Source organism: Diplotaxodon limnothrissa, linkage group LG18 (assembly GCF_057381915.1).
Source record: "Diplotaxodon limnothrissa isolate DT_005_m linkage group LG18, D_limnothrissa_male_GT1.1, whole genome shotgun sequence".
Classification (NCBI taxonomy): domain Eukaryota; kingdom Metazoa; phylum Chordata; class Actinopteri; order Cichliformes; family Cichlidae; genus Diplotaxodon; species Diplotaxodon limnothrissa.
Window position 1 is genome coordinate 2,946,737 of NC_140613.1, and position 126,087 is coordinate 3,072,823.

General features: G+C 43.1%; 1 protein-coding gene across 1 annotated transcript; it reads left to right on the top strand.

Moving 5' to 3' along the window:
- Window positions 1-9,712: 9,712 nt before the first annotated feature.
- Window positions 9,713-111,294, top strand: kcnq3 (potassium voltage-gated channel, KQT-like subfamily, member 3). Its single transcript, XM_085376935.1, has 15 exons — window positions 9,713-10,026; window positions 92,528-92,618; window positions 93,440-93,566; window positions 94,807-94,979; window positions 95,399-95,572; window positions 96,273-96,383; window positions 97,193-97,288; window positions 97,417-97,511; window positions 97,903-97,929; window positions 102,911-103,110; window positions 103,216-103,321; window positions 109,169-109,300; window positions 109,390-109,485; window positions 109,627-109,714; window positions 110,617-111,294. Exons 1-15 carry the CDS (start codon window positions 9,713-9,715, stop codon window positions 111,292-111,294), a joined length of 2,508 nt encoding a protein of 835 aa, XP_085233061.1.
- The last annotated feature ends 14,793 nt before the right edge of the window (window positions 111,295-126,087 follow it).

Here is a 126,087-nt window from a genome sequence, read left to right on the forward strand (position 1 = left end):
CTTTTAAACGATGCTCAGCTGCTTCTAAGAAGGCCAAGAAAATATCTCCACAACTTTACAGCACCAGCCTGAGCCGCTGGTCCTACACCGCAGAGATGATGAAGTTACTAACAATCCCAGTTCTTCTGAAAATAACCTAAATAAATTTATACCAAAGATAAATCTGCTGGCAGCTGACAGTCATTTTTATCTAGCACAGATTTTCCCAATATGTGTATTAACCTCCAAACTGCAGTTCCTGTGATCTCCACTTGAGGCAGTGAGTCAGACCCTCAGAGTTAAATTGTCCAACTTTACAGCAGAAATAAACGTTTTTTGGTCTTTGTATCTCATCTCAGCGCCGTAATTTAAAACAACAACAGTCATCATTGTCCACATAAAGCTAAATAAAGTGACTCTGCTCAGTTTCCCGACCGCCCCCTCCTCTCTTTGTCTGTGCAGCTGAAGAGTCTGCCACATCATGCAGATATGACACAGCAGCCTGTAACACCTTTAATTATTCAGCGGCTGGATTTCTGACAAACGCCTTGCTCAGAGTCGCTGTGGGTGGCCCGAGGTCTGCGAAGGCCCAAGCATATGATCCACATCATCTTCATCACACCAGTCAGTGAGCCCTCGCGTCCTGTGGAGGGGGACCGCTCCATCAGGGTGGAAATACTTCATCAGTGAGGACAGAGGCCATCACTCAGGACGCCCTGCCAGCAAAAAACCCTCTCACTGCACAGGTCACCCATTCAAGGTTTTTCCTTTAATTTGTCACCGCTCCACAGACACAGACTGTGAACGTACATACAGTTTTCCTTATTTATGACAGAAGTCTCAAGAAGAGTGGGATTGACCTGACTTCCTCTGTTGATAAAAAGCCTTCAGGTCTGGCATGAACCAACGAGCAGTTTGAAACGGTGACGTGGCTTTTCAGTTTTCATCCATCGCTGCTCCATCGCTGTAAGAGGTGTTTTCATGGAGGACGGGGGAGGAAAGAACAGGTCCATTCTGGAGGTCTCTGTGGGCCCGAACACTGGTCGGCTCCACCTCAGTGCCTGCAGCTCTCAGACATGAAAGCTGAGGGGAGGGTGCAGAATAAAACAGAAAAATCGTCTGCTGCACCTGACAGGTGATGAGTCCAAGACCCCGGAGGACGGCGGAGACGTGGAGCCGCACGAGGACGTTTCATATCAGGTTTATCGTGAAATGCAAGCTGCTCATCTGGAAACAGCAACAGCCTCAGCGTGTTTCTGGCTTCAGCTCAACGTTACGGAGGATAATTTTGACTGTAAACAGGCAGATATTCACCCGGCTGTGACTCATTACAGTGTTACTGTTCAGAAACCCTGATTAAACACGGCTGCCAAAGTCTGAGCTTCAGTTTCCACAGTTAAACTTTTATTTTAGTCTGTTCGCGATTCATTAGCAGGTGTCTGTCTGTGCCAACTGTACTCTTTATGCCCAAGCTAGTGTTAGCTGATAACTCCGCCCACCCGTCCAGATATGGTCAGTGTGTCACCACTGACTGCCGACTTCCTGTCATGCATTAAAATTGTGCGGCCTCATCTTGTGTGTTCAGATTCAGGTTTGTGGACACAAACTGAGATTTTCTGCTTCTAAAGCACAACAAAAGTCCACATTTGGAGGCTGGAGAAGACAGTTTTCCTGGTTTCTATGGTGACGTGTCTCTACTGGATATCAAAGGATCTGAAAATATGACATTTGTCTGCTGTTAAGATACTTTTCTTAGAAACTTCGCTGACTGACGTGAAACGGTGACAGTAAAATTACTGCTGCCTGAGATCCGTGCATTATGTTCACCTCAGCATCGCATATGTGTCACACACATGATACATGTTTGCTTTCAGCTTGAAGTTTATTTCTTGCGGAGCAGTAACTCTTGATTCCGTCTCTGAGTGTGTTTAAATGTTGAAATGTACAGTACTGATGGTTGGTACAGGTTTGGACATGCTTTATCTTTCACTATTTCCTGTATTTGATAAGAAGAGTGAAAACTCACAGCAAGAAAACATCAATGACAAGAAGAGGCAGAGCTGAAGGTGCTCAGTCGCATCAGAGGGACAGCTCAGGTGGAGAGGTGAGGCTGATATGTTTGGACATGTGCAGAGGAGGGAGAGCAGAGGCTGCTGGACAAAGGATGATGAAGATGGAGTTTCAGTGCAGGAGGAGAAGAGGAAGATGTCAGAGTTTTTATTAAACTTGTCTCAGATAATCAGAAGCATTCATCTCAGACTTTCAACCAATGCAGTACACGCTGATAGAAATATCTAAAGTGACTTTTACAGTAACAGTTTTTATTATTACATCTATTAAACATTATGAAGTCCTCCTCTACATAATGTGTAACACTACAGAAAATATTTTTATTTTAAATCCTGAAATCTGCAGGATCTGCAAATTGTTTCTTTAACTGCAGCAGGTGTGGAGTTTATTTGTTGGGGACTTTTATTGTGAAATGCGGGAACAGGAAGAAGGCTTTTTCACATGAGTGCAGAAAAATCTGAATTTCTAATCTAATTCCAACAATCTGATGTAGCAACAGCCACAACGCTCACATCTGGACCACAGAAATTAAACTGTGACATCACTGCAGCTATGTCCATCTTCTACATACAGTCTGTGTGTGGCCATGTTTAAAGCGACATATCTGCGTTTTATTTTACTTTAAACGATGTGTCCAAACATTCATGCTGCAGGGCACTTCAGGTTCCCACCATGCTGCTGCATCATCACATAACTCCAGCTGTCAGCCGCCTGCAGGACGGATGGTCTCTGCTCGGGGACGGCGTGCTATTCTGAGCCTGTAAAATTACATGGATGACAAATCTTCTTCCATTCACGGACACAAGTATTGATCGGAGCCTTCGTCCATCACCAGACACCTCACACCCACAAACTGACACTTGCAGGGAGCTTTGAAATGTTCAGCCAAGCGTCGTCAATCTGCTCCTGCCTAAATACCTGGCTGTGACCAGGAGGTCACAGGTTTGAATCCCGCAGGCAGGAGAGGCTTCTGAAAAGGCCTCGCAGTTTCCTGAAGAAGATTAGGGCAAAGAGGCTGTAACTCACTTCACTGGAGGATTTAATGGAGTTGAAAGCTAAAAAAAGGAAAGACCATCAGGAAAATCCATTTTCTTCTAAGCTTTATGGTCTGATTCCCATCTGTCCACCCGGAGCTGGGAAGCAGCGGACCGTCCTGTACAGCAGCAGACAGCTGGAGTCAAATTATTGCTTTTTCAATTAGAGACTCGTTCGGCCGTTTTTCATACAGATAATTAGTCAAATCCGACGACCGTTACCAATTAAGCAGAAATACTAAAGGCCACCAAGACGTGCAATCAATCTATTTTAAGATTGCTCTGTTCTTCTGGGTAAATCCTGTTAGCCTTTGTGTGGTCAAACACAGGACTCCTTCCTGGAAAGAGCGGCTCTGACTTTGTCTCATTGTTCTTCCTTGCACATCCACATTTCCACTGCAGATATTTCCAGGATCCAGGCCTCGGTCGTGTGTCTGCGTTAGTGTACTGCTGCAGTAAATGAGAGAAATCTCTCAGCACGACTCTCTGGGCCTCAAATTTAAGAAATGACAGAAAAGTTTTGTTCATTCAGAGAAGATGTCCTTTATACTGTCAAAACAGCAGGTAGAAAAACAAATCGTTTAATCGCGTAGTTGTTATTTAAAATAGTATGAGGACGAGGTCTGTGTCTGTAGGAAAAGTTGTAAAAATGTAGGAAATTGCAGTTAAAAGTCCAAAATTTCTGCCCTCCTTCAAATTTCCTAACACTGTCCATCCTGATTGGATGCTTTGCCGGGCTGATTCTGGCTCCCGGGCCTCATGTTTGACACCCCTGGTTTTCCCAGGCCACAAAGATGTTTTTTTGTTTCTTGTTAGTTTTCTTGTGTCAGTGTTGTATTTTAGTTTCTCCTGTTTTTACTTTGAAGGTTAGGAGTAGCTCTTTATCCCAGATGCAGTCCTTTCATTGCTGGATTGTCTGTTTTGCGTTTCCACCACTGACAATAAATAAATGAATAAAATAATATTTGCCAGGCGTAGCCAAGTTTTAATCTCAGAGAACTTGACATTTCTAATGACTTTTTCAACTTCAAGTTATTTTCTCAGAATTTTCAGCTGGACGTCAAAATTCTGGGATAACCTGAAATGTATGGCTGAAAGTTGTTTTCAGCCATCTGTAAATTCACTCGTCCTTGTCTTCATCACTTCATCCAGTCTTCCTGCTTCCACCTTATGCAGTTTTGTGTTTCTTTCCATCCTTTCTTGTGCAGTCCAGGCCGTGCTCATCAGCGTTTAAATAAACCTCAGTCCTCGTTTTGTAGTTTTGCATGTAGTTAATGGTAACAGTGTTAGTTAGGGGGGAGGAGTCGGACTACAGAGATGAGGTCAACAGACTGACTGAGTGGTGTTCAGTTAACAACCTCCAACTGAACACCACGAAAACTAAAGAACTTATCTTGGACTTCAGGAAGGGCAGAGCAGACCCGGCCCCACTTTACATTCACGGGAGCTGTGTGGAGAGGGTACACTCCATGAGGTTTCTGGGCGTGCAGATATCTGATGACCTCTCCTGGACTGCAAATACTACAGCGGTGGTTAAAAAGGCCCAGCAGCGTCTCCACTTTCTGAGAGTGCTCAGGAGGAACAACCTGGAGGAGAGGCTGCTGGTGACATTTTACAGAGCCACCATAGAGAGCATCCTAACGTACGGCATAACAACATGGTATGCAGGGTGCTCAGCTGCAGACAGGAAAGTACTGCAGAGGGTCATCAACACAGCCCAGAAGATCACTGGCTGCTCTCTGCCCAGCCTGGAGGTCACTGCAAACTCTCGGTACCTCAGCAGAGCTGGCAATATCATCAAGGACCACTCTCACCCCAGCAACCAACTGTTTGAACTATTACCGTCAGGCCGACGGTACAGGTCACATAAAACCAGGACAAACAGATTCAGGGATAGCTTCTTTCCCAGAGCTATCACCGTAGTAAATAAGCACAAAAACAATTGAACCTATTCCATACCGTCACTGTCATTATATTATGCTGCTATTCATACTGTCATTATATTAATGCTGCTATCCTGTATATATTGTACATACTATTGTTTGAGTACTTACGATTGTTTTTTTTGTACTTTTTATATTTTACATTTATATTTATTATTGAAACTTGCACCAAGGGAGTGGCACTCCAATTTCGTTGTACTCTGTACAATGACAATAAAGGCTATTCTATTCTATTCTATTCTATTCTATTCTAGTGTGAGTCTGTGAAAGTAAACGTGGCTCCTGGATTAGTGGTGCCTTCACACATGTACATGTTGACCTGAACAACAAAGTGACGTCTGAGGTATCAAAGTGTCCTCTTGTTATCACCTCTTCTCACTTATTATGTCCTCAGGCCAAACCTGCAACTTTATATATTTTAGAAGTGGATCCATGTGGGACCAGAATCATTAATATTCAACACTGACGCCTGCTTCTGCTTTCAGAGGAACTTCTCAGCTTTTCTGCAAAGAAATGTAAAAATCTGAGAGGAGTCAGCAGATTCACGGTGTCGGTAATGTGCAGAGAATCTCAGAGTAGACAGCGGGAGACGGCGGAGGCTGAGCTGCAGAGCCGATGACACATATGGACGTTCACGCGTTCCTTCAAACACCTGAAGCCTCCTGAACACCTGAAAATCTTTCTAAATCGACCTTTGTGATAAAATGAGCTCACAGTGTTACGATGTGCTGCCCCGCACTGTGGAGAGTATTTTCTGTCTTCACTCAATTAAAGTTCACTGAATTAAATGTAAAGTGAAAGTAGCACTCGGCTGGTAAATGAAAAAGACAAATAAACAAACGATACGCGTTCTCACACAGGAAGGTGACTAAGCTCATAAAACAAGAGCACTCTGCTCATGCGTTCTGGTTAGTTAAGGATTTAGGACAGGAAGCCTTGTGAAGATTAAAAATGTTCACTCGTCTGCTCACTGTGAGAAACTAGTCCCTACCTTTGTTTCATCCACTTTTGCTTATTGCTAAAGCTTTTATTTTGGGATCAGGCTCTGCTGTAGCTTCACTTAAACTCTGGAACTGTCTGCTCCTTCAAATTAGGACGTCACCAACATCTTTAAACCTCGCGTAAAGACACAGCTGCTCTGTTTTATTCCATTCAGCTGTGCCGCACTTGTGCTGTTTTTATATGTGCTTATGAATAACCTGACCTGACACGACTTCCCTGGATGGCGCCTGGTTTAAAAACAGAAGAGAAACTTCTATGTGTGCAGAAGAAGCAGCTGGTTGTGGGGGCTGAAGGCGATGCTCTCAGGAAGCTGCTGCTACAAACTCTCTGCAGCTGCTGACTTCATGCTTCAAATTACAATGGCAGATGCTGTAAAGCAGCAAATGGTGCCGTAACATATCGCAGACTCACAGAAAGGTGTTTTATTATGATAGAATCTGCCGCCGTGCGGCCTTGTGAACACTCTGTGGTCAATAGCGTCTCCTCCCACACATTGCTGGTTCTCTGTTTAAGATCCAGCACACATTTCAAAAGGTTTGAGAATCAATCATCAGGAAGCTTTACTAACAGGAGGTTAGGGCATTTAAGGTGAGAAGTGTAACGGTCAAGGAGAGGGATCCAAATCAGGAGAGATGGAAGCAGAGGAAAATCCAGAAGGCAGGAGTCATCCACACCTGGGCAGCCAGCGAAGGCAGAAACGTAGTCAAACCAAGAAAGTCCAACACAAGCCGAGAACACAGAAGAAGAACAGGAGCGGCGGCTCCAACGCTAAACAACTACACTGAGAGCGAGTGTGTGAACTGAGACAGGTGGAACAGGAACAAATCAGAAGGTAAAACAGATTTCAAAATAAAACAGGAAGTGTTCCTGGTGACTTATTACGTTCTTCGGTAACGAATCACGCTGCGTAGCTGCACGGCATCGTGCATTGTGAACGATGAGCGTTAAACTCCAAACAGATAGTGGAGAAGAAAAACACTTAAATAAAAATGATGTTAAATATGAAAATATCAACACTACAATAGATGTTCACATATTTTTAAAATACGGCAAATTAACATTGAAAAATCTTTGTGTAGCGCATTGTTGTACATTACAAATAATACACACTGTTCTACAGTTCATAACAACTATTTTAATAAAATGATAAAACAACAACTCCAAGCATTTCACTTGCCTGGGACACCTCATCCAGCAGGCCACCACCTCCACTGCCTCCTTTCAATGTGGAGCAGTAGTGGCTGCAGTCTGAGCCCTTCCGAGGAGCTGGACTCCTCACTCTGAGGAGCCCATCCACCCTTCACAGGAAGCTAATTTCTGCCACTTACATTTAATCTTGCTCTTTTGCCTTTTAAAATACAGAGCAGTGACAGGTTTAACAAAAAGATGCTCCCTACATGTTTCTACAGCAATGTCGGAGCTGCAGCTCCATCTGGTGGCAGATGGTTACATAGCATTTAGGACACAACAACTTTGGCATTTGGGCATCAGTTTAAATATTAATTTGATTGCATGACTAATACATCAGGTACTGACCAGGGACAAAAGGATGATTAGTTTCTAGTCGAGTAGTTGTGCACATCACTAGAAACTCAACATCACAACAGGAGAAAAGAAGGAAGACGGAGATGAGAGATAATGAGGGAAGAGGAAGTGGGCGGGACCTAAACACAGCTGAACGTTATTAAGATAAACACAACGCAGGCTGCCAAAATAACACAGGAAATAAGACAGCCTACCTAACACAGAGGAACAGAATGGAAACACAACAATGTCTAAGAACAGCAAACTAACAAATCAAAGATCACCTGAAATGTAAGAGCTGGATAATAAAACACCGGCTGTCTCACTTTTTTATGTTCTGTTCTTCCATTGTTGACATTTTTGTTGTACGCATAATGTTTCCCAGTGGTTCTTGTTTACATTTGTCTTAAAACCACTGAGTGTTTTCTCAGTGGGATCGCTTTGATGGAAAAGGGGCGAATTTGATCGGTCTTACCTCCCTCTGTGCTCTTTCTGCATTAGTTCATCAGCTTGTGGCTTTTAGCGTCTCTGTGAGATTGTTTTAGGTCTTTGTGGTTATTTGGCATCAGCAGGTTGTTTTTGCTTCACTTTGAAGACTTTTTAGTTTTCAAGGTTTAAACTGATTTGCTGTGTTTTTTGCTTCGGTGGTTAATTTGAATCTTTTTTTGTAGTTATTTTTGTCTCCTTGCGGATTTTTGTTTTCTATGGACTCGGTTTTGTGGGGTTTGTTGCTTCTCTCTGCTTGTTTTCTGCGTCCTTTCTTTCTTTTATCTGAGCTTTTTGACTTTCAAACAACAAATATTGGCAGGCAGAGCCTCTGACCCCTCCTGGCCTCTGCACTGAAACGCAGAAAACAACAGCTGACATGCTATCGCAGCCATACAGGAAAATTTAAAGACACTTCATTCTGATTTTATTGAAATTTTACAAAAAGTCCAACTTTTAGAAAACGTAAACCCATCAAGCAAAGGTCAGTGGTGAGATTTGCGCTTTAAATGATGTTTCTAAAGAATCTGAAGTCCGCTCCGTGTGTCCGTTGTTTTTTAACCCTTTAAGGAGCGGAAGCTTCGTCTTTATGTAACTCTGTTTTTCTGTTTTGCCTCTGAAATAAAGAGCCCGTTTCCCTGCACATGCATGTGCACACAGGCGCGTGCACTTCTACATGACTGAGCGGATTGTCGTGCGCGCGTCTGCCTGCATCTACCTGTCTTTACAAGCAGAGCGCGTTTTCCTCCTGAATACGCGAAGGTGGACGCTTTCTTGAGCGCGTGCACGTATGCATGCCTGGATGTGTGAGTGCGCGCGCTCGGGGCGTTTGCGTTGCTGCTGCTGAAAGCCTCCCTCTCTCTCCCTCTCTCTCATCTTCCTCCCTGCTGCTTCTCCTCCGCTTCAGTTTCAGTATCGACCTCCTTCGCGCAGCATCTCTGCTCTTCATCCTCCGTCTCCATCCTCCTCCTCCTCCCCCTCTTCTTCCTCCTCCGCCTCAGCACCGCTTCCTCTGCAGGTGGATGGAGGCTGGGAGCCCCGGAGACAGAAGCCATGGCCGGGATGCGCTGCCGGTAGGGCTCGGTGGTGTTAGCGCTCTCTGATTCCGTGTGTGTGTGTGTGTGTGTGTGTGTGTGTCGCCAGGTCTTTGTCTATCCCGTGTGTGTGTGTTTATGGGGGAGTGCTGGCTCTTTGGGAAGTGGGCAATTGTTGCTCTATTTTACAGATTATTGATTGATGGGATCGCCCGGTGTGATCAGGTGTGTTTTCGCCTCGTGTCGCGTTACACGGAGACTGCGTTACACGGAGACTGTGTTCCCGGGAAAAGGAGCTGTTTTTGCGCATTAGTGGGTTTATATCCCACTCCGCGTCGGCCTCACCTCTCCGTGTGTTCTCGTGGTGATCAGCGCGTGCATGTTATGCGCGGTTTTTACGCACATTGTCCTCGCGCTGCTGTACCAGATGCCGATGCTCTCCTGTAGTAACGCTCCGTTTCTGTCTCCTCTCCCTCCATCACTCCTCCTTTCCTCCCGTTCTCCAGTCACACTGCTGAGCACCTCCCTTCGCGCCGGGGACCACATCCTTAAATGACCCGCGGCTGAGGAGAGGGGGGTGTCTCCGGATCCAGCGCCCGGATCATGGCATGCTGCCCACACCGGGCATCCAGCACTGACCATGGGGCTCCGGTCCAGGACCGTCGTTAGCGGCTCGGACGAGCAGAAGAAGCCCTCCGGCGCTCCGCCCGGGGACTTACTGGACCAAAGCACCACAGGAGCGGACAAGGATGGCGCCCTGCTGTTGGTGGCTCCGGGCCGGGATGACTACAAGCGGAACTCCCAGGGCATCGGCATTGGGCTGCTGGCCAAGACCCCCCTGAACTACGCCCGGCCGGCCAAGAGGAATAACATCCGCAAGAGGAAGATCCAGAACCTGATCTACGACGCGCTGGAGAGGCCGAGAGGATGGGCGCTGCTCTACCACGCGTTCGTGTGAGTATCTGAATGATGAGAGAGGAGAGAGATCCTCTCCTCGGCTCTCCGTTCGCACTTTGTTTCAGCAGTTTTCAGGCCTTAATGAAGCTGGTGAGGCTGTAACTTAATATTGCTGCTGGAAATGAAAAGCTTCCTCTTGTATGTCGCTGTAGCTGCTGGTTATGTAAGCGCTCAGCAGGCTTCAGCTGCTGGATCGTTTCTCTGGTGTGTGTGTGTGTGTGTGTGTGTGTGTGAGAGAGAGAGAGAGGGCGAGAGAGGTTTCACCTGTGCAGGTATTCTGTGTGGTGGATGGGTTTAAATGTGGATTCCAAACCTCTGAAACCACTTAAACCCACAAGAGTTACATAAGTGGAGCTCCAGCAGGTGGCTGATGGTGCTGAAGTGTGTTACCAAACTCTGAGCTCGCTGTGAGCGGGGGACTCGTTCAGTGATGGTCCGAGTGACCGTCAGCATCTTTGTTTCCCGTGCAGTGTTGGACTTTTCTGCTCAACTTACAATCACATAATCACGATTATTCAATTCAGTTTTAAAATTCAAATCACAATAAAACAGAAAAAAACTGCATAAATGAATAAATGAGACCAGAGTGAATGTGGACAAAAGTAAAGGAGCTCTTCTTTACTTTTCTTGAGCCCTGCTAATTTTAAAATTTTGATTTGTGATGGAAATATTTTTATTTATGTAAAAACACAAAAACCAGGCAGCAGGTGAGTCATAGTGCGTGCTGCTGAGCAGGTGTCTGTGCTGAAAAGACGGCCGACAGTCGGGCACGTCCGTGACCGATTCCTGTCCAGAGAAAAGATCCCAGCGTGCACAGAGGCCTCAGCATTAGGGATGGGTACCGGTATCGGTTCTGACATAAACGGTAGTAACCAGACCGAAAAGCAGCGCACATTTCGGTGCTTTTTTTAAAAGTATGGTTATTTATGTAAGGTGAACTAGCAAACATCGTAGTTACATGCGGCTGTCCTCTTGTTTGATGTCAGATACTCCCTTCACCCTGGCTTAAAAGGCTAAAATGACCAAAGAAAAAGTGGAAAACAGCTAAACATGAGAAGTTTTTGGACAAAGTTTGTGTTTTTCCCTTGTTTAAGCACTGCTTCCAGCCAAGAGTGATGCCATAAACCCCCTATAGCTGCAGAGAAGACTAACATTGTTATCTTTTTACAGAAAACAGTTAAACATGAGAAGTTTTAGGACAGTTTGTGTTTTCCATTGTTTAAGCACCGATTCGAGCACCGTTTAAGCACCGGCACCGTTTCAAAAGTACCGGTTTGGCACCGGTATCGGATAAAACCTAAACGATACCCATCCCTACTCAGCATCCTGCGGCTGACGGCTGCTTCTGAGGCGGCGGCTCGTTTGTTTAACCGTGATCTGAAGAACGACCAGAACACAAAAAAAATCACCTGTTTGTTTGAAGACATGGACACAGATTTCTTTTTCATAACAGTCAGATTTGAAGTTAATATCTTTCAGGAGGTACGCTTCACATCTGCAGCCAGATGTGCAGACTCTTCAGAGGGGATGTGTCACCGTGGCAACTAAGAAAACGTGAAAACCACTGTAAATCAACTGTCTCTGGGATCTTTCTCTAAACCTGAGCAACTAGTTTAATTTTCTAACCATAACCAACTGGTTTTATTGCCCAAACATAACCAAACCATTACTGTTAATGATGATTAATAGCGGATCAATCAATAACCTAAATCTGTCCCAGGGGGGAGTTGAATTGAGGTCTCTGGTGTGAGTGGCGAGATGATTCCCTCCACTGCTGAAGCCCTGAAGTGCAGATTCCCAGTTTTATATCCAGCGTGTCTTCAAAGACGTTGCTGTGGAGAGGCAGCAGGCAGCACCTGCATGAACTCTGTCCTGTTCTCGTCCTCCTGGTTTAAGAGGCGTCTTTGGTTTTAAAGCACTTCCTGTAGTTTTGAAATCACTCCGATGTGACGAATCTGATTGTTTGACTCAAAGTCGTGCTGGGACACGACTTTGAGTCAAGAATCTACTACATTAAAAAACATCCACATAGACCCTTTCATGTTATTCCTGCTGAGTCAATGTGACAAAGGCGTAACTTACCTGCTGCAGGTGTGGGGGTCAGAGGTCAGAGTTCTGTGTGACATCACGCTGATCAGGGAATAACCCGATTAAATGTGGACGCGCTGACTTGATCGCGTCCTGGATCGGACAGGTGTAAATGTGTTTCTGCATCTTGGGTCTGTCGCAAACATATTTTTGTGTTTTGAGGTCAAAAAGGTATTTTACCGTCATTTAGCTGCGATTGAAACCTGAAACGTCGCCTCAAATCTTGTTTGGTCTGCAAACATTTCCAGAAAAACTGTTGGATCTCCTTCTTTTTGTCCTCCTGCACACGGTGTGAGGAATGCTGCTGACTGAGATCACAATAGTGCGTGATGGTCATTTAAACTCCAAACTCAAAGGCAACTCAGAAGACGAATTCCTGAATTTAATTTATGCCTAAAACTACATTAACAAGCTTGTGAAACGCGATGTTTGGGACGATGTTTATCACCAGCCTTGCAGTACTGCCTCTGTTTCACTTCACTGCAGGTTGTCTGCGTGGTCACGTCTTCAGGCTTTTATGTTGCCAGTTTTATATGATTACAGGTGTTTACTTTTCAAATTTGGATCACTTTGGGCGAAAAACGACCACCCTGCTTCCTAACCAGTAACAAAGTGATCTTTGTTGTGTTTCGATCACATGGCTGTGCTCATCCGGGTTAATCTCACCACTGTAATGGGAAAGCTGAAAGAAGGCTGGTGTAAGAGTCTTGCTTGCTCTTCATTCGTAAGTGCAGCTCTGTTTGAATCTCATTGTACTGCAGTCGGTACCTTCATAAGAAGGAATTTGTATTTTCAAAGCTGAGGTCTTAAACTCGTCTTTATGAGCCTGTGAAACATCAGAAAATGTGTTTTATTCATTGAACCGGATTAATAATCTGTTTACAGTCAAGAAGCAAACCGATGGTTTAGTTTGTTGTTAAATCCAATCAGCAGCAGACGACTGAGGCGGTTACTTTAGCTTTTCAGGTAAATGTTGCCACACTTGGACCTGCAGATGCTTCCTGGGAAATCTCCAGATTCCAGAACAGCAGGAAGCTTCTACATGAATAACCTAATGCTGAGTTGTGGCTGTTTTCAGGTTGCGTAACAGCGTCCACGAGCTGTAAAAAGGGCCTGTTGTTAGTTTGGGTGAAGGTTTCACCTCTGCAGTAAAAATCTGCCGGGCAGTAATGAATCCAGGCGAAGCTGACTGTAATAAATATTCTTTTTATTTTTGCTCCTTGTTTGGACACACTTCAGCTCTCGGGTCTCACGGATGCTGACAGAGCTGCCAGAACGACAGAGGATCGCAGCTCCAGGAAAACACCTTTTGTTTGTTCTCACAATTCACCGTTGTTCCAAACGAGAGCTTTTATTTAGCAGCCAGAGGTACAAACTCAACATCTGCAGCCACAAACAACAAGATAGCACCGGCTGGTTTCTTCTTCCTATTGTTTATTGGGCCAAGATTACCTGATGGATCAGTGAAGAAATGACTTTCTCTTATTTATTCTCGTAGCTGATGCGAATAAAAAAAAAAATTCTTCCAAATGTTAATATTTGGGGCTAAAATATTCACTAGAAGTCCAGGTTGCCCTAATTTAATAATATGAAACATTATTTTATTCCTGCTGACTTTCTATTACATATAATCCTTCGTTAAAAGATCTTAACCCTCTGGTGTGCTCAGACAGATGGTCCTGCCTGAGAGTCTGAACTCAGGGGGGAAACCCGTCCTCCTGACTCCAGTTTATTTTTGCTACTATGTGATAAAACAAGCCCAAGAGACTGACTCGTGGCGAATCTCGTGCTCCACTGGCAGGACGCGTGCTTTCTCAGCAACACGACATATGCATCTCCCAATATGGCCGCTCCATATGGGCGGCTGGTGTCAGAGCAGGAAGTGACGTGTGAAAAAGGAAAGAAGGGGAGCTCTGGTGTTGGGGGTGGTGTGACAGGAAGTGGCGAATACAGAAACGGTGGACTGAAACATGCGCGTCCAAACTGACACGTGACTTTACATAAATGTGAAGACTCATCAAAGGGGCAGTTTACTCCATTTAAATACACATAAAACTCTGTTTGACCATTTGAAATTTCAGGAGTTATAATAATCCAGGTGTTTTGGATTATTGTACAAAGTAAACAACAATCAGATGTCTCTCCAGTGACTCGGTCATCTTGCAGAGAGGCTCCGCCTCCTCCCTCCTGGTCCGTAGCTCCGGGGCCTCGGCGAGTTCAGCCTGCGGGCAGGTGAACCGTGTCCTCACCTGCTGCAGACGGTTGGATCAAAACACTCACTGCAAGCCTGAGATTTCCATGTGAAGTTACGTGTGTTGGAAACCAACACGTTGTCCTGCTGTCACAAACATGGACTACATCACCATGACGATAAAGCCACCAATGAAAATGGCTCCCAGCAGCCTTTTCTTCCTTTAACCAGCTGCTTGAGGACATTCAGGAACCTTGAACGTTTGTAACTGTGGGACTGGCTCTGCATGTTGGAGTTGTTGATGTCTATAAGTTCAAATGAAGCTCATAAATTAGAAAGCGAGGAAACTTTGCCTGCAGCGAGTCGCAGATGAAGGAAAAATTGGTTTCAGTTCAGGTCGCCAGATCGATTTCGTTCGATTTCACGTGCTCTGTTTACCGTGTCGAACTTTGATGAAACAAAACTTGTTTTCATGTTTTTAATCAGCCGACTGATCCTTGACTCTGGTGGCCTTCAGCCCTGCAGACAGGCCGATGTCATGGAGGGTATCCAGAGTAACTGTGGTGAAACTAAACCAAAACTCTCTGTGTAACGAGATACCAATAGAACTACATTAGAATAGGATTCTGTTAGATATTCTGCTGTATTTGGGGGAAACTGTCTTCTTTCATCCAATCAACAGAAAAGGAAAAAAGGAATTTACCTGGCATGACATTAAAACCTAAATTTTATTCAGTGCTGGAAAAATGTCTCACTCACGTCATTTAAAAAACACGTAAACATGTTCTCTGTAACAGTCGGCCATTTTTGATGTTCACTGGTCTCTGTTGTTAGTTGATGTTGGGAATGTGGCAGCGTAATAGATGGCGTGTAAGACGGATTCAGCTTCTGAAAAAGGATCTGAAAAGTGAAGCTGATGAGTTAAATGCATTAAACCTGAGTGATGTTTAAAGGCCACCAGGGGGCGACAGCTCTGATTGCAGAAAGACTTGTGTTCCTGCAGAAGGTAAAACAGCCGTGAGCCCCTCTGTAAACACCTTCCTGAGGAGTTTATGGTCTTAATCCCTCATTTCGGGTCATATTTAGTCATTCTGGCTGGTTAGCCAATCAGCATGTGGCTTCATAATCAGCTTCTCCCCTCACTCATCATACCCGGACTTCCAAACGCTAAGATGGCGATTTTGAAACACTCGTTTTTACAGACCGATAGGTGATGTCACTGCGGGTGCATCTATGGGGCGGATACGAATGGCGACGAGGCGACCAGCACAATCATTTAATGTGAATGTGTCACAGATGTCGACCAGCTGCTGGTTTAAAGCTCTGCTGCAGCTCACTGGGTGTTAAGTGTCTTGCTCAAGGGCACTTCAGCTGTTCGGGCTGACAGCAGGGGAAGCATTACTCACACACTTCACCCACAGATTCTGATGCATAGGCAACACTTCAACGTGACACATGTATGGGGAAGTGGGACGAGGATTAAAGAGCAGAAGCAGATGGATGGACTGCGATAAAGAAAGAGGGGAAAAACGCAGACACGAAGAGGAGGATCCGCTGTCGGAAAACCACAAAAACACTCAGAATTCTACCTGCTTGGGACGTTGCGTTTAGTCGTGTCCTGGAAAAACTTGTTGTGGCAGGTCTGTTAACAGAAAAACAAACATTTATTCATTCAGATTATTCATTTTTATGTGATACTGCAACACATTCAGGTTTAACACTTTATGCACGACTGTAGCCGTTGGTGTCTAATGTTGTTGTCTAAGCTTCGCTCATGTAAACACTGCAGTCTGACGTCACCACTCGATTACCTGCAGAACTTTCCAAGCTTGATGGAAAATGGTGCCTTTGTCCTTCCATGTAAAGAGTTTCCTGTCTCCTACAAACAGTCTGAGTAATGTTAACATGCAGAACCGTGCAAAGGTTTTAGACTCAGACCAACCCGAGAAGCATCAGGTTCTCCAAAATAACCAAGTCTGAAAACAAGTCAAAATAAAGATGGAAAATAATCTCAACCAAGTCTGGTACCTATTCCAAAACAAGTCCTTTAACCAAGACTGAGAATAAGACTAAAAAAGAAACTCTAAACAAGACCCAGCTAAGGTGGAGTCCAAGTATAAACAAGGTCTGAACTTAAGTTCAATTCAATTTTATTTATATAGCGCCAAATCACAACAAAAGTCGCCTCAAGGCGCTTCATAGATACAGAGAAAAACCCAACAATCTATGAGCAAGCACTTTGGCGACAGTGGGAAGGAAAAACTCTCTTTTAACAGGAAGAAACCTCCAGCAGAACCAGGCTCAGGGAGGGGCGGGGCCATCTGCTGTGATTGGTTGGGGTGAGAGAAGGAAGACAGGATAAAGACATGCTGTGGAAGAGAGACAGAGGTTAATAACAGATATGATTCAATGCAGAGAGGTCTGTTAATACATAGTGAGTGAGAAAGGTGACTGGAAAGGAAAAACTCAATGCATCATGGGAATCCCCCGGCAGCCTACGTCTATTGCAGCATAACTAAGGGAGGATTCAGGGTCACCTGGTCCAGCCCTAACTATATGCTTTAGCAAAAAAGTTCAAAACAGGTCTAAGACAAGTTTGAAACCAATCTAAAATAATCTGGAAACAAAGTTTATCCTAAGTTTAATCCAAGGATGAAAGTAGTCTGAACCAAGGTTCAACTCAAGTTTAATCTAGTTTGAAAGTTTGAAAGCAGATTTGAAACATTTAAATCCAAAACATCTGAAACCAGTGTGAAATAAGTCTAAACTGAGCTTGAAACCAGACTTGAACCAGAACAAAGCCGGACGTGTGGCATGTTTGGGAGGAAGCTTCAAACCAGCTCAGCACTCTAACCTGTTTGTAGAGCACTGAGGAGAACTGGGGCAGTTGTCCGGACAAATATTGATCCGATTTCAGTTATTGATGAGTGAAGCTAATCGTGGCTCATCTCTTCTCTGGACTCAACTAAAGTTTAAATGCTGAACGTGACTCAGGTCCTTGTTTCTGCCTCTGGAGGCGACACTGTGAGCAAAGGTTGCAGTATCGGACCACAGCTACCATCACAGAGCTGAAGTGATGTAATACCCAAATTTTGGTTTCCATAACAACGCAGTGGAGAGAGTCAAATCAGATCCAGAGTGGAGGCTGCGAGCCCGGGCGAGCGAGCATGTGTGAAAGCAGAGAAAGAGAGCGAGGGAAACGCGAGATGTTTGACATCAGCAGTTTTGGTGGCAGGTCGGTGGTGATCTTTGGCCTCGGCCTGGCATCCAGACAAGCCTGACAAGAGGGCTCCGTCCCACAATGCACTGCTGTATGCATCTTTCTGTTTGATGCCATGCTCTCTCTCTCTCACTCTTTCTTCGCTTCTCCTGGATTTTGATGTTGTTTTCTTTTACTAGAAAAGCAACGACAGCAGCCGTGTCTGTGGGTGGAAATCATCTCCTTCAGATGAAAACCTTGTGCTGTCAGTGTTTGTGATTTTCATGCTTTCATATCGCTCGAAGGATCACACGCTGCTCTGCAGGTGGAGGCCATCTTGCAGCCCTCCTCCTCTAAACTCTGTCAAAACCGTGTAAATGAAACATCCTGAAACGAGCAGCTGATCCGACTGCTGCAGTTTAGACCAGGATGATGGACGCAAAGGATTTTTCACATGTTAGGAGAACTTGTGGGCTGCTTTTCTGCTCCAGCTCATCCAAAACCATCTCGTCTGTGTTTCCGTCACCTGATGCTGAGCCGTTTCCCTGCTTTTCGGTCGAACAGCTCTCACAAAGCTGAAAACCACTCAGTGTCACATTAAACCCAGATGAGATGTTGTGTACTTGTGTTTCATCATTTTCTCATACGGATGTTTTCAAACTGACTCAAACCTGAAACTAGGCTCCGAATCAAGTCTGAACAAAGTTTAGAAAGAAGTTTGAACCCCGGGGAGCTTGAAAAACCTTTAATTTGAATAAAATACTATGTGACCTGAAAGGAATACACAGAGCTTAAAACGTAGATGGTTAAATGGACGATACATTCTCCAGCTCGGCTTTCTGATTTGTGTCAGACTGAAACAAAAGGAAGATGACGAGTTTCCAATTCCATCTTAATCTTCCCTGATTTTTGCTGAACGTGCAAAAAGCTATTTTTACCCTGGCAGGAAACTGCTGTGCATAATTATCTGAAACCTCAGCAAATTACTGTCTGAATCCAGGCTGAACGAGATTAATGTCACACTTTATTGGCACATTTGTCTCTCCCGGTGCAGCCGCCGTCCTCGGTCCTTCGTCAGAGTGAAACCTCATGTTTGAGTAAAGACATCCACAGGCAGAGATGTTTGAGTAGTTTTGTCACTGCACAATGAGTGAAACGTCCTTGTAGAAGGAATAAATGCATCACTTCTCATCATTTATCTTCTTAAAATGCTGTTGGTTGGGACCAGATCAGGTTTAATTAGTAGTGCTGTAGTTTTAGTGCTTTTATTTTGGTCGCAGATCAATTTCCTGTGCAGGAAAGCTGTGACCCGGGTAAGACTCGAAGGCCGATTAGAAAAATCTTCAGCAGAGCAAAATCAGCAAATTTCCGTCAATCTGCTCAACCAACAGGAGGTCGTAATGAAGTCCACAGTGTGTATTTACAGTAAACAGCAAGCGTGATTGGCTGTAAAGACGTCACATGACACGAGCTGCGTAAACACAGATGGAAGATTCATACCATCCGGCATACTTTTATTAATATTTATATAGATAAATTCAACCTGCTGGAAACACAGGAAGTTGCAAACTGCGAGAACAGACCAACACGCCACGAACAACTCGAACAAAAGACACGCCCTCGCTGTTAGCTTCCTCCATCCTGTGATACGGTGCACTGCTGCTGACGGGTGGTGTCGTTATCATAGCTTGGCCTGTTGTCACTGACCACATTTATTTGTGTATTTTCATGTTAATTCATTTGTCTTCAGAGAAGTATAACAGGACTGAATACTTGGCTGCCGGGTCCGTGGTGTCCGCGTCCACAACACGGTCAAATCCAGGCTTCAGGGAGCAGCTGAAAGTAGCCTGATGCATCAGTTTTTACAGTCGTGCTGGTTTCCTCCTCTCAGTGTGAGTGCACCTCCCTTTACTGCTCCTCACATGAGTCTGGGTGGAGCTATCAAGAAGTAGATGAAGGTGGTGGAGTAAATGCTGCAGTTCCTGCAGTAAAAGCTTCCATTAGAGGGCGACAGAGAGCAACAGTTTGCAGACACTCAGAGAAAAGCTGTTGTTGTGGCTAACATGCATGGTGACGTAAACCAGCGGTCCCCAACCCCCGGGCCTCGGACCGGTACCGGTCCGTGAGTCGTTTGGTACCGGGCCGCCAGAGTTGAGGCTCAGGTGTGAAATGTATGGTTTTTATCGGTTTTCAGCGTTATTTTGTTATCGTTTTTATCGTTTACTCTGTTTTCCTGGGTCTTTTCACGTGTGTTATGAATAAATCTTCTTTTTTTCGGTACCAGTACTAGTTTTATTTTGTTGTATTTATCCGCGACACCTTAAAGGCCGGTCCGTGAAAATATTGTCGGGCATAAACCGGTCCGTGGCGCAAAAAAGGTTGGGGACCGCTGACGTAAACGACACATCCTACATCTGATCAGCCGATACGACCGAAATCTGATCCTGCTTGTTGAGTCAGGATAGACCGATGTTGTGGGATCGCTGCGTATCAATTCCCGGTCTGTTCCTCACAGTCAGGACGCTGGGAAAACGTTGGATTAATGCATTCCTACGTCAGTCACCAGAAACTACCTGAACAGGTTTAAGAAAAGATGGCGGCTTGAGTTTAAATACGCATCTTTTACACGACGTCACTGATCCATGATGTCAAACAGCATCTGTTCTCTTTAATTCTCTTACTTTCTTCGAATCAGTGACGGGTGTTTTCGTCGAGTACGTGCGACCTTTTAACGGTTGGTGTGGACCCGTGGGTTAAACCGCCCGATCAGACGCTTGCAGGCTGAAGCAAGTGGAGTCAGAGACTGTGCAGATAATTAGTCGTGACGAGCGCTCATTAGCAATCAGTAACTCCAAACAGCAGTCACAGCAGACTCCACGGGGTGAGAGTGATTCAGTCATGGCAGACACATCAGGCGAGCTTCTTTTTAAAGCTCGTCTGCAGTTTTGGTGCTTGTTTGGAGTGAGAGGCTCGGCGCTGTGATCTGAGTGGATTTATGGTCTTTTCAGCATCAGGATTCGATAAAGTGTCAGCTGGCAGTTTGAGCCCACAGATGCACAAAAGCTGGTTCCTTTATGGAGGCCGCGGCGCCTCTCGTCCTGTGACCCGTTTAAACCAACCTCGCTTCCTGCGTGCAGTCAGTCGCAGCTGTGACGCTTCAGCGAGAACACGTCAGTGGCTGAAAGAGTGCAGCCGCTCTTCAGGTGTATCAGGTTGATTCTTCGTGCTCTTACACATGTTGATGACTTTTACCTCGAGCACCGAACACTCGCCGTTTTTACTGATGTTTTCATGCAGGTGGACGAAGCTGACGTGAGAAACGGTGCAGCGATGTATAAATAGGCCCTGCCAGTGACGTATGTAACAGATTGCAGTTTACACACTTACACATGCGGTCCATTTCCAGATTTATTTATTAAACTGCGCTCCTCAGAAAGGTCTGAATTTCCAGAGTTTCTGTGGGAGCAGCCACATCAGTCCAGATGTTCCTGAGAAAACATCTGGACTTTGGAGATTCCTTTTAAGAAGTATTTAAAAATCAGACTTTGAACTATTTTCCCAGCCACCTGCGGGAAGCATATCTGCTGTGTGAGTCTTTGTTTGACCAGGAAGTGAAACTTTTGAGGTGAAGAATCTCTTTCATGAGGCACCTGCACGCAGGAGTTCTCCTGAGTTTGGGGAAATCATGCAAACTGCACACAGAGGGACCCTGCGTGGGTTCAAACCCTCTGACTGTGAGACCACAGTGCCAACACTTTGGCCTGAATCACTCAATCCGCTCAGTCGCTGCTTCCTTCTGGAAGCCCCAGATCCTGCTGCCGTCCTCGCTGAGGTCCAAACAGTAGTTTTGGGGGTTAGTGTCAGGACGTCTTTAACTCACAATTTCTGTAGATTAAAATCATTTTATTTTTATATTTTGTTTTGTTTCCGTATTGAATTCAAACCTTCATATCCATTAAAATAAGGTTGTTTTGGGTGTAATGATGGAAGCAGGGAGGTGGGGGGAGAATCATTTCCAAAAATCATCTCCATCAGTCTTACAGGGACATAATGACCCGACCAGGCTCGACGTCTTTGAAGACAAGTCGATGGGTTTTGATTGGGAGATGGTGGCGTGCACTTGCTGCTGACAGAGACGACGACTCGGATTGTTTCTGCTCCTCTTCGTTCATTTCCACTGAAGAGTCTGATCTTCACCGGTTTGACAGACGTCTTCCATCAAACCAGCTGTGCGTGTCTAATGCATCACTTCCTGCGAATCAAGAAGAGGTTTTAGCGGCAAACAGGAAATGACTTCCACAGAAGTCCATTTATTTGCCTCCAGATTTTAAGATTGACTGCTATTGATCTGGATCTAAGAGGCTAAAAGCATCTTCACATCTCACGACTCAAATTATTTATGTTTCACTTGTGTTTTAATGGCAGACTGAACATGTTGTTGCTTTCAGAGCAGCGTCATTTCATGGGAAATCGCACATTTCCTCCAGATCGGAAATTTTACTTTTCTCTCTTTACTTTTTTTCCCAGCGTTTCTGAGGCTGCTCAGAACAAGTTAGAGCTTGTGGCCGGGCTCATCGTCCGGCCCTGATGCCTTCTGGGTCATTTAAACACCTGTAAATGTAGCTCATGAAATGGAGAAACAGCACTGATGTTCCTCACAGTTTGGACATATGACGCGGATCAAACAACTCTAAGTTCTCCAGATGTTTCTCCAGGACGGGTTGATCTGTTTGCAGTTTCGTTGACAGCTCGTGGAATAATATGAAGGATTGTTTTAACACTCAGGTTTGGTGACACATGTTCAGGTTCAGTCAAGCTGCAGTTTGAAGAACGTCTTCAGGGCCTGGAAGAGTTTGATCAGTGTGCCGTGGACTCAAAGCGTGGGTGAAAAGGAGACTTTAGCTTGTTTGGAGCAGCCGCCCATCCCGCGTGCTGATACGACCCAAAGTGCACAGTGACATTGTGTGCTTTTGCTAAGAAAACTATGAAACACTATTGGCTGCTACTGTGACTTGAAATTATGACTGACCCCGGGCTTCTTTGAGAGGCTGGAACATGAAAAGGTCACATTTTGCATGGCGCCATTAAACACACTGAAGTTATTGTATAAAAACATGAGCTGATTGTGAGGGTTTGGCCGATTTGGCAGGATGAACGGCCGCGTTTGTTCTGCTCGTTTAGGTCACTGTTCAGGCCTAATGAGCGATTCATGTTTCACACTCTCATAGTAAAGTGTTAACATGTAAAGTTTGAAGTTTGCGTGGGGACTGCGAGATGTTCACTGACAGTTAATAAAGTAGGATTTTCACGATTTACATCCAAACATAAACAAGACCTCAGTGTCTTAATTCATGTATTGGATTCCCTCTGTGGAGGCTGTTTGTGTTCAGGGTTTCCTAATGGACTCTGTGGTTGTGGTCATCTAGTGGAATGATATTCATGTCAGACAGATGTTGAAGCAGAGCGCCGTGCAGCCGGGAGATGAAATGTAAGATCGAGGCTCTCTAAACTCCAAATGTAATCAAACATCGAGGCTGAAAAGTGCAAAAAATGTCAAGAAATGTTATTTTTAGATGATTTCATTTTTGTTGCTACCATGTGGCCAAAAATAATCATTATATTAATATTTATGTCTCTTTTCTTTTACAAGAGCTCAGGACAGATACAGAATTTTTAATATGTGGAGAAGGAAACGACATTACATAACAAACTCACAGCCCAACACCTCTGAAACGGGACGTGAGTGGGAACATGAAAGGTCTGCTCCTACCTGCGCTCGTGTCCTGTCATTATGATGTCACGAAGAAGAATCGTCCTTCACTGTTTCTCTGAGATCATTTGTTTCATCGTCAGTTTGTTTCTCTGCAAAACAAAGAATATCAGCGAGCCGAGCTGGAGGGTTTTGAGCCTTTGTGCCAGAAACGCGACTGAACTATTGATTAAGCGATCGATCGCTTCAGTTCTGGGTGGATGTTACCTGGATGTAGCTCGTTTGTCTGAAAACATCAAAGAGGAAGGAGAAGGATCACTGATCAGCTGGTGTAGATCACATGACTGCTTTAAACTGAGGATTCGCCACCAGTTTCATGTAAATCTGAATCTTTATTATCTAACATGTCCTGATGAGTGGACAGTTAATGGGCAGCTGTGGGGAAAAAAACACTTCCACCTACAGGAAACATGTTTCCCGGTGGAGAATCAGGAGGTGGTCACGAACATAATGAAGCCTTCAGGTGTTGTTTAACCCCTCTTTGGCCCTGGGACCATTTTTGGTCCCTTTAGTTTTTCAGTTACAAGCCATTTGCACTGTGTTGAATGGAATATAGCCAAATTCTCTAAAAAAAAGTTTGGCATAATTTCATTTCAAAATTCAAGTCTGACTTCCTTAAGGTGCTAACACAGCAGGAAGGCTCTGGAGTGAATGTCAGGGTTCACTTTGTGCCACATAGCTCACTACATGCTGCTTTTTACTCTTTAAGAACACAACAAAGGAAAAAACAGTAACTTTTGAAGGAGGAACGCATCAGAGCATGCTCAGATGCATCAGAGCTGCGTTCCTCTGAGTCTATAAGACGGTATGTTTGAGCGGAATTTGTTCAGATGGCGCCTCTGAGAAAATGAATAAGAAAATAAAGAAATCTGTAAATCTTACAGTGTCAGCGAGTGCACGACTGCAGAGCTTTAATCTCTGTTTCAAGATCATTTAGATACAAAGGCCAACAGGATTCTGATTAAACAGGATTTAACATGGATTATATTTTGATTTAATCTGTTAATAAACCCAAAGAGAATGAAAACGCTCTGTTATGGTCCCTAAACGACGCCAAGCAAACTAACACGGCTGCAGTTCAACAAACTTAATAATAATAATTATGATTACTCACAAAGAACAATCACGAATAGATGCAGCAGAAGAAGAAGACGAAGAAGACAAAGACGACCAGGAAGCAGGCACACAAAGGGCCGACGGAGCCCCGAGACGTTTGCTGCTGTGGCCCATAAATCATGGAAGGAGTGCGCCTCAATATTTCATCACTTTAAAGATTAGTGCCAGAGGCAGCTTTGATTATTCTTTTTTTTTAATCTCCTTTATTTTTCTTTGGTTTTAAAATTTTATTTCAGTTTGTTTCTGTTGTTTCTTTTTGTTGCATGTGTGTTTTTCTGTTTCATTGCCGTCTTTTACATGGAAGCACTTGGTTGCTGTTTTTATGATGTTCATGACCTAAACCCCCAACTCGACTCATGGTTCATGCACAGAAAGTCGGTGCTGATGAAGACTAGGGCTTTGCAGAGGGCTCGGCTCCATCAGCACGGTGACTGCACCTTCCTCATGAAGCTGCCGCCGTGCGAGCAGGTTAACCTGATCCTGAGATCTCTGACTGCACGTGCACACGGCTTTGTGTTTGGACAGAACTCTGTGGGGATGTATGCTTTCACCGTTTCAGGTGATGGTACCATCTGCCAAGAGGGCAAAGGTGAACGGGCAGCAGGTGTCCATCTTTAGGGAGCCCCGAACAGCCGAGAACTTATGACATCACCCACCTTGCTCTGTTCACAGCAAGGCCATCGGCATCAGCCGCTGATGCTCAACGAGGGCGAAGGGTTTGTCTGTGAAGCTTTAAGGTGTCTATGAATGTCTAAGGCATGGGAGGCACACAGCGCAGGTTTCTGTGCACCATCAGAGGTCCGGTGGAGGCCTCCGATGGACCTCCATCGGGCCGCTGCAGATGAAACCCCTCGTCGTGCTCCGACGGGTGAAGCTGGTCTGACCCGAGCGGGGCTCAGATTCTGCCTCTGATGTCACGTTTGCGTCACGTCACAACAATGGCTCCTCTCATCGGTGACTCAGCGTCCGGACCATTTCCGATCCACATTAGTTCGACCGATTCCACGTTTCCGTGACGATACTGTGGAGATTCAGCTTGTTGTCTTCCTCTTGAGCACAATTACACCAAACACTGGAGCAAATTGAGTTTTCCTGCTGTTATCAGTGCTTGGACATTTCTCTGCAGCCCCTCGTTGGAGGCTCTCGCTCTGCCACGCTTTATTATTTCCCCTTGCTCTCTCTTCATCCCTCGGACCCAGACGGCGGTAATGTTTGTGGTGCCCGGCGGCTCCAGCGTCCCCCGAGGCTGTTTGCTTTGGGCTGCAGCCGCTTAAGAACGATACCTTCAGGTTTCATTTACGTCAGGCTGTGCAGCAGAACGCTTTAATCTTCAGGTTTGAGCTGGAATCAAGTTTTTCAGATCAAGGTGTATGAAGTCAGCACGTCTGTGCTCTCTGACTATCTGCAGCAGTGTTTCTGTAGATCTGCTTAAAGGCTTTCAGGATCCTGCACAATCACATGTTTTTGCTGTGACGTTCCAAAGTGATTTATTTTCATGTTGTTCACATCTTCTGATGATTTCTTGTCCAAAGCTTAACAAATATCCAAACAAACCACTGCTGTGTTTGATGAGGAGACATGTGACACTCCACCCCACAGTCTGTCCTGAAGCCTTTTACTGGATTTAAACTCAATTTGTTTCTCACCATTTTGCGTCCCTTTGTAGTCATTTTCTCTCTCTTTGTGGTCCCTTTGGATCTTGCATATCTTTTCAGTAACGTTACATAATTTGAGAGTCGGTTCTCATCTGTTTGTGATCATTTTGCATCCCTTTTGTCTTCTTGTGGTCACCTTGTGCCTCTATGGGGCTCTTGTGCCAAATGATGGATACCAAATGAATCTTGCATGTCTTTTCAGACATTATTTGACATTCATTTTTCATCCATTTGGTTATTTTTTTTTTGATGAATAGAAATCATGTAGGAGTCCAACAGCCTCTTATTGGAGCCCTGTTGTCATTGTGAGCCTTTCCGTGCTCATTTTGAATCAGTTCTTTTGCATTTATTAGTTTGTCTGCCCTTTTTAATCATTTGACAGTTGTATATTCATGTCCCTGTGTTGCATCTTAATGCTGTTTTGTTTACATTTTTCAGCCCTGTGGCTTTCTCATGTCTCTCTCAAGTCATTTTGCATCCCACTGCACTCATTGTGTATCCCTTTGCATGCAAAATGCATCCAGCATCTCTGTCTTTCACAGCCTCTGAAACGAGACTCATTAAGCATGTTTTCTTTCCCGCTGTGCTCATTTTGTCTCACTTTGTGGTAATTTGATGCCTTTTTGAGTTATTTTTCATCTCTGTTGACATTTTTGCTTCTCCTTTCAGTCCCCTTAAATCTGATGACATGATCTCACAGCTTCTTATGATCATTTTCAGTCATCTCTTTGAGCTTTCTGTGCCTCTTCAGTTATTTTGAGGTAATTTCCTGTCGTGTAACGATGATTTTGGTTTACATTTGTGGCAGTGAAACAGTCCGTTTGCTGTTGGAGGAGTCTCCTGCTCTCTGAGGCCACGTCGGTGCCAAAGGTGACCAGATACATGCGGAGGCGTTTCACGTTTACGATCCCTCGGAGTGATTCAGTGCAGCAGCTCAGCTGCAGTTTAGCAGGTGGCTAACGAGGGTTTCTCTCCTCATTTGTCTCCGTGGTGACGGGTGTAGTTTACAGCTTCAGCAGTGGATGCTGGGTAATGGTAATAATGATTTCACCGGGTGTAATTTAGATGAAGCATCACTCGTGGTTTTATTGTTCACTGGTTTGACTCGTGCGGAGAATTTTTAGGTGATGTGTGATTAAAACACGGCGATGTCGGGGAAACGCGCAGCTCCATGAATCTTCTTAATGTGATCATCGAGTGAACGCATGACTGTGGTTGTGCGTGTGTTTATTAACAGATGGTGACCTCACAGTGAGCAGCATCAGAGACCAATGGGAGCGTTAAACTCCACAAGTTTGCTCAGTTTATCTTTTTGGGGGTGAAAATGATCAAACTGTGGCAGCAGTGAACGAGCACGGTGGATATTTAGCTGCTGTCTGGTGTGTCGGGTACATGCGGAGCTCACAGTCAGACGGGTCAGACTGCAGCTGAGGTTCAGTGGGAATCTTTCATGGCTGCGTTGGATTTTATTCATCTTTAATGCATCAGAAGGAGAAGGAGCGCTGCGAACTCTCTCGTGCTCATTCTGCCAAAACCAGACGCTCCTCCCTGGTTGGTTTCCAGAAAAATTCATTTTGTCACAACACATAAATAAAAAGCTGCTTCAGACATTCGTGCCCGTTTCTGTTCATCTCATGTAAAAGTCCAGCGTGTCTGAACGGTGCCTCTGGGAACCACCGCCCCCTCACAGCAGCCCCGAGACTAAAGCACTTCTGCCCCCTTTTTTACTTGTTTCGTGTCTCTTCAGCTGTTTTGGATTGTTTGACCAAGATTGTGTTTATTTTGGACATTTTGCATCCCTGCGTAGTAATTCTGTCAATTTTTGGTCATTTTGCATGTCTGTGAACTGTTGCTGTCTCATTTCAGTCACTCTGGTTAATTTGTGTTTCTTTGTAGTCGTATTTCGTTTTTCTGTGGTCATTTTCTGCCTTTTATGATCTCTGTGGATACTTATCATCTCTTAGGTCCATTTAACATAAATTTGGGTGATTTTTGCATCTGTTTCTGTTTTTTTTTTTTTTTTTTAAGATAATTTTTTCCTCTCAATGTTTTTAATGATGTCTCTCTTTGTCTATCTCTGCTGTGATTGGATGAGAGCTGGGTACCCGTCAGACAAGTCACCCGTCTTTCTCAGGAAAGTTTTTCATTTCGTTTTTCTTCGCAGCTCTTTTCAATAACCACGTCTCATTTTGTGGTTATTACACGTCGTTTTCATCTCTGTGGGCTTTGCTTTGCATCCCTTTGAGCTCACGTTGAGTTTTTCTTTGTCACTTTGGGGTAATTCCTTATCTGTGGTGGTTTTGTTGGGTTATCTTGAGTTTTGGGCTGTTCTGGAGAGTCTTTCAGTGTGTTTGTCGTTGTTACTCTTGAGTCTTAGTTCTGATGAATATCTTTGACTGGGTTTTGTCATCTTTTCGGTTTTATCATTATTCTGCTGTTCATGTTTTGGGATTTATTCGTGTCTCTTTGCATGCTGTTGCTAAGTCGTTGTCATTATATTAGGTGCCGTTGTGTTACTTCCTGTTTTGATTCGTCCTTTGTGTCTCGTGCGATGTCCTTGGTTTTACTTCCTTTGTCTCATGATGAATGATCAGTTTCACCTGTACCCTGGTTTCTGCAGCGGTCTCTCCTGTGTGTCCGTTCCAGTTTAAGTTTAAGAAGCTAAAACATCAGTGTTAGTTTCTGAATTAAACCTCTGATGCGTCTCTGAGTCCTGCGTCTCACTTAAACTGTGACATTTTTAGACTGATCTGAGTTTTCACGTCTTTTTGGTAATTTTGTCATCCTCTTGATTTTTTTTTTTGTTGTGTGGCTTACATTGAGAAGTGTTTTGTTCATTAATCACAGGATTTGTGAAGACATTGAACTCCACGCTGATATTCAGACGTTTAATTGTTTCAAATGCAGAAGAAGAAACAACGGTTTCAGTTTATCACTGCAGCTGCTGGCGGGTTAATCTGATATCTCTCACACACACACACACACACACACACACAGGGATCGATGGCTGCAGGCAGAGCGGTCGGACCCTGAGGAGGATGATCTTACCGGGAGGAGAAAGCATAGTCGGACTCTGTAAAGGGAAACCCCCCTCTCCAATCCCACAATCCCTTTCTGCAGTGCTGCTGCTGAATACCAGACCTCCATGAACCCCTGCGCGCACGTGTGTGTGTGTGAGACGGTGCTCTCACACACACACACGTTAACACCCTGCAGTAAAGCCGGGGGGTCGTGGTGAGGGAGTCATTAGTGTCTGTAATTTCAGTCCTGCCTGAATCTGCCATGTCAGTGATTTTCACAGACTACCTGAGTCCGCCGGCCTCGTCGGCGTCCTGTAACATGACGGGAACAGTAACCTGCCCCACCCACACGCTGACATTTCTGTGTGTTTGATGGCTGCTGTAGCAGTTTGTCCCGTGGATCCTTTTTACAAACGGCACTTGAAGCAGTTTTAACTTCAAAGTGAGAACATCAGAATCGCTTCAGAGGTTTTTTCTTTGTTAGTCTAAAAACAAAGATGATGACAGGGCAAACCGCTGTAGGATCGAAGAGTTCAGGGGACGTTCGCCATGCTCGTTAATTTGCTCCATGATTTACAGCCGAGTAAAACGAACAGTCGCCAACACGTGAGTCTGAAACTGACCCGGATTTTTTTTTTTCTCACCACATGAGACAAGCTGGTCATTTAAATCCATATTAAACCGGAAAAAACCCGTGTTAGTTGCCATCTACTGCAGGTCAGAGGTCAACGAGGCTTCTAAAGGGTCCAGAACTGAGGCTGTAATCACAGAGTCGGAGTCAGGAAGTGAGAGAGGTTTGGACCTCGAATGTTTGATAAATTCAGAGTTTCTTCATTTCTGACTGTCCAGAAGTCTAAGAAACGTCGGTGGCATCCAAACGCAGCCACACAGCTGTTTGTGACCTTTAATCTATTGATTTGTGCGTCTGGATACAAATTCTGTTTTGTTGTTCTTGTCCCTGAACATGAATTTTCATCAGCCTAGTCTCTCTGATCTGTACTAATTCACGTCCACGTCCACAAAATCAATATATTTCACTTTTAAAGGGCAAAAAATAAAAAGTCAAATTTGGGTCTTGGAGCCAGTCGTTTCGCCATGTCAGAGTCTGAGTGACATCTTTGCCTGTTGCTTTTTAAAGTTGCTGGTTTGAACAGTTTTATTACATCAAACTTCAAGGAGCTTGTCTATAAATGCAAACAAACCTCCATGAAGCCTCACGCTGCAGAAGCTGCCTGAGAATCTGCATGTTTTTAGGGTTTCTGGAGAATCGCAGTAATTAACTGTACATCCACAGGATCTGCTAACAGGTAATTCAGCTGCATTTAATGTCACAGTATGTAAAATGTAAATGGAAAAAAAAAACAGGCTTCAAAACACTGGTTTTGCTGGTCGCGTTTCCTTCGTCCTGCATTTTCACCACCGCACAAATCTGTCCCCAAGAACTTCATTTGATTTAGATTGCAATTAAAACAGCAGGTAATTCCAGCTGTAATTGTTACTGGAGGGGTGAGAAAGAGTCTGATAAAGGGTGATGTATGCTGTGGACTGGATTACAATCACTCCACCTGCCCTGGAGAAATAAACAGCCAATAAAACGGAGCAATAATGCTCTCTGCAGTGTCCTGATACTGCAAATAAACGGTTCTGCTTGCCGTCATGGCTTTTTTAGCTCAGTTATTTTTACACCTTTATATGTCTTCAAGTCAAAACACCTAAGGTATGGCACCATCGCAGGCTTCCTCCTGTCCTCCCCAGTAATCCAGATTAAATGTCAATCTTCAATTTCCTGCAGCTGGTTGCAAACGTGTGTTTGGTAAACTGCACACCTGCCTCAGCGCGAGATAAACTGCACAAGCTGGAGACAATTACCGATCCTCTCCTCCAGCCCGGCTCCCTTTAAAGCTGAGGGATGAGTCAGAGCCTCTGCAGATCTGAACCAGCGAGAGCCGAGCTCTCTGCTGCTCCCTGTGTGGTTGTTGGACAGATTTAGCCTGCAGAGTGGAGTCATCAACTGTGTGTGTGTGTGTGTGTGTGCGTGCGCGGCACGTGAACGCTCGGACAAATCATCTCAAACATCAGCACCACGGTGAAGGCTCAGATTCACACTCGGAGAAATCTGCTGCGTCGCTTTACAGCAGGGTGCAGGCAGGGGGCGCTGTCATTGACACGCAGAGGTGCGTGTTTGGCTCTTTAGAGAAAGGCAGGAAAAGTTCATAAGAACACTTTTTCCATGTTTTGTTTTCTTCTGTTGGGAAGTGTTAAGCTGGGCGTAGCTACAAGCGTTAGCTGGAAACTGACACACAAACACGTCAATGATTAAAAGCTGACGAGATAAACTAGAATCTAGACTTAGATTAAGTCTATTAGCAACAACAACTACTCATAATCAGCTGAATAATCACTGTCCCTCGAGGTCCTCTGAAAACACTGAATCATTTTAAAAACCTGCAATGACAAAAAGTGACACAGAATAGATTTAACAGCTCTAAACTGGGTGGAAATCCACCAGATTTTCTTGGATAAATGAAGGTTGACATAAATAAAAATGTTGGGTGTATGTGAGCAGGATGAAGGAGGCACAGCCTCAAACCCGCCACCGCCGCTCTGGTGTGTTTATGGAGAAAGTGGGTCAGGACGACCTCGGGCGCCGCTGACTTCGGGGTACATGATGCAAATGCTGTTTGAGGTGGAGAAGCACCTGAAACACAAAGGCAGCAGCCCACCAAGAAGGATCGGTGTGAGAGGAAAGTGACAGACAGTTGGTTGTTTTTTCCTTTTGAACACCTGATTATTCAGCAGGAAGCGTCAGAAAGACAGAAATAGCAGTTCAGTCAGTGGGTTTGTTGCCATGCGAAGAAAAACCGACAGGATGCTGCAAATCGGAACAAATGCATGAATAAATAAAGTTGGCACATTGTTTTCATAATATCTGGCGTTATAGTAACTCCTTCTTTATTTCTAAACTAAAGCAGATTTTCCTGCAGCAGTAATCACATGACCTGTGGTCAAAGGTCGCGTAAACCAAGAGAGGCTCTCAGAAATACACATTTGACTGCAGTGTTCAGAGGTCGGGGGGGTTTGATGTAGTCAGACTGCTCGTGATTTTAATGCATTTATAGGTTTATTGGAAGTCTCAGTTAAATCTGCTGCTGACTGCCTGCGTGTCCCAAACCCGTCTGTTAGGTTTCAACTCTGAGTGTTACTGCTGCAGGTACATGGCTGCCATCAGGATTTCCCTTCACTGGAATAAAGACCCAGTTAATATTTTCTGCCTCCTTGGCCACCTCCAATGTTGCTGAAATGTTGGGGTCAGTGTTGAGATGTGAAAATCAGTTCTATATAAATAAAGTTAATGTTTCCTGGCTTCACGCTGCAGCACAGGGAGATGATCCGAGACTCTAAAGCCTCTAAAAGTGCCACAGAGCGGGCCGCTGGATGTGTTATGGCAGTAAAACTCTAACTTATTAGCTCATTAAACTCAGTGCACCGTAACTCTGGATTAGATCATCGCACTGAGCGCACTCCTGAGTCTTTTCTGTTTCTGACTCACGATTTGGTGTCATTACTCTGCAGGTTGGTTTAAGAGCCAATCAGAGAGCCACGACGGGCTCCATGCTAACCCCGCTTTCACCACCCTCTGTCCTGATGACTGACGGCACCTCAGTTCACCTGTGTGTGTGTGTGTGTGTGTGTGTGTGTGTGTGTGTGTGTGTGTGTGGTGGTTTGTAGTGGTTACAGGTCTAATTCTGGGCTGACAGATGGGAGGGATGCGATGCAGCCACCAATTTTAGCATTTTTATGCACTCACTGGTGCAAAAATCCTTCACTCTTATTTTGAAAGTTTAGCTGCTACTAACCTCGTCCTGGGGGGGAGCAGGTCTCTATTGTTGGGGGTGACTCTTTGAAATCCGGCTCTCTCCGGCAAACGTGGTTGAAGCTGTGTTGTTATCTCTCGGCTGCAAAATGGTTGCAGTTCAGGAAACTGGAAGCACAGATTGTTTCCACAGCTGAGCCTCGATCAGAGCACCTGCTACAAATTAAGATGGCAAATCCCTGTCTCTGATTGACAACTGATTTGGTTACTAAGTTGTTGGGAACAGATGGACACACAAAGTACACTTTATAGAAACCCCGCCCATCCATCCATCCAGCGGTCTAAGCAGAGAAACTCAAACCTCCCTCTCCGGGCCCCCTGCTCCATCTCATCCGGGAAGACGGTGTTCCCAAAGCCAGCCAAGAGATACAACTGCTCCAGCATGTTCAGGTTCATGTCCTGCTCCTGGTAGGATTTGCCCAGGAGCCATCCCAGCTAGATGCCTGTACCACCTCAGCTTGCTCCACAGCCCTAGTTTAGAAATACAAACAACACTTTAAGCCATTTATCTTTATCTACATGTAAGCATGGCCTCATTTTTACAGGACGGGTAATGAGCTGCTCTTCTTTAACTTTATACATTTATCTATAAAGTGTCAGCCAGCAGAGCCGCGCGGATGGAGACGTCGCTGGTGATTAAATGTGTAATCAAACGTCTCCAAAGTGAAAGGAGGAGGTAAAGGTTGGAGAATGCGCGACCCAAATCTTCACCCAGTCATTGTTTTTGTCTCTGACTGTAAGCTACGTCTCCTCAGTGTGGCTGATTCGTGTCTCCATGACATGAGTAATCCCGTTCGAGCTTCCTGTCAGTGTTGGAGCTGTTGTGCCGTTTACCGCCCTCCCCCTCCGTCTGATCCATTTTGGAAAGTGACAGCGTGCGGTTTGATCCAGACGGTGTTTAGCCAGGCTGCCGCTCCCAGACTTGCTTTGAAAGCTTCCTCTGCAGACCTCCAGGCGAAAATGATTGCCTCTTCTTTCCCCAGAGTTTGTGGTGCATGAGGCTGATTGGAGCCATTTCTTAACTTTAATGCCGCATTAAGACGTTTTTATGTAGAAGCGCACCTGCCTCCTCCGCCTGAATCACCCAGTGTGTCTCGTTTCAATGCTGCACACATTTCATTTTCGTTCCTGTTTTTAAGCCCCAAACGAAAGGAAACAAATCAACACTTTGGAGTTTCATGTTGGAGTAATCAGCAGAGCTCGGTGTCTAATGCAGCAGCCACCAACATGTTTAAGAGCTTTGCCGTGGCCAGTTTGGAGGTGTTTTTATTAAACGCCCCCTTCACAAACCTGTTTAAGTGTCTACACGATAAATCTGCCTGCTACGGTTAGCTTCAGTTGCGTTTTTCTAAATGTTGCACACTTGAATTAAAATTAAACCAGTGTGGCTTTGTGAGTTCGCCTTTACTGCATCTGCAAATATATACATGGACATAGCACAGCGTTACACACTTTTGCAGTCTCACATAACGCTTATAGGCGCACTGCCTTATGGGTAGTGGCTGGCTTCTTTACTCCCGCTAGAGCTGCTCATTTTAGGGGATACTCCCTCTTGTGGTGTAACAGAGGAATAACTACGCTTCCTGCACTATGTCATTTTTGGAGACTGGGGCACACATTATTTTACCACAATCAAAGAAAATACAGATTTGAACAATCAGACCATTTAACTAACTACAATATTGTCACTAAAGATTATGGGGGGTGTCTTGTTTTGTCCACAATGTCTTTCTTGTCCTTACATAAACTTGAGCCTGAAACGTTGACCGCTCCTCCTTTATCAGCAAAGAGAAACCTCACAAGTGGCTGTCATGAGAAAAAAATCCTGTCTTTGTGTGTGTGCAGAAAGACGGCTGTCAGTTTTATTCAGGGGTTAAAGTGGGTGAAACAATCGCTAGTTAGCCGGTTAGCTTCAGGGGATTTTTCTCTGAGGGCCATATCTGCTAAAAACATAAACGGATGTTACATCAGCTCCCAGCGCTGCTTTCCAACCACCGTCGTTATAAGCAGAACGTTTCAAATGAAACTAAAAGTCATCATCAGTTTGTCTTCAGTTCTGCTTTCATATCCAGTAATGTTTCACATCTTGGTTAGTAAATCTTTAAAAGCAGCGACTACAGAGCTGCACGTTCAGAAGCCAGCGTCAGCCTCACTGTCAATGTCAGCAACAAATGCCTCTTTAGTTATATTAGAGATATGACATTTATTTTACGCTACAAATGCACACAGACTTCCCAGATAGCACCCATCCTTGGTCCACGTCTGGGTTGGACTGACGGTGCTGATGAGGTCAGTCTGTCTGAGGTTAGACAAACTCACAGTGAGCTGCAGGTATAACTGAGCTAATCCTCACAGCATGGTTTAACCTGACAGAGGACGTTACACAGCTGCTTCTCCCGACAGGACCGACCCCGGAGGGTGAAGCCTAAGGCTAACAGAGGATTCAGGCTTGTTAAGGAGATTCATAATCAATTCATTAATATCATATATTTGATAATAGTTCACACAGTCTGAACTGGTGTAAATCTCATTAACTCACATTTTTAAGACCCCAGGTTTGTGATTATACACTGGAATATTTTCACAGGAAGTCCGGACATTTATTGTGAAGGACCTGGTGATGTGTTTGTGTTTTTGGAATTTGATTCCTCGGTTTGTGGGGTTTTAGGACAGGAGTGGATAAAGCATCACCTCTCAGACCTCCTGTGCAGCTGACCGAGCACTCGGCTCCAGCCTGAGCTACGCTCTCATCATTTATTGATGCTTTATTTTGCACCATCAGCCACTGCTTCCACCCTTTGTAACTCCATCCACCCCTCCTCACTCCGGGTCATAATGGAGCATTGTTTCCAGATGCTCTGAGGTTCTTTCCTGAGACATCACTCTCTCTAAAACGCTCCTCGTTTCCTGTTGGTGGTTAAACCTCGTGTGATTGGCTGAGCTGGAGGGTTTCTAAACGCCAAACGCTGATGTTTCGTCAAAGCTGGCGTCTCTGCCATGATGTCCCAGGTGACGTCCCAGCTCTGTTGGACACAGGTAGATTAAGCTCCAGTGACACCGCCCCCTCCATCACCTGAAGTGATGTCACAGCCGCTGCCCCCGACACCCAAACCTGGATAAGGAGAAGACGGATGGATTTTCCTGCAGGTTCTTGTGATTTGTGGGGTTTGTGAATAGCGCTGCGGTCTGTGCACCAGGACGCTGGCGTTAAAGGACATCTCGCGCATGTCTTTGAAACTGATATCAGAGCTTATCCTCTGCAAGCTTCACAGTAACTACAAACACACAGATCCTGCACATCCAAACAGCAGAGTTCTCCAAAAGTGTCTCCAGTCTGCCTGAAAGCTGTGATTTGTTTAAAAAGGGAGATGAAGCTTCTCCTCAGGTGCTCTCGCCGCTAATACCCCATTTCACTTCCTTTAAAAGCGCGTCTTGGTAGCAATTTTCAAAACAGTCTTTTCATTAAGAAGATATTAAAGCTTAAATCGAGCCAAAAGTGCTGACCACGTCTTTTTCCCCCCAAATAGTTGATGCACTGAGCTAATTAGCATTCAAGACTCATCAGAGTTTGCAGCAGAGATTATTCAAGTTCACACTCTCATTCCTGCTTTTGCATGTGTGCCGGTATTATCACTGTAAATATATCATCTCTTACGAATCTTGTGTGACGCCTGTCATTTGACCTGTTCTTGGAATCTCTTACTTCTGCTGCTCCTGATGATGAGCAGCGAGTTTAAGAAGCTCGGGTGTCTCTGAGAAGGTGATCGGTGAGACTCGGGGTGGCCTGAGATGCAGGAGGTGTCATCTTTGCATTAAAATGAGGATCATAAGAGGATCAGCGGACGCGGGGAGGACACGTCCGGTAATATTTAACACGCACTGAAGCAAAATCTCTGGAAAAGGGCGAGAAAGGACACAGCGGGATGGCAGAGGGATCAGAGGGACTGCTGACTTCACGAGATGGATTTAAAAACAATGTAATGCTGAGTTATTACTCGCCCACTGAGCTCTACATGTCTGAATTAAGACCAGAGCCCAACTAACTGTGGGGGACACTCCTGATGCTGAGCTGCATTTGAAGGGCAAATTTTATTAGACTCTGACCTTCTGAACTCCCTCGCTAAGTAAATATAATCAGCACAATAGGAATGTAATGTAGTGATGGTCTCCTTAGTCTCATGTGTTCTGCTTTTAACTTCTTATTTCACTTGTTGGGTGTCTTTAAAAAAACCTGAGGATAACTGTGAGCAGTTTTTCAGTCTTCGTGCGTGGGGGTGATTTATTTCCAGTTTTTAAGCTCTTCTCCTTTAAAAAGTGGCTCCATCAGTGACTCTTTTATTATCCTTTCAGCTCTGGTTGGGTTAAAGTTTATCTTAGTAATCAGAACACCTTTGCTTCGCCTCAAGAAGTTAGAACGTCAGAACAAAGAAAAATGATTTTACGACATGAAATTTTATTTCCAGCATGTGAGAATCCATCAGTGTCGAAACCTTTCTCACCTCTTGAAATAAACAGACCTGACACAACACAACCTTCCCTCTAAATTAATAGCATTCCTCCTCCTCATGATGTGCGCTGGTGTTCTCCGCCGTCTTGGAGATGATGGATGAGGAGCTCGGGACGACACGAGCTGATGCCTCCTCCTGCTCCGTAGCCTTTAAGGAATAACACGAGGGATAATTAGATCTGGAAAACATTGGGGCTCTGTGGCGTGCAGATGCCTTCTTCTTACTCGCATAATGGAATCTGCACGGAGCAGATGGCACAGAGCATTTCATCAGAACCACGCCCCAGATCAGCAGTGATGCAGTTTCAGCCTCAGCCTGCGTTAAACAAACGTCTTTATTCTGGTTAAAAAGTGAGAAACATCAATGATTTGCAGTAAAGGTGGAGCTGCGAACAGCTGGCTTCTACATAACGACCTCTGATTGGTTAATTGACAAGCTTGAAGCTCACACAGTCAGAAGTGCAGCAGTAATCTGATAATCCTGATTTTTACATAAATACACATCTGAGTTTAAGGCTAAAGGACTCAGACAGATGTGGTTCACACAGCTGGACTAACATCTGATCAGCTGTGCTGTGTCATCTGAGCCCAGGCAGTGCAAAGAGCATTAAGTATGTCTCGCATTAGTAATGTATGAACTTCATATGCATGCCTGATGCAGTTCTGACACCACTTTTAGAAGAAAGAAGTTGAAGTAATTCAGTCTCTGTCATCGTTGTGGAGGAATGTTGGCCCACTCTTCCTAAAGTTCACTGAAGTTTTTATTTGATCACTTTGCTCTTCTCTGTCCAAAGTTCATTCTTCCAGAAGGAGACGGTTTGTTTAGCCCTGCTTTTCTACAGCTGTGCGGCTGCATGTTGTTTGTGGAGAGGAGAGAACTTCTCCTGGAAACAAACGTCTCGTTCTCCTTCAGTCTTTGTCTTTAACTGAGATGTAGCTCCTTGATGCTTGCAGTTTTTATCATTGCACCATTTGACGCTGGAAATTTGCACCACTGTGATTTATACTGTGCTGTCTTGAACTTTACATGGTCTGACTTGGGGGGGATTCTGGGACATCCACTCCTGGGAATATTGTGACATTGTGTTAACACACCTGGAAGCTCCTGATAAAACCTCTGCTTTCATAGAAGTGCTCCAACCTGCTGAGCATCAGTTAATCAGATGCATTTGATTAGCAGCAGCCAGCTGCTGTTACCCTCCTATGAAAACAGAAAGGCCTGTTTAGTCCTGCACAAGGTTTATCTCACTGATGTTCCACTTCTTTCTAACAGTTTAAAGTTATAAAAAGAGGGCTAACAACAAGCAGCTGCACCATAGTCCAGTTTACACAGAATCAGAGCAAAGAGGTGCAGTTGCCCACTCATAGTAAATCAGGTGCCTTAACTAATCACATGTGAAACTATGATTTTAGGGATTGATCTTTGGGGAAGCTGATATTTGTGTTTGGTTCAGATTAAAATGTGGATGCTGTTTGTGATTAAATGCTCAGTTGAACGGCTTAAGGTGAAAGAAGAATCAAGCATCAGGTGACTGCTACACTCTCGGATGTTTTCCTTTCTGTGAATGCTGTGAAATATTAGAGAGCTGTAATGTTCACGTGTGTTGCTTTAATATTGATTAGTATAGTGATTCCTGCTGGAAAAGTGCTGTCATTCAGGCTGATTGTGTGTGTGTGTGTGTGTGTGTGTGTGTGTGTGTGTGTGTGTGTGTGTGTGTGTGTGTGTGTGTGTGTGTGTGTGAGATCTGAGCATGTGCGGAGCCTGCTGACATTTTCCAGCCGGCACAGACTTTTGAATAATTGATCACAGGAGCTCACCTCTTTCAGTCAGATGCTCAGTGTCCATCACACGCAGCCGTTGGTCTGTCCATCAGCCTGAAATCCTCTTTAAACTCAGTATAAATGGATTTTTTTAATTAAAGAGACTTACCCTGACTGCCTCCAGGCACTCTGATTTCCTGTGAAGCTTCTGTAGCCAAACACACGTCCTGCACGTTTTATACCATTTTTCAAGTTTCACAAGGTGTCCGGAGAAAGGTCAGGGTCATGTGACCGACAGCGATAGCTGAGCTCTGCCTGGTTATAGGTAGAAGTTCGAAAATATCAAAATAATGTTTTTGTATTTTATTAAACTGTCACTATGATTTTATTAAACGGTGACAGATTTATTTTCTTAAATCATAAATTTCATGTGTAGTAAAACATATTAATATATTATTAATATTTAGATTAAGCTGAATTAAACTCCACTGTGTAACTAGTGTGTCCCTCTGGCATTAAGTTACTTAATAATAACAATAACTGCAGTTTTGTTTGTTTTCTACAAATGTCCTCAAGCACGACCAAAGTCTTCAGCACAGCGAGTGAAAATATGCCGACTGTGTTTATTGTGTTATTCATGTTAAACTGCCTTTGACTAATGCACCGATCTGCAATAGTTTAACAATCATAAAATAGAAATGCACTTAAAAATCTTATAAAAGTAAAAACAGAAAAACTCTTTCGAAACACTGTTTCAGATGGTGTTTTTTTTCTTCTTCTTCTTCTCATGGCTCTGTGTGATGTCACGGAGCTCCACCCACCTGAGGGTCACATGTAGCACTGGACCTGGTTTTTGTTTAGTCTTTAGTTTAGCACATTTCTGCCGTTGGTGATTATGTTCTCATTCTGGACGTCGCCTTCGCTCTGTGGCATGGCCGTCTCCTGTTGCTAAGGGAACTGATTAAAAACAAGGGCATGTATATTTTAATATGAGAAATAGTTTGATAAACTGTTTTTATTTAAAGAGAAAAGAGACTTGATAGTAAACGGTCGTCTCCAGCAGCGTGCGGATGAGCAGGATGGGCTTCCATTAAATGTGACATATTTGTGGGGGAAGGGGCGGAGCTACACTGAGCTTAACAACAAATGTGTAAGAAAAATGAGAAACACTTAAAAGTGAAGTAATCACGTGGCTGCCTCTCATTGGTTAGTGGAGTTAAACTGGGCGTGTTAAGTGTATGAGAGTGAAACCCGGGGTCGTAGGTCATGAGGTGGAGGAAGGCGGGTGTTGGTATGCTGTCGGTCTTTTATCAGCCTCCGCCGCCGCTCGCTCACTTCCTGCCATCAGCTGTCAGTTTGTCTGCCTCTCTGTTCCTTTTCTGTCTCCTCAGCCTTTCATTTCTGCCTCTCACCCCCCTCTGTTTGTTTTCCACCATCATCCCCAAACCCCCACCTCAGCACCACCACCTCAGCACCAGCAGCAGCAGCAGCAGCAGCGGTCCTATCTGCTGTCGCCTTTTGTCTTCTTATCATTTTCCTCCAGTCCTCTGCAGTTTACTCTTTCTCTGTTCCTGTGATTGAAGCTGTTTTCGAGAGCAAACGCTGCTGCTCTGTTTTACACTGCAGACCAGCTCTGCCAGCTTTAGCAGAGAGTTTACGTCTCCTCTCACAGATTCACATGAGAAGACGATTTTCAGACAGGTTCAAGATGTGCGTCGTTTAGTTTTAGTGCCCTCAAAAAGGAAACAGGCACATTTACAGTGTGAGTGCCTGTAAGTGCTCATAACGGCGTGAAAGTTTATTCTGTTTGAACTATTCTGGTCTTTTATCTCACTGGATGATGTTTGCATGTGTATACACGTATACATGTATTTTATGTTCACGTATGTGTGCTTGTGTGTGAATGTGTACATTTTTATATATGTAGTTGCATGTTTGCATGTACACATACTTTTTACAAACCTATATGGATGTCTTACAATGTTTCTATAATGTTTTCATGTTCAGCACTTTGGCCGACAATTGATGTCTTTATAATGTGCTATATAAATAAAGATGACTTGACTTGAAAGTTGCGTTTAGAGCGCTGGACACTTCGCAGCGATCACCATCTTGGTGATGTCACAGATAAATGTTAGAGTCCCACTGGTTCTCCAGACTCCTCCCACAGTCCACAGACATGCCTGTGAGGACCTGGTCACGGGTGTGAGGTGGATGAAGTGTGTTAGTGCTGTATGAATGCGTAGCTGGGACGTGACTTGTGGTCCATGACACCCCCACACCATAGCCACTTTACAGCAGCTTCCATTTCTTTTTGAGGCGTGAAGCCGCTGAGAATTTGTAGCAGCAGCCTCCTGGTAGCATCACGTTCAACCATCACAGCCAGCCACTTCTTCTGCACACGTGGAAGTTCGGCAGAAGGCCCCGCCCCTCCCTGAGCCTGGTTCTGTTGGAGGTTTCTTCCTGTTAAAAGGGAGTTTTTTTTTTTTCTTCCCACTGTCGCCAAAGTGCTTGCTCACAGGAGGTCATGTGATTGTTGGGTTTTTCTCTGTATGTATTATTGTAGGGTCTACCTTACACTATAAAGCTTGAGGTGACTGTTGTTGTGATTTGCTGTATAAATAAAGCTGAATTAGATTGAAGTTTGTGTTCGTCTTTAGCTATGTGCTAATATCTAATGATCAGTTTCAGGATATCAATTTTTACAAGTGTGTCGTTGTATTAATCCTCTGATTTATTACTGATGGTGAAAACTAACATTAATGTGTGAGGGGGGGGGGTCGCTGTACAGTTCCTGCAGAATAGCAGCCGGTTAGTGTACTGTGGGACTGATGTACTGTGGGACTGGTGTACTGTGGGACAGCTCTCCTACAAATCGAGTCCGACCGCTCATCTCTGCCTTTGTTACCTGTTGAAACTCGAGCTTAATCTGCGTGGAGATCAGCAGACGCTCATCGTGCTGCGAGTTTTCTTAAAAAAGGACGTTGCTTTTCTAGGTGATTATAAAGCATTACTTTGGTCATAATTCATCAATTTCAAGACCAAACAATAAATGGACTCTTTTACAAGATAACAGTGGGATTGGGAAGCATCTAATCCTTTGACAGCAGCTGGTTTCTGTCCACGTGTGCACTCACTGAAGGAGGCGTCTTATCTTCTACCTGAGAACCTCAGATAATGCCTCCTCCTGCTTACCCTCGCTCTGCTGCTCCCTCCCTCCACTTTAAACCCCCCACTGGCATCTGGACCAGTTGCACCGGTTACCAGGCATAACCACGTGACTCGTTGCCAAGGTAACCCCAGCGGATGGGCAGGCGGGGGGTCCTCCATCCTTGGTGGTGCGATCAGTGATGCTTCGTTTCTGAGCTGGAAGGTTTTTTGCAGTTTTCTGCAGCGGCGGTGATTAAAGCCGTCGCAGGATGCACATACATGCTGCTGATGGAGGAGCGGCGAGGTGTTCGCACATAAAACACGGAGCTGTAACCCTCCGCCTCCCCCGAGACAGCACGAGTATGCTGACTCCTTCAATGGCGGTCTATATTTAGATTGTTGGTGGGTGTGCTTGTTCAGATTAGGGAGTGTGTGTGTCTGTGTGCATGTATCTACAGCATGATGACACAGCTGTGTACAACAAGGAGTCTCAGTTGCTAGGCAACCCCATCCAAAAACACTAAAAATGTGGAGTGTGTGTGCAGCAGCAGGTTCTCAGCTGGAGGATTGTAGAGCATCGATTTGATCCCTGAGAGCAGTTTAGTAACCGTCACCTCTGAAAACAACGGCAGGTGAGCTTCAGTCAAAGATTGTTCTCATATTTAGTTTTATTCACACACGAGGCACAAACAGGCTGCAGAGGAGACACCGCCCTCTGACCTGAGAGGAAAACCCACCCAAACCTCTCCCTCAGTGGAAAACGTTGCTGCAGGTGACCGCACTTCAGACTTGCAAAATAAAGCTCAGGGTTTCAAAGTAAAGCTTTACAGCAGAAATAAATGTGTTCAGAGTCTGAAATAGACTCTTCTGTCTCTGTGGTGGGGTTCATAAGAGCTGGACATGTTTTTTTTGTTGTTGTTGTTTGAGTCTAGCAGTATCCATTAAAAACAAAGTTAGCATCATGGCTGCAATGATTGACAGGTATCCCAAAATAGGCGACTTTAGCCATTCGCTGAGTCACAGATCAGGACCTCTTGTTGTGTTTTACGTTATTTTTATCCTCTGTCCAGTATGTTCTATGTTAAGATCATTACCATATACATCCACTTTCATTGTAAGTTACACTCATGGTCTTTCACAAATGAAGAGAGATCACAGAGAGATTTGAAGAGAATCATTAACATTAACTGATAACTTCTTCAATAATTCCAACATGGCAGCGACCAAAACGCCAAAGTTGAAGCTTTTAAATCACCGTGCTGTCACTTTAATTCAGTTCAGTTCCATTTATGTAGCACTAATTCACAACAGCAGCCACCTCAAGGCACTTTATATTGTCATATAAAGACACTACAGTATTAGATGCTCCAACAATCACATGACCTCCTACGAGCAAGCACCTGACGACAGTGGGAAGGAAAAACTCCCTTTTAACAGGAGGAAACCTCCGGCAGAGCCAGGCTCCGGGAGGCGGGGCCATCTGTTTTCACTGGCTGGGGGTGAAGGGAAGGAGAGGCAGAACAAAAGGAGTCAGAGATTAATAACTACTCATTCTAAAATAACGAGTGGTGTATGAACACATGAGTGAAAAAGAGTAAGTTAAGAAGAAACGCTGAGTGCATGCAGCGTAACTAAGAAGGATTCAGGGTCACCTGATCCAGCCCCAACTATATGCTTTATCAAAAAGGAAAGTTTTGAGCCAAACCTTAAAAATAGTGATAGTGTCTGTCTCCTGAATCCAAACTGGGGACTGAAAGCTGAAGGCTCTGCCTCCCATTCTACTTTTAAATACTCCAGGAACCACAAGTAACCAGGATAATAAGGTACTATAAGGTCTTTAAGATGAGATGGGGCCTGATTAAGTCACGCATCTGTGTTCATGTTTTATCTTTTCTGCAGTTTCTGATGTTTACATGTCAATAAAAATGAAATAATAACACCCACAGCACGTAAGGGCCGGCCCAGTTTGGGACAAGTTTGTGTGGATCAGGGAATAATAATAATAATAACTAATCGGGAGTAGTCGACCACACAAACCACTCTTCAGATATAAGGATGAGCTGAGTACAGAACTGAGAAATATAGGAAATGTACTGTGCACAGGAGATAAAATGAGATATATTGTAGATTTACATGAAACACAAGGTACGGAGGACATCAAGCCCAGCCCTGAGCCACACTACCTTACCTCCATCATGAAGACGTGGTACTGCGGGAACCTTCAGGGACCAGGAATCTGTTTTACTCTCCAAGAGGTCTCTGCTCTAGGAGAGTACTCTTTATAATTACAGGAATTATAGGGGTGTTGCTTCCAGCACTAAACAGCTGCAATTAGTCAAATACTTATCTTCTCTGTTATCTCCACCTTCCTTGTAGTGGAGCAGTTTGTTGTACGGTTGCGAAAAAGTAAAAAGTAGTAATTTGCTTAATCTTCTTCTTCAAACCATGGAGAGAGAAAAAATGTACTTCCTGAATTCCCGTAGCTTCTGTGGGTAAAACACAGGTATGAGTACCCAGCTGTAAATCTCCTCTTTACTGATCGGGCTTGTGTTGCCTCTCTGTGAACTCTTGAACTCTCGATGTCACCGTGAACTTTGAAACTTTCCCTCGATGACCTCCGCAGGCCGGTGGCAGGAGTTCAAGTCGTTCTTTTCCCGAGAAAACCTTCCAGTGAATCCCTGCACTGCGACAGAAGCCAAGTTGAGTAATTAGTGGGTGGCGAGCGACCTTGGTTAATTACATCAGTGAGAGCAGAGAAAGTGTCTGTCCAGAGCTCCATAATGCCGATGTAGCTTCACAAATGTGCTCTTTTAGTTAAACATGGCTCCAGGTTGGATTCTGATGAGCTTTTAATGACGGCCGTGAGGTCAGATCATCATCTCAATACTGATGAGTCAGGCTTTTATTTTTAAGAGTTCCTTGTTTTGCAGGGGATGACTTTAAACCCTGCAGAAATGCAGCAGAATTCATTTTGGTGTATGTCCAAAGAAGGCTAAAAATGAAGCGGATGAACAACAGTGTAATAAAGTGATTTCATGGAGGCCAGAGAAACAAAGCATCCAGGCAGGTGGGTTTGGACTCTGCGGGGGAAGGAAAGGTCAAAGGTTTCAGGAAGGCCAGAATTGTTGGTGAGGAGGTTTGGAGCATGAGCCAAGAGGAGCAGCGCTGAGTCTGAGGGTACTTCAACAAAGATGCAAGAGCTGTGGAATAAAGGCCAGAGGGCACCGAGAGGCGGAGGAGGAGATGTGAGCGAAAGATGAAAATAATGAGTCTGTGAAAGAAGTAAGCATCTCTCGATCTCTCGATCTGGCCCATCAAGACATCCTTGACCTTCAAGGATAAATTATCCTGTGACCTTTTGCATGACCTTTCCGGACGAGTGGATACAATTGTGTTGCTGTGTCACTTGAAGGTCACAGCAGAGGGTGTACTTGCCCTCAGCTGAGCTTCATAGATGCCATTTCCTTTCAGGTTGCATCTTTTTTTATGAGACTGACGAAACTTATCAGAGTCCTAATCAATAAGAAGCTATTCTCTATATTGTTCTTTGTTGGGTGTGAATTTACTGATATTGATTAATATTTATCACAAGCTATTCCCTGGAGAGTGCACTTCTAGACATCCACCAGTTAACATCTTCATTAAAACAAAAAAACTTGGTGGATGTTAGTGATGAACTGTAGGGTGGGCTTTAAGAAGGCGTCCACAACCTTTTTTCGCCACAGACCAGTTTATGTCCGACAATATTTTCACAGACCGGCCTTTCAGGTGTCGTGGATAAATACAACAAATAAAACCAGTACCGGTACAAAAAAAAAAAGATTTACTCATGACACCTGGGAAACGATTAAAAACCCTGAAAACCATAAATTTCAAACCCGAGCGTCAACTCTCGCAGCCCGGTACCAAACGACCGGTCCGTGGCCCGGGATTTTGGGACCGCTAGCGTATCCTCGGATTCTCAGTCCACTCATACTCGGGACATCTGAATTCAAAGAGCTCAGAAGACCAGGATGCTCAACTCAAGGCTTCAAAACTTACATTTTTCTGATCATGATCATTTTAAGAAACCTTTTTTAACCTGTCCATAAGAGACAGTCAGCTGATGGTTATCCATCGTGTTGGCTCGATATCTCGCCGCGTGTTTGTCTGACAGAGGTCAATATCGTTTGCGCCTCAGATGAGAGGAAGCCTGTTTGTTCTCACATGCTTGGTAGATTTTTATGGGACTGTTTGTTTGCTATTAATACTTTCAGACACTTTTAGTATCTCATCATGTCCGTCTGAGAGTGATCAATAATCCTGACTTACGTCTCAGATGAAGAGGGCTTTGATGGAAGTCAGGGGAAATTAGAACATGCTTCACAGAGGTGAGGTAGATTGAGTTCATAACGTTTTCCTTGGATTGAGTGAAGTGAAGCTGGTTGGAGCTGATGGGAAATGGAAAATGCCAGAGGCACAGACAGAAGCATGCAGTGATGCTGGGAAATAGGATGTGACCCTGCGATGCTGTGCGATAATTTACCTTTCTGTACAAAGTGAGCAATAGTCAAATTTAGCTCATCTGTAGGCCTGAAATGTCATTTTTAATTTATAGTTTGAGTTGGTTTAATACGTGTTAGCTTGTGTTTCAGCGGTCACGCAGAAAATAAATGTCAGTGAAAACAGGAAAAATCTATTTTCTTGGATGGCTGCCTCTGATTGGTTGTTACTGTGCACAGTTTAATCTTTGCCTGTGTCTGAGGAGGAGCTGCTGTGGTGCATTCACAGTGTTTAAAGTCGAGTTAGATTAGAAAGCTGAGATGAGGATGCAGACAGGCTGCTGCTGCCGGGGGATTTGTCTGTTTTCCAAACCAACCAGATGGAGTTTGATTCCAGAATAACAGTTTACACAGTTTCATCAAAGTTTAAAGTTATGTCAGGTCAGGCGTGCTGTAACAGATCCTCCATCCGCCCTGAATGCTTTTAAATGCTCTACACTCGCTCGAGAAACTCCCCACAATCCTTTGCAGCTGTTATTTCTGTGCGTCTCAGACTGGACCGCACCACCATTTCTCCCGAGGTGCAAACCCACGCAGGTGTCCAGCTGCCTGAGACGCCGTGTCAGCGTCTGTAGTGACAAACTGTGTGCCGGCAGCCTGTGAGGCATTCCTCTGCATTACTCAGTCTGTTTCCTTTATTTTCATCAGAAATGCGAACCTCTCTATAAATACTTTAAAACAAGATTAGCTGTAAATGCGAGTACTGCTGGGAATAAATCAGTGTGTTCCCGGTTTCTGATCATAACTTTATGGACAGGCTGTCACGGTGGAGGGTGTCCGGTTTGGTGTCTTTGGTGTTCTCGTGGCTTCATCGAGCAATGACCTGCAACTTGAACTTGGGCGGTTCGCTGGAATCATAGTGATCTGAGACTTTCTAATCAGAAAGAGGGTGGAGTGCTCACTCTGGGTTAGGAATGAGTTGATGCACCATGTGATGGAGTTTAGGGTGGGCAATTAGGGCCAGGATAATGAGAGAGCTGAGAGAGAAGGCGGAGCTCTTGGCTGGTCGCTGCATCTTCCTGTCCTACATCTGACTGGGAGCTGTGGGTAGTGACTGAAATGAGTGGCAGAGATGAAGATGAAGGAGTAGGAGGAGGTGTTCTGGTGATCTGGGAGCCTTGTGTGTGCAGCCTCTGACAGATTGTTTCAATATGTAATTAACAGAAGCCACTTAAACTTAAACTGAAGTAAACATCGTGCCCCGTCACATGGTCAGACATCCACAATAAAGTTAAAGGTACAGTGTGTAAAACTTCAGAGTGCAGTCAGTTTAATTCTGTTTCTCTCCCCTCCTAATTCAAGTGCATAAACCAAACCATGTTGACCATGTAAGACAAACACTCGATGTGTAAAGATGTCAGGCTGAATTACCCGTCGAGCTCAATGCCGGAGACTTCTCTGCATCTCCTTCCATCAGGGAAACTCGACTCAAGATTTACTTTGGCTTTATCGCACCGTCGCCCTCCTAGCGTTTTCGCCTCTTTGGTGAAGGGGAGACCTTCTCATGTGATAAAACGGGAGTGATTCCTTATATCTCGAGTCTGGAGGTGCAGGCATTAATTAGATTTTGCCTGAACAGCAAACGAACGCCGTCGAGTACTGCCTTTGTCGTACTGCATGACACGAGTTTATGTTGTGTAGTTCAAGGGACATTGGAGAAAAAAAAATAAAGCTGAAGTTTTGCGAGATCTCGCAAAACTAACTCAGGATCTCGCAAAAGTTTTGGCCGCATTCTTTGGAGGTTGCCAGCTCGAAGCCGACCGGGAGGTCGAGGCATGATGTGCCAGGAGAGCGGTGCTTCCCCCGGCTGTAGTACGTCTCGACCTCCCGTTAGCTTCAAAAACGTCGGAGCACTTTTGCAAATATGTGATGTCCTGTAAACCAAGCAGATATTTGATGTTTACACAGCTACATTCATGCCTCAAAATATCTTAAAAGTTTATTTTGTGACCCAGAAAGAGTAATATTACAACTAAGTAGCTGTCGCCATTGTTGGAATTCCTATTTTCCGAGATCCGGAGTTGGTTTCCGAGATCTCGCAAAAGTTCTTCTTAATTTTTTTTCTCCCATGTCCCTTGCGGGGCTCTGTGAGTTTGCGATTCACAAAGTTACACAACACTGTGGCTTTGCTCGTCTCATCTTTGGCCCCTCCCACCAGGATGTCCAGCTTTTACACGCACTCTGTGGCAGCACATGATAATCTCGCTCGGACGCGAGAGAGGCGACTGGTATTTTAATGGAGTCTAGCACACTGGCAGTTGTTGTATTTGACCAGCCGGACAGATGTGTAGCTGAGCCGTATCGCACTACCAGAAGGTCAGCAGCTGTTTTTCACATCTTTATAACTGCTTCAGTATTTGGCAATCATCAGTGTCCCTGTATGTTCCTGTCTTGCTGGTTTTTCGAACATCAGCTGTAAAGTGAATAATTAGTGTTCTCCTATTGGCTGCATATCTAATTCCTCCTCATGCTTCAGAGCAGCAACTGCTCTGAGCAACCTGTTTCACGTTACATGACCTTTGCCCTTTATCGGCTTGTTTCATCTTTGCGTAATGCACGTGCAGGAATGCAGCATTGTTTGCAGGAAGTAACAATCTGCTATCATGTTCTGCGCCGGCCAGAGGGGAACGCTGCTCGTCCAATTAATAGACGGAGACCACTCCACTTCCCTCCACCTGAGCTCTGTTTCCCCGCTGCCAGCCTCATTACACTCACACTTTCTCAGCCTGGTCTCCTTTTTCCCGTCGAGTCAGACGGTGGTGCGGATTAGCGCGCTGTATCGACAGCTGTGGAAGCGCCAAGCCGATCGACTCGACGGGGGAAAGAGAACAAATGTTAAGCTGCCGATGGCGTCACGTCGACTCTTCCCCCGAGGCTTCACGCAGCATAAAAATGTCCCAGATACTGAATAATTTTATCTGATGGCGCCCTGAAATGTTTTCTTTAAATAGATGATGAAACCAGCTGTGCTGAAGATGAGCTAATTTCTTTTTTTTTTCCTAGAAAAATGATGAAACTATGCGAAGGATTGATGAAACAGCTTTACTTTTCCAGCTCGCAGAGGCCTCCAGAACACAGATTTTTAAACCTAGGCCACTAAAATGTAATGAAAGTAAATTTTTATGAAGAAAACATTAATCAGTAGAATGAAAATGAAGCAAACAGACATTAATAATGGCTTTTCTTTAACTGCTGATGGTGATATGTAACGAGTCATGAGAAATGCTGGAGATTGGAGCCTTCAAACAGATGTGTGTGAGGAGGGTGAGCACAGCTGCATCTTTTCAAGATAACGAGCCAGTTTTCAGGACTAATAACAGTAAAAATAATAATTATCATTCTCAGTACACCTGGTACGAGGGTAATTTCCCAGGCAGCAGCTGAGACAGACACAGTGCATTGTGGGAATATCGTGAGGAGCTGAGCTTCTGGTTCACTGCAACAATTTGAGGATTGGGACTCTGCAGACCGTGACCTGATGGCCGAGTGTTCATTATTCTGGGCTTTTTACCCATTTTCTGTTTTCCTCCACTTCTTCTGACAAATACAGGCTGAAGGTCCCAAAAATAAAATCCCAAGTGCTTCAGTCCAGCTTCACACAAACTCAGGGCAGGTGTAGATCCAGTTACCGCAGGCTGTCAGTCAAAGTTGGACATTTTAACACAGAGTCTGGTGGGACTGACTTGCTCTCGGAGCCAGCCTCATGTGGCCGTTAAGTGCCACGAGCTAACACGATGTGTCAGTAGGCTTTAGTGCATTTAACCGAGGCTGCTCACAACACAGACACGGTCACGTTCCCAGGTTGGTGAACTTGGTTGGGAAGTTACACTGTAACACCGTGAACCACTTTGCTGTCATCTGTTAAAAGGAGTCTTCAGTCTGTGGGAATATTGGCTGAAAACCTGCATTTGTGTACAAATCAGCCATTAGCAGCCTCCTCTGCTCGTGTTACTGGATTACGTTAACAAAAACCCAAAACTTAGAAGCACGTTCTGCTGAGTGAGACTCTCTGAGCTGACGTTTGTGACGTCCTCAGAGAGTGTAAGTCAAGCCGAATCTAAAATATGTGTTTCATGTCAGTGTGTTTGGATCTGACGGGGTTTTGACTCTGAGAAGCAGCAGCTTCATTACCATAATTGCTTCAGAGAGCTGAGTGTTGCAGCTGTAAGCAGCCACACTACAATAACACACACACTGTTGTTTGAACACAATAGGAAGTGTTGTTGAGACAACGTTGGTTTGGGGAAATTCTGAGACCTTGAATGCATCATTAGCAGCTCGGGACCAATCCTCAGTAGATGGTTTGTTCCTCAGTGGTGTGAAGGACTCCAAACTGCTGCAGTGAATGAGCCGTGACTGTAGGTTTTAGCTGCTCTTTGTATGTTGGCTCAGAGGTGGGTGTTCATTCCCGAACGAGTCAGACACATCAGGGACACAAGTGTCAAAAACAACAAAGCTTCACCTTTACCACTATTCAAATACTGAAATTACTGAATAAGAAATGATGTGTAGATCTTTTTACTTTTTTTTTCAGCACCTAAATTTTCCCTTGCTTTTATTTTGATAGATTAGTAATCTATAAAAATCCATATCTTGAAAAGTTTTTTGTCTTTTACTATAAGAATATGAATTTTGAATTCGCTTTATGATTATTTCCACAAGTCATCAGCTAACATGGACAATCTCGGATATCACCCAAGACACTGATACCTGCTAACTACTGATAAGTAACGACTAATAAAACTGGGAAACACCAAAACTGAAGCAGAAACGTTTTTTTACCTTCCATTTGTACAACAACTTTTTTTTTTTTTTGTACACAAAAAAACATTTTTGTCAGATAAATCCAATATCCAACCACACAAGCACGACAAGAACGCTCAGGACGCGCAGCTCGGAGACGCCATCCAGCTGAGGTGAAGCCAAACAGACACCCAGCTGTGTCGCCATCCAGCAGAGAGGGTGGCTCCAAAAACAAAGAGACGAAGAGGCCACGACTCCTAATGATGCAGACTTTAAACCTTTTTAGAGTTTAAATATAAAATATTTGAATGTTGAAATTATCCATAAAGGCCAACACAGGCTATAAAAACAAGTTTATTTCTGCTGTAATAAACATGTTTGTAGACACAGGTGTCTGTCATTGTTGGGGCCTCTAGTGGACTTTAGAGGAATTGCAGCCTTTGGCAGTATTTTTCAGTGATGTTTAGATTGTAGTTTGTTCTCTGTTTTAAAAAGAAAAAACAATTCAATTTAATTCTTTAAAAAATAATTGTTTCATTTGTTTAGATCATAAATCTCCCCTAACAGCTTTTTATCTGCTCAGTGGAGCAGCCTGAAACCTGAAATCAGTCCCCCTGAGGAGGCCCTGCCGTCTTTAAATCTCTGATTTAACTGGTTGTTTGAAGTCGTCTCCTCTCGCAGCTGTTTCTTTCAGCATGAACCAGACTTCCACTTACTCTAAACTAGGTGACCCATCAACACTCCCGCCGCTGATTCACTTTTTCTGCCGTTCCTCGACTTTAATCTGTGCCTTTATTCTTCATCCTGTGCATGTGATTGATTGATTGATTGATTGGTAATTTATTTCAACATGTGAACAATATACAAGTACATTTAGAAAAGAAATAAGAGAGAAAAAAATACTATACAAATTACATACAAAAAAACATTCTGATTAATTTACATGTTGAAAGGGAGTGGGAAGAAGTATACACTTATTTAATCCCACCCCTGTCCCATAAATTATCAGTTAATATTTAGTTGCTTCCTTACTGATATAATTTGTAATAAAAATAGTGAACAGATTTCTGATATACTATAATATCACATCATGAATTTTTTGTTTGTTTGTTTTTAAATAGAGACATTCACTTAATTTAAATATTTTCCTTTTCTTTATAGATCGAGAAGATCATATTTTAATAACTCTTTTTGAACAGTTTTATGTTTGGACATTGCTTTAATTCCATATTCAGTTTGTTCCATAGTGTTCTGTTTGTTTGTGACTATCAGCACGATGCAAGCTGCGGGGACTTCTGCAGTAGCCGTCCTCCGTCTCCGGCTTCGTTCCTGTCCGTCGTCTGTGTCCCTCCTTTGCTTCCCGCCCACCGCTGAGCCCATAACACGGCGTCATTAAAACGCAGAGCACGCAAAGTTCCCGGCTCACCCCTGTGGAAACGCTGCTTTCTGTTTCTCAGCACACACCGCCTATTCGATCCATATATCTGCCTCTCTTTACTTTTGCTTCCCAGAGTGACTCAGGATGAGCAGCGTTTCATCATCTCGCTCCAGGACATTTTGTCAGCAGGCTGTTTTTGCCGAATCGAACCTTTTGATCCTTCGCTTAAAGAACGACGTGTCGAACCTTCCTGTTCTGACTCGCCCACCTCCCTCATTTACTCTGAGAATCACAATGCAGGAAGCGTCAGGAGCTGCATATAATTAGAAGAAAGCACTCGCAGGTTTTATTCCTGCAGCTTCTTCTGAGTTTGTTGAACTTTGTTTCTCGCTTGCGGCGCGCTGATAGGCTTCAGAGTTTAATAAGAGAGGAAAAAGCAGGCTTCTGTGTGCTGTACCTGTACCTGGAAGGACAGAGCCAGCACACAGACTTACACCCGAGTCATTCCATATAAAATCCACCAAATCTTTTAATTTTAATTAATTTTTTCTGCGTTTTTGGATGGATTTAAAATTTTGATTCTGTGGTAAAATTCACCTCCAGTTTGTAACCATCAAAGGCGTCCTAAACTGAGCAGCCATCGTGCAGTAGAAAACTGTTAGTACCTCAAAGCGTCACTTTACTTCAGTTTGACTTTATCTGTGTAAACTAAAGTTAAATGTGTTTTTTTAACCTTTAGTTGTTTGGCTCATATTCATTGAGGACTATCTCTTCGGTTCAGTGGGTATGACACGAGGTGGACTGACTCTCTCAGCTGCGTGCCCAACCACCGACCCCAACCTCCTCCATCAGCGAGGACAACAAAAACATCACCTGTTTGTAAACGTTTCAGCACAGGTGTAGCTGATCTAGAATCTAAATTATATCATGATGTTTCAGTGAATTATCTGATAACAATGAACAAATTATACAGGAAAATAAAAGACTGAATAATGTTTTTGCTACGATTGCACTCGCATGCAGCAGCATTTGTGTTAGTGCCATTCATTCTTTTACAGCGAGCTGATGTCACTGATGACACACTGCCTAATTCAAGCTGTGCCTCTGTTGCTACAAGGTGCCAGCAGCAGCGTTATAGTGCAATAATAATGGCTTAGAAGTCATTTCGACTGCGTTAGTGCTCCGTGGAGCTGTTTACTTGTGGGTTGCACATCACCAGCTGCTCGTATCTCGTCCTGCGTAGCGTGGTTGTTCTCTGCAGTTTGTTTAAAGTTTTGAAACGGGTTTGTTGTTCCAACTTTTAGCAGGAACCGTTTTCTTGCATATTTTGTAAAGTCCGTTCTTTGTTGGAGGGCTAATGATCGGAGGCTGACACGCTGCTCTCGCTCTCAGGCATGCCTGGGCCTGCGTCGTGAGTTTTGCATCACTATGTCATTAATAACACAAGATGATATCTTCACTTTTTTAAAAGTTAAACTGGTGTTATCATGGCCAGTATGATGCAGCAGAGGTCTGTTTGAACCAAATGCTTTCTCTTGTTTTTGTCTCCCTGCAAGAAAAACACAAAAAATCGATGTGAAATGTTTCCCTGCAGGTATAACAGCCGTCTAAAAATACTTCTAATAAAGTTTATTGAATGCTCTTACATATGATTTCACCGTGTCAGTGAAAAATACCAGAAGCCATTATTATTAAAATCTGATCTGATCGGAGGGCAGTTTGGTTTATTTCAGTTGTTTTGATGATGCAACAAGTGAATCCCTGAAATCCAGCCTGCAGCTAATAATGTGTACAATAACAACGCTCTAAATAAAAAAAGTGAGTCAGCCTCTGACAGGTTTAAAAGCCTCCCGCTGTCACGACGAGTCCCACAGTCCCTCTGCAATGAGTGAGCAGTCTGAGCTGGGAGGCGAGGCGCTGCGGTGCTCAGAGCTTTCTGCTCCTCTAGGTTTATTTAGACTCACTCGGTGACCTTGAGAGGAGCAGCAGCTCCTTTCCTGCCTCTCGTGAAGCAGGTGAAGTATTGAAGTTACGATCATCCTGAGACGGCACGTTGCAAAGTCACGGAGTCACACGGGAAGACTCTGAGTTTGTCTCTACTTGTAGGAAGTTTTTTATTAGTGACACTGTTTCTGGAAAAAGCAGCAATTCACAAGATTTACTGCTGCAGAAGCTGATTTAGCGACTAACTTTACTGAATGGGGTCGTTGCTATGCTGCTCACAAAGTTAAGGGAACGCTTGATTGCGACAGTCTGACCCAGAGTCAGTGAAACTTAGGAAGAATAAACCACACAAATCAAAGTGACATCAGGTGCACTGGAGCGGCAACAACAACACCACGCCCAAAAAAGCCACAGAGGGCTCTGGCTGTGCGCCTCCTGCTTCAGATACCAGTTCTGCTGCTGGGCTGAAGCCTTCTGCATCCCTCGTGTAACTCCCATCTCCTGCCGTCTCCTCCACATTCCTGACACTGGGCTGGATGAGAGAGCGGTCTGTGGCCTTTCTTTTGTTTTTTGTTTTTTTTTAAAGGCTTGTCCTGTTGTTGCCTCTTCCGTGCAGCTGTTGTCACTTTGATTTGCACCAAAACAGCTGGAATATATTCACAATGATTTATTCTTCCTAACTGCAGCAATGATTTCCCGAATTTTAACGAACTTTTGTGAGACTGTGATGATCGAGTGTAGAAATGGGCTGATAAATGACTCATTCAGTCATTTTGGCTACTCTGAGTCTGTTAGCTGTGGCTCACTGCTAAGGGTGTGGCTCAGTAGGTAGAGCAGGTCGGTTAGTGGTTTGATCCCTTTCTCAAGCCATGGCTCTACATGCAGTGGAAGAGTGTGCACGATAGACTGTATTTAAGTTGATAGCTTCAAATATTTTTTGTGCCAGTATATTCAGATTTAAGGGTTAAATAATTAGATTTAAATCTAGAAATGTGTGCTGAAAGAATGACTGTGAATCTGATGCTTTCGTGTGACAGTTTTTGATGATTCAGCCTCAGTTTGACGAGCAGAAATGGTCACTTCCCTCCTGACCTGTTGAAGCAGCGCTGCAGCTCATCACATTCTGCTCTGCAGACTCTCGACAGCAGATTTTCCCTGAGAGGAGGAAAGCTGTCGTCTGTGCTCATTAGATGGGGCGTCAGCCTGCAGCATTTGTTGGGGTGTGTTAATCTGGAAGAAGATGCTCATTCATATTGACAAATGGTGGCGAATGAATAAACCGAGACTTCTGCACACGAAAAGACCGAGATGGCAAACAACCGGAGCGCGAATCGGTCGCACTCTCACAGGAGACTCCATTACAGTCCACGAATAAACAGCCTAAAGAGGGGCTGACAGTTCAGTTCTCTCTGGTCTGTGGTTTCCTTTAACTCACGTCTGTCTGCTTCCACTCCACTAATTACCATATTTACTCCCCGTGTAGCGAGCGGCTCCGTGCTCCAGAAATCACTGCATGGAGGAGAGAGAGGGCCTGCTGCGTTTCAGTCACCATGGAAACTAAAATGCCAAAAGCAAGAGTGCTTCGTTCGGAGCGAAAGAAGTACATCAGAGGTGAAGAGACCAAACAACAAAAGGAAAAAAACACCTACCCTATTTAATGTTCTGTGAGCTCAGAGGGAGCTGTCAGAGAAAATCTGCTGCTTTTTGTGTTCAGTGTCTGAATCTGTGCTGCTGAGAAGCTTCAGTCATGAAGCTTCAGTCTCACTTACAGAATCAGGTTTTTGTTCTGCATGATTCACAGCTTAAATAATCTTATACTGCCCTGTATGCACCGCCTCAGTTCCTCCTTTATCTGAAACAAGCTGATAACGCTCCTGTCTCTTTAAGGCCTCACCCCTCCTTAAAAGCCCACTTCCTTCTAATTGGATGCTCCTCGCCTGACTTCCATAAACCGATTCTCTTCCAAAGATTCTCTTGTGTTTCTGGAGGCTCCAAAAACAAACTGTAAACCTGCTAAACAGATATTTTATTTGTTTTCAAACAAATATACTCTTTGATCTTTGACCCTTTAAAACAAAAACGAATAAACGGTACAAGTGAAACAAATGGTTAGACACAAACCAATTAATCGTATAAAAACCTTTTCGATAGTTAGCAGGTTTGGTTGAAATATAAAACTGGTATCTTTTTCCAAACTGGAGGCTAAACGTAACCCTCAGTAAAAGCACTCTGAGAATGTTTTTGAATTTTAAATTTTGAAACGAGATTTTACTAACAAGATGTAGCCGACCAACAAATACAAGGCTCTCCTACAACAGTGATTTGTCAGTTACATGATCAGGAGCCATAATTAACAAACTTCATGCTTCATTTATTAAGATTCTAAAATATCTACTGAGGCAAAAAAAAAATTACTAGTTAAGTTTATATGAATGAAGAAGAAAGCTGTTTTCACATAGACTTCTACAGAGTGGGCTGCCCCCTGCTGATCATGTTCATCTTTTAGATACAGTCTGTGGTCTTGCCACTATGCAGCCCTCTCAGGAGCACCTCCGGGCACTAACAGGAGGAAATGAACAGCTCGATCCAGAGTGACGACACAATAAGCATTTCCTCTCATCAGAGTAATAAATAAACACCATGTACAAGAATGGCACGGCTGTGGTAACCATGCACGTAACAACAATAAGTAAACGTCTGCCACCACACAGCTGGAACTGCTGCAAACATCTACTGTGGTGCATGCATCACTGCAATCACACGACATGTTTCCAGATTTGACTGCTGACTGGCTCTTTTGTAGGAGGGACCGCCACAGTATACCGAGCACGGTATTTTGCAGTTATCAGTGCTTTTCAGTGGATGTTCTTTACAAATGATTTATTAAATAAAATAAGAGATGGTGTGTTCACGCCAACAGGACCATCTCGTTTCAACTTGTTTCCTTATTGGCAAATATTTGTGGGTTTCCAAAAATTTATACAGTATATTACATAAATGATAGATACACCACAGGCAAGACTCAAACTCGTGCCCTTTGGATGAAAATAGCGTGGCGCATGCCCGTGTCCGTTAGTGCAGGAGTATACTGTGCTGTAAGATGTGACTAACAGGCTTACTGACCATCTGAGATTGTGCTGGCTGGTTAAACCACCTCAGGAACGTGCTACAAATAAAACATGACACACCTGAAACAGCTGCTTGGGTTTTTTAATGCAGCCTTGAGGATTTTCCAGTAATTGATCATTTCCTGCTGTCACCACTGTGACTCTGTGTTTGGCATTGAATCTGGGGGAGCTGATGACTGAGCAGGGAGGAAGGCAGCCTCTGCTGTTTGACTGATGGTTTCGTTTCCCTCGACGGAGAACAAATCCTGATGATTCAGTGCTTTTTGTTATGACAGGCCACTTTACAGTGCACCAAAATGCTGCTCTGCTGCTCATGTGTTTGGTGGCTTTGGTGTTTTTGCTGTAGTGATAAACATTCAGATGTTCAGGTGAAGCTGAACTTCTGCTGAACTCTGAAGAAAAGGTCTGATAAACGCTTGTCAGAGCCGATCGAGCTGATCCAGTTCATTATATGAAGTTTCTGTGACGGTTTTCCTTGTTGTTACTCGCAGAATTGTCTTTTATTTTTAGTAATGCTGCTGGGCTCTTTGCATATGAGTCTACTGAGGTCAGACATTTTGGAAAAGCTCTTGATGTGAAACTCTCAGAGGACTCAGGTTTACATCAGTGACTCATGACTGCAGGTGATGTATTAATGATCTCCATCTAATGTGTGCTCAGCTAAACGTTTTGCTTGATTCTCATTTACTTTATTTACAATCATATGGCACTCACAGCAATTTATGGATTTCAAGGTAACTTTGATGAACTATCAGAAAAATGTTAAAGATTATTTTTTAAGTCTTCTTCTGTGTATCTGTGATTTACTGGTTTGCTCACATGCTAGCTTTTCAGCCAAGGTCTCAGATTTAGAGGTCACCCTTGTTTAAAGGCTCTTGACTTGTTCTGGATCTTCAGACTAAATAACGACCCTCCGTGTTGTTAAAGCAACTGAGCTGCATGTGGTGGATTCGGGAGGACAGACGGCAATAAGATGAAGGTCACTGAGAATGTGTCTGTATACTCTACCCTCTGTATTAGTACATGATACATACATTAATATCCACAGCCGAGTGTTCAGCCTGGCTTGATGCTGTCAAGGTCAAAGGGCCGAATGAGCAGTTTAGCACATTAAAGTTTAGTTTTAGAATCCAACACAGATCACTGGGCTTTAACATTTTATCTGACCAGAAATCAGAAACTGAAAGAAATGAAACTAGTAGTTTGTGAATTGTAATGTGAGTTAATTAGTACTCCTGCATGTTCTTCTGTTTGTATTAACTTTCAAAAAATTCAAAAATTATGAAGAAAAAGCTAATTAAACAGGTATGAATATGTTACATATTCATTTTATAACTAAAGTGAAAAGTTGTCAACTAGACTTGAAAGGTAGCAATTTAGCTAGCAGGTTACTACTAGCTAGTATGTTAGCATTACTGTTATAGTTAACTGTTACAGTCAAAATCATTCTTCGTTTTGATTCTCATGACAACATTGTCTTTAGGATGAAACAAATAATAAACTGAAAAGTTCTCAACTAGCTATATATTCAATGAGTTAAAAATGGTTAGCTAATTAGCAGCTAGTTAGCTCAACAGCATTAAAGTCAACTAGTGGAATTAAGACAGTTTTTGGATCTAACAAGTTATATTACACAATATATCCACAGTCTCCTGTCACAGAGGTCTTGTTGCACTCTATGGCATTTATAGTAAAAGCCTACCTCAAAAAGAAATGGCGAACACACACCTGTCAACCCTCAACACCTAAACCATAATCCATTTATCCGTTATTCGTGATCATCCTTCTTTTACACTCCACCTTTTCCACTATAGTTTTACAAAGTCTTTACTTTTAAATAACTCCAAACAACAAACTTGGCTGAATTATCCCCATTGAGAACTTTTTAATTAATTTAAGTAATTAACCTGTCAGCAGAGACTGAAACTGAATGAGCGCTGGGATGAAAAGGGATACTGTCATGGAAATCGTCATGTATCTACACCTGGTTCAAGGGACTGATATAAGGAGGTTTGACTGGCTATAGTGGCATCTGCAAACTTTATTTGGAGTTGCTAAAATGCAAAAATCACAAATAGTAGAAATAACATCCTCCACTCTGTCTCTGCAGCATAGTAACTTGAACTAACGTCAGTGGAGCTTTTTCCACTTTGAATGACCTTTTGCTACCCTGGAGTCACTGTAGGTGTGTGAAGACCTGGAAAGGGCATGCTCGGGACTCAAAAGCACTTTGAATGGATTCTATTCAAGCTAAAAAAGATTTTCCAGCATCTCTTTAAATGTCCTGTTTTTCTACTTCTGAGTTTGAGTGGATTCTTGTGATGACATCTTGAAGGACCCAGCCTGAATTCCCATCAGAGATAACTTCCACCCAGATCAGTTATCGGCTCCATGTTTCCCTCCACATGTGTTGAGATAATGTCACGGTGGAGCTGTTGTGTTTTATGTCTCTATAATTCACCTTGATCCCCCAAACATCCAGATAGTGTCTTCACTCTGGGAATAAACCAATAACAGACTCTATCTGCTCCCTCTGAGGCAGTCAGTGGTGATGAATCGGTTCAGCTGCTGAGCCAAAGCCACCCGACTCTGCAGCGCTGAGCCTCCAGGGACGCCACGGGGTCGCAGAGTGATTCCAGCTAATTAATGAGCTGCATAAAAGGTGGAGTTCAACACATCAGTTACAGCAGGATAATAAAGTGATCTCCAATACATGTTAATAACTCCTAAAATAAACGGTGAACAAGCCTTATAAAGACTTAGTTTGGTGCATTTCTTAGTCTTAAAGCTATTCTTTGTGTCTTGTTGTTGTCATGGTTAATGTACAAAAGCTGCTTAAACGCACATTGAAAGATAAATGATTAATAATTTTTAAAAAGTTTTAAATATATTTAAGTGACTGGCTGTTGATTTAAAAGCAGTCCGATCATGCATTCCAGCTCAACAGTGGTTAGACATGGTGCTGATTGGGTTCAAGCTTGAAGTCGCCATATAAAAAAGAAACCGTGCATAAAGTGATCATACGGTGTGCTTTGTCAAAGATGCTAGCATCTCTGAGACGCACCGGGGGTTCCTTGGTTTTACGGCGATACTGAACTTGGCACAAACGTCCTTTTAAGGACAGAAGCTTTAGTTTTATGTTCAAAAAAGTGGCACCAATAAGCTTTGCACGTCTGATTCTTCTTCAGAACAACTAAATATTTTCCAAAGGTGTCTTTTGAATTGTAAATCCTGACATTTGTGACAAAGTTTATAGTTTTAAGGATCATGAGAGGCAGTTTCGGTGGTCTCTGCCAGCCACTCTCTGAGGAGGTGGGAATGAAAACACCGTGGGAAATCATGAAATGTCACCGCAGTCAAACATATTTTATCACTGTATTGGCTGTGACCTACTTGGGGTATTGTGGGATGCTCTTTAATTGCGAGCATGCAAATTTTTAAGCCCCCCGATGTACTGCACATGTGCCAAGACACGCCAGTCAAAATAGGACGCCCACGAACTCTAATTAGTCATCGTGACGTCACAGATTACAGTCTTCCTCCAAATCCACAGCCGATTTCTGTTTTTCTCTTCAGATTTGGGCTTTTTGACGGCTGTTTTCCCCTTGAAGTCTTGAAACTTTAATTTGACTCATCTGTGACGACAGTTTCCCGTCATCGTGATGCGTTACTGTGCTCCATCCTCATTGGTCCGCCTTTACTGTACTGTGACTTCATCATCATGGAGCCTCAGCAGTGCATTTCCATCAGGATTCATCACCAGCAACCCTCTCTGTGGACAACAAGACTTGTGTATTAAGAGAGGATGTTCACTCAGACATGTCTAATGTGAAGCAACAGCTTGGGGAGCTGTGTACTTAATGGATCACACATCTGATCTTTGAAGAGATGCTCTGTGGCTCTGCCCCGGATTTAACCACCATCATTTAAAAAAAACTTAATGCTCTCAAAATTATGAGACAAACATTTTGTCGCTATGCAAGTCAGAGCACTGATAGGATCAGGTTCAAGTCTGTTTTCATTCAGATGACCTGAAATGATGATCTTACCCCAAACTGAGCAAAGAGTAGTAAATGAATAATGCAGCAAACAGCTGATTCTAGCCTTGTTAATATTTTATTGCTGTTGTTGGCGTGCTGAGAAACAATGTAGGGCTTATAGTGATGCTTCATAAAGTTCACAAAGGGGTCACAATCAGCCTGTTTACGAGGATGTGCATCATCATCATCATCGCTAACCTGCCTGCTGCATCTTTTCCATCAACCGTCCATCCAACCTGATCTGTTTTCACACATGCACTCAGTCCTGAACCTTTGAGATGATCCTTTTAAGGTACATGTGAGAAGATAAACCTTCATAAATAAATGGTCTTTAACCTCCATAATAAGCCACCTACCACTCGGGTCCAATTACGCCCACCTGAGAGTGGTGCAGGTAACTGTGAATCTACAGGCATCATGTTGTAACTACATGGATGGCACACGTTGGTTTGGGACTGAAAGACTGCATCTATAAACTTTACAGGTGCACAGTTAGCTTCACACGCAGCTTTATACAGTTTTATGCTGGATTCACTTCCTGATATAATCCCAGAGGGATTTGCATCTCCTTCTGGAATCAAACTTTAGTGTGTAAACCACAGAGCTACGTAATTAAATTAGCTGAGCGCTAGCAGCTACAGCCACCCTTAATAGGAGGCCTGTCAGTCCAACCTAAATAAAATTCATGTGGATTTAGGGAAAATTCACCCCCCAGTCCCCATATAGTTGTTATGAAGGATTAAACCATCCTACAGTCTGTAAATGTGTTTGTTTCTGCTTTTTTTCTGCTGTTTTTGGCTCAGCAGGTATATAGTTGTGAGGTTTTGGCACAAAAAGGTGTTCGGTTAGGTTTAGGAAAGGTGCTGGTTTGGGCTAAATTAGTTTAAAGCCCCTCGTTCGCATCGTTTGTTGACCTGATATCTGAGGTGACGTTTTGAGCGTAAACAGTTGCTATAGAGATGTGACCGGCAGCTCGTCGCTCCTGCAGCGATGTGAGGGTGACGTGACGTGAAGCTCCGCTGCTGCCGTCATCGCTGTTAAGGATTCTCTTTGAGGAAGTTTGAAAGACGCACTCGCTGTAATGTGATTTGGTTTCTTTGCCAATAAAGGCACCTGTAGCATCACGGGGCCGTCTGTCTCCTCGAGGCCGTTCTGCTGCCTCATACTGAATCTCCTCCACAGGCCTGATGTTTTAACATATTCAGATCTGGCAGGATTTAAACCTGCATCTCATTAGCCCAGTTTTTGGGCAGTTTTTTTTTTTTTTTTTTAGCTCTCGATGCCGTGGCTCATCCAGTATGTGAGAGGAATGCCAGTACATGAGCTGATCTTTCCATCTGTGCATGTTAGCTGCGGCTTTATGAGGAGAAATCTCGAAATTCTTCACCAGAATCGGTCGGATCCTCAGTTTGTCCAACTGACATGTTCACATGAGACACACTTCATCAGGATTAACATCCAGGTGATAAACTGGTGTTCAAAGGAAGTGTATTGGAAGTATGAAGCCACAGAGGTAAAAAGGTGATGACCTCACCTCATCACTTTCATCCATAGCGGTGATTATGCAGAGCTGAATGTTTCACTTTTTTAGAAAACCTTAAAAGAAACAGTAGCTGATGAGCTAGCTAATTATTTTACTTACTTCTAATTTGGCTAAACGTTATAAGTCCTTGCTTGTACTACAGTTTAACAGTGTTTGTGTTTGGAGCTGGGAATCACTAACTTACACTAGCAAACAGATACTCTGGTGGAAACATGAAGAAGGCCTCGCTAGCCAGGCTGGTTTGCCAGCTAACGACTGAAGAGTATTAATTACTCTTCAGGGCCATACAGCTTCTGATAGCTGGAAATCCTGAAGAGTCTTTGTCAAACTTTGGACAACATTTAGGCTATGTCCACACGTACACGGGTATTTTTGAAAATGCAGATTTTTCTATGCGTTTAGGCCTTTCATCCACACAAACGGCGTTTTGTGTCACTGAAAACTGAGATTTAAAAAATAAAAAATCCTGCCAGGGTGGAGATTTTCCAAAACTCTGCTTTTGCATTTAGGTGTGGACGAGGAAAACTGAGATTTACTCACGAACGTCAAAGGTGTGCGCCGTTTTTAACCTCACGCTGTGTCCCGTGTTATTGCTCACATGAGATGAATTTCTATAATGGCGGATAGAGACAAAATACTGTTGCTGTTAATCTGACTATCAGCAGTTTTTACACGCTTACATACACACACGCAGTTACTGTCCCTCCATTTAGAAAGGCAGAGGCGTCAGAGTGGACTTTGGACGTGGCGTCTACATTTACAACCCAAATCCCGACATCGGTTTAAAATAAATGTACATTTGTGTGCATTTTGTTCATTCCTTATTTGTGAGTCTACACAACAGCCAAAGTACTGTCTTTGGTTAGTAACATGTGAAATGATGAAGGCCAGTGTTGCCAACTTGTTATTGAGCGAGTTTTCAGACCCCCTTAGCGACTTCTTTTCTAAAATGCGACTAGCGACAAATCTGGCGACTTTTTCTGGTGTTATTGGAGACTTATTTATGACGACTTTTTGACGTGAAAGCGTATCGCTCTTTCTCTCAACAAGCAGCGGTGCTGCCGTGGAGGATGGTCCTCCCCCCGCTGCTATCAGGGCAGGAGACGTCACACCTGTGCGTCCAAACTGCAAATGAGTCGCGCATGAGCGAAGCCGCCGCTCCCGCACTGACTGTAACACAGTCAGTTCTTCTTGTACTGTTATGCTGTTTTGTGGATCACAAGGTTTAAAACTACTTAGAAACACACACACACACACACACACACACATACACAAAGTAACTCCACCAGAGCGCCAATTTCGGGTCACGTTTGCCGGTCCAAGCCTGGATAAAGGAGCAGGGTTGGAATTGTGACATTAAAAAACAATAATTGCTAAATTTAATTTAATTTGTAGTTCCAAATACATTCTAACTGCATTTAGGACGTTTTTTACTCACTTTTTGTCTCTTCCACGATGTTATTTCTCTCCCCAACAACGTAGGTTACAATTACATTAGCATGACCAATTATGCAGCCAATAGCGATTTTCCTTACTGAGGAGTTGGCAACACTGATGAAGGCACTGCCTTTCCAGAAAAACACAAAAACTTTGGACAAAGCCTTAGGAAAACCTTTTAAATACTCTTTGATGATTTTCCTGAACTAAACCATTTTATCCTTTCATGTGTTTCCTTAGACATTTTTTTAATACTATTAAAAATGTCTATAACATCGTTGCCTGAGTGAGCTGGTGTTTACTGCCTGTCAGTTCACGGTCGTTTCATGATGGCTTCCTGCTTCCACACAGAGGCCATTGATCTACTTGAAGAACCTTTTACAGGAGACGAACACACCCTCAGGACGAACACGATGTCTAATTGAAGCGGGGAGATAAAAATAAACTCACACACACACAGGAACAATGCAGATGACACGACTGCTTTCAGTTAGCAGAGCGTGTTTCGGTCTCCGTCAGCCCTGCTGCTGCTGCTGCTGCTGCTGCTGTGTTTTGTTAGAGATTAAATTAATAAAAACTGTCTCAAAGCGGCTCAATTAAAACCAACTGAAACATGCATGCCAGCTTCACTCCCAGCGAGTGTCTGCACAGCCTGCACAGTTTAGATGGCAGCGCTTTTCAGATGTTTTACTTGTCATGTGACATCTCTATGAACCTGGTGGTTTCTGCTAATTAGCTTCTCGGGAAGCAATGAAGACCCAGACAGTGGAAGCAGTGATGGGTTGTAAAAGGTTTGGTTTGACATTTTAACCCTCAGGTGACCACGCTGCGTTAGCGACTAAAAAGCATGAGTCTGCTTGGAGTTAAGTCCCAATAAAACCAGTAATTGCTGCAGAACCAATATGGTCACAGCTAATGTGGAAATGGGAAAGAACGCAAAAAATGCTGCATGTCTTTAAAGCTCGATGACAAACACTACGCCTACTAACAGATCGCATTAACCCTCAAGTCCAAGAACATTTCAGTGACTACAATGACCAAAGGAGTATCATCATTAATGACCTCATTATATTTTATACAGGATATGGCTGTATTTGTGTTTTTATACCCATATTATTTGGCAGATATAAATAATTTGTATGAAATCAAACATATCAAACAACCACGTGATTCATTTTCTGTTAATTAGAAACCATTAAGTGCATTACAGTAGAAATGTTTCCTTTCTTTTCATCCAGTCTCTGTACTGGAAACAGTCCTTGGTGATAACTGGTACATGAATGAGAGCCGTGCTGGGATTTAGAGTGGGAAAACAAAAAGCCTTTCAGCGTGGCTGCTTGAATTACACGTCCTGACACAGACTCTGTTTTAAAAACGTAAACATTGTGTTCCCGTCTCCTCCGGGGAAGGAATTAGTGAAATGAGGAACAGGATGTTCTCCACAGGTTAGGAGAAGAAAAAGAGGAAGAGAGGTAAAAAAAAAAAGTGATTAACTGAGGACAAAGATGAAAGCCGGCTCTTATCTGATTTAAAGTGATGGCACTTATGCATAATGTGTGAAGTGGCCCATCCTCCTGAAAGCACTGCGTTGCATGCGTGTGCTCAGTTCTGTCAGGTGTGTAGACCTCTCAGATAATCCAGTGTGTTTTTACTGTGATCTGCTCTTTGAAGAAGCAGCATGCTCACAGTCACCGGTGATTTCATCCTCTGCAGGTTGGTCCTTTAAGCAGATTTACGTGATATCATCTGTTAAAGAGGCTTAAGGCTGCTCTGATTATCTTTTTTTTATTTAAATCTCTCTGTTTGTGAATTTTCTTTGGTGGCTCAAGTGTTCGTTATCACATTTCATCATCTTCTTCTTACCACGAACCGCTGAGGTAGACTCAGCCAACAGCGCAGCACCAGCAGTGATTAAAACAATGTAAAAGTGGACAAGTTACACTGAGTCACATGAACCTGATCCACTGCAATGATAAAGACTTTGACTTAATCTTAAGTTAAATGCACTTCATGCTCAGGTAGCTCTCATATACAGAGCCATGAAAAGTAATTAACTACTTCTTGGGGGGGTTGCATTTTTTTCAAGATACAGTTTTTAGACCTAATAGCTGATTGGGCCACTCTTGGGAGGATGAACTGCAATCAAGTGTTTGTCTGATGAGTCTTTTACACGTTTTCTTTTTTTACCTATTCAGAGGTGGGCTTGCTGCTGTCTTCGGATCGTAACTCGAGTGTCATTGAGCGTGAGAACATGAGCTGATGATGTCATTCTCCTTCAGGATTTTCAGTTAGTTTTTCAGTTAGATTTCAGTTTCATGGTTCCATCACTTACAGCAGTAGTTCCCAAACTTTTTTTGCTGGGCCCCCCTTGTTTTACAAGAAAAATGTTCGCCGGGGGAACAAATCGTGGCAGGATCAGCCTGATATTATTTGTATCCCACTGTAACTTTACTGTATAAAGAGCAAACATCTCCATGTCAGGAGTAGTTAGTCATTACAACAAGTGTTTGGGAACTACAAATCAAGAATGTGGGATCCTGTTTGTCCGTGATTTAAACAGCCCAGCGCTGCTCCCGACGCAGGGAAAACCAATTCTGCAGGGAGACCTACCTCAGCACCTGTGCAGGTGAAGCCAAAGGGAAGATTTGCTTCACCATATTTTCTAGTCTTTGGCTTAGAATGAAGTTGGTTTGGAAACATATTCAGCGATGCTTCATCTCCTGCTTTGCGTTTCTGCATTTTGTTTTTTCCCCCCCTTTTCATCCCGCGCCCCCCCTGCAATGGCTCTGCGCCGCCCCCCCCCCCCCACTCCCAGGGGGAGGGCCACACACTTTGGGAAGGTCTGACTTACAGCAAGTCGTCCTGAAGCAGCCACAGACCATCACGCTACCACCGCCATGTTTGAGTGTTGGTGTGATTTTCATTTTATGCCATAACTCTTTGGGATCATCCAGATGTTTTTATCAAGTCAAACGTCTCTATTGTCTTTTTAACCGTGTGCTGTGGTACACAGTGAAGCGAGACAGCGTTCCTCCAAAACCACATAGTGACATATAACAGACAACACAGGACTACATAAAGATCAAGTGTGCAGAAACTGCAAAGACAACAAAACAAAGACAGCAACAGCAGACAGAACAGAACGATACAGACACATCAAATGTGAGACGAGCCTTCTTTTTGCTCAGCATTGTTTTCTCCCCGATCCGTGCCACGCATGTGCACATCTTACGTCACTTCCTCTCTTTGCCAACATTGCGACACTTATATATATATATGTAATATATTTGAATGACACGGTTAGCGCCTGGTTAGCTCCTAGCATTTCTCGACAGCTCGCGACATTTGAACAATGGATACCTGCGTATACAAACAAATTCATGCTTTTCTCCTCAGCAGAGAGCTTCCCCCGATTGAACCACAGCGCCGTAAAATAAGAAGAATGGCGCCTAATTAGAGACTTAAAACAAGACTTGTGCAAGAATATATCATATTTTATATTAGAAAAACATTCTTAGGATATGTAGTGCAAATTGAGAATATGTGCTGTATTATGATAACACATTTTCAGCTTTTAAATCAAAATATAGCCTATTATGTATAAAAAATACAAACTTGTAAAATGTCACGTGTAGATTCATCAGCCAGATGAAGTGTTTACTGACAGTTGGCAGTGGTAGCGGACATCATCACTATTCCAATCAATCCTCTCCACACAGACGAGCGTAAACACACTCGACTATCACTAAATCAAATTTAACGCAAACACAAACACGATTTGTAATGACGCAAGTTCAGTTTACAATAGGGCTCATTCGCTCAGTCAGCAAGTGGCGGTATCCTCGTACACTGGGGAGTAAAGCGCCATTGAACGAAACAGAAGAAGAAGAGCATCTGCACATGGTACGGATCTGTAACAATCTTTTTTTTTGTCTACATTATATTGAAATGTTTCACTATTGCAAACATTTTAAGAGATGCGTATTATTCTTAACATCTTAACAGATACTCTGACCCGTAACTATCGTAAAACGCTTCAAGCGGAAGTAGACGCCTTTCGCACATGCGTGGTACGGGTCAGGTTTCCGGGATGGATTGGGTAGCTACACTCCTTGCAAATGCCCAGTCTCATGAACAAGCTGAGGCAAGCTGAGGCCTGCAGATGTTGTTTTGGGTCCTTCTGTGACCTCCTGGTTGAGTTCTTGATGAAGGATTGTTGGTAGGACAGCCAAGGATCACCACTGATCCAGGTTTTCTTCATACGCCACATACTAAATACTGACAACTTGGTGCCTTAACCTCCTAAGACCCGAACTCTTCCACAACATGCATTTTTAATTTCTCTTTGATATTTGGTCACATTGGGGCCCGATGAATGTAAAAACAAAGAGAAAACAGATCTTTTTTTTACCTTATTTTTGTTTTTGAGAAAAATAAGAGCCACATTATGAGGATATTCGTTTAAAAATTTGATAGAACAGTAGCAGCATAATGTCCTCGTAAGTGAATATCAGGCCCATGTAGGGAAAAATTTAGTATTTTGGTCTAAATAACCCAAAATGTGATGTCCACATATGTGGATGGCAGGTCCTAGGAGGTTAAACGTCAAGTCTTGCTGAATTACTAATATAAATGACTTATATAATAAAGACCTCAGCTTATTTGACTCTATACTATATTTATAGAAAATTTATTTATTTTAAATAAATGTGTAAAAGATCATAATTAACCTAGACCATTGCTATTTCTTAGAAAGTCTTTTTTCTGGAGGAAGTATTTGCATTACATGTTTACAAGTTCAATGGACTAAATAATAAAGAAATTAAGATTAAAATGAATAACATTAAGAATATTCTTTGTATTTGTCGTGCATTAAATGGTCAGATGGTTAAAGGATTTTCAGAGTAAAGTCAACTTTAGTTATTTTTGTGAACTAACCCTTTAAAAGTCCCACATCTAAAAGCTGAATGCTGAAAAGAGGCTTTATTGAGCGCTTCGCCTGCTGCATGGCGTCACGCGGGGGCCATATTGGCGTTTTACTGTCAGGTTTTAAATAGTTTGATGAGTCAGTCGATCTTTAAAGCTGAATGTTTACTGTTGTCCTCCAGAAGTGTTCGTTTTGTCGTCGTCTTTAAAAGCCGACATCTCCCAGAGTTGCAGGTGAATTTTTCATTCGCAGGTAACATTTCAAAGTCATCTGAGGCACGAGATCGAAGAGGAAGCTGAACTTTTACCACAAAGGTCATTTTAGCTTGTAACCGTGGGGCTGTGATGTATAGGCTGCTGTTTGTAGAGCTGCACGTCCTCTCACAGTGTGTGAAGGCGTGGTGTCCTTTATATGAAGTATTGACTGTGTTTCCGCTGCAGAGGATCTGTGGGGGATTTCTGAATAATGCAAAATACTTCATGACCTTGTTTCAACATAAACACACTTAGAGGAAATATTCTAATACGCAAATATCAAAATATTCAAAAACACTTCATCAGAATAATTTGCAAATGTTCTAAAGATGGAGTGACGGCCGAGTCAGGACGGACCTTTTGTTGCTTTTTGATGTTTCGTATGTACTTTCCCCAGAATTGATTCATTAAGTAATAATTAATTATAAATTATCTGTTAATTGATCATATTCTGGACTTTATTCATGAGTAGTTTACTGAGTGGCACAAGTCGTACTTCTTCTAAAGCAGGAACCTCAAAGAGCTAAAAACTGCACTTCCTCTACTGCACAGGCGTCGAACTCCAGGCCTCGAGGGCCGGTGTCCTGCAGGTTTTAGATGTGTTGCTGATCCAACACAGCTGATTTAAATGGCTAAATGACCTCCTCAACATGTCTTGAAGTTCTCCAGAGGCCTGCTAATGAACTAATCATTTGATTCAGGTGTGGTGACCCAGGGTGAGATCTAAAACCTGCAGGACACCGGCCCTCGAGGCCTGGAGCTGGCTCCAAAACTAAGTCCCTCCGACCTTCACTCTTCATAAAAGACATTCGGCCATTTAGAATCTTTGAACGTTTGCGCTATTGGGGACGTGGCTGCTTTAACTGATGCTGACACAGGCTGCGTTAGCTGCTAGCTACCAGCTAGGCTGCACCTCAGCTGGTTGGACTCACTGTGAGAGCCTCAAGTGGACATTAGAGGAACTGCAGATTGTAACTTGATTCGGCTGCTTGGTGTTAATGACTTGATGTCAGCTGCAACTCCAGTAAGATTCACACATGTGTGAGGAGTGTGGAGCTGTAACATTGTCCTGCATTTAAGCTGCCATTTATCCCAGCATGCACTGCAAAACATGCCGTATTCCCAGTTCTGTATAACCATTAACGCTCTTCGCCATACCCCTCCTCCTCTTCCTTCTTCTGTGCTGAAATAATTGAACTGTCCTCCTCTTCCTTCCTGCTCTAAAATACATTTCCTTCCAAAATATTTCTCCTACCAAAGGAGAGGAGACGCCGCCATCCATGCACGCACACTCTGACGCACACCCCCTCGCAGCGGACAGAGTGTGATATATGCCCACTGTTATCATGGGAAATAAACTGTTGGAGGAGCTTTTTCACTGGCTGGTCGTGGAGTCATAAAGCTGAGCGAGACGGTGGCGAAGGCGTCTCTCTCTCTCTCTTTCTGTCTGTCAGCTGAGCTCTCAGCACGGCGGGAACAGTTGGGTTCATTTATGTGTGATTACACCCAGAATCCATCGGGCCAGAGTCGGCCTGACCAACTGTCACTGAGGAGATCAGGGTGCGGTTATCCATTTTCACAAGACAAAGGAGTGTAGCATGTGTCATTTTAGCTCTTTTTGTAACATTTAAACTTGTATTAGACGCATATTCTTGACTTTGTGGTTTCATTAAAAAAAAACACTGTGAGAATTTTCTTACTGCATGTTATTTGTAAAAAACAGCCTGACAGGTGTTAACGAGGAAGAACATGTGAGCACTCGTGCAGTGAAGTCAGGCCGACTGTACGACCATAGAGAGCTTAATGTAGCTTCCCGGCCTACGTCTTCATGGCCACCAGGGGGCGATACCTATAGCTGGAACAAGACTTCTGGGCCCTGACCTCTGCAAACCCCGTCCTGATGAGTTTCTCACTCATTTCAGGTCATCAATGAGTAAAACAAGGCTGATCGTGAAAAATGGCCAGCTAGAAATTTCCAATAAAAATAAATGCGTAGTGATTGGCTGTGTACTCGCGGTGACTAACGTACAACCGAACAGGCTCGACTTGCTCCACAATCACAGCTTCAGGATGCAAATGTTACGGCGTTAATGTCTCCAGTCGCAGGCTGGAAGTAAAACTGGGCCTCTGAGTTGTGATAAACTGGTATTTTGAACTGAAGACAAACAGCTTTCGTGGCATTTTCCCACTTCACGGGCGAGGGAACCGGCTGTCTCCTAGGATGACCTCGGGGCTTCTCAGCAGAGAGCTCTCCATCGATGCAGGAAAACAGATTCTGCTCGCCTTCAGGATGCAAACCGTGGATGAAATCTAAAAGAAGGATGCATCCTGGTGTGTCTGCAGCTGTTTGCTCTCACACCACAGCGCCTACAGTGTCCTCACAGAAGCATTTGCATTGTGAGAAACTAAGTATAGCCTTCTGGCTTTTCGCTGATCCAGACCTCATCATCCTGCCTGACAGCTGAAGGAAGCGCCAGGGGGGACAGACTTGGCACCTCTCGCCTCATTTTCCCAAAGTTTAACTCAATAACCCAGCAGACTGAGACGGAGAAAAACTGAGATGGACCTTGAATGTCTGTGTCAGGACTCGACACTGTCGCGTGTGAATCTTTAGTTAAATCTGAAGCACTCAGAAGACTTGATGGGGTGGCAGTCGACAGAGAAGCACTGAAAGAGATTAAAGTTGAGGCTGAAAGGAGTTGGAGTGGCAGCTGAAACATACACTGTGGTTTGGTTCATAAAAGGACTTTGAAATGCCAGAATTATGTGTCTAAGTGCAGCTGAGATGCATTGACGTCAGGTTGTCACTGGAGGTAAAGCACCAATGACGTTAACTGTCTGTTAGATTTATTAAAGAAAGAGTTTTATGTAGTTAAAGTCAGTGATATTAATAACGGCCTTACTTTTTTCAGTAATGAGTAACCGAACTAATTACTATTTCTATCGTTACAACGCCGTTACCGTTACTAACACGAAAATGCAGTCGCGTTACTATTTTTCAACAAACAGACGGTTGAAGCTGTGTTCAGCTTACCGCATCAGGTCGACGCGTCTTACGTTTCACGCACGCGCAATACAGGAACGTAAGTGTTTCAGTCATTTCAGTGTGGATGAACAACTGTTCTGAAATGATTTCAAATGATAGTGTGGACACCTCCTACCCCTACGATGGAAATATTTATACTACATTATTGCTTTATAATATTAAAATATAGCTTAAAATACATTTTAATCTAATTAAACATGTATGGTTATAATAGCTTAATGAAAATGCAATTGTTATTATTAAGGTACATTATATAAAATATATATAATTCATCCATAAATACATCTTACCCACTTAAAACTATGATTAAAAAGTATTTTTTATTTTTATTGTTTAGAGTAATTATTAATTGTTACATCAATTACAATTAAATCAAAATTCGACTAATGGATTAACTAGATCAATATTTAGAATATAAACATTTTATAATAATCACGCTCTCTATATATGTGTGTGTGTGTGTGTGTGTGTGTGTGTGTGTGTGTGTGTGTGTGTGTGTGTGTGTGTGTGTACTACGATATGATCTTTAGTGGTATAATTCATTTACTTGTTAGATAGAAATCATTAATATGATATTGTTTTTATTTGTAAGCATATATTGTGGGAAATGCTTCTAATGTTTTGACAATAACAGAAATCCTCAGTGCTCACCTGGTTGGGCCGACGACATGTGTGTCGAAGGTGCAGCTGTGTAATATCACAGTATATAATATATCTAATATTGTGTATTTTATTGTATTCTGTTGTTATTCATGCCTACATATGTTAGCAGTTATTTCAGGGCTACAAACCAGAAGAATGAATAAGAAACTACAATTGAAATATATATGAGACTGAAACATTAAAAATAATTAGGACTGTGTTTTATATGCACAGTTGTGTATCTTGGTGATCACAGATGATTGGTTAGTCCACCTAATCAATACTTAGTGACAGACGGCGTGTATCGACGACAGACTGCTGCGTTACAGACGGCAGACTGTCTGTGAGGACTCTGTTTACTCCACTCGCCGTCTGCTGCCAGCCTGCGAGGAAAACGCGTCCGCAGCCTGCCACGCCGAACCCTCTCTTCCTCAAACTGACCAATCATGTCGCACCTCGCGCCGCATCCCGAACCCGCTCACCCCGCAGCACGAGCATCTCCATGGAAACACACACAGACGAGGTATGAGTGGTGATCCCTGACAGGACCGATAGGAGGGAGGAAGGGAGCCGAGCAGGTGTCGCCATGGTGATCTGGAGACAGAGGGATACTCCAGCGAGCAGCTGTTGCCATAGAGACACAGAATGCATGTCATCCAATGCTCAGCAGGATAGAAATGGAGGGGGATTCAGCGAGAGAGCTCAAATCTGCAAACGCCGATCACTGGCTGGTTAGTCAATGAGTTTACTGACTAAAAATCAATCTTCACTAATGATCAGATCATGTCAAAGTCAGCAAACATAAGACTGTAGCGACCCACTTCTGAAAACCTGCTCCCCAAACCTATAATCACAGCTGTGACCATCACACCAGCTGAAGATGACGTGCTTCCCTCTTTGTGTTTGCACTGATTCATTCTGATGTTCGGGCTTTCTGCTGCGTGAGGACGAATCTTTACTAACAGCTGTAACTCCGTTCACTCGACACCAAAACATCCTCGAGGAGATCTAACACGAGTTCAGGAGAAAAAATCGGTCCAAAGGTGAAGAACAAGAAGGATGTGTCAGCTGTAAATACAGGGGCTTTGACTCTTTAGATCGGTTTCTTTTTTTTTTATGTTTCATTTTAAAGCCCTACAGTAGTTTTTTCTTTGCTTCGCCCATGTCTGCAAACACGCACATGTATGTTAATTTATCATGTTTTTCTTTCTGTCTTCAATATTTCACTCTATACAGTCAGATAGCATAAACACCAAACAACTGAATAATTACTACATATTTCCCTGATTTATCTTTGTGGGTTAAAGCGATCGATGCGTAGTAGAAAGCAGACAATTGGCTGCTCTGCTGCAGCTGAAACCGGCCCGAGGCAGTCTCCAGCTGTCCACATCTGTCCTCCAGGGTGGAAGCCTTTTCCTCAGACTTTGATCCAATACGAAGAACATCTTTAATAATGAGTGGCATTTATTCTCAGCCCACAGAATCAAAGAAACACCCACTCGCTTTGTGTTCATTTGTTTCTGATCAAACTGAGAAATGTTTCTGTTTTTGCAGCATTTAATGTCTTTTTCTTTAATATAACGTCCCCTAAAAGACGGTGCTGGTCTGTAAGTAAACACATTTTTCACTACGACTTGCTCTAAGCATCCACCAAACCCACACCTGTTTCTTTTTTAAAGAACTCATCCTTTCCTTATTTCCTTCTCACCTTTTTCTTTCTCTGATAATTTCTCCTTTGGCCTTCTTCTTATCCTTGTCTCCTTCCCTGTCTGTATCCTCATTTCCTTCAGCTGTTCTGCTTTTCTTCCTTTACTCATTTCCTTTATTTCATGTTCTTTACTCAGTCTGTCTTTTTTGCCTTGTTTCCTTCGCTGCTTCTGTCCTTCCTGTCTTTGTATCCTTCAGTCTGACCTTCTTAATTCCTTAATTCTTTTATAACGTTTCTCCTTTTGCTTCTTTCCTTCCCTTCCTATATCCTTCTTCCTTTCCTTGTTTTCTTTAGCCCATCTGACCTTTTTCATTACCTTTTTTCCTTCTCTGTGCTTGTCATATTACCTTCAGCTCTTGTACCCTCTATGTCCTTATTTCCTTTACCTCACCCAACCTTCTTCCTCCTTTGTAATTTCTTCTTTCCTTGTTTCCTTTAGGCACTCTCACCTTTCCTTATTTCCTTTCCTTCCCATACATGTATCCTTCTTCTTTATTATTATACTTTTTTCCTTCTCTATGCCATTATTTTTTCTTTCTTTCCTTACTTCCTTCTCTTCTGTCCTTTGTTTTTGGTTACTTCAGCCCTTCGTTCCTTCCTTCCCTTGTTTCCTTGACTTCATATCCTTACACCTATCCTTGTAGTATAGGAAACCTCGGCCGACTCTCGGGGGTTCATGTCAGAGGAGCGATGCTCACACAGCATGTTCACGTTTCCCAGTCAGTCGTGCAGCTGAAGCAGTTCCATACGTGCGTACGAGGATTCGTGAACATAGACGTGCTTTCGTGTGAGCGTGGGTGTCTAAACGCTGTGTTTACAGGCTCTTCCTCTCACGTCTGACCTCAGACGTTTAGCTGGCGGCCGATGGTGCCGTTCAGACGTCGGAGGCAGCGAGTCGAGCAGTGTTTCGTGTTAATGAGCGCCGCTGTTGGCCGACTCACTCTGATTGCCTACACCTCCGCCTGCCAAGCCTGTAATGGCTTCCCTGGCCTTGAGGGCACTCAGGTGACAAATTAGAGCGTTTGGCAGGCAAAACCCTCGCAGAACCGATGACACGCGCTCCATGAAAGGACTGCCGCTCATCGGAGGCCCTGCTGAATCGCACAGCTGTGGACTGTCGAGCATATGGACCAAATGAAGAGGCTCATCTAAACCTCTGACGGTCGGCTGAAAGGACGCAGAGACAAAGACGAAACGACTCCAGCTGAAGGGCCTGAAGCTGGAGTGGAAGAGAAACGAGGAATTTTCAGTGTCCTTGCATTGACTCACACATGGCTCAACTAACCAATCACAAAACAGAAGGACTTAGGTGGGAGCCAACCAGAAAGATTGATGATAACATTTAAATCTGTTTTTAATTCAATGAGCAGAAATATTAAAGACAATTTATTTCAAATGTAAGGCCTATTTCGTTTGGGTCTTCTGTCCTCCTTTCCTAATTTCTTTATTTCCTTTCAGTCTCTGTCCTTCTTCTTTTTCCTATTTCCTTTGGCTTGTCTGTCCTTCTTCCTTACGTCCATTGGTTCATCCGTCCTCTTTTATCCTCGTTTCCTTCACTCTTTCTGTGCTTCTGCCTTTCACTGACTTTTCTGTTTCTTCACCAGTCTAAATATATTCCTCTTCTTCTTCTTAGATTTCTATTTAGAGGTTCATTTCTGCTGTTTCGGGCAGGTACTTGTTTGGCACACAGAAGGCAGCATAGACGAGCGCCTAGTCCGGTGATGTTCACAGATCGATTACTGGCGCTGTTCTTGTTCTTGTTGTCGAACATAAATAAAAGAATATTAATTCAAACAGATACACCTGCAGGGAGAGAGCGTCTTTAATTTTCTCAGGAAATGTAAAGAAACCATCACCTTATTTCCACTTCCTGTCGGGGACAGTTGGTCGCAGTGACACCGACTCCCTGGCGATGACGTTATCTCTCAGGTTTGGATCTGGGTCAGTGCGTCTGCTTTCATAAATCCTGTAAACAAACACAAATGGCTGCTCGTTAAGAAGCCTCTCCACAACCCTCGGGACGTTTAATAGCACCATTTGTCATCATCGCGCCATTTTTCTGTTGATTACTTCAAAACAGGCCACGACTGTGACGCCGCATCTGATTGATGAATGAGCATCAGAGAATGATTGATGAGCGAGCGATGCCCTTTAAGAACGACCGATCAAACACAGGAAGTATCCGAGTACTTTTACTTCACTAATCTGTACTTTAGTGTGATGCTACAGCGCGCCCTTCTCTCTGCCTTTCAGTGTGTTCATCGTTCTTCCTTTCCTTTCTTCCTTCTCTGCTTCTGTCCTTCCTTTCCTTATTCACCTCATGTTCTTCACTTCATCCTTGTTTTACTTGTTTCCTACATTTCTTCCTTTCCTTTTTCCTTAAGTCTTTCTGACCTATTTTGTTGTTGTATTTCCTTCATTCCTACTTTCTTTTTCCACTTTCCAGTGGTTCTTCTTCTGTTTTTCCCTCCCTTCTCATTTCCTTTCATGTGCCCTTATCATTTTTGTGTCTCTTCCTTCTCTCGTTCATGCTTCTTTCATTCCTGCTTTATTTGAATTTGACTTCTTCTTTCTTCCTTGTATTTTACATTTATTCTCACAGAGCTTCAGACTTAAAGTCTGATCTGTCGGTTTGATTCTTTGTGTGAGTTCGGAGACATTTACATTTTACTGAAGTATGACTGTGGCAGCCATATTTGTCTTTCACTCATCTTTCCAACCAAGAGGCAGGGAGGCGTTACTGAACCTCATTTCCTTTGGAATGACCCTAATTATGCAGCCAGGAAATCTAAGATAATTAGCTCTCGGTATTTGAGATTTGGTCCTTAACTTTTCAAAGATGAGGTCAGTGGACTGCGTCAGTTTCCCCTCCAGAGGAAACTGTGGTGAGAAGTGTCAGTGATTTTAAACTGCTGCAGATCTGCATGACTTTATCTGTTGGCTACGTTCACCCGTCGGCTCCCTCAGCTCTGCTGTTTGAGGCGAATGCTTCGATCAGACCCAGCGAGTCGAGGTGATCTGCATGAGCTGCTCCCATTTCTCCGGCTTTGTATCAGCAGCAGAATAAAATGAGCTCTGACCCAGAGTGACGGGAGGCAGTTTGATTCTCTGCAGTGACTTTCAGAGATGTTTTATTTACAGCGACCTGGAGTCAAGTGGCAGCAGACGAAAACCGATGGTACATTATTTTGGCTGCAGTGTTTTCAGCGTGCATTTCTGCCTTCAAACAGGGACAAAATCTCCAAAGCAGAAAGAATAATAAACCTTCACCTTCCTTTGGTAGCCAAATACACTGGAGACTGGAATAACCAGTAAAGAAGCTGTGAAAGACGAGTGATAGGGGCTGAAGTCGATGGAGAGAGCTCGAAAGTGACAGTCAGCTGGTATTCGGCTAAATCTACCATGGTTTAAAAAATAAAACCCTCTGTGAGCCTGAGGAGTCGCAGAGATCGGGTGAAATGTTTCATTAACGTGTGATCAATCAGTATGGTCAATTAGCAAAAACACGAAATAGCCATGAAAAGAAATCATTTGTTCGTGTTCATTGACATCAACTGTCACGTTTTTTTTAATGAAGGCACAGATTCGTTCGTTGGATTTTAACAACAACCCACGATCTTTTAAAACTTGTTCCAAATTAATAAAAATGTTAAAGATACCAAATGAAGCAGAAATTTGTCGGGTGCAGGAGTCAAAATTGTTTAACTGGAAAATTATTAACTCCACCCAACCTTCACCCTCCAAATGTGGAGTTTTTCCACCCATTGAATGTGGACAATATTCATTTCGCAATATTGGAAACAGATCAGTGCATCTGAGACCAGACGGGTGAAAAATAAAGGTTCATGTACAGGAACATAAATCACTAGTTTGGAGGTTGTGACGACCAAACGAACTGCTGATCCATAAAGCTTCCAGTCGAGTTTTGTTTTTATTTTTCTCTGTTTTCCTTCAACCCGTGTTTTTTCACGGCGCTGCAGGCTTGTCTGGACTATTCTAACTTTTCTTTAAAAGAAAGGAGCTTTACCCTGCCTACGTTTGCTGCTCATCTGCAGCCACTTTGCAACCCACCTTTACCTCTGTTTCAGCCTGCAGACCTCAGAGCCGTATTACCAAATATAAATTCTTGCTTATGTTAATAATAGCTTTGTTTTGACTAAAGTAGCTTCGTGTTTTGTTAACACTAAACTGCATCTGCAGTTCGTTTTAGACTTTTTCAGGATGAAGTCTCAGACTTATTTGTTTACCTCTCATCCAGCAGGCTGTAACGATACCTCCAACATGAAGTTTGTTTTCTAAACAATCAAAAATAAAAACAAAACAACTGAATATGCCTGAAGTTATTATATGCTCGTGGTTTGAGTTTGCATTTAAAGTAATTTCATTTTTTCCGTTTTGTTATTCCCGGTCAGTTTTTCCTCCTTTGTAATTGTTTGTCCTGCCTTCAGTGGGTTTACCTGTGTTGAAATAATCTCCCCAGTGTCTAATTAGCCCCCCTCAGATTAGCCCAGACTGTTTTTGTACTCGGAGTTTCCAGACGTCTCCTGGCGCTGCTTGTTTTTCATTACTACTGTTTTTTTTCTCTTTTTTTCTTCTTTAAATGTGACCATAATTTTAAAAAATTACGCTATAATCAATGAGAGCTAAATCTAGTGATTGAGACCACTCAGAAAAATGTGTACTGATGTCATAGGTCATTAGCTCATAGTTACTTTGAGTTACTTTGGGATCTGAATTTTATTTTTCCAATGACCAACAGAATTAAGGCGCTAACATATGTACTCCTCCACAAAACATAGACGAGTCCCCCCACCAGGACAAGACATCTGTACATCTGCATCTAAAGGTCAAAGGTCAAACAATCCAGTTTTGATGTAATCAATGCATTTAAAATATACACATTTTAACTCCACATTTCTTAACTCCAGCTGGCTTCTGTTGTCTCAAAGTTGAGATGAGTTTAACTTACTCTACCTTATCAAATTTAATTTGGCCCATTTCCGACTTTCAGGTGTTTCTCACCTTCCTGCTTCCCCCTCTTGTCTCCTCATCATCAGCAGCCTCAGTTAAAAAAAATGTAAAATAAGCACAGATCACAGGAGTTTTAAGTCACTGAAATGAGTGAACTACAGGGTGCAAAACACTCAAAGGTTTACCTTACTTATCATCTCTACCAGCTAATGTGACTTAGCTGGTAGAGATGATAAAGTGACAGTCTGACCTATCAGATCCCCCGAGATGAAAACCAAGCTCAACATAAGGAGTGTGATCTATTTTTAGGATGAACGACGTCCTTGTTCAAATCATTGAACACTCATAAATCTTTATCAAGCAGACACAGAAGGAGAGATTAAAACAGAGCTCCACTGATCTCGTCCAACCTCTGAATTCAGTCCCGTGAGGCCACTGAGGACTTCATGGTGGGACTGTACGAGTCGATTTGATTGGCGCTTCACAAGGACGGAGAGAAACTCAAAGTCAGCACTCGGCTTGAGTGTGATGCATCCAGCAGGTAGATGTTTTCCTGAGTAATCAGCATCATCTCTGCAGCTTATTGACTCCTCGGCTGCTTTAGGAGACTCTCTGATGTGGGTTTGCTGCTGTGGCTTTTTTAAAGCTAATTAAAAAATATTCTATAATTAGCTTAAATGAATCTGATTAGTTTGACTAATTATCTCATTTTGTTTGCTCAATCAGGGAGTGAGTAAACACTCAAAGTAAGTGAATCACAAAAGTCAAACCGGGCCTGTGATTGAGTCTTGTGACTGAAGACCTCTGTTTTTACAGTAACTAAATGCTAGCTAACATTAGCTTAGACACTACCTAATGGTCATTTATTAATGGTCATCAACAAATAACAGGCCTTTAACACAACACAAACTCTACATAAAGGCCTAAAAACAAGCACTCATGAGGCTTTAGATAAGGCTTATGTGTGCTTTTGTTAGCAATAAAAGGTACACATGCTAAGGTTAGCCTGCTAGCTAAAACGTTGAGTTTTAGTATTCAATTTGTTAGCAGGTAAGCTAATAATAGCACCAGCCAAAGGAAGGAAGTTTTATCCACAAATACTGTAAAAGTTGATCAGAACTCCCAGATCTGAAAAGTGAAGCTAACACAACAATGTTTAAACATGGTTTTTAAATTTGTTTTTTTACTAATGGTGATATCAATAGTGGCTAAAAGACTTTTAGTTATGTTAAGGTATTGCAGGTACGTGGCTACTAACAATGTTAATGTTAACTTGTGCATGATTTTGGATGTGTGACAGTCATGGTGACAATGTAGAGTAAAGCCCAGGCACACGGGCCTAGAGACTAAAGTCCTACTCGTGCAGTGGGACTTAGTCGTGCAGATCTACAGACTGGTCATTGACCCCACTGGCAGCCATTTGTCACTAGGGATAAATTTCACCAGGTGGTTGGCAGAAACTTCTTTGTGATTGCTTTGATTGCTAAAAATATTGCTGGGGTCCTAGTTTGAATGGAAGCGACAAACTTGTGTAGAAACACCGTCCAGCTACTGTCCAATCTGTAGTGAAACTGAAAATACTGAAGATAAGAAATCTGAACCCTGATTCATCCATCGAGTGATTGGGTAAATAAGACTAGAAGTACCAGTCCATCTACTAATCTGTCCATGGTTTATTCTCATGAAGCTGTCTGAAGCTGTCTGGCACACACACATGCACAGATACACAACTACAAACACACCATGCGCCAGTACATCCAGGGGTCAGGATATCCCCAGTGAAACACCATGTTCTGCCTGATCAGCAAATCCCAAATCACAGCCTGAATATCTTTTTCCTGTCTCCAGCTGCTGGGCCTCGGTGGGGGAGGATGGAGGGAAAAGGGGGAGGTGCTGGAGGTGAAAGCCATCACTCCCAACATGGTTTTCTGTCAGGATCGCTGCAAATGCCTGTAAATCTCACCTTCTGTCAGCTTTGAGAAGCAGTGTTGAGGTCAGCAGGGAGTCTCCTGGGAGACGGAGCATTCAGGGAAAATGAATCCATATTTCAGAATGCTTCCCAGATAAATCAATAAGGGCAGAATGCATTTTCCAAAGTCATCAATAAAGGTGAAGCCCAGTACTCTAACCAATGGTGAAGGTAGGAGGAGAAGATGTCTTTGTAGATGATAAAGACAGGAAGTGACCCGATTGATCAGTTACTTCATCAGTAAATTGTCGGGTATTACTCCGAATACAGAGTGAGAAACCCAAATCACATTTTTCATAAACAGACTCCTTGTACAGAAAAAGCCTGACAGACATGTCACATGAAGTAGAGAAAAGCTAAAGTTAGCCAGCTAGCTAAGCTGTTAGCTTTATCTACTGAAGTGTATCTGATAAAATGGAAATTTTACCCTCAGTGAAAAGCTATGATTAGCATTAGCATGATCTTCAGTTCATCAAGAGATCGTTTTTTGGATGAAACCCTGAGCTGTATTTCTTCTGGCTAATGTTAGCTAACACTAGCTTGCCTGACAATACAGATAAATTAAAAGCTAGCTAACAAACCAGATACAAAGCACATGACTGGATGAGGTCGGCTAATCTCTATGAAAACCTGCTCTGGAAAACAAAATCCATTTGTAAGGTAAAGTTTCAGGTTATTAACTCAAAATTTTGACTTACCTGTGACTTCATCGCATGCTTTATTGACGTTATACAGATAATCTGGTTATCATGTATGCAGGTCTTCCATTTACTCGTACAGCGTACAATACATACAATATATGATCATGAAACGCATCACGGATAACAACAAAACAGGCCACAGCTTTAATGTAACAGTTGTCTTCATTAGTTTACTCTAATTAATTTACCTGGGTTCAAAACCAGGGCCCAACCAGCTGGAGGGTGTTGGGTTCAAACCCGTCAGCTCATGTCTGCTCACAGGATCACAGGTGGGATCGGCTCCAGCGTCTGTGACTGAACTGGTTCAGAAAATGGATGGTTGGATAATTTAACTGTTTGATAAATCAAATCTGATCACTCTGAACTGAAGTGAGTGTCTAATAATAAACTCACCCAGGTAAAGAGTAGCTCGTTTTTTCAGTTTTGTAAAATTTCATTTCCAAAGCAGAAGTTTCAGATATTGAAGTCCTAAAACTCCCTGTAACATTTAAGTGAGTCAAAGAACTGCAGCTGTCAGCCAGCAGTGAACACCAGGCTCGCTCCGCTTCATAGCAGCACGTCAATGATGTTCGACTGTTTGCAAACGTCTTCCCACAGATCCTCTCATCTCGTCCTTGTGACTGCAGTCATTACCGCCGGTCCTGCTGCTGTCCTTTCCCACCAGTGTTTGCATATTACTGAGCAAATTAACTGCCAGAATTGCGTCGTCGGCACTCTTTATTGAATCTCGTTGGCAAATTGGATGTTAGGAAACCTCAGGGGTGGTATCAGCACCGGGCATAGCTGAGGCCGACACAGGGAAGGTGGATTAACGGAGAGAGTGGAGTTTAGGTGGGATGACCTCATCATTCCTGCCACATAACCTCTAATAACAGTAAACCATTCGTCCACATAAACAGATAAACTAATTAAATCTGAACTTTAGGTTTTAGCTGTTTCAATTTTTAGTCACAAAACTGAAGAGAACTGAAGGCATTTTGTATGATTGGAGATCCTATCCTAGGTCCTATCCTAACTATCCATCCTTTTACTTTTGGACATATTTCAGTATCTGCAGTGGCTTTTTTGAGCTTTAAAACTAAAGGATTTTACCTTGTAGCTGTACTCTGTCTCCTTTAGTTGGGTCATTGTTTGATTCTGGCCTTGTGACGCTTTATTTATCGCATATGTCAAACGCTCTATAAGCTGTTCCAGGCACTAGACCATTTTCTCAAAAACCAGTGCCTCTTCTTAGTGCGAATCTCCATCATTTTACCGATTCCTGCAGAGCCACCAGGTCCAGTCCCCTCTCATCAGTCACTCGTGACCTTATCACAAAGAAAATGGATGGAAAGACCGTTTTCTCTATCAGGAAACTCTTGATTGCCAATCACAGCACAGATTGGACGGCATGCTTCACTGATTTGTCCAACAGGAAGCTAATGGAGCTTCCAGGAGCGTTTCACCACCTCACCTCATACACACAGACTAATAGTGAGGCTGGAGGTGTTGGTGGCATCTCAGGGTGTATTTATGTCACTTCCTCCTGTGGAAACACTGCTGGCTGTCCCAGAAACAGGACTTTATAGCTAGATGCTTACTTTTGCCACTACTCTCACTGGAACATCAAAAAGCAGGATAGAAATCTGGTATTTCATAGTCTGTTGTTATGGGTCAGACCTCCTGAGGAAGCCACCTGGTGTGGATATCGATGGACTAGACTGGACTCATTTCATTCACTTGAGTCGGACTTTCTGTCTGTGTGGAGCTGTGGATGATTGAAATGGTAAAGACTGTGTCTCTTCTATTGATTTATCTGTTTAACTCTGGCCCCACTCAAGAACTGGACTCTTCTTAAACCCGTCAAAGCCATGTGGTCACTCCCGAGCCTGCCACGTCTTCTTTGGCTGACTTTTTTCCTGCGGATTCAGTCGGACTGTTTGATTTCCGCCCGGCTCCACTCGACATGTCGCCTCTAATGGGCATCGACGGCGCTCTGTGTGCCTTATTGAACAAACTATTTGAAGACGAATAGGAAGCCGGTTGTGTTGCAGATCTGTATCTGTCGGATCATATCGAGTTAACATTGATCTGGTTGCGCTCGCTCCAGGATTATCTCTGTCCTCTGGATAACTTTGAGGAGAAACGCTCCAGTTTAATTCAGAGGACAGGAATGCAGGAAGGAAAAACTGTGACGAGTCAGAGAAACGTGTGACAGCCACATGTGCAAGCGCTCAACTATCACTGGTGGTGGTCAGAGGGCCCGGTGGCACCAGTGTCCGGCAGCCTCGCCTCTGTCAGTGCGCCCCAGGGTGGCTGTGGCTACAATGTAGTTGCCATCACCAGTGTGTGAATGTGTGTGTGAATGGGTGGATGACTGGATATGTAAAGCGCTTTGGGGTCCTTAGGGACTAGTAAAGCGCTATACAAATACAGGCCATTTACCATTTCTTTCAGGTCAATTCGATAAAGCTCTTCAGGCTGTTTGGCTGTGAAATATTGATGCTGTTATGATTGTGAAGCACTTCAGAAACTTCTCCGAGTTGTCGACACCGGCTAATGGCAATACAACAGGCCATGAATGATTCAAGACTCAGGAATGGAAGGGTGGAGGACTGGAAAAGAATCTAAACGGTGGAGCAATCGATGGCTTTTTGAGCTCCACGCCTACATTTATGTAAACATGTACAGTAAAGGATCCTTCCCCCAAATATCCAAATCCATATCTTCCTCGAGATACTAGTCTTACCAGTTAATTAACTCTGCAGTGGCCAAACAAATTCACTAACAATTTAACCCCACAGAAAAACGTATACAGTTTCCTTTAATCTCATTTTCAACCATTTTTGTGCAATATCGAGTTAACCCAACTTATCTGTCAGTTGAGCTGCTTCATCTTCGTCTGCCTTGAAGCTTCTTTTCTGCACTTATTTTTAGATTTGAACCATTTTACATCAATGACCCTGATGAAATACTGCAGTAAATACTTGATTGGATTAGGCTACAGTAAGTTAAAAACCAAGAAGCCTTTATTTGGACTCTAATTGCACGACTCGCGTCTTAACATCAACGCCTGTAGTGTTGCGAATTATGCAAATGATAACATGTTCCAGAGGTTCTTATTATCAGTGGCTGTCCCGTGGCTGCTGTGAAGCTCTTGGATGAGTTGCTTTGAAATGACCCCATCACACCCGAGCTGAGAAAGAACAAAATAATCTTTTGCAGAGCTGATGGTGGCGAGTAATGGGCGCTCTGGATAAATGTTAATTGGCTGCCTTCCTGCGGCTGAGTTTGCTCAGCGCAGTTCGGGGTCGTATATCATAGCTGGGCGGTTAACTCCAGTGTACCTGGAATCCAGCCACAGTGTGATCGACTCTACAGGAGCATTTAAATAGCCATTTGTACGTGTGCATCCAATTAATTTGAGCTCTGGAAGCTAAATATAAGTGTAAGAGTAGCAGTACGAGCTTTTTAAAATGCAGCATTAGACCGTGGAAAACTGAATATTTAGGTGGCAGGGCACAGAATGAGAATTAGGGGATTCATCAAGTGGAAATGACAATAAATAGTTTATGCTCTCATTTTATTATAGAGGACAACTAATATGTTTTTATTAAGGCTGAAACAGGAGCTACTGAACTGCACAGAGAGTTTTTCTTTCCTGTTTTAAAGCTCATCTTGATGTATTTAGCGTTCGTGTCATTAGTCACACAAATGAAGGAGGATTTAACTCTTATAATTACTACATTTTCTCCAGTTAGCTGAATGTGTTTGATGTTTTGTGCTGCACAGGGGGCTCTATTTCATCCACTGACCCACCTTCACCCCTGCCTGTCTTTGTGCCTCCCTCCCCCTCACCTCCAACCAGTCGCAGCAGATGGCCCCGCCCCTCCCTGAGCCTGGGTCTGTTGGAGGTTTCTTCCTGTTAAAAGGGAGTTTTTCCTTCCCATTGTTAAGTTTGTACTCATAGGAGGTCCTATGATTGCTGAGGTTTGTCTGTATTATCTTGGGGTCTTACAATATTAAGCGGCTTGAATTGATTTGTTGTTGTGATTTGGTGCTATATAAAAAAATGAATTGATTTTGGGCCTTTATTCTGTTGTTCAGAGGCTGGAATATGAAGCCTTAAATACTAAAATTCTTCTGTTACTCTAATGTCCTCCAAATGTGAGTCATTCCCCATAGACTCCAATGTTAAAATTTCCCAGCCTGCTGCAAAAACAGATTAGACTCTATGGACAGTTTAACACCTGTACAGGTGGTGATACACTTCTGTTAAGGGTGTGGCTCCTTTGATTGACAGCCCAGTGTGCTTCTGTTGCATCCAGTCCTACTCCACAGTAGAAGATGCTCTGTGGAGAGTATCTTCTACTGTTGCGACTTGATCAGATCGCTGGTATCTTGTTTTTCCCTGCCTTGGTTTTAGGCCTGACCTCTGCTAACTTAAACTACTGCACCGCTGAGTCACATTTGGTGTTTTTTAGAACAGTTACCTGTCAATAATATGTCAAAGAAGTTTTGGTGATCAACCTGCTGTGACTTGGCAGCTCTGTTTGTTTTTGTGTTTGTTGCTCACCATCTTAGTTTGTAGTGTAGCTTGCTAATTAGCTAGCTAGCATTAGCTGATAACCTAGCTCGTCACCTTCTTATCTCAGTTTGTTCAATTCTTGCTCCAGAAAACCAAACCAGCTGCTGTTTTATACACTCTATACTCTCTGTACTTTGTTCTCTGGCTTTCATGAAGCTTCCTGATATTTTAAGTCAGATTACTGCAGCTGGTAAGTTTCCCTCCTGGTACGAGCCGTGGCCCACGTACCACAGCTGAGAAGGCTTTGCTCCATCCCAGATTTCCTGTTTTCTTACTTTAATGTTACTGGTAACTAATCGAGGGCACTGGTGACTCCTATTGTGGATGTCTGTGGATAGTACGTTTTTGTTTTTGTTTTTAAAGTGTGATTTATATTGTTTGTTTGTTTGTTTTTTTTTGGGGGGGGGGGGTGTTTGTTTCATTCAGTTTCAGGGGTAGCAATCATTAACCAAGACATACAAGTCTTTTATGTGATTTATTTTTTTACTTTTTCTATCTTTTTTTCTATTTTTTTTATTTTTATTGTTATTGCTTATTTGTTTATTGATTTATAGGGATTACATCAGGCTATGATTTTGCTGTTTCCACTGCAGTAATTGATTCATGCAGCTTGTTTAGAAAGTCAGACCTTTTAACACCATCATGTAAACATCACTTGGTGACCTCTGTGCAGCTGTTTACAGTCAACTGTTACTCATTTACTGTGCACGTTGAAGTGTTCAGCTCTGTAATGGTGACTCACATCCTGCTGGCTCACAGGTTAAACATGACAATCACATGAGTGAATAAAAATCTGCATTAGCGTTTGCATGCAGTACCAGGCTGTGGTTTTTATTTCACTGGTTATTTACTGATGATGATCAATGATGCTGCTGCATAGCTGGATTTTTAATAATCATGTGACCACCAACCAGCGCGTACTCGAGCACAAGGTGAACAAATGTGATAACAGCCTCGCTTTACTTATTACACTACAGGTCCAAGAGGTGATTTATCACCCTGGATGCTGCTGTGTTTGGACAAAGAGAGTGCTTTGCTTAAGGGCATTGAAAATTGATGCCACCTGTTAGCCTGCTAACTGGCGTCATGATAAATATGCTTGAATTTGTTTAATTAATTCTCGCTTCCACCTTAAAACCAAAACTGGCTGATCTGTCTGCGGCGCTGCCCCCAGGCTCTTAAATCCAGCATCATGTCGAGCTCTGCTGCTCGTGATTGTACATCAGCTCTTGTGTACAGACCCTCCTACGTTCTTCCTCCTACAAGCCTTCTACAGGGGAACAATTGTCTATACCTTTTTTTTCTGTCATATTGTTTATCCTGTTCTTGGAGGCTGTTCATATTAAAAAGTTATTATCGTATCAGGTCAGGGTGTGTAAAGGAAATCCCTATGAGCCAACAGCTCAGACTGGAGCCGGCTCTAAAAACTCAGCTTCACTCAGTTTTTTCTACTTCTGGTGCTGTATGATGTCATAGAGATCCCACCAACCTGCTGTTCTAATGTGTTGTTTAGGGGCAGCCAATCAGAGGACATTTTTCTTAAAGGCAGAGGAGCTAAACTATCTTTCTGGAGCTGGACTGAGCATGATGTGAGGAGAGCTCTGAGGGCAACAAACTGCAGGAAGGCAGCGGGACCAGATAGCATACCGGGACGTGTGCTAAGAGTATGTGCAGATCAGCTGACCACAGTTTTCACTAGTATCTTCAATGCCTCTCTGGCTCAGCAGGTAGTCCCCACCTGCTTTAAAACATCAGTGATTGTTCCGATCCCGAAGAACACCCGCCCAGCTAGCCTAAATGATTATCGCCCAGTAGCCCTAACATCTGTAGTGATGAAGTGTTTTGAGAGGCTCATGAAACCCTTTATCAGTTCCTTTCTTCCTCCCGACTTCGATTCACTGCAGTTTGCATACCGGACAAACAGATCTACCGGAGATGCTGTAGCACAGGTCCTGCATACCACACTGAGCCATCTAGATGAGGGATGTGGGAACTATGTGAGAATGCTGTTTATAGATTACAGCTCAGCATTCAACACCATAGTGCCCCACACCCTCTCGGGTAAGCTCCAAGATTTGGGATTCAGTACATCTTTGTGCAGGTGGATTTATAGCTTCCTGACCGCGAGACCACAGTCAGTGAGAATAGGGGATGTGTACTCCCATACACTCTCATTGAACATAGGGGCCCCCCCAGGGATGTGTACTGAGCCTCCCCCTCTACACCGCGGACTGCACGGCCAGACACCCCACTAATTCCATTGTGAAGTTTGCTGACGACACAGTGGTGGTGGGACTCATCTCTGGGAACGACGAGAGGGCCTACCAGAGTGAGGTGGATGGACTAGCAAAGTGGTGTGAGGCAAATCACCTCTCCATGAACATCAGTAAAACAAAGGAGATGGTGATTGACTTTAGAAAACAGAGAGGCGAGAAAACTCACACCCCAATTCAGATCAATGGAACCCCTGTGGAGAGAGTCTCCAACTTCAAATACCTCGGTGTCCACATCAACGAGGACCTTACTTGGAGTACACATACGGACTTCCTCATTAGTAAAGGCAGACAGCGCCTCTATCACCTGAGGCGTCTAAGGAGGTTTAAGATCTCCAAGAATATACAGAGGAGATTCTACACTGGTGTCATTGAGAGCATCCTGTGCAACAACATCATGGTGTGGTACGGGAACTGCACAGTACAGCAACAGAAAGCCCTGCAGAGGGTTGTGCACACAGCTGAACGCACTATGGGAACATCTTTACCAGCACTGCAGGACATCTATGCTGAAAGGTGCAGATCCAGGGCCATCAGGATCATTAGGGACTCCAGCCATCCCGCCCACAAACTGTTCAGGCTACTGAGGTCAGGAAAGCGCCTCTGTAGCCTGAAAACAAGAACAGAAAGGTTCAGGAGGAGTTTTTACCCACAAACAGTGAGACTCCTCAACCAAAACACAAACCGGACGACATGATGGACAATCTCACACACAGTACATAATTTGCATTTTACTTTTCTCTCTGAACCTTATCCGTACCTTATTATATATATCTGTACTATGTAAATAATGTATATTTTTATAGTTTTTTTTCATTTAAATTATTACAGTACAATATCCTGCACGTCATGGATATATACTTATAAGCACAAACATATGGACTTTTACATTGTTTTTTATATTATTTTTACTTTTTAACTTTTGTTTCTCCCCCCCCCCCCCCTTTTTTTTTAGTTTATGTAAAATCCTTTTTAGCATGTCTGCACAGTCGGGGGGAGTACTTTTTTAGCCAGGAAAAACATTTCACTGTATGTTGTACCAGCTATAACTACATGTGACAAATAAATAAAAAAATAAAAATAAAAAAAAAGAATAGGTCTCCTTTAATTGTGCTGCTTCACTTATGCTTTTGTAGTTGTTATATTTCTAATGTAATGTCCTTTAGATCAGCTCCTATAGTTTTCAAATGTGCTGCATAAATACAGGTGACTTAAACTGACTTTGTTGGTTTGTCCATTGAAATTAATGGCAATATTTTTTCCAAACCAAACCCTTTTTTTAAAGCGCTGTGTGCAGATTTCACCGTAGCAGTGGGAGGTTGTCAGTGAGCCTGCTGGCTTCACAATTATCTCACAATTTGTTTAGTTTAAAGGAAAATTCTGCTGTTTTTCTGATGCTGTGTGGTTAGCGGGCCTGCTCGGTGGAGATTAGTCTGAATTCAGCCAGTTCTGAACGACTCATCTGCCAGGCACACATTCATTATGCAACAGAGAGCCTGCAGTACAATCGCTGAAGTTAAACCGATCAGCACGAGCAGCAGGATGAACGCTCCTACCCGGTTAAATTAAAAAGGCGGAACGGAAAGAAATGAATTTTGCTATATATGTGCTGTAATTTAGCCTCATTTAAATGAAACTCTGTGCATGCAGTCAAATTAAAACAGAAATTAACAAAAAATCTGACGTGTGCTAATAAAATGTTCGTTCTTAGTATCTACACTGTTTTCTTATCACTGCGGCGTGCTTTCTGTATGTTTATGTCACATTGTTAAATAAGACTGTATAATTTTTCATTTTTAGACCTCATGTTACAGTAAGCAGTTCCAGACCTCCAGTGTTCCTGCTTTTTAATCATAGTGGTCTCGGTTTAGATGTGTTAAAACATCAAATATTCTCCGTTTGACTTTATATTTTCATTGTCTTGTGATTTCCATCTTTCATCCAGTTACAGCTTTAAGTTTTAGTTTGTGTTCAGATGTGTCTCGTTCCCCTCCGTGTCCACTTCCCCCTGAAGACTTGATGTGTCCTAAAGGTTCAGTCAGTGCTTCTCTCGTGGTCTGCAACCACAGATTCATGACAACAAGTTTGATGAGGATGTTTTTGTTGGGTTTTTTTAGTCTTTATCCAGGAGTTACTCCTGCAGGTTTGAGTAAATGTGATATAAGCACATTATAATATAATTTATCCCCCCGTGCATAAATTAAAGGGAGACGTGGCCCCCTCTAGTGGTGACAGTAAGACTGTGCAGTTTCACTCTGAGTGATTTTTTTCCTGCACTCTGTAGTGTTTGTGTGTCCTGCACATGAGTGTCGTGCATTATTGTAACTGAATGTTTTTCCTCTTGTGTGTCTGCAGGTTTTTAATCGTTCTGGGCTGTTTGATTCTGGCCATACTGACCACATTCAAGGAACACGAGAACGTGTCGGCACACTGGCTGGTCATACTGGTGAGATTTCATTTCTTCATTTATGTTTGTATCTTTTTTTTATATATATATATATATATATCGTTCCACTAAACACAAGCTTTTTTTAATGTGCATCATCAGACGCATGTTTCACTCAAATCAGCAAATTTGACCTTTAAAAAAAATGTCAAATTCAGGGGTCGCAGGGTGCTGGAGCATAAAATCTGGTACTTGCATTTCACATTTAAATAAACTAAACTCAGCTGATATAAATACTTATAATATAAATACTTCACTGTTTTAAAAAATAAATAGTGTAAAATGCAGATACACAAACATTAAAAGGACTGAAATAGGACTGATAGTAATGAGCAGCTGTAAAACATGAGTAAGTAAATCAATAAATGGTTAGAGGACATTTTTTTAAAAAGTACAAAATAATAAATATATTAGATTAAAGCAGGAAAATGTTGATTTAATAAAAGGACTGCCAGAAAATTACAAGAAAATCTCCAAAAATGAAGCGTCCGAAGGAAAAATGTACAAAATAAAATTGAAATCCAATTTTTGGTTGAAATCATTCCCACCTGGACAGTTTCCGTTTGCCCTTCTGAACAAATCAGAGCTTATTTGGACAAAATAACACTTCAAATATTCAATTTTCTCTTTTTTTAATCTTGTTTGTTGCTTCACGACCGAGAGAGCAGATGTGGAGTGGGTCCAAAACAGGATGTAACAACAAACAAAGAGGCAGATTCAGTAACACTGAAAGATTTCACTGAATTTGAATCGTTATTGATGTAGCATGCAGCTCGTATCTGAGCGAGCTGTGAATGGGTTTTTGACGTGTCCTTGTGCAGGAGACGTTCGCCATCTTCATCTTTGGAGCCGAGTTTGCGCTGAGGATCTGGGCGGCCGGTTGCTGCTGTCGCTATAAAGGATGGAGGGGCAGGCTGAAGTTCGCTCGCAAACCCCTGTGCATTTTAGGTAAGGTCATTAAAGGTTTCTGAGCATTAAACATGGAAATCTGCTGCTGAACATCCTGTTTGGTGAACGATGTGTTACTGGGAGCTCGTCAGTAAGGAAGGCTTACCGACACGTCTACAGGGGGATTTGGATATAAGTAAATCAGAGGCAGGAAACTCCAAGCCTAAGTGTGTCCTGCAGGTTTTAGATCTCACCCTTCATTACCAGGCCTCTGGAGAACTTCAGGACATGTTGTGGAAGTAATTTAGCCATTTAAATCAGCTGTGTTGGATCCAGGACACGTCTAAAACCTGCAGGACATCGGGCCTCGAGACCTGGAGTTCCCCACCCCTGAAATTAATAATGTAGAGTTTGTTTCCGTCATTTTCTGGCACCTGTAAATGTCAACTTCGACTTTCAGTGAGATCTGCAGGTGTTCACAAGAGTGAAAATCAGGATTGTTTCAGTTGTTAGACCATACAGAGTGTAAAGGTGGACGTAGCTACTGTGACGTAAATCTTTACATAGCAGCAAGATGTGCTCCGTCATAATGTGTTTTTGATGCGATGCTGCAGCACGTGGGTGTCAGTTTTCCTGTAAAACAGCTTTTTCTTTTACGTTTTCTGGTTTTAATGACAGCAGCTCTGCAGATGAAGATGAAGCGACTCTCACTATTTTGCAGACTTCTCTGCAGTTTTTGGGAAACGGTTTTGGATGATGATGATGAGTTTTCGATTTCCTGCAGATGCCTTGACCTATAAACACAGAAATAGTCTTCCAGGACAAGAATTACAGCTTGTGATGCCATGAAAGGCTTTTTTTTATTCATCACCAACCTTTAAAATCTGATCCAGGCTCTAAAAGCTTTAGACAGCTCCTCTGTTCAACCATCCAGCTTGGTGTAATAACCAGCGTGCACTGATGAGTGGTTAGTGAGTGAGTCTGTGTGTGCAGTAACACAGTGCACACAGGGAATATACTTTATGTTAATAATACCCTCCAAATATTTTACAGCTAATATAATGTGCTGTGCGGCACTTTGAAGGAAGAAGCATTCACATTAATTCTCCTTGTGTGTTAAAACCATTAAACGTATTAGGAGCATCTCGTCGGCGTCTTTATGTTCAGCTCCTGTTAGGAACTCGTCGTCCCACAAAGACGACTGAATCAGCGTGTCGGGTCAGTCTCATTAACCATGTGAAGAAAGCTTTTCCCTGACAGTCTTTTACGCGAGGTTTTGTCTGCTGTGTTTTCGGCTCAGACATCTTCGTGCTGATTGCCTCGGTGCCGGTGGTGGCGGTGCGTAACCAGGGAAATGTGCTGGCCACGTCCCTGCGCAGCCTGCGCTTCCTGCAGATCCTGCGGATGCTGCGCATGGACCGGAGAGGAGGGACGTGGAAGCTGCTGGGCTCCGCCATCTACGCGCACAGTAAGGTAGGCGTGGACCCGAGCACACTTCCTGCTTCCTGACGTGTGAGCATTTTAAAGGAAGTTGCTGGAAAACATAATTATGGAAATGTGCACTTCTCTGGAAGGAGTCGGCTGTCGCTCTGAGACGACTGAAAGTGCTTGAAGTATCGAGTAAAGTGTAGTGAAGCACTCACATGAGCTGAAGATGTAAAGAAACTAAACTGGAAGCAATTAGAAAGTTTATGGGAGTTTGCAGGAACTGACTCAGATTTGAAGGTAGCCTCAGGTGGACATTAGAGGAACTGCGGCTGTTGGCTTCATTTCTCAGACCCGGAATCTGCTGCTCAGCTGTGAATGTGTAAATAATGAATTAGAACAGTCTTTTATTGGATTTAAAATAAAAAAATATCAGCTTCTTTCAAATATTTCCCTGTTTTCTGCAGGAGCTGATCACAGCCTGGTACATCGGCTTCCTGTCTCTCATCCTGGCGTCCTTCCTTGTCTACCTGGTGGAAAAGGATGACGCCTCTGTGAGCATGTCTGACCAGGAGAACCCCACGGCCCAGCCCAAAGAGCAGGACTTTGACACCTACGCTGATGCGCTTTGGTGGGGGCTGGTACGTGCATTAAAAAAAACAAGCTCCAAGTTTACGACTAACACTGCACTCAGTGAATTAACATGCATATTGTTGAAATTTTGTTGCTGGAAACAAAAAATCCTGTCTTGAATTCTGCAAATTATTTGTCTGGAAATGATTTTGGCAGCTTAGAGGTGAGAGTAGATTTGGCTGCAGCTCGGTGGACAGATGGTGCCTGGCCAAATCATCAACTGCTAATATTTTGGCTTTAAATCAAATCTGGGATTTCTGCCAAGAGGACAGGAAAAAATCAGGTTTTAGTTTCTAGTAATGTGCCGGTGGAAAGCCTGAGGGTTTCCGGTGAATCCCGTTTGAAAGCTCGCAGAGCTCTGAGCTTTAATGAGGGCCTCTGGCAAGGGAAGCACCAATGCCTCATTAAAGCGACCGTCCTTCAACCAGAGGGGCCAAAAGTTCAAGCTCCATGACAGCGAGCATCTGCGCCGCCAGAATGTCCTTCAACAAGATGTTCCACTGTCACCGCCTGCTTTTCAGGGCGATCCTCTGACTCCGGGAAACACTGAAGAGCCCTTTAACGGATCGATACGAAGGTCACAGAGAGAGATGAGTCTCCACGGAAACATTACTGCTGAAACAAGGACGCCGAGGCTGTTGTGTCGAATTTTAGTGATTTAATTTAAAAGATTTTCTGCCTGTGTTTTATCTTCCTTGTGTTTTTCAGATCACACTGACCACCATCGGCTACGGGGACAAAACCCCAAAGACCTGGGCTGGGAGGCTGCTAGCCGGCACCTTCGCTCTGATCGGAGTGTCCTTCTTCGCTTTGCCTGCAGTGAGTGCGCTCTCCTCTACACACCGCTGCTGATGGTGCAGGGTTTCATTTAAGTCCGAATAAATCAATCAATACATACTCATGTTAGGAAATCTGTCTTGTATGAACTGCACAAGTAATTCTGACCTTTTTATTTATGAAGAAAAAATGTGCAACACAAGTTGATTGTAACACTTTAATGCTAGATTATTAGTAAGTGTCGCCTCTTTCAGTATAAGAAAACAGTCAGTTCTCTCCCGGGGCATCAGTTAGTGCCATGATATCAACCACTGGTGTCACTCGTTTATACACCAGGCGTCCTCTGGTCCCGGGGTTATGATGTGTCACTCTCTACCTTCTTACTGTGCAGGGCTATTGTTAATAAAGAGCCTTACTTTACACCCACAATTTACCGACACTCGACCAAGTGAAAGCAGGTCTCAGTGGGACTCGAACCAGAGCCTCCACATTCTGGAAGCATCAGTTACTCTGCGATGAGAACATGTGGGTAAAACATGTTCCCACTGAAGGTTATCAGCTGTAATCAGTCCCATGGATACAGCTAGCAGAGCACCGCCCTGCACCTCCTTAATGACCAGGAGGTCATGTGTTTGCATGTATGTGATACATGAGCAGCCGAGTGAATAAGTACGTGTAAAACATCTGCTTGCGTTGGTTGATGTGGACAAAGGAGGACTTTTGAGCCAAGCTGTGACCTTTTGCTAACCCTCACCAAGATAAAGGCGAGGTGTTAACATTTTGCTCGGCACTGGCGTCCCGCAGCACGGCAGGAGCACTGAGCGACGTGTTTTCTGTTTTTATGGCTGCAGGGTATTCTGGGCTCGGGCCTGGCTCTGAAGGTCCAGGAGCAGCACAGACAGAAGCACTTTGAGAAGCGCAGACATCCGGCTGCAGGCCTCATCCAGGTGAGACGCTACCTGACGGCATCGGCATCTTTCTGCGTGGTCCAGCTGAGACTTTCTATGTTTTCTGGACTCAGTTAAGCTGAGCGCTGTTATAACTTCTGGTTGATCTCCTGTCTTCCCATCTCAAGTCTGCCTGGAGATATTATTCCACCAATCCAATCAGGGAAGACCTTATTGCCACTTGGAGGTTTTACGAAACTGTCATCTCTCTTCCCTGTTTCAGGTAAGTACCACAAAACATAACAGTCACTTTTATAGTCCTCGTGCATTACCTTAAGTTAGCAAACAACATTAAATATGTTGTTTTTTGTTTGCATCTGCAGAGTTAACACTAAGTTGATTGACCTGGAGAGTTTTACTTTTAGATTTCTTTGAGTAAGAAGCAAAAAAACTCAAATTAAAATTTTCATTAAAGATTAAACATAAAAGACGAATCAGCAGTTTGCACTATTTTGGAACATCAACCAAGAAAAATGCACTCGGTGGATTTCAAACTGAGGATTTTTGTCGTGCTTTGGTCCTCTTCTGACTTTTAGTCTTTATCAAAGGATATTTAAATCCTACGTTGCATGCAGATACCTGATTTTGATCCTTTCCTCTCTCCCCGTCCACAGGAAGGACACCTTGGAGGTCATGGCGAGGTAGGTCACCGTTTGGTGTCCATGCAGAGACACAGTTAATCACACAGAGCTGTGCCTAAAGTAAATGCTTTCTGACGGGGCTTTAATTAGCCCCACATGCTGGAGAGACTAATGAACATTTCCTAGAATATCTCACCCTGCCCGCCTTTAAATAGCTTCCTGTATTAATTCACCAGTCGGATAAATCTCGGGGCTAATGGCCGTGGGACGTATGAATTTTGAACGCCCACGCGTCCCTCTGCCTTCCACATCAGCTGCTTTAATGACATTTAAGCTGAGAGGTTTCTGTGGAAACCTATTAGCGAGTCCATTAGTTGTGTTTCAATTATGAGTGACAGTTTAGATCTTGTAATTAGGGCCTCAGAAGAGGTCTATGGGTTTGACTTTTCATTTTTCTCCGTCCTGCTGAGCGACATTAATGAGTCTCCACATCAAAAAGTGTTGTGAAACTCCAACTGAGGCTTTCGGTTTGAGGAGCAGATTGAACTTGAGCTGCTGCAGATGTGTCACCGCGGTTATCGACATATAATGATATAATGAGATAATTTAATCAAAGTCCTGCAAAAGACACAGAAGCCGCACAGACTGACTGAGTGGCATTAGCACATGTGAAGTCAGTGACACCTGTCTGCTCACCTGTTAGTCATAGCAGCCACTTGTCTAACCTTGGTCTTGGTTGTTTGCATATGGACACAGTATAAAAACAAATTACCCAGTGCACAGGTGAAAAGGTCTCACCTGCTTTGCACTCTATCCTACCCAAGGCCTCAGTCACACAGGCATAGAGACCACTCTGCGACCACCATCAACCTCTGGTCACTGGGCAGCTGGTGAGAGGTTTCTGGAAGATGGTGAAATTGGCTGCAAAGGGTGCTGCACCACAAACTTCCTTGAGATTGTTTTGGTTTACATTATTGTATTTTGCACAACTCTGTTGCTTGTGAAGCTCGCACACAAGAATTTCACTCACATGTGCTGTACCAATGTACCTGCACATGTGATGTGACAATAAAAGTGATTTGATTTGATTTTGATTTGATTTGGTTGCTGGAGCATTGCTGCATCTGCTTGTATTTTGCATGCAGTTCTGGTTTTTGGTGCACTTCCATGCAGAATACTAGCAGATGCAGCAATGTGACATTTCAAAGTAGCTGTAGCAGTACTCACAACTTTTACTTTGACGGCAAACATTGTCTGTCTGAGTTTAACCAATCAGCAAGCTGTTGGCAAGTGTTTGCAGACAAGTCTGCATCTTTCATGCAAACTATGGCTGAGCGCTAGCAACCGAAGCAATCACAGGGGCGTTTTCCAAGCAGCAACCTCCAGAAGCCTCTCACTGGGGTCAGGGGATACACCGGTCAGTGAGAGGCTGACCAGGGGATGCACCTTTCCCCAGTGACTGGTGGCTCCAAAGGGGGGGAACCAACTTCACTGTGATTGATGCCTAACACGTGTTTATACTTTTGTAATTGTGCTTAATATAGTCAACATGTAAGCTAGGACTTATACATTGGCATTAACCCTTTAAAGCCGGTCTGAGCGGACACGCTCCATTTTGCGTAACTATTTTTAAATCCCGGTAGCACTGCAACCACGTAAGCTAGCGCAATAATTGTTTTTGCATATGAAACCAGAGGAGTTGTACTTACATCTTATGCCATCAGCTTGTCCTCGGTCACAGTTTCTTTCCACATATAGCTTTGCAAAAACTGCATAAAAAGCACTTGCAGCAACAAAAACATAATATTCCAGAAACACGCTTTGCCGATCCGATCAGCTGTTTGTAACACTTCCTACGTCCATCAGCGTGAACTATTGCATGTCCGCATGACCTGCCCAAAACCGGAAGTGACGTCGTTTTGCGGAAATGTCGTTTTTTACCATCGTGGCCTTATGAGCCTATACTGGTGTTTTTAAAAGTTATGTTTGACTTTGTCTTTCTGTGTCGTTTCTGGGATGCTGAGGACTCATATTGCACTGCTGGAAATATTTTATTTTGATGCACATGCTGTTATTTTGCAAATTTGCACTATAATATATTTTTTCGTTTTTCCTGCAGTGTATGAAAATTGGTGTATCTCAAAAATAAAACTATGAAGACACTTAAAATAAATTTCCTTTGGAGGGAAACTAGTTTGTGTATTTACAGTTTTGAGGGATAAGCCTCTTAAATTTCTCTAACTAGAAATATATGTTAAAAAATCAAAAACGATTTTAAATTTTTTTGTAGTTTATTGCACTTTTTTGCAATTTATGTAATTACTATGCACTTAATGCAGACATATCATTAAAATTTGGGCTATAATGGTTGTATTGATGTATAGCAACTTGAAATGCTCCCAAAAATGGCTCCACAGCATGTAAAAATATACTATAAGCTCTGGCGAACTTGGTTCTATGGTAGGTCTTAAAGGGTTAAAATGTTCAGAAGTGGAAATGAGAGCCAGTTTTAGTTGAATACACACACACACACACACATGCACACACAAATGTAGAGTACATAATCAGCTAAAAGTTTGATTTCTTAAACTTAGAAAAAACTTTGCTCTTTGATGTCATCATTCAGTGCTGACAAACACATGTCAGAGCCATTATATGAAATGTGCTGTAGTCTTGCTAAACCTGCCATTTCGCATCAGCTCAGGTCAGCAGAGGTGGCGTTACAGGCTCATTACAGCGCAGCGTTCTGCTCCGACGCCTCCCGGCCTCTGTGTTCAACACGCTGGATTAAGTTACTGCTGCTAAAAGCTGAAACGGCTCTGATACACGGGCTGGTAGAGCAGAGCAGAGAGGTCGGGTCACCTGTTCTTAATGGCGTCTGTTTTATAGGCTGAACCGGAGGGTTGCATTACAACGATTACAATCATTTTTCTTGTATTTGTAGTATTAAGCGGGGACATAATTCAGATGAGACGGAGATGTGGAGGGAGAACAAGAGTGGAAAGAAATGAGGGTGCAGACGCTGAGTGATGAAGTCAAACGGAGTGAAAAGCAGGCAGTCAGAGTTTTAAAAGCCTTTTAGGATCAGCGGCTGGGAAATTAGCACTCTGACATTATCTTGTTGCGCTGAGCGAAGAGGTGGACGGCGGCCAGAAACTACAACAGTGCGACGATGTCCGACAAGAGGCCGATAAGCTACTTATTGTGTGTGTGTGTGTGTGTGTGTATCAGTTTTACTAGATGCATGATTCTCCTCCACCACAGTTCAGGTGTAAACTACGTCTTTTATGTGACATCTATGTCGACAAAGTACCTTTTTAACAATTTTAGTTTAAGTCAAAGGACTAGTCAGTGTCAGATATTCACTATTAAAATGTTTACACAACAAATATAAAACTCTAGTATGCACATGTACTTTAAGTATTTGTGACTGTCCCACGATGCACTCTTTTTCTTGCCCTGTGACAGCTGAGATTAGCTGCACTGTGCCTGCAACCATGAACTGGATGATTGGTGGGTGCCCAGGTAGCTGCTATACTTTAACTTTAGCTTTACTGATTCCAGAGGCAGCAGAAATAAACACAAAGCAAATCTTTGAGTTCTACCATCAGCCTGAATAATCTCAAAGTCCACGAAAAGAAAAGGGTCAATAAATCCATCAAACTCAGAAACAGACAGGGAATAAACGGGAACGACAACAACAACGAAAGGGAAAGGCAGAGCTTTAATGCTCACACAGGAAATGGATATGGGAGGGTGACGAGACACAGCTGAAACAAATGTAAACAACAAGGTAAGAGTTTTGTGTTCAGAGACATAACATTTAATTGACACAGTGCATTAACAAAAAACAAGTATCAGAGACTAAAAACCTGATCAAGAGAATGGTAACAGAAAAACCTTCAGTTCGACCAAACACATTTGGAAAAACGAACATGTGTCGGACACTCTCTGCTTTTTTTGAGCTGTTAAAATCAGTAGTTTCACTTTTACCTCCAAGTAAAATGAGTCCCACCCATGTAACCTGGTGTATTCCCTTTGTTATCCTAACAACCAGGAAATAAGATCCATATTTGCAATAACTGAAATTATCTTTTAATATTGTCCCGCAGCTTTGTGCAGGTATTATGAACCAACATGTGTGTCTTGGGAAGGCAGAGCTGTGGGAGATAAGGAGCATCATTTTTTTCGCCTGCTGCGCTGCCTCATTTACAGAGATCCACGGGATAATCACATCCCATTTTCTGCTCTTTATTCGGCCGAGGAGCAGTCAGAAAGAGCTTCTCTCTTCCTTTACAGCTTCCTATTCTGCGGCCTCTCAGCGCCTTAATCTGCCGTCCCTATTCTGCCTCGAGGCCACATAGAGGCTCATATTGTGTGTCTGCTGTGGGAGCAAAGTCGCTGAGAACGCTCCACGTTTCAGAGGCCTTGTTTGGGCTGTTGTCAGCTCCGGTTACCCCGCCTCTCTCCCTCTTCCAAGGCACAGGAGTCTTATTTTACCCAGGGAGCTCTCGTCTTTGTGCTGCCAAATATTGTCAGCCATTGGACAGTAAAGGAGACCAATCTCCTCTCAGTTCTTTGAGTCTTCCTTCTGCCAGGAAAGCTGCATTGTTACGTTGCAGCAGCAGACCAGGAGAACTTATATTACACAAAAATCACAACAAAACTGATTGTGCAAAAAATTTCATTAGCATGCACTTGGCGACAGTGGGAAGGAAAAACTCCCTTTTATATCTTCAAACCTCCAGACTTAGTCCGGTTCAGGGAGGAGCAGCCATCTCCCGAGTACAGTTTGGGGTGTGGGAGAAAATGAAGAGAACAGGAATTGAGTGATGATCAGAAAAATTATATCAGTATTTAAAGTTTAAAAGAATGTGGCTTTAATCTGAATATCTGCCTAAACTTTTGGCTGCTTTGCTTCTTGAACGTTCTTCGGTGTCTGATCACACCCAGCTGGGTGATGTGTAAGACTTTACTTGCTGGTGCTCACATGCTTTCTCTTGGTCCATACTGTATTGTTTTCTCGTTTGTCCCTCTTCAGCCAGAAACTAAGTTTACTCGAGCGTGTTCGCCTTCCTAATTCAAGACCGTCTGTGGTGGCAGTAAAGAAGCTGACAGGAAACGCAGACTCCATCGAGGAGAGTCCCTCCAAGGAGCCCAAACCTGGTGGCTTCACTAACCGGGAACGCTTCCGCACTGCCTTCCGAATGAAGGCCAACACACTCCGCCAGAGCTCTGAAGGTTTGAAACCAAAAAAGCACGGATAGCTCAGAGAGCTTTTGTCTTCCATATTGGTCTAATCCTTTTTTTTACTAACGCAAAATTCGTAATGTGTTTTTCTCTCAGATGCCGGAGGTGTGGCAGATCCAGCCTTAGAGGAACGGGGTTTCCCCCCTGACATCCTCCTGGAAGAGATGATCCCCACACTGAAACTGGTCATCAGGGCAGTCAGGTTAGGGTCAAGAACTGGGCTCTGTGGTCCTTTAAAGTCATCATTTAATTGATTTAGACCCAATCAATTAAAGAGTATAAATTGATACTGATAAGAAGAGAAAAATGTCCTATACTGTGATGCGCAGATGGGTGTTATGAACAAGGAAATGTTTTCTGGTTGCTCGATTGCTTTGTCTTCAGTCAGTGATGTAGACTGACTGAGTAAGGACATTATGACATCACTGTTGGATTGGAGAAAGGAAAATGTTATGAAGTCTCATAAAACCCTGGACAGGTCATCAGTGACCTGCTGGCTGTAAAACGCTTAAATGCAGTCACATGGATTAGCTAGAATCCAAACGTATAGACTGGTCAGTTCTTCTTCACCTGCTAAACAAACTGACAGGACAGAAAACAGAACTTTGTAGTAACGAATTCAAAATGTTTATTTACACCTTAAAATATCAATAACAACTTTTGGTCAGTTTTCTGCACAGTATGATAGTACGATTGGTCCTCGCTGTATGTGCTTTCAGAAAACTCTGCAGCAATCAAAATTCAACACAGTGAGCTATGCCAACCACAGAGTGTGGCAGAACTCACACATGCTGACAGTGCATTGGTAAATCTATAGGCCACACAGCTGACATAATGCAGGAATTCAATCTAGTGCAAGGGCCTGCGAGATGAGTGATTAACCCTGTGAAAGTGCTGCTTCCTTCCACTCCATTATATCAGTGTTGAATGGGTTTCTGAATAGGATGCTCAGATCTGGAGGGTTTTAGTTTCAGGACCCAAGACTTTCTGCCAAACACTGGAGCTCGTGCAGCAGCAGTAGCTGACTCTGAAAGTAGGAGATCTGTAGGACAAAAACCGGAGCTCAGTGGGTGGCAGTGATGCAGGACTGAAAGATGCTGGGCTTACTATAATGCACCGGACAGAAAATGTCACGCACGGTTTCTGTGAAGGGGGCATTAATTACACATAACTGACAGATGTTACCTCTGTAACCATCAGTTTGTGGAGTCCTGTTATGAAGCTGTTAAGTGTTAGCAGCTCCAAATCTGATGTCATAAAGTTCTTTGAGGTAAAGAGGTGTCACTTACATTTAGTTGCTGGAAGAAAGAAATGGTGTATTGTTTTGTTTATTCACCAACTTGTCAAGCATACTGCTCCGAACTGTTATTGTGACAAGGAAGAAGAACCTTAAGGTGAAGACCAAAAGAAATGGCTCTTTAATACACGAGGACTCATTTGGATCCAGTAGGAGGTTGTAGTGTTGTTTTTTGGCATTTGAAGGATCCACTTTAAAGGCTTTCTGGAAATATCCAGCTGGGAGGAGACCCTGGACTAGACGGGAGGAATCATATGGTAATACCTGCCTTCCTCACAGCTCCAGTTTGACACTGCAGTGATGCTTCACAGAGTTTTGCAGATGCCACTTGGAAATAGTATAACAATCGTGATGAGTAAGCAGATACGTAGGCTACTCGTGATTGTTTTTGCTATTATTGTTGTCTGTGAAGGTTCTCAGTCATCCAGGTCATCGTAGTCAAAGGAGCTTGCAAAGAAAAGCGTCTGGACTTCTTTAAGTTACTTGAAGACGTTTCACCTCTCATCCGAGAAGCTTCTTCAGTTCTAAGGTCAAATGGTGGGGAGTCCCAGATATAAACCTAGTGGGAGTGACCCCCCACAGAGGGACAAAAGGACCCCCTGATGATCCTCTAATCGCCTGAGCCAAGGTGGGAAACTGGGCGTGGGTCCCAATCAGCCAGAGTTTCGGGTGTGTTCATTGTGAAACCTGGCCCCACCTTATCATGCGAATTCCTGAGGTCAGATGGCCCAGGATGTGAGTGGGCGTTAAGGCGTCTGGGAAGGGATCTCAAAACTGGATTATAGATGGCAGAGAGTTGGTGTCGTAAACCCCGCCTCTGTTCAAAGATGGTCACTCACAGTGGGCATAGATGGCTTCTTTCACTCCTCTTTCAAACCATCTGTCCTCTCTGTCCAAAATGTGAACATTGGCATCCTCGAAAGAGTGTCCTTTATCCTTAAGATGCAGATGGACTGCTGAGTCTTGTCCTGTGGAGGTGGCTCTTCTGTGTTGTGCCATGCGCTTGTGAAGTGGCTGTTTGGTCTCTCCGATGTAGAAGTCTGAGCATTCCTCGCTGCACTGTACAGCATACACCACATTGTTAAGTTTGTGTTTTGGCGTTTTGTCTTTCGGGTGAACCAGTTTCTGTCTGAGCGTGTTGCTGGGTCTGAAATGCACCGGGATGTCATGCTTGGAGAAAACTCTCCTGAGTTTCTCTGATACGCCGGCTACATAGGGGATGACAATGTTGTTGCGTCTGTCCTTCTTATCCTCCCTCGCTGGTGTCTGGTCTTCTTTTCTGTGCCTCTTTGCTGACTTTAAGAACGCCCATTTAGGATAGCCGCACGTTTTGAGTGCTTCCTTTACATGTGTGTGTTCCTTCTTTTTCCCTTCAGGCTTAGAGGGAACATGTTCTGCCCGGTGGTGTAGGGTCCTGATTACTCCAAGTTTGTGTTCCAAAGGGTGATGGGAGTCAAAGAGGAGGTACTGGTCCGTGTGTGTGGGCTTCCGGTAAACTTCGATGTTGAGTTTGCCGTTCTCTTCAATGTGCACAGTGCAGTCCAGGAAAGGCAGACAGTCGTCCTTTGTGTCTTCCCTGGTGAACTTGATGTTCTTATCCACAGCGTTAATGTGCGCAGTGAAGGATTCCACTTCTTGTGTCTTCAAGCAACTTAAAGAAGTCCAGACGCTTTTCTTTGCAAGCTCCTTTGACTGCTATTATTGTTCATTTCGCACCTGTTACAGAAAAGACAAAAATGGATGAAGAAGTTATTTGTGTTTGAGTGAAGCTGTTAAAAGTAACAATTTAACCTTGGAGTGCTTTCAGACTACGAGACTGTTGCACTGTTTTTGTACCTTTTCCTTGGATAACAAATCGACTGTGGTGTGTTTCTATTCAAGCTTTCAGCTTACTATTTGACTTTGAGCAGAAGCGATGAGGCTTTGGCTTGTTGTTGTACTCCACAGCCTCTGCACTGGTTCAGTTCCCATAATTAGTGTCTCCCAGTAGATAAACCGATAGAAACACGGGATCATATATCAATTTTTAGTTTTCCGCCTTAAATCTATTTAATAGTAACATGGTGCCAGTACTTGTGCTTAGTAAGTGTGGGCAAAGAAATATGGAGTGAATCTACCAATAATTGAGGAATTTCTGGTGGTCGCTCTTCCCACGGCCACTGGTGGCTCCACCGTGTCAGTGGAAAAGGGGTAAAAGACCGCAGACAAACATTAATTCAAATTCAAATTCAAATTTTATTTGTCACGTACACAGTCATACACAGTACGATATGTAGTGAAATGCTTGGACAACTGCTCGTGACCTAAAGAAAACAAAAAAGGAAAAGGCTATGAATAAGAAAGGAAATAAATATGAAAAATTAAAAAGGGTAAATTTAACTAGGAAGGAATAAAATATAAATTAAGGTTAAAAATGAAATAACTGTACAACACAAATTAGAATGAAGGGTAAATTTAACTGGGAAAGAATAAGATAAAATATATAAATTAAAGTTGAAAATAAAATAACTGTACAACAAAATACACAATATAGAACTATATAAGAATGTATGAAGAAATCTAAATATAAATAAATATATACACAATAACAGCAGCTGTACAAGTATTAACCGGAAATGAAGAATATAGTGACCAGTGTTGTGCAAAACCAAAGTCCAGAAAGTCCAGTGTGTGTGTAAGAACTGTATGTGTGGGTCAGTACTGTGTGGTGGTGTGATTGAGAGACCGTATCGCCTGCGGGAAGAAGCTCCTCCTCAGTCTCTCTGTGTTGGTCTTCAGGGAGCGGAATTGCTTTCCTGACCTCAACAGAGAGAACAGTCTGTTGTTGGGATGGCTGAGGTCCTTCACGATCTTCCTGGCCTTGGTCCAGCACCGCCTGCTGTAGATTGAGTGCAGGTCAGGGAGCTCGGAGCGGATGGTGCGCTCAGCTGACCGCACAACCCTCTGTAGAGCTCGTCTGTCCTGCATGGTGCTGTTCCCGAACCAGGTTAAGATGTTTCCCGCCAGGATGCTCTCTATGGTGCACGAGTAAAAGTTCCTGAGCACCTTGGCGGGCAGTTGGAAGTCTCTCAAGCGTCTGAGGTGGTAGAGACGCTGTCGGGCCTTTTTCACCACAGTGTTGATGTGACAGGACCATGACAGGTCCTGCGTGATGTGAACTCCGAGGTATTTGAAGCTGTCCACTCTCTCCACTGGGCACTCGTTGATGACGGGGGTCTGGTAGTTCCTCTCCTGCTTAGTGCTGAAGTCCACTATCAGCTCCTTTGTCTTACTGACGTTTAGAAGGAGGTTGTTCCTCTGGCACCAGTTCTCCAGATTCCTAATCTCCTTCAGGTAGGCCGTCTCGTTGTTATCAGAGATCAGGCCCACCACGACGGTGTCGTCAGCAAACTTGATGATGGTGGTGGAGCTGGTAGTGGCCACACAGTCATATGTGTACAAAGAGTACAGCAGGGGGCTCAGAACACACCCCTGGGGGGCTCCAGTGCTGAGAGTGGTGGAGGCTGAGACATGTCCGCCCATCCTTACTGCCTGTGGTCTGCCAGTTAGGAAGTTGGAGATCCACAGACACATAGATGAGCTGAGTCCCAGATGCTCCAGCTTGGTGGTGAGTGTGGAGGGAATTATGGTGTTAAATGCAGAGCTGTAGTCTATGAAGAGCATTTTAACATAATTCCCCCTTCTAGTGTCCAAGTGAGTGAGTGATGTGTGGAGGAGATGAGAGATGGCATCGTCTGTGGAACGATTTGGACGGTAAGCAAACTGTAGTGGGTCCAGTGTGTCTGGTAGTGAAGAAATGATGAAGTCTCTGACCAGGCGTTCAAAGCACTTCATCACTACTGAGGTGAGGGCTACAGGGCGATAGTCATTGAGAGAAACAGGGTGGGGTTTCTTCGGGACAGGAACAATGATGGACTCTTTGAAGCATGTGGGGATCACCGACTGAGATAAAGAGATGTTGAATATCTCAGTGAACACAGGAGCTAGCTGGTATGCGCAGTCTCTTAGGATACGACCTGGGATGCCGTCTGGTCCTGCTGCTTTCCTGGTGTTCACTCTCTTGAAGGCTCTCCTTACTTCATGCTCGGAGATGACGAGCACGTTTCCGGTGCTGGCAGTATCTTCCTGTCTGCAGCCGTTAGCGCCGCTAACACTAGCATTGTTGGAGACCTTAGCTGCAGCCTCGAAGCGAGCATAGAAAGTGTTCAGCTCGTCTGCCAGAGTCACAGCCGCGTTCGTCATACCGGTTGTTGGTGCTTTATAGTCCGTTATTGTCCTTAGTCCCCGCCACAGGCTCCTAGAGTCACTCTGTTGGAGTTGTGACTCTAGTTTCCTCCCGTAGCGCTGCTTCGCCTCTTTCACCGCCCTCCGCACGTTATATGACGCGGCTTTGTACGGGTCCATGTCCCCCGTCATGAGTCCCGTGTTGTAGGCAGCGGTGCGGGATCTCAGAGCGTCGCGGATGGTTTTATCCACCCACGGCTTCTGGTTGGGAAACGTTGTGATAGTCTTTGTCTCCACGGTATCATCCGCTAGTTATTAGGGCCAGTAAATGTAGTGTTGTTTAGATCAGATACGTTAATAATGTTAAGATCTAAACCAGTGAAATGCTTCTCATTTGTTTGATTCTTGCATTCCTGTTTCCTGACAAACACGTGTCTATACAATGAAGGTAAGTGTGGTAGCTGACATTTGTTAACTGTGTCTGATGTTTGAGAAGTGTTTTCATTTGAAGTGTTTGTTGCCACACAGGATCATGCAATTCCTCTTGAACAAGAAGCGGTTTAAGGAAACTCTGAGGCCTTATGATGTCAAAGATGTTATTGAGCAGTACTCTGCTGGACACCTGGACATGCTCTGTAGAATTAAATACCTCCAGACGAGGTGAGTTAGTCTTTTACACACGAGGCTGATCAGTTTGAACGAAGCCAATTTTCTCTTTTCCTCATGCTCATTATTTTTTTTATTTTAAGGATTGACATGATTCTTGCCCCTGGACCTCCTCTCACCCCAAAACACAAGAAAACTCAGAAAACACCCTTTACTTACCCGCCCAACCAGTCACCCAGGTACTGCTACAGAGCTCTAAAATGGCTACAATGTTGTAAAACAATTACAAATTAGTATAAAGGTTAGTTATAACTATGTTATTTAGTTTTTGTAACAAATGTCTGTGCAGTCCACATCTACTCGATGTCCCTTTGTTCCAGGCATGAGTCCTACATAGCCAAAGCCAATTCCATGCCAGATGCGGAAGACCAAAGCATGATGGGCAGATTTGTCAGGGTGGAGAGACAGGTAACAACTAAAACTACTAAAGGCAAATATTCTGCCAAGGTGTTCCTTCTCCAAACAAAGTAACTCTTTGTATTGTTTGAGATAAATTGTTTTATAGTTTAGTTTGTTACCCTTGGGCTTTGTATGTTGAGACATCTGGCGACAATTTAGAGTTTAATGTAATGCCGGTAAAATTTGCTAATTTAGAAAAAAACTGTCACGTTGATGAGACCAGAAACACTGGCAGACCTTTTGGAACAGGACACTTAAATTACTGTTTCCAATAAAACAAAGCGCTGCACTGCCAGGGTCAGAGAACCCTCTGAATATGGCAACAAGCTGCTTCAGCTGGAGATGACTTTGAACAGCAGATCTATTCAACCCATTTGGCCCAACTGTAGCAAATATTACTAATCATGTTATGCGATTACACTTGCAGTTCTTACTCGATTTCAATTCTGCAGCATGCAGTGACTTCTACAGCAAGACAAAAAGAGTCTATAACCTTCACCACCACCGAACTATCATCCGCTGTTTAACACTTTACAAGATAAACTGGACCAGGCTTAAAAAAAGAGACTTTCATGATTCTGTTCTGCCCGTCTTTCCTGTGCTGAGTGTTTCTCTCCTGCATCTGGAGCATTGTCGTCATTATTAGTGGTGGTGCAGGGTTCATAATTAATGGTTTTCTTTAGGAAGATTACCAAGATTAAACTGTGAAAACACCAAGTTATCAGTAAAAGAATCAACATGATATTTGATATTTCTCATATCTGCAATGTCTGCAAAGGTTTTATCAAACCTTACTAAAAGCACTGAAGGGGTTACTAACATTTCTTTACATCATATTTTGGCCAAGGTGATTGGTAAATAAACACACCTGTTATGCGATCCACTGGTTCCATTGTGTATCTCTCTCTCAGGTGGAGGACATGGAAAAGAAGTTGGACTTCCTGGTGGACATGCACATCCAGCACACTGAGCACCTGCAGGTGGACTCTGCCGGCTCTGCCCGCATGACCCTGGAGACCTGCAATCCTACGGCAAACGGTGAGATCAGACGGGTTTTCCTCAACTACGCCGAGGCGTTCCCACACATGTACCAGGTGCCTGTCAGCAAGGCGAACCCCTATTATGGCCGTGGAAGAGGAGGCAGAGAAGGGGTGGGGTTGGCAGGAGGAGTCGGCATTGCCCCTTCGGTTCATCAACCCCAACCCCCACCTTCAGCAATCATCCCCACTTACACCGAGCGTCCCACAGTGTTGCCCATCAGCTCCCTGCAGGACTTGTCAGTGGGACTGGGTAGGACCACAGGGGGGCAAGGTGGTGACTCACCGCTCTCCATGCTATCGGTTAACCACGAGGAGCTGGAGCGCTCGCCCAGTGGATTCAGCATCTCTGGGGAGCGGGAAGGGGAGAACTTCTCAATGGGGGCCGGTTTGGCGCCCGGGGACCCTGGCTGGACGAGACCCAGGCCGAGCTACCTGGCGGAGGGGGAGACGGACACAGACACAGACCCTTTCACACCAAGTGGGGGCCCCCTGCCTCTCTCCTCCACTGGTGAGGGATTCGGCGACGCTGTGTGGACCATGCCACCCTGAGAGGAAACAAATTCGGCGCAGATATCCACCACTCTGAGTTAAGATATTAAATTCAACCCAAGCCTCTAAACCCAAGCCCTGGGTCAAAGCCACCGCTGTGGACTGAACGTCTGGGGAGGTTAAGTTGGATCTTATCCGAGATAATCGACCTTCAGAGGCCACCGCAGATCTCATCATGCCATCCACGGTCCAGTCAGAGAGCCATGGCACTGAGACTGCCCAGAAAAAAGAAAGAAAAAGGGAAACCACACCGTTTGTAAAGTAAAACTCTGTACAGCGCACTCTTCGCAAAAGTTTAGCTGACATAAAAAAAGAACAATAATATACATACTATATACACCCAAAAGCTTTATTGCTGCAAAGCCAACCGCACTGCATGTAACGCATGCGATTTTTAGTGTAGTCACTGCAAAGTTCAGGATATCAGGAAAAGGAAAAAGAGAATGAATGGTTACGTATACTTGCTATGCCATTTTGTAACACTTATTTTTTTATATGAATACATTTTCATTGTTTTTGCATGGTTTGCATGATAATGCACCACTGTAGGAGTTGACGATTAGAAGGTGATCCTGGAACCAAAAGTCTCCTGTCTTTAGTTGTTTGGTGTGTGTGTGTGTGTGTGTGTGTGTGTGTGTGTGTGTGTGTGTGTGTGTGTGTGTGTGTGTGTGTTAGAGAAGAGAGAGAGACTTTGGTAATAAAACCATGGCTAGTTTGCTGGCAGTCATGTTTCACCGTTTCTACTTTTCTCATGTTGCTCTGTAAGGTCTCTGAGGATCAATTCTGTCCAGAAACCAGATTTGTTTTCTGGTCTCAGTGTTTTGTTTTCACGCCACTGTGCTCAAATTGTGTGTCACCACTTTGTGTGAACTGACTATCCACTTGAAAATTTGACTGCGTTTGAAACACTAAATCTGCTGCTTTGTTGGCACATGAATTCAGGGATATAAACCACCTGTGAAGTTCTGCTTCTGCTTGATCAGTATTCAGAGCATAACTTCAATGCAAAAATAGTGGCTTAAATTTCCAGCACTAAAAAGATAAAAAAGATTCCTACATAAAGGGAGGCACAATATGTCTGTCCCAGTACTCACACTTGTGGTCTTGAAGTAACACAATCTGTTCTTGATGCACATTTCTCCAAAGTTAAGTTTGTAAGTATTTCTAATAACTTTCTGTGCTCAGCTTTTCCAGGAAAAAAACAGCCTTTTTGGAGTAATACTGCATAAATTCAGTTTTTAAGAACTTGGATCGCCTGTAGTTTAAAACTTATCAAATGAGAAGAACTACTCAAAATGAAGATGAATAGGCTCACTTGTGCATTTACATAATTGACTTTTGATTTTCTAATGTGTCGTTATTAATAACTTTTTCATTGTTATCAAAAAATTGATCAATGGTGGGCCCTTTGTTTGTTTCTGGGGATTAGCCTAATGTTGGCTAACACTAGGTTGCTAACACAGACAAATTGCTAGCTAAATATTATCTGGAGTGTATAAGGTAAGCTCGTTCAGGAGGTAAACCTGGTGCTAGGTTGGCTACTCATTTTAAATTGCTTTGTAGCTGATGCCAGATTCATGCAGTGTAGCTAAGTTATAGTTAACCAGCTATCCTTTAGCTTTCTTGCTAACATTACTGTCATATTCTTCTTTGTGTGGTGGTGTATAGCGTTTTGATAAGGTACCGTCTCAAATCGATCATTCCCAGTCAGACCATTGGCAGAAATTATCTTTGAATATGACTATGATCGCTGCATTGTATGAACACTCATAAGGATAAATTCTTGCACAGTTACGATGACAATTTAGCAGTAAACACCACTTAGCAAGCTAGCTAGTCCAGCTATCTCCTGCTCAGACTGTGAGTCTGAGTTTCAGAAGAGCATTGTTGGGTGGTCCATCTCTTTTTTTACAAAGCCAGTGTGGCTACCATTTATTGCGAGAAGTGTCACATGTTTCAAATTCAGTTTTTTTCATTGTTATGGGTGTGGGCCTGCTGACTTTCAGCTCTCACAATGCCAGGACATTACAGAAGACACTGCATGGGGAGAATGATCCCTTTTATGTTCAAATACTAAGCACTACTGTTTGAGTGAAAACTACTGTTAACTAAATCAGTGAAGAATAAAGGGGATTCAGAGCATCACATTTTACGGGGAATCACAAAAAAACCCCCCAAAAAAACAAACACATTCCTACCGAGCATCTAACACAGGAATAATCAAAGGTGAGATCTGGTCTCAGTTTTATTTATATAACACCAATTTTGTTTGGTAAAAAAAAGGGTTTGAGACATAGGTGCTGAGTGTTAGTGCAAGTTCACTAAGTAACTAGTAAATGTGATATAATGGCTTATAAATTATATCAGTTGATTGAATTCAAGACAAAATTGAGTAGCACTTCAAATTAAGCTCGTATAGCTAATTTTAACCTTCTACAGTACTAGAAAAGAGTGATTAACGGCAAGGGAAGTTAACTATAGCCACGCTGCATGTGTCTGGCATTTTAGCTTTGATATCATTCTGTTCTCACAGTAATACGATGGGCTTGTAGCTGCAGTAGATGACATACAGTTCATACAATAGTGCAACAGAACAGTGAAGGACAGGCTCGCTGCTGTTTTGACCGATGCCACAAACAGAAGCTATAGCATGCTAAATACACTTCATGGTTTTCTAGATTTTACTCACTAAAAAAAACTTTCTTTTTGTTTTTGGATTGTCTTACTTCTATTAGCTCCTCAGATCATAATAGTAAGACCGGGTGGTTGGTTGGTGTACTTTCCCGTAAATCAGCTGAGCCATATATAGTATTTGCAGGAGCGATGGTGTACTTGTGTATCTAAGATCCAACAATACTGGAAATTCACCAAATAAATGTGCATTAGGATACTCGTGATGACGTGTGGTTACTGGGACAGTCTTCAGATTCCTTTTTAAAATGTTCACTCTTATTTTAAAGTTGCTTTAAAAAAAGAAAAGAAAAAAAAACAAGCAATAATGAAATATTAGCCATGTTGCATCAAAATAAACCACAACAAATTCGAGGCAGTCATGTTCCCAGGTGTTGGATAGCGCCGTTTTGTCAGATGCCGCATCTGTGTCTTTCATTTGGCAGAACTGGTCACCAAGAAATAAACCAACCCAGTTTAAAGACCTATAGAACCCAACAGAAGAGGTGCCAGATTACAGGTTTATTAACCAGCGATTGCAGTTCACTAAGGTAACCCCTATTAGGCCCCTGAGGTAAGTTTAGGCTCAAATAACAGCTGGACTCCAGCTACAAAAATCTCTGATATGGGTTCAGATGTGCTTCTTTACACTACAAATCTTCTCCTGTGAAAAACGGTGAGTTGGACATATCAGCGTTCCATCAAACATCACTAGTGAAAGACACGTACACGGTTTTGACGTTATTTAGTGTTCTGGGAATCAGAACAGCCAGGAAAATTCTGTAGCTGTGTTTTGTTTCTTAAATACGAATTAAGGAACGCAAACAATAATTTCCACTGAATTTTAGGTGCGATTTCTGCTGCAAAGCTCCAATAAATCCGGTATGGTAGCTAAAAACTGAAAGTTGTAACTCTGTATGCTGTAGCTCAGAGAACAATAAGGACACCGCCTAAAATTAGCATACTGAATTTAGCTTTTCTACACTCCAATTAATCATTTAAATTTTAGTTTGAATTATTGCAACTTTAAACCTGCTGTATAGTTCAGTGCTGTGTTGTGAGCAACTCGAATGTCTAGTTACAAACACAGAAAACCTCAAACTGAAAAGAGAAATAAAGGTACGTGAAGGCGGAGCTTCCTGATCAACAGGTATTTTTAAAATGAAAACACCACAAAGCCAGACCTGACCACCTACTGCAAATAAAAAGCTTTACAGACGACCACGTATAGGCCTAAACTGCATTTATTACCTTAGACTTAGGACGACACTGATATTGAATGTAATATCTCACAATATGTACACACATGAATTATTATCAATACACAGTTATAGCATGTTCAGGCACCTTCACAGTTAATTGACAGAGGAGACTTCCACACCAGGCTTCAACTCTACAATTCGTTGCTTTGTTTACTTTTACTGTTTCTGACCTAAAAATCATGACTAATGAACTTATCTTGCATTAATTATTTTTAACATTAACTTTTAACTTCGTTAAATGGATAAAGTTTTGGTTTAGTATCCGTGATGACCAGCCAGATCATTTCTGTGTTGAACTGGAACAACACAGATAGATACAACACATTTAAGATGATGTTTGGAGGCTGCAGGCTCCTCTCACTGTTTACTGGTTTGTGTGAATCTCTACAGCGAAGAAGGAGAGGGCAAAGTTGGAGTAATTACAGTTTGTTTGTTCTAATATCTCAGTTTAATGAGATGAAACGTCACCCACTGGTTTTGAAGCTTTGCTTTTTGGCCTCTGCCATGTTGGTTTTTTGGAGGCAGAAGTGACCATATTTGAGGTGGATGTTATCAGCTAAGGCCAACAAACTTGGTTAGACCTCACTCACACAGGTCTAGAGACTTGTTGTCAACCGTCTGGCAACCACTACTTGCTGTTGCTTGGTGAAATCGGTCACACAGATGTACCTACTGCTACACCAAAAGGTTGGACGACCAAGAGTTTGGTGAGTGTTTGCAGACAAGTTGGCATTCACTGGTTTCTTTGTGTACACTGAGAGTAGCGGCACCAAAACCCAGTTGGTGCTGGTGTTAGTAAATCTGACTCTTAGACTGTAAAGGTGCATTGCACAGGCATGGATTTCTGCTAATGAGTGCTAGTAACTAGAATAATAAAACCTCAGTTTCACTCACCAAAACTGAAGCACAAACCTCTTGGATGTCTTCACTTCATAGTAAACTGTAATATTTTTTTGGATGATTCCCATAAAAATCCCTCTGAAGACTCCAACAGCACAAAGAGTCCTCAGATCCAGTTCAGTGACTCCAGTTAGCAGTGGTCACGGAAATTTTAAATCTTAGAAAAATCTTCTAAAGTATAAATTAAATCCATCTATTTGGAGCCGACCTCAGCCAGAGGACCAACTGCTGGTTTGGTTTTAGTAAAACGTCTCCGCAGGTAGGTTAAAAGAAGCCTGGTGTGGATCCAGCTACCATCTGTGAAATTAGCCAGGTGAACCAAACCCTTATGATTATTATTATCTATTTAGTGTATTGTTAGAGTTGCTGTTATCCTCTAATCCTTAAATTAAAGTCATTAAACTATTTATTATATGAACACCGGCATCAGACGTCACCACATATAGATGTAAAAATGATGACAATATCCCTGCAGACGTTCATTCATTGTGCCTCTGAAGCAAGAAGCAACATTCAGAATGACTCCACGCTGTCATTCTTTATTTAGTGTTTCAGCGTCACTTCATCTCCACCGAACAAAGCACACGGGATTTTTGAATGTCGGCTCTGTTTCCTTCTGTAGTGCTTCGTCTTTTCTTAAAACCAGCTCAGAGTGCGGTCCTGCTTTTGTAAAATGCCGTTTTGTAGTTTTTGTGGTGCTTTTTGGCTCATTTACAGATTCAGCATGGTTTCAGCTGCACAGAAATTTTGTAATGGTTCACTTCTGCTTTCTTCGTTATATCTAAAGTTCATTCGTCTTGTTCTGTTGAGGTTTGATCGGTCTCGCTCCAAGCCTGTGCTTTTGTTGCCTTGCACAGTTTAATTTACAGAAAGTATTCTGTGAGTTAGTGACACTGCTTCCGTTTGAAACTAAAAACTACAAATGGCTTCCTTTCTAAATTTACAGTCACGAATCAGTTTAAGAATGTCTCACAGGGAATACATAACGACAGCATTGGTACATTTATAGTTTCATGGCAAATTACTGTTAATATGAACTTTTGTTTTTTTTGTAAAAATTTGTCAAAACAGAAAAAAAATTGTCTTCCAGGACGCTGAAGTATGCTGTGAAAAAGTGATGCTAGCAAAAGCAGTTAACAGTAAAATGGAAATATGTCAGATTACACACGAAAAACCTGAAGTTCTTCTCAGGAATTCACAAAATTTTAAATACAGTGGAACCCCGACTTACGAATACCCCATTTAACGAAAAATTCAAGTTACGAAGGCGCTTAACGGCAATATTTCTACCCGTGTTACGAAGTCCGCTGGCTCTGATTGGCTGAGCCCAGAATGCCTACAATGCCCACAATGCCTTCCGAATCATGTGACAACCCCCTTGGCTTTCGGACTTGCGCTTCGCTGTTCCACTTGAACGACGCCTATCGTTCACTCACAAGGCGCGATGGGTGCTTCGACTTACGAAAATTTTTGACTTGCGAAAGACCCTCGGGAACGAATTAATTTCGTAAGTCAGGGTTCCGCTGTATTCAGCTTGCTAAAGCCGCTGTTTATATCAAGCATGGTGACAATATCACAGACGTTGCAGTTTAACAAGTCGTTTTGTCTACAGTTACATTTCTTTTGTTTCCTTAAAACCAATAAATCTCCCATACGTGAGATGATTTTAACGACTTCTGAAACAAGGTTAGCTAAATTTCTGGAGAACCAAATCAGAACCATTTTTATTTAAATAAAATATGTGACTGAATGACTTGTTAAGGACCAGTGTGAGCTGACCAAAGCCATCTTCAGTATCCCTAACCAACTTGCTAGCATTACTTTTCACAGTAATAATGATAATAATAATAATAATAACTTATAAAGCGCTTTCAAACGAAGTGCTGTACAGCTATTTGAAACTAAAAAGATGAAGTAAGTAAAATAAATCCACGTTACGTCAATTAAAGACATCTTGCGTGTTTGAAACGATGTCTGAACATGATACTGTGTTGCTGTTTTGTAGTGAAGGGTTTGTCCTGTAAGTGGCCATGTTATTACTCTGTATGAATTTCCTGCCAAACGTTCTCCAGTCACGTCTTTGGGAGAAACCTCTTCACCTCAAGCAGGAAGTGATTAAACTCCACTTTGTCCTGGGCAAACATGAAAAGGAGTGGAATTAGAACATCCATTGGTCACCGTTCATTGGAAATAAAAAAAAGTTAAATTCTTCTTATGTTTTGGGAATTGTTAGTCACCTCATCTGTAGATGTACCTGGTGGCTGATGAACACTCACTTTAACAGCTGTTCTGTTGAAACAGCTGCCTCTGATACAAAACTGTTCAATAATGTTTATTAAGGGGATTTGAGGTGTGAGGAACTCCAGTAAAACCTGCAGAGCCAAAACTAGGAGTCACTCCAGTGAAGTTGAATCAATTTGCACACTTGGCACCAGGCCTATTTTACTTTATGTCTCCGTTTACTTTATACTGTAAGCGGACACAAGAGTGACTTTGAATGGGTTTTGGTGACTCGTCCCATTACTTTGCCCTGTGAATGAGCCCTTTGCTTCTCTGGCTTGTAGACGAGGTTTTAATCAGCTGATGAGGTCACTGGAGGAGTTAAACATTTACTAACCCGATGTTCTCTCATGTACTCATGGCTTTGTCACCAATTTGTCTTTTTTATTTTTCTGAATCAGTGTGATGGGATGAAATGAAGTTGCTGACCTCGGGTGATCATGATTGGCTATTTAATTCTTAAAGCTTAAACAGTGTGCTCATTATTTGACAATAAGGGGGGATGCTGTGTGACAGCTCAGAGCTATTTTTTGACTTGCATTTGAAAAATCACCTTTTCAGGCATCAGTGCACAGTACAGACTTCAACCTTATTCTTTATTTTCGACATTGCATTTGTCTGCGTAACCTCCAAAACACAAACTCTGACCAACACACATACTGGTGAATTAATGTGATGGTTAAAGTGGATCCGTTCTGCCTTCTGCCAGTGTATGAACGGCGAATCCCTGTGAATTAATGCTGCTTTTTTCTCTCTGCTTGGGTTTGTATGATGTCACGGAGATTAGATATCCTTAATATGGCCATCTAAGGCACAGTAAGCCCCGCCCACCTGCTCTAATTTGTTTGGGAGGGGCAGCCCGTCAATGCAAAGTTTGCTCAAAGTGGGAGGAGCTAAAAGAGCTCACTGATAGAAGATAAAGGGGGATTATTTTGAACTCTGAATTGTGCAAAGCTACTCTAGAAGAGCCCAAGTATAAAATATGAGCAGAATAGATCCACTTTGTTTTAGCAATTTAATATCTGTTACTTTGAGGATGAAGGATTATTTCAGTTTGAGTGTGTTTTTTGCCATATAACACTGTAACCAATGTGTCTGCACTCTTTGCATTGCAGCTGTTATTCATTTGGTGATTCTGAGGAACAGTCCTGTATGAAGCACTCCTTTAACACTGTTTTAAACAGTACTCTATGAGTTAGATTTAACAGCCAAAGAGGCTTAAAATCCCCCCACAAACGTAGATTTTGACAAAGTTTTGTGTGTGGAAACACTCTTGGTATCAGTGTTGTGTGTCGGGATTAAGATATTGACTAATTTCATGTAAAAACTGGCTCAACTTGGTACTTGTTGTAGCAGCCAAGTCTTGGAGAAACTGGAAAAATAACTTTAAAATGCTCAGCACATCAGCAAATACTCGATCACGTGACTGTTTCTCGTTGGCTTGAATCTGACTCTTTCCCCAAAATTCAATGCCATTAATCGAAACACGTGTGCACCTAAAACGAGCATTTTCTCCACATTTCTGCCCTCTAAAACACATGTGTGCACTTACACTGTGCGTCATTTATTTTTTCAGCTCTCTGTGTGTGAACTCGTCTGCATGTGCATCGATTCTGAATGAAAAGGAGCACTTTATGGCATCCGTGTAGTTAAGAGGACAATAGTACTCGCTGTGATTATTCTGTTAGGGTTGTATTCACTGTAACTGCATACCAAGCAATGCACTGATCGGCACATTCTGCATAACCTGTAATTTTATGGACATTTTGATTGCTACAAATTATTTGTGCCTTGGCCTTTTACAGTACAGATGTTTCTTTCAATGCAATTCTTTTAATTTGGTCGTGCTTTTCTCGCTATGGCTGTCAAAACGCAGCACAAAGCTGTCGGTAATAACTGTGTGGAGGGCTGCATTTACATGCACTCATTGCTCAGCGGCCTCGATCTATGGAGCCAAGACTGATAGAAAATCAGCGCAGTAGCTGGGGGGTACTAAATTTTCTCTCTTCAAAAACCACCCCTCCAAACAGCGGCTGATATTGCTTTTACAGTTCCAGTTGGGGGAGCAGCTACAGGGCAGAAGCACCAACAATGGAAGAAGACACGCTGTCCACACACTGCAATATTTAACCTGCTAATTTTTTGCTGTTTGATGGAACCTCACAATTTGCAGGGTTTTGATGCGACTCTCAAACTGTCTTTCCAAAATCTTCTTAATCTCCTCCTAAGACACGAACTCTTTCATGGCATGCACCCTCTTTGCTATTTGGGCTGATTGGGACCTGATGAATTACCTGTTTTTTGTTTTTGACGAAAATGAGAAAATGTAGTATTTTGGTCTAGACAACTTAAAATGCGATGTCCGCATATGTGGACGCCAGGTCCTTGGAGGTTAAATGCAAAATTACATGAGTACCTATAAGGTGAACTGATAAGTGTCAAAGCAGGGTGCTTAGCGGCTATAAAAGAACTTTTGACCTCCAAAACAATTAGAGATAAGATTTTACACGTTGCTCTGACAAAGAAGAAAGCCTTGCATGCATGTTGCATATGGACATGGTGCAGTCTCACAGCAGTTTGTAAAAAAATAAACTGATTCAGTTTTATTTATATACTGCCAAATCACAACAATGATAAAGGTAAAGACACAACAATTACATCCCCCTTTGAGGCAACAGTGGGGAGGAAAAACTCCCTTTTAACAGGAAGAAAACTGCAGCAGACCTCCTAACCTGGTGTTCAGCATACTGACCAGGCCGAACCTGCTTAGCTTTTAAGATCAAGACTCAGATTTGTGTTTTTTACACAAACTGGACATTTTGTTTGTGGCTGTGATGAAGTTTGAAACACGTGACACAATTTTAGTCTTTAAACAAAAAGTTAACAGTCTTGTGAACAAGATGAATATCTTGTAAATGCTTTAACCCTTTACAGCCGATCGGAGCGGGCACGCTCTGTTTTGCGTAACTATTTTTAAATCCCGGTAGCTCTGCAACCAAGTAAGCTAGCGCAATAATTTTTTTTGCATATGAAACTGGAGGAGTTGTACTTACATCTTATGCCATCAGCTTGTCCTAGGTCACAGTTTCCTTCCACATATAGCTTTGCAAAAACTGCATAAAAATCACTTGCAGCAACAAAAACATGATATTCCAGAAACACGCTTCGCCGATCCATCAGCTGTTTGTAACACTTCCTACGTCCATCAGCGCGAACTATCACATGACCGCATGACCTGCCCGAAACCGGAAGTGACGTCATTTTGCGGAAATGTAGTTTTTTACGATCGGGGCCTTATGAGCTTGTGTTTTACTTGTTATGTGTTTTAAAAAGTTATGTTTGACTTTATGACTTTCTGTGTCGTTTCTGGGATGCTTAAGACTCATATTGCACTGCTGGAAATAGTTTATTTTGATGCATATGCTGTTATTTTGCAAATTTGCACTATAATATTTATTTTCGTTTTTCCTGCAGTATATAAAAATTGGTGTATTTCAAAAATAAAACTATGAAGACACTCAAAATAAATTTCCTGTGGTGGGAAACTAGTTTGTGTAACTTTTTTGTATTTACAGTTTTGAGGGATAAGCCTCTTAAATTTCTCTAACTAGAAATATATGTTAAAAAAAACAAACGATTTTCAATTTTTTTGTAGTTTATTGCACTTTTTTGCAATTTATGTAATTACTATGCACCTAATGCAGACATATTATTAAAGTTTGGGCTATAATGGTTGTATTGATGTATAGCAACTTGAAATGCTCCCAAAAATGGCTCCACAGCATGTAAAAATATAATATAAGCTCTGGCGAACTTGGTTCTATGGTAGGTCTTAAAGGGTTAAAAAGAAGTCATCTCATGGCTTTAAAGAAGGTTAGTAAGAGCCATCTCTCACAGTGTGACATTTAAACATGGACGATGATGATACTCGCTGGTTAGTTAAGCCAGGTGTGACGGACGAAGCCACGCACTCATTGGCTGACGACTTGTGATTGACTGAGTCCTCAGCCAATGAGCTTCTCACTGAACTTGATTTATAAAATAACCCCAAATATTTTATTCTGTATGACCTGAAACTAGAAACCAAAGCTCTAAACTCATCAGGCGTTTCTATAAGACCAGAAGTCTTTCTGCAAACACAGGAGTCGCCCCCTGGTGTCCATTACGCAGAATACAGGTTCGAAACAAAAGTTCCAAACAAGTGCCAAACACGTGCTCGATAAATAGCAAATGAATAAATAAATAAAATCACTTCTGCTTAGAGTCTTGGGCCGTACAGTTCCTGTATTTCTCCCACAGGAACGATGCAGGAAGCAAATCTGAGAGGAGCGACGTCTAAATGCAGCCGAAATGCAGTAAAAACAAAAGCCACTACGTCTGGGAGGTTACTGACAGCTCTGTGCTGGTTGATGACGGCAGCTTTTCTGGGTCAGAAACAGTTCTGTTGTTCTTAAGTTTCATTTAAGGGAAGTTTGGACAACTTTACACTAGTGGCCTTCAGAGCTGTGCATCATTTTTCTCATACCAGTTTGAAAAAAAGAATAAACCTACCATTTCTATTCTGTATTAGACCACTTTGGATATTTTGTTTTGATGATATAATATGCAAATGTATTCTTACTTGATTTTTTAATTTTTTTTGTCTTTTCAATTGCACCAGTTATTAATAAAGCATTGAACTGAAAGCAGACGGTGTGGTTATTATCTGCAAGCGTTAAACCAGAGATGGATTTATGCTGCTGAAATCACTCAGGCTGCATCGTTTCTGCACCCGTGGACTCGTTGTTGGCGTCCCTGCTATAAAATAGCTGTTCTTAAATGTCCTGCAGCCCTCTGCAGACAGGCTGTGTGTCTTTGGAGTAGATTTGTGTGCATTTGCTGTGTTTGTGTGTCCAATATTTGAGGTAATGTATCTGCTTTGCATGTCGTCTTAGTTAACATGTGCTTTTTTTATTGGCTGTTTTTGTCCTTGTGTGTGTCTGAGCTTAGTTGCGGATGTTCCCAGCCCTTTGTAGTTGTTTGATGTCTCTTTGTAGTGATTTTGTGTACTTTTCTGGTTGTTATGTGTCCCGTCTCTTAGTTGTATCGCAGTACTTTTTCTTCTTTCTTTGTAGTTGTTTTACATTCATGTCTCTTCGTTTTGGGACCAGTTTGCAGGCTTTTGTTGTTCGTGTGCATCATGTTGTGTGTTGTGAGTCTTTGTGTCCCCATTATTATCTGACATTTTTCTGTTTTGCAGTTATTTTCCATCTCTTGTTTAGCATCAGTTTGTGGCATTTTTTTGGCTTTTACTTCACGTGTGCGTTCTTTTGTAGTTGTTGTTGTTTTATGTATTTATACTGTGTTGGTTTGCATGTTTCTCTGTGATGTTTTTGTTTCATTCTGGAGTTGTTTTGTCTCTTTGCAGTATTGTTGTTCTCAGCCTTGACTCTCATGTGTGGCCTCTTGCTGAAAACCTTCAGATGAACGTTATTATTTCGCTCACAGCGGCTCCGGCTGTCGCTGCTGTTACTCTGTGAAGATGGTTTAACTCATTTTTAGGATTCTTATTTTATAACGTTTCCACCCCAGAACACAAACATCAGTGGACACGTGTGCAGCTTGTTTTTCACTCATTAGCTCATTTCATTTCGTTCTTGTTAGAATTATGCGCTAAAAGTCTGTTTCTGTTCCCCGGGGGCGGCCGTTCCCAGGCCCTGAGCAGCCTTGACTGCCAGTTACCGCTGCGTGCCTGAATGTGAACGCCAGGATGGCCAAAGTGCCCGCCGATCCCCCGGCATTAAAGACTCACATTCACTCCCCTCATTCACTGATCTTCCCCACGGCTCGTATGTCACTCCAGCGGCTTATTATGGCCACTTACCTACACTGTAAGAAATGTCCTTCTAAAAATAAACTTTCCACAGACTCAGGCTAAGTACCAATCCTGATGGATTTCATCTGGTGTAACTGAAGAAACACGTCAGGTATGATTTAGATTTTTACAGAAGTTCAAAGTTTTGTGTTTCACAAGGATCGTTTCAGTGAGGTGGCTGTATGTTGGTGTGAGTCAGACATTTGGAGTTCCAGCAGCTTATTTGCAGGATGCATGAAACTTGGACCAATAAATGAAAAGAGCTTGAATTAGCTCGTGCTAAATGAAAACAGGTGTGTGAGGAGAGGCCACACACAGCAGCCTGACCTCACCTGAAGTGTCTGACTGACTAAATTTACACTGACCTGTCACTTTACAGAAACAACTGTCCAACTGCTCCCTAACACAAATATATAACCAGCCAATCACGTGGCAGCAATTAGGAACGTAGACATGGTCAAAACGACTTGCTGAAGTACAGTTTTCTGTTCTCATCACCGTCAAACAGCATGAAGTCGATCTCCAGGCTTTCAGAGCCTCCTGCAGTTCCTGTCTCTGCCTTTGGGGGGCAGTGTAGTGCAGCACCTGCAGTTGGATATTTCTTGCAGTGCAGCTGCAGGAGTGAGTTTGGATCAGTACCCGGCCTGCAGCCAGAGCTCGCTGAGCTGTCAGCCCGCTGATGTTCAGAGGGGAGAAAACAGGCGTTGTTTAATCGTTATCTGACCGCCGGTGTGTGACCGCAGGGTGGAGGCTGGTGGAGGCTCCGCAGGGCTGCAGGTGAATTCAAGCAGCAGGTGAGACGTGTTCACTGGTTTTATTTTAGCTGGGAGCCAATAATAATAATAATATTATGGCAGGTCAAACTATCGAAGAATTGGAGTTAAAATTTTGAATGCTGTGAACTTTGAGTGCTGCTGCTGTAAAAACAATATATTTTCCTCTTTTTATGGAAACAAAGACGGTTCACTTTGAAAAGAAAAAGTTTGCTTTGACTTTGATTTGTGAAACCTGTGACTGTGCATGTGTGTGATTTTTATCTTGATCAGAATTGATGAGTCAAGAAATACAGAAATGCAGTGACTAGACTGAGGAAGACTTTCTTTGAATTAGGGCTGCCACAAACGATTATTTTGATAGTCGACTAGTCACCGATTATTTATGCGATTAGTCGACTAATCAGATCATCATCCACTGGACGTAAAACTACAGCTTATTGCACCAGCAGCATCTGCTCTTATATAACTATCATTAGCTTACAGCTTTAAGCTTTTAAGGTGCTAACTAAAAATAAAGACAAGATGATAGTTTATTAAATTTTAATGACATTTGCAGATTGTCTCGGTGGAGTTTAATAAACTCCTTGCTATCTAAAATATAACAGGACACCGGAGTAAATTCTCCAGCATCTCACACTTCTGATAATCAGCTGTCTGCTTGAGGTTTATTCAGCTGTGTAAAAACCATAACTTTAATCTCAGACAAACTGATTTACTCAGGAACAAATAAAATACTGAAAAAAAAAGCCAAACAACAACATTTTTAAGTTATCTAAGTGACTCATATATATTTAACCTGAGTAGCGAAAGACGGCGGTGGGTTTGAAAACAATTTGCCGGGAGTCCGGTGTTCTCACAGCGCTAGTGACCTAGCCCCCGGCTAGCTATCGAGCTAGTGGGTAACAGACGTCTCCGAAAACGTCGGAGCGCTTTTGAAAATATGCGGTGTCCTGATAAACTGAGCCGATATTTGAGGTTTACACAGCTACATTCTCGCCTGAAAATATGTTAAACGTTTATTTTGTGACCCAGAAAGAATAATAAGAGTAAT

Bases quoted from the DNA above. Each gene is read 5' to 3' on its own strand.
- kcnq3 (XM_085376935.1), top strand. From the start codon at position 9,713: ATGGGGCTCCGGTCCAGGACCGTCGTTAGCGGCTCGGACGAGCAGAAG. The intron at 92,619-93,439 runs GTGAGATTTCAT...GTCCTTGTGCAG, and splicing joins CACACTGGCTGGTCATACTG to GAGACGTTCGCCATCTTCAT. The intron at 109,715-110,616 runs GTAACAACTAAA...TCTCTCTCTCAG, and splicing joins TTGTCAGGGTGGAGAGACAG to GTGGAGGACATGGAAAAGAA.